This window comes from Heterodontus francisci, chromosome 35 (genome assembly GCF_036365525.1).
Source record: "Heterodontus francisci isolate sHetFra1 chromosome 35, sHetFra1.hap1, whole genome shotgun sequence".
Lineage (NCBI taxonomy): Eukaryota > Metazoa > Chordata > Chondrichthyes > Heterodontiformes > Heterodontidae > Heterodontus > Heterodontus francisci.
The window spans coordinates 49,179,023-49,297,537 of record NC_090405.1 but is presented as its reverse complement, the minus strand read 5'-3'; the positions used below and the strand labels follow the sequence as shown (position 1 = coordinate 49,297,537).

Below are 118,515 nucleotides of genomic sequence, written 5' to 3'. Positions count from 1 at the left end.
CTGGATGTGCATTTTAATTCCTGATTTATTAATTGAAATCAAATTCCACCATCTGCCATGGTGGGATTCGAATCCATGTCTCCAGAGCATAAGCCTGGGGCTCTGGGCTACTAGTCTAGTAACATTACCAGCATACCACCATCACCCCTTGTGATCAGTGCATATTGGGGCTCGATCCTGGGCTCCTGCTCATCATTTACCCGCTGAGTCATTGGAACCACAACACTCAAATATACGTTTAAGAAAATATTAAACTTTAATCATTATAAAAATTGCCATATACAACTGTCATCTCATATTTGTGAGTTCTTTAAGAACTGGGACTGTGTGAGAGTTGTGGCTTAATTCCAAAATATTAGTTAAAGGGGAACTTAATGCTTTCCAATGAAGGATAATCTATTAGTCTGTTGCCTGGAAGATTTAGTTACCAGACAAATGGATTGATCTGCCTTTGAAAGAGGAGAGACGGGGGTCACCTTTACAAAGAGCCTGGGAGTCTCATGTACACAGCTTGTAAAACAGCACTGCACAGTAAAGGAAAAGGGAGAAGGTTACTGTCGTGAGCGAGCGTGGTGTGTTTCATGGGAATGTCTGTTCAAGAGGAAATCCATGATAATTATTCTAATTAGTGCTGACCTTGAGGGCAGGATCATTGTCATCCCGTGACCCACAAAGGTTAATGTTCAAGAGTTTCCCAGGATGAAGCCTGAAACAGAGGATTCACAACTCACTTTCACAGTTAGAAAAAAGGCATGTTTTGAAAAAAAAAAGTTCACGAGAGGAAGCTGAAAGCAGTGACGGTTCGCTAGCAGGATCCATCTTAAAAATTTGTTATAAAGATTTAGGAATACTGTTGCTACTGTTCTTTGCAGATTTAAAGCAAATATTTTTGTTTGGAAAAAATATGGCAATGATGTGCCTACAATTTTTTCACCTCTGCTTCTGAAGGTACAGTAACAATGATAGGGTAAATGGTCTGCAACTGAGAGCTTATGAATTCAAATCCCAGTCATGTGAAATTGAATTCAATGATTCCGGAAATGTATGGGCCAATGCCAGAATAATGACCGTGTTAGCTACTTTAAAAACCTGACTGGATCACTGCTTCTCGAGGTATAGTGGAAGTTGTGCCCTTCAGAAAAGGGAAGCTTCCGCCCTGAGCTGGTCTGGAATGCATGTGGCTCCTCAGTCCCACACTCTGTAGTTGATCCTTAATACTATTCAGCTATAAAAGAAAGCAGCCTATTGTCACCTGAACTCTGCTTCTCTCTCCACAGCTGCTGCCAGACCTGCTGAGTATTTCCAGCATTTTCTGTTTTTAATAAAAATCTTATCATTCTCCCATTTAAAATCATTAATTGAGCTAGCATCTACTGCTTTTAGTGGGACAGAATTACACACTTTTACCACTCCTGTCGAAGTGTTTGCTAACTTCTCTACTGACGACCTGCCTCTGATTTTAAGGTTGTGTCCCCTTGTTCCCCACCAGCAGAAAAAGATTCTCTTCATCTACCCTATCAATTCACAAAAATCATATAATGATACAACACAGAATATGAGCATTTGGCCCATCCTGTCTATACTGGCTCTTTGAAAGAGCTATTCTATTATACCCACACCCCTGTAAACGGTTTCCTTTAGGTATTTATCTAATTATGTTTTTGAATGTGACTGTTGAATTTGCTTCCGTCACGCTTTCATTCCTTTCAAAATCCTAAAGACCTCAGTGAGGCCTTGTCAGGATTGCCCATCTGCCCAAAGCAGTCAGGAGCAAGAGGGTTTTTTTTTTAGGGGTCTATCTCCATTGTTGTGCCCCATACTGCTGACCTGACTGAGTGCTGGCAGTGGGATTGCTATAGTTGGTCTCAGTAACCATGTGGTTTCATTTTAGGAAAGGGAATGGTCACGACCAGATCCTCAATCCTTATCTTTGTCCAAAGTGTCTAAATGTCAGCTGTGTCTCAGTTGGTAGCACTCTCAGCTCTGAGTCAGACGATTGTGGGTTCGGGTCCCACTCCAGGACTTGAATACAATAATCAAGACTGACACTCCAGTGCAATACTGAGGGAGTGCTGCACTGTTGGAGGTGCCTTCTTTCAGATGTGGCATTAAACTGAGGCCCTATCTGCCCTCTCAGGTGGATGTAAAAGATCCCACAGCGCTATTTTGAAAAGCATGGGAGTTATCCTGGTTAATATTCATCCCTCCGTCAACATAATAAAAAAGCAGATTATCAGGCCATGATCACATTGTTTGTGGGAGCATGCTGTGCACCAATCAGCTGCTGCGCCTCCTACGTTACAACAGTGACAACATTTCAAAAAGGCTTCATTGGTTATAAAGCACTTTGGGAACATCCTGTAGTCATGAAAGGCGCTATTTTCCTCACCTTTTGATCCTCACCTCTATCCTTGTCCTCATTCAGCTCGAAGAGTGAGAACAGCATCAGACTTGCCTGTGATAGTCCTCATGGTCAAAATAGCCTACTGACATTGATATCTAGGTTGTGCAAGAGGAGTGGCTGTTGAGTGAGATATGGAAAAAATACTGAACTATAGCTTGGCATGAATTATTACACAGGGTATACAGCACAGAAACGGGCCATTTTACTCAACTGATCCGTGCCAGTGTTTATGCTCCACATGAGCCTCCTCCCACCCTACTTCATCTCACCCTATCAGCATAACCTCCTATTCCTTTTTCCATCATGTGTTTATCCAGCTTCCCCTTAAATACATCTCTGTTTTTCACTTCAACCATTCCCTGTGATAGCGAGTTCCACATTCTCACTACTCTCTAGGTAAAGAAGTTTCTCCTGAATTCCCCATTGGATTTATTCATGACTATCATATATTTATGACTGCTAATTTTGGTTTCCCCCCCCCCCCCCCCCAAAAAAAAACTGCTCACATTTTCTCTACATTTACCCTGTTGGACCCTTTCACCCCTCATCAGCCTTCTCTTTTCTAGAGAATAAAGCCCCAGCCTGTTCAGTGTATATTGATCGGCATCATCCTTGTGAATCTTTTTTTCACCTTCTCCAGTGCCTCTATTTCCTTCAGGCGCATAAGATTTAAAGGAAGTGCAGAGAAGGGAAAACAGAGAACTGCAAGTGGCGTAATTCCAACTGTTTGCGAGTGATGCTGCCAGGAATAGGACAACTAGTAGCTCTGTGGCACCACCTGTGGGTGGACAGTGCTACTACAGCTCCTTCCAAAGTCTGCACCAGAATTTTGCTCGATTTTGTTTCAAAGATGCTTTCCTTCAGCCGCTGCGGGAGGCTTCCTTCTTTATCAAATTGCAGTCCATCTCGCCGATTCCCCTCTTTCCCACATTGCATTAGTCATCCTGCAGAGGGGCATCTTTATAAATTATGGCTGCTGGAGCTTCTTGTATCCTTGCATGTCATGAATACTTGGAAAAATAGTGACTGCACCTCCAACCTCACTACTTTTGCAAATGTAACTGACAGAACTATCATTTTGAACTGCAACTGAGCAAATGGCGCTCTTCCCAAGGACAGCACCTGACTGTCCCAAGTCATACAATAGAAGGGTTGTTGAGCTGTGTTGTGTATATTGGAGACATTCACAAATACAAGGTACGCTGGAATTACAGCTCACTTGAGCTCCATGCCAGGATTTGGTAAAATTCAAAACTTCTCCTCAACGACACAACCTCCTCAGTCTGTCCACAAAAAGTCATTGGACAAATAAAGGTTAGAATCGTACAGAAGGAGACCATTCGGCCCCTCATGCCTCTGCCAACTATTTCAAACAGCTATCCCGATTCGTCCCACTCCCTCTGCTTCCCCCCCCCCCCAACCCCCCATAGTCCTGCAATTTTCTCCTTCGTGTATAATCCAATTCCCTTTTGAAAGCTACTATTGAATCTGCTTCCACAGTGCTTTCAGGCAGTGCATTCCAGATCATAACACCATTTAAATATTCTCATTTACCCCCGATTACATTAAAGGTCTTAACGGTTTCCGAACAGGAAAGTTTCTGATCTTTGACTCACTATTGACATGAAATGGAACTTCCAAAGTTTTTTTTTTTAAAATGAAAAATATCTGCCCATTCCCCACCTTCCTGCCATGATTAATTGTTCTGTATCACAAACTCAGGAACACAATGTTTTAAAAATATTTTGCGTTCTGCTCCTGCAATGTGTTTATTTTGAAGGATAAACCACTGTGGCTAAACGACCTGTAACTACAAGGTTGTTACTCTGGGTGTTCGAACCCCACCCATATGGCATTCCTGAGAAAGGATAGTACTATACCAGATACCAGTCTCTGCCAGCACATGCACTTATGGCCCTGACCACGTATGCATCTCAATTGACAAATATGTTTTTTTTTGTGTACAGTAAGTTAGAAATAAACCAGAGGAAAGGACACACTGGGCAGGCTGACCTTGAGCCTCTCAGGCCTGAAATCTATTCCAGTGATTCTCAAACTCGGGTCCACGAATCCCTGGGGGGGTGTCTGCAGAGACAGCATCACAGAATCGTTACAGTACAAAAGGAGGCCATTCGGCTCATCGTGTCCACACTGGCTCTCTGACAGAGCAATTCCCTCAGTCCCATACCCCCGCCTTCACCCCATAACCCTGCATATTCTTCCTTTTCTTGTAACTGTCTAATTCCCTTTTGAATGCGTCAATTGAACCTGCCTCCACCACGTTCTCAGACAGTGCATTCCAGACCGTAACCACTCGCTGTGTGAAAAAGTTTTTCCTCATGTCACTTTTGCTTCTCTTAGCAAATACTTTAAATCTGTGCCCTCTCGATCTCAATCCTTTCACGTGGGAACAGTTTCTCTCTTATCTACTCTGTCCAGACTCCTCATGATTTTAATACCTCTATCAAATCACCTCTCAGCCTTCTCTTCAAGGAAAACAGTCCTAACTTCTCCAATCTATCTTCATAACTGAAAATCCTCATCCCTGAAACCATTCTCATGAATCTTTTCTGTACTCTCTCCAATACCCTCATGTCTTTCCTCAAGTGCAGTGCCCAGAATTGGACGCAGTACTTCAGCTGAGGCCAAACTAGTGTCTTAGACAAGTTCAGCATAACCTCCTTGCTCTCGTACTCTGTGCCTCGATTAATAAAGCCCAGAACACTGTATGCTTTAATCACCGCTTTCTCAACCTGTCCTGCCACCTTCAATGACGTATGCACATGTACACCCAGGTCCCTCTGCTCCTGCACCCCCTTTAGAATTGTACCCTTTATTTTATATTGTCTCTCCATGTTCTTCCTACCAAAAATGAATCACTTTACATTTCTCTGCATTGAACTTCATCTGCCACCTGTCTGCCCACTCCACCAACTTGTCTATGTCCTTTTGAAGTTCTACACTATCCTCCTCACAGTTCACAATGCTTCCAAGTTTTGTATCATCTGCAAACTTTGAAATTCTGCCCTGTACTCCAATATCTAGGTCATTAATATATATCAGGAAAAGCAAGGGTACCAACACCGATCCCTGGGGAACTCCACTACAAACCTTCCTCCAGCCCGAAAAACATCCATTAACCACTACTCTTTGTTTCTGGTCACTCAGCCAATTTTGTATCCATCCGTCCCTTTTATTCCATGAGCTACAAGTTTGCTCACAAGTCTGTTGTGTGGCAATGTATCATAGAGTCACACAGCACAGGAACAGGCCTTTCGGCCCATTGTGTCTGTGCCGGCCATCAAGCACCTACCTATTCTAATCCCATTTTCCAGTACTTGGCCTGTAGCCTTGTTTGCTATGGCATTTCAAGTGCTCATCTAAATACCTTTTGAAAGTTCACGTACACCACATCAACAACATTACCCTAATCAACCCTCCCTGTTACCTCAAAAAAACTCAAGCGTTAGTTGAACATGATTTTCCCTTAAGAAATCTATGCTGGCTTTCCTTAATTAACTCGCATTTGTCTATGTGACTATTGATTTTGTTCTGAATTATTTTTTCTAGAAGGTTTCCCTCCACTGAAGTTAAACTGACTGGCCTACAGATGCTGGGCTGATTTTACACCCTTTTTTGAACAAGGATGTAACGTTTGCAATTCTCCAGTCCTCTGGCACCACCCCCCTCTAAGGAACACTGAAAAATTATGGCCATTGCCTCTGCATTTCCACTCTTACTTCCCTCAGTATCCTTGGATACATCTCATCCGATCCTGGTGCTTTATCCACTTTAAGTCCAGACAGCCTATCTAACATCTGATGAAGGGTCACTGACCTGAAACATTAACTCTGCTTCTCTCTCCACAGATGCTGCCAGACCTGCTGAGTATTTACAGCATTTCTTGTTTTTATTTCAGCCTAATACTTCCTCTTGATCAATTTTAAACCCCTCTAGTGTCTGACTTACCTCCTTTTTCAACATTGTCTGGGTTGCATCTTCTTCCTTGGTAAAGACAGATGCAAAGTATTCATTTAATACCTCAGCTATGCCCTCTGCCTCCATGTGTAAATCCTCCTTCTAGTCCCTAATCGGCTCCACTCCTCCTTTTACCACCCTTTTACTATTTAGATGCCTATAGAAAACTTTGCAATTTCCTTTAATGCTAGCTGCCAGTCTCTGTTCAAACTCTCTCTTTGCTTCTCTTATTTGCTTTTTCACTTCCCCTCTGGACCTTCTATATTCAGCCTGGTTCTCAATAGTATTTTCTACCTGGCATCTGTCAGAAGCACACTTTTTCTTCTTTATCTCTACCTCTTTTGTCATCCAGGGAGCTCTGGATTTGTTTGCCCTACTTTTCCCCTTCAAGGGAACATACCTTGACTGTGCCCGAACGATCTCTTCTTTGAAGGTAACCCATTGTTCATCTACCAGTTTTCCCGCCAGCTTTTGACTCCAATTCATTCGCCCAGCTCCATTCTTACCCCATTGAAGTTAGTCTTTTCCCCAGTTAATTATTCTTACTCTGAATAGCTCTTTGTCCTTTTCCATAGTCAGCCAAAACCTTATGATACAATGATCACTATCCTCCAAATGCTCCCCTACTGATACTTGATCCACTTGGCCCACCTTATTCCCAAGAACCAGGTCTAGCAGTGCCTCCTTTCTTGTTGAACTAGCAACATACTGTTGTAGAAAGTTTTCCTGAATACACTCTAGGAACTCTTGCCCCTCACTGCCCTTTACACTGCTATTATCCCAGTCTGTGTTTGGATACTTAAAGTCCCCCATTATAACTACCCGATAATGTTTGCACCTCTGTAATTTTCCTTGCAAATTTGTTCCATCATGTCCTTTCCACTAGCTGGTGGCTGATAGACAACACCAAGCTATGTAATTACACCCTTTTTGTTCCTTAGCTCTAGCCAAATAGATTCTGTCCTCGACCCCTCTGGGACATCCTTTTTCTCCAGCACTGCAATGCTCTCCTTAATCAATACTGCCACTCCTTCTCCTTTCTTCCCTTTCCTGAATACCTTGTATCCAGGAATATTTAACACCCAGTCCTGCCCTTCTTTGAGCCAGGTCTCGGTTTTATTGTTTTAGAGATACAGCACTGAAACAGGCCCTTCGGCCCACCGAGTCTGTGCCGACCATCAACCACCCATTTATACTAATCCTACACTAATCCCATATTCCTACCACATCCCCACCTGTCCCTATATATTTCCCTACCACCTACCTATACTAGGGGCAATTTATAATGGCCAATTAACCTATCAACCTGCAAGTCTTTGGCATGTGGGAGGAAACCGGAGCACCCGGAGGAAAACCACGCAGACACAGGGAGAACTTGCAAACTCCGCACAGGCAGTACCCAGAATCGAACCCGGGTCGCTGGAGCTGTGAGGCTGCGGTGCTAACCACTGTGCCGCATCATCATTTTTCCACATGGCAATCTGCGCCTGTACCTCACCAGTCTTATTAACCACACTCTGTGCATTTACATACATGCACATTAACCCCGATTCAGACTGACTCCACATAATAACGTACTCTTCCCCACTCTCGTGCAATCTATCTCCCCCAGTATTCTGTGCACCTTGGTATTCCTCTCTAATACTTGCTCCTGGTTTCCACACTCCAGACAAGTTATCAGTTTTGCTTCCCTCCAATCTGAGCTCCCTCTCTGGTTCCCATCCCCCTGACAATTTAGTTTAAATCGCCCCCCCACCCCATCCCAACAGCACTAGCAAATCTCCAAAGGATATTCGTCCCAGTGCTGCTAAGATGCAACCCGTCCATCTTGTACAGGTCCCACCTTCCCCAGAACCGGTCCCAATGTCTCAGAAATCTGATGCCCTCCCTCCTACACCAGTTCTCCAGCCACGTGTTCAAATCGCTCAGTTCTCCTATTCCTTTGCTCACTTGCACATGGGACTGGGAGTAATCCTGAGATTACTACTTTTGAGGTCCTGCTTTTTAATCTCCTTCCTAGTTCCCTAAAATCTGTTTTCAGGACCTCATTCCCCTTCTACTTATGTCATTGGTACCGATGTGGACCACAACCTCTGGCTGTTCACCCTCCCCCAGAAGAATATCCTGCAGCCTGTCCGTGACATCCTTGACCCTGGCACCAGGGAGGCAAGACACCATGCTGGAGTCACGTTTACTGCCACAGAAACACCTCTCTGTTCCTCTAACTAATAAATTCCCTATCACAACTTTTCTTCCACTCCTCTTCCTCCCCTCCTGTGCAGCTGAGCCACCCATGGTGTCACAAACTTGGCTCTGACTGCACTCCTCTGAGGAACCATCACCCTCACCAGTATCCAAAATGGAGAACCAATTAGCAAGTATGATCATATCAGGGGACTCCTGCACTTCCTGCCTGGTTCTCTTAGACTGCCTGGTGGTCACCCATTCCCTATCTGCCTGCATGCTCCTAACCTGTGATGTGACCACCTCCCTAGTGCTATCCACGTTGTCCTCCGCCTCGCAGATGCACAGTGACTCCAGCCACTGCTTGAATTCCAAAACCTGGAGTTCAAGCTTCTGCAGCCGGGACACTTCATGCAGATGTGTCTGTCCAAGACACATGGTGCATCCACGAGTTCCCACATGCCACAAGCTGAACATTCCACTCGGCAGAGCTGCCCTGCCATACATTAACTTTACAGACTATTTATTACAAGTAGAATAGCTTATCAGGTACTCACCAAACAGCTCCTTCCACTGCACCAAAGCAGAACCAAATACTGGAAGGTTAAAAAAGTAGGAAAAAAAAGGTAGAAAATGGAGCACCTCCTTCACCGCACTCTCCACTCACCAAACTCTAATCTCCACACTCAGCTTGAAATCTGCATACTGTCTGCAGACTGCACCCAGACCTTTATTTATACTTTTTGAATCCGAAACTGCAGCAACCAGATTTGACTGGTCAGCTACTTAACTAATCAGCTACTCTGCAGTACAGCCTGTTAATCCCTGCTTTAGACTCTAAGAAACTTTCTTAAGCCTACTTTATTTAGAGGGTAAATCCCAGTTAAATGCTAACTGCAGACCAGACTTTTGTAAACACAACACTTAAAATCCTAACTCACCAAACTCAAACCTCCACACTCAGCTTGCAATCTGCACACAGTGCACAACTTAAGCGTGGGCGACCATCCAGGGCTCCATGCGCAAGAGTAAGCAAGTGAGCAGTGGCCTGAGGCGTGCTCTGCTCCCAGAGTATTTTCATCTCCCTGTCTCCTTGCAAGGATAGGCAGACTCTGCATGAGAACTGCAAGTACCGGTTTTCTTAAAAAAAAAAATTAGCAAAGCGCTCTACATGCGGTACTTTTACACGGAGTATTATAATTTAGATGGAGGGTTCTGTGATTACTAATTTATTTGAAAAGAGGTCCTTCAACCAAAAAAGTTCGAGAATCACTGATGTATTCCATCCCAAAGCAATAGCATGAAAGTGTCCTCTGGAGTTCCCCAATGTGCTCAGCGGGCAAATACAACACCTAGTGTGAAACTGACTGATAGATAAATAGGGCCCCAAATTCAGTCCCTAGTTTGTGTTGAGTTTGCTGATTTCAGCCAGAGCGAACTCCTGTCTGGGGTTAAAAATTAACCAGGTTCCCTGTTCCCGATTGCTCTCCAGTGACCCCTCGTGGCACGTGGAGATTGGAGGGGGTTGGTGGAGGCAGGGGTTGTGGTGAAGGACAGACTTAAGATTGAGTGTAATTCCCAACTCTACAATTAAGTAACCTGGGTGAGGTGACAAAGAGGGTGCCTGGCATCTAACATCCAGGAGTCAGCACTTTCAAAAGAGGAGGAGAGAAACTGGGGAACGAAACAAAAGTCATTCATGACAAAAGAACCTCATTTATGAACCAACTTTATTCAGAATTTTGAACGAGACAAGTCAACACGGATCTGAAAAAGCCAGAGTTTACACCAGGAGCTTTGTGGCTATATATTAGTTTGGTTCCTTAACTATTTACATGGTTAATATTTTAAAATCACTGGCTATCTACTACTGTGCAGACACTCATCTGGTATTCTCACTTAAACAGCTGACCATATAAAAATTTATGTGCAACTTTTTTTCTATACATGACAGTAACTGCACTTTTCACAGGACATGTACACAGCAAAAGTGTGCAGAATTCAGTGTATTTCATTAGTACATCTTCAATAAAAGTTTGATTGTACAATGTTCATGCTCAGCTGATGAATACAAGTTTTCTTTAATATAGAACATGCAGGCAAGTTGGTAGAAGACTCACTCCATAGCACCACCTAATGGCCAAAAACTTGCAACTACATCATTACAGGCAGCTGTTTACATACAGAATTTCCAGTCTAAATGTTTTCATAAGCAGTTTCAATGTTATATGTTGACCTAAGTGAGATCAGATGGTTGTAACAGCAAGATAGTCAGAAAGGGTTGCACAAATTCATTTTGTGTAGATAGGAAGTGCATCCAGCCTTTAGACTTTGCTACACAAACTAACTGCTCCAAATTATTTAAAACAACTCAATCTATCTAAAACTAATCATTTATTGGATAAAAAAGTCCAGGACTAGAAACAGAAAATACTGGAAATACAGAGCAGTGTCTCTCAGCTACAGCTGGAAATACATCGCTAGATGAAGGAAGGAAAAAGACTCCAAGTATTCCTGCTCTTGGCCGCTATCCAGAAATCGGGGTCTTTGGGCGAGGACAGAATGGAGCTCGACTGTGATGCCTCTTGTGCTCAATTAGCTTGAGTTAAATGTCGAGGCTGAGCAATGAATGACTGCTCGAGCCCCCATAACCTGATCCCAGCAACGAGTTGATGCCTTCAGGAGAAGTGGGTACAGGATTGGAAGGGTGAAATTTAAAAAAAAAATGTGGTGGGTCTCAGAGCCACACTCCAGTTTCCCCAGCAACTGGCTCCAATGGGGCATCGTCAGGGGTCTTGGGCCGAACTCTTCGGCCCACAAACTCAGCAAGGATAATGCAGGAAAATGGGAGGAAGGAGATGGCCTGGCAGGAAGAGTAATAAATACTGTACCAAAATGGTGCAGCGAGTCCGAAACTGGCCTTTTACGCCTGGGAATCGATCATCAAATTCAGGCCAGAGACAAGTCTCCATTTGTCTCATTCAGGAGGAGATGGATCCGCAGCACAAACTGCTCCAGTTTGACAATTTAACCAAGGTAATCCGTAGGATGGTCACTGGAAAATGGGAAAATAAATGTCACACTAGTGCAGTAGGGACTATATGGGCTGAGGCACCCTGTTGGGCCAGGTTAAAAAAAGGGAGTTTTGTACTTGAACTGGGAATGCTAACGACTGTGTTCCTCACCACAATACTAACAATTTTGACAGAATGCTAAGAAATCAAATTCGATATTTCAAGGTCGGGGGGTGAAATTAATTAGTGCAATATTGAATAGGTTGGACTACGAGAATGAATTATTCCTGTAGCAATATGAGCAGAGTTTAAAATAGATTTCTGCAGCATTGTTCCACATGAATTTAGCACAGAGTCAATAAGGTGAGCTTACGTAGACAGGTGAAGGCCACAGATGTGGACAATTGATCCAATCTACTTCAGTAAGCTGTGTAGGCTCCCACCCAACTACTTCACACAAACTTTCAAGTTAAGCAGCTTGCTGCACATCCCCAAATACCATCAGTGTTACTGCTTTCTCAATTTACTCCAAGGAAAGTGCCACTGGACTCACTTCATTGGCAGGGTTTTGATGCTGTCAGGCTTTCTCCAGGTAGGTGCTTGGGACTAGGCCACTTCTTCCATTTCTACTCGCTGTCCACCACCCATCCTCGCTCTCGGATGTGATCTGGATGATGTCGTTGGCGGTTATATCAAGCTCGTCGCTGTTCTGAGACAACAGAAAAAGTGACATTAGATTCCCACTGTCTGTTGGCTGAGACTCCTGCATGAAATGAGTTGGGCATTCTCGGTCCCGTTTCTAGTAGCCAGGCACACAGAGCACAAAACCACCCCGGATTTAACACCCACTGGCAATTTCATTCATACGAACCATTAGGAGGAGTAGGCCATTCGGCCCCTCAAGCCTGCTCCACCATTTGATAAGATCATGGCTGACCTGCTTGTGGCCTCAACTCTACTTTCCTGCCTACCTGCTGGAACCTTTGACACCCCTGTCAGTCAAGAAGGGTTCCAAAGAATATTTTTCAGTGGTAAATGGGAATACAGCTCACTGGTGCTCTCTGACTGAGGATGGGGCTCAGATGCACCGTCGGGGAAAGGTATAGGTAGCTTTCACTTTGCATATTACTTCTTTAAAAATTCATTCACGGGACGTGAGCGTCATTGGCAAGGCCCAGCATTTGTTGCCCTCGAGAAGGTGGTGGTGAGCCGCCTTCTTAGATATAGCGGAATGGCTTGCGAGGCCATTTCAGAGGGCAGTAACGAGTCAACCAAATTGCTGTGGATCTGGAGTCACGTGTAGGCCAGACCGGTAAGGATGGCAGATTTCATTCCCTGAAGAACAATGCTGAAGCAGGTGGGTTTTTACAATAATCTGGTAGTTTCATGGTCACCACTGCTGGAATTCGCTTTTTATTCCAGGTTTACTTAATTAATTGAATTCAAATTCCTGGGCTGCTGTGGTGGGATTTGAACCCATGTCTCTGGATCATTAATAATCCCCAGGCCTGGACTAGTCCAGTAACCTAACTACTGTGCTACTGTACCCACTAACCGACGCATGCTTGATGCTTATTCTGGGGGCTTGAAAGGGGAGACGCGTTTGGTTCCACAACACGTAACCTAATAAAATACTTTTATAATGTAAATTCATGTTAAGTGCTTCATTCTCTGGTTGACTAGAAAGCAGGGAGGACCCAGATTTAATTCCAATGTTACATCAGCTGAAAGCTTCTCAACTGTTGTAAGCACTAACGGAACCTGCCACCTCCACACTCTAGTCCACATAATCTGGTTAACTCAATACTCGGACAGCAGCTGGAACAAGCTTGCCCCCATACTCACCATGACCTGGAGTATAGTCAGGAGACCCTCCCTATCTACCTACCCCCAGCAACCATGCTCTTCATAGCATCACAGAATGGCCTCCTCCTGTGCTGTGACCATTCAGCGCGTCGTGTCTGTGCCAGCTCTCCGCAAGAGCAACTCATCTAGTCCCATTCCCCTTCTTTTCCCGGTAAAGTCAGAAAAAGCGACTGATGCACAACTGACACCAGTTATTGGAGACGGCAGCCCGGCAACACCTTTCCAGGGCAACGAGGACGGGCAAGAATGCAACCTCACCAATATCGCCCACAGTCTCAGAATAAATATGGATTTAAAAAACCCACCTACTTCAAGATGTGGCAAATTATAATTTCTGCACAAAAAGGACAACAGTGAGGATCTCACTTTGCACCCTTACCTGAGCAGTGTAGTCGTAAAGCACTCTATAGTTGTTTGGATTTTCATGTTGTACAACAGCAACACTGGCGTACAAATCCTCTGCTAACAAACACAGAAAATAAACCGAATAAGCATTGCAATAACTCTAGAGGTCAGAATTCCCACTTTTGTTGTGTTAGAATTGTTGGCGACAGCCATAACTTAAAATTTTACCCCGTTTATTTTGAGGGTTTACAGCAGGGTACTTCTTGTAGTGACATGGAGAATATTTATCTCTTAAGCATCACTAAAACCGTGTCAATGAAAAAGACTGGAGCTGCCAGACTTGGTTGCTGCCACCCCTTGTGGAGTTTGTTGAAACACAGAGCAACACTGCCATCTAATGGTATAACCAGAACTAGCAAACCCTGTCCAGAGCAGGAAAACTCAAAACAGAGAGCTTGTCTGCTACCTTGCTTATAAACTGTTAAAACGATCAACCTGAAACGTCAACTCCAGTTTTCTCCCCAGATACTGCCAGACCTACTGCAGTGTTTCCAGCACTTTCTGTTTCTATTTTAAGCTGTTGCATTGTCTGATCAAATCAGGGCAGATTTGGCCTTTCATGCTAAACGATGCATTCACAGTGGATCAGCTTAATCCTGAAAATTGCTGCGGAAGAGAACAGGACAGTTATGAAATGATGTCAACAGCGAGGGGTGGGGTGGTGTGAGACTGGGATTTATATTGCGGTCCACCAGCCTATTTATACTCAGCATGTCACTGCAACTGGTGTAAGGCCAGACCTGATCCATCTTCACATGCACACCCCTTCTACCAGGACTCACTAGGAAGCAACCAGAAACAGAACACGGAGCCATATAGAAATGTACAATTCCCCCTGCAGCTTTGGGGGGGGGGGGGGGGGGGGGGGGGGTGGGGGGAGGGAGAAGCAAGGTTTTAATCTATGGACAAAAAAATTGTCTTTCCCCAAGTTTTTTTGAAGCAGACTTAATGAAATCCTTTGTCTTACCTGGAGGTGGCACTGTCACACTGACTGAATTACTGCTACTGGTTTTGGAATTATGGCCTGGTAATAGATTAGTAATCCTAAACAGCAAGAAAAAGAGATCATCGATGGGTTCATTCACAACTAGCACCAGCTAGCAACTCATAGAACAAACCTCATTACAAGCACATATGGTTGTAAATGTACGCTTGAAACTGGCTGAACATCCACACACATTTTTGGAATTCATCCAAGATTGTCTAGTTAAGTATATTTATTGATTTTCTTATTAATGAAACAATCTGTTGCTTTGTTTTATTTTAAAGCGTTTGAAATTTCCTACTCTCCGGTCTTTCTCTTCCCCCCCCCCCCCCCCCCCACTCCACCCGAACATAGGAGGAATAGGCCATTCAGCCCATCAAGCCTGCCCCCGCCAGTCAATATGATCGTGGCTGATCATCCACTTCAATGTCTATTTCTCACATCAGCCTCATAGCCTCAGAAGACACTGACTGGTTTGGGGTGCAGATCTACAGCCCTATATATCTCACCCGTGTTGTCATCCTTCATAAAAGCAAAATACTGCAGATGCTGGAAATCTGAAATAGAAACAAGAAACGCTGGAAAGACTCAGCGGGTCTGGCAGCATCTGTGGAGAGAGAAGCAGAGTTAACGTTTCAGGTCAGTGACCCTTCATCAGAAGGGTTCTGAAGAAGGGTCACTGACCTGAAACGTTAACTCGGCTCCTCTCGCCACAGATGCTGCCAGACCCGCTGAGTCTTTCCAGCGTTTCTTGTTTTTATTGTCATTCTTCATGCCTGGCCTTTGATGGTCAATGGTGGGCAGACTATTGGGCCACTGAGACCATCACAGCTGAGCCCAATTCTGTCCTCACTCAATATGCTGACGTGCACTTTCCGGCAAAGGGGGACAGCGAACAACAGAAGGGGGAACCCAGGCAGAATTTTCTTTCCCATCAACAGGGGCAGTGGAACAACCCCTAACTGTTTGAGATCAACGAGCACAGTATAGACCAGAGGTCAAATGTGGGACCTTCTCATCGATTTGGCTCAATTCCCTATTGAACAGAGAGCAGACATTTTTGTAATAAAACACATTGGGCACTACCAAGGTACCAGAACACTCTAAAGGAAAACTGTAGGGCACTTTTTTTTGATGCAAGTATAACATTTTTGCCTCCCATAATATTACGTTGGGAACAAAGGGACATATTTCTACCTTTGCCCATATTCACTGTTGGCACAGTAGTGAATCTGAAACTATAATCAAATTCAGGACTGCTCCTGAGAAATCTGAATAAGCTAAAATTCCAAGCTATATGGATTAGTACTTTGAATTATCAGCATTGAAAATATTATTAAACTACAAGTTTCATCATTGGGCAGTGTTAACAGGGATTTTTTAAGCTCCTTTGGTTCCTGAGCAGCTGAATTATTTGTTTAAAAAAAAAAGAGATTTAAATTTATCCTGATGCAATTAGCAGAAACACAACAGGACACTTTCTCTGGACTAAGCTGTGTCTAAGTTATTTTATGGATGTAGGTTCAATTAAGTAGAAATAGGAGACGGCACTGCTGCATATTCTAGGTCAGGGTGCATCACAACCGACGACAGTTCTGTTCTCTCCCAATATCCACATCCGTGACTAGTGAGGAGGATAAATTTGATATCACTTTCAACAAGGAAACTGAAGATCCCTGAAGTGGATTTTAGGTTACGAGTCTCCGCAGATGGTGGCAAGGCCAAGATAGGTCACTTCCTAGTCCCTGCCCTGAGTCAGCAGGAGAACTGCAGGCTGCACAAGGCTTGTGTATCATGGACTGTTGGCTATTAGCACAGCAGTAGAGCAATAAAAAGCAGCAGGGCACAGCAAAACCTGACCCCGTCTTCTCTGGAGGGAGCAAGGCAGGGTTAACATTTCAGGTTGATGACCTTTCATCAAAACCCACTGAAGCAGTAACGCTGCTGACCTCTCTCCACAGGTGAGCGTTTTCAGCATTTTCTGTCTTAGTCGCAGATTTCCAGCATCTGCAGCGTTTCACCATTTTAAAAAAAATAAAATTCATTCACGGAATGCAGTCGTCATTGGAAGGATTTATTGGCTGGAATTTGATGGGCTCCCTAGAAAAGGCAACAGAGGCAGGGGGCCCATAAAACTGAGAGAGAAGGCGGTGGGGGGGGGGGTCGGGGGTCGGATATGTCGGAATGCCCGTCACATTCCTGATGCCTTCCAATTTAATCCAGGGCGGGGCAGGCCAACAACTGCGTTCCTGCCCAGATGCCAATTGAGGCCCTTAAGTGACCAATTATTGGTCACTGATTGGTCTCTTCCCGCTGTGCCACTGGTATTTTAGCAGCGGTGGGGATGCAGAGGGAGAGAGAAAAAAAAAAAGAGAAGATTGCCACCATGGTGGGAGGCTGCCCAGTAACTTAAGGTAGCCTCCCTGCGGGCTTGGTGAGGGTTGGGGGGGTCGGGGGGGGGAAACTTTCCTCGGTGGACATTCTGTGGCTCTCAGAGGACGCCCAGCAGCAAGGGCCGCCCCTCTCCCATCACCCACCCTCCTGACCTCACTAACCCACCATCCTCCCCACCTCGTGCCCCCACACCCACCCCCCCCCGCCCCTTCCCTAGGGCCTGGTTGAGTGGCACAAGCAAGCCCATCACTTACCACCAGTCCAGGCGCCAGGGCTGCTCTTCTGTTAATGACCGCTACAGTTCCAGCAGCGGCCACCGCTGCCGATGGCGCTGCTGAGCTGCCGGCCCTTTGATTGGCCGGCAGCTCTTGGAGGTGGGACTCCTGTCCTTAAAGGGACAGCGATCCTGACACCAGGCAGTTAATTGCCCAAGTGGTGTAAAATGCAGCCGGTGGTCCCGCAAACGGCCAAGGCAGGGTTCCACTTGCCTTTCTGGCCCAGCGTTGGGACCCCGTCGGCTGCACTAAATCCAACCCATTCTCCATCCCTAATTATCCTTGAATTATTATTAAAACGGAATGGCTTCCTCGGCCATTTCAGAGGGCAGTTAAAAGTCAACCATATTGCTATCGGTCTGCAGTACCATATAGGCCAGACTGGGAAAGGCAGTAATCTAGTTGCCATTTCTAATACTAGCTTTTTATCCCAAGATTTATTAATTAATTAAATTTAAATTCCCCAGCTACCATGGTGGGATGTGATCTCATGTCTCTATCATTAGTCCAGGCTTCTGGATTCCTAACTTCACCCGACATGCATATGCACACACTTTCCAGGAAAGGCGCTGACAACAACCGGAAGCAGGCTGATCCTTTTTGCTTCCCTTAAACATGGTCATTTAGTTATTTGCACCGGCAGTTCCCAAAGTGTGGATTTTGTGGAAGCAACTGATTTTGGTATATCTGCAGACTGGGATCACCGGGTTGTGCGGTGTTCACTGCTCTCTTAGTGTAGGGATTGTGCCAGTACGGTGTTGGTGGGAAGCAAACATCCTGACTCCTCCCGCGGATTAGATTTAGCGGGTTCGCAATAGGGTGGTTGGTAGCTGTGCAGAACCTGTGCTTCCAGAACCAATAGCGGAAAATCTGACTGACGCCAATATCAATGATACAGAGGAAGATTAGATTGCTTAGTATTAAAATGTTAATCAGCCATTGCGAAGCGGGGGTGTTAGCTGCTGGTGAGTGTTTCTTTGAAGTTGCAGTCTGTGCACTCTGATTGCCATAGTGCTCGACACACAAACAAATGCGTCAGCAAACAGACTATTTATAGGTATACCTGCCGGACAAATTCAAAAAATTAGGAAAGAATCTGAAACACAAAATATTGAAACATGGAGATTAATGACAAATAGCCTAGAAGCATGGGGCACAATCACTAAATGCCAACATTTAACAAATCCTGCTTTGGTATTTTAAAAAGGTCACCTCTGTGACTTCCCTTGTGCAGGTGATGGATATTCTGCTAAAAGCATTCAATGGGAACATTTACTGTACATGTATCCACTTCAGGGACCTAGAAAGTTAAAGTAAATGCTACACTCGTTAAAGAGGGAACTTCTGTGTCTTTTTTCCCCATATTCACACTGCACCGCATTGCCCCCACCTCCCCCCTTTGCATAGCAACCTGCATTTATATAGAAATACAAATGGTCAGAGATGTCAACTCGCTGTCGTGTATTCTACACTGCTGCACATAATTAAGATTTACCCTGGTGAGGTTATAAATTATTCTACTTAGATTGCCTGATCCTGTCCCCTGTATGCGGGCCCATCTTTTCCATTTAAATTACTTAAATATTCAAAAGATTGCTGGTAACCCAATTCCTCCGCCTCCAAATCCCCCTCATCTCCCAGACCCGACTCCCTCCCAATCTCCCAAATCTGAAGGCCTCAATATCTCCAAGAACTAAATCCCCAACACAGCCATGTGTCTCAGATCTTAATCCCAAACTCTTGCTGGTGTTCTCAGCCTGAGGTTTTTCTGCATCCCTGATCAACTCTTATCCTGATATTTGGTCCAACTCAAATCGAATTCCTTTTGAGCCACAAATGCTCCATTCCCACTATAAGGCCAGTAAGAAATTTGCTTCAGCTCAGACTTCCTGGCTTAACCATTCACTTATGCACAGGTGTAATGGTTAAAATGGAGACAAGTTTGGCTCCAGCACAAATGTACTTGGGTTCTCTGGATTCCTGTGCACAGCACATTCTGATCTGAAGAGCAAAGCCTAATGGATGTGGCTGGAGAAATTTTTAAAACAGACTTGCACTCTACCTTTTCATCATCCCTCCATTCCTTGAAGTGGCCACAGTGAGATTTTCTGCAGCAGCTAACTTGTCGTAATAATTCTCGTACTGTATCGGAGCTGTGAAGAGAGACAACAGAGCTTGTTCACCTGGGTTCAGAATGGGAAACCCATCGTTAAACTCTTACAATATAAATTGTACTATGTAATATCAGAAAGCAAACATCAGAGAGATTTGATCGAGGTGTATAAGATTATGACAGGTTTACATAAGGTGGACAAAGAAAAACTGTTCCCATTAGCTGATGGTACAAGGACTAAGGGACACAGATTTAAGGTTTTGGGCGAGAATTGTGGGGGGGAGGGGGGGGGATGTGAGGGGGAACTTTTTTTTTTAAAACAACGTAGTGTGGGGTAATGATCTGGAAGGCGCTGCCCACGAGGGTGGTGGAGGCAGAGAATGATTTCAAAAGGAAATTGGATGGGCACTTGAAGGAAATGGGCTTGCAGGGTTACAGTGAGTGGGGACTGTGGACTGCTCTATGGAGGGCTGGCATGGACCTGATGGGCCAAATGGCCTCCTTCTGTGCCTTTAAATGACTATAATCATCACACGAGATACGCACTATTTCACCCGATACATCCTGGCAATATAATGCCCCCAAAATGTCCAACTCTAAAGAACTGACAGGGCGTTCCTAGTCAGCAATGGGGCAGGGCGGGAGCATTGGTCAGAGAAGTGCAAACCAAAACCTCTGATTTTCTATCCATTTATTTAAATTGTCGTCAAGTCAGAAAGTGTGGAGCCACAATTTCCTGACCAGCACCTCCTGATCCCTTTTTGAATAAACTTGACACCCACAGTATATTTAAACAGTTGATACAAGAGAATGCCATAAATTTCGTAAAACACTCTCTCTTAATGGTTTGGTGACTAATTGCATAGTTCAATGTGGTACTAAGGCACACAGATCAGGAAGGTTTACTTTGAATCTATAAGCATAGCCATTCCGCCCAACTGCTCAATGTCAGTGTTTATGCTCCAGATGAGCCTCCTCCCACCCTACGTCATCTCATCCTATCAACATCTTCTATTCCTTTCTCATTCATGTCTTTATCTAGTTTCCCCATAAATGCATCTATGCTATTTGTCTCAACCTCTCCCTGTGGCAACACGTTCCACATTCTAACCACTCCAAGTTTCTACGGAGTTCCCTACTGGATTTATTAATGACTCATTCTTTTTTTTCTTTGGGCCTCCTTATCTTGAGAGACAATGGGTAAGCGCCTGGAGGTGGTCAGTGGTTTGTGAAGCAGCGCCTGGAGTGGCTATAAAGGCCAATTCTAGAGTGACAGGCTCTTCCACAGGTGCTGCAGAGAAATTTGTTTGTCAGGGCTGTTACACAGTTGGCTCTCCCCTTGCGCCTCTGTCTTTTTTCCTGCCAACTGCTAAGTCTCTTCGACTCGCCACACTTTAGCCCCGCCTTTATGGCTGCCCGCCAGCTCTGGCGATCGCTGGCAACTGACTCCCACGACTTGTGATCAATGTCACAGGATTTCATGTCGCGTTTGCAGACGTCTTTAAAGCGGAGACATGGACGCCCGGTGGGTCTGATACCAGTGGCGAGCTCGCTGTACAATGCGTCTTTGGGGATCCTGCCATCTTCCATGCGGCTCACATGGCCAAGCCATCTCAAGCGCCCCTGACTCAGTAGTGTGTATAAGCTGGGGATGTTGGCCGCCTCGAGGACTTCTGTGTTGGAGATACGGTCCTGCCACCTGCTGCCAAGTATTCTCCGGAGGCAGCGAAGATGGAATGAATTGAGACGTCGCTCTTGGCTGACATACGTTGTCCAGGCCTCGCTGCCATAGAGCAAGGTACTGAGGACACAGGCCTGATACACTCGGACTTTTGTGTTCCATGCCAGTGCGCCATTTTCCCACACTCTCTTGGCCAGTCTAGACATAGCAGTGGAAGCCTTTCCCATGCGCTTGTTGATTTCTGCATCTAGAGACAGGTTACTGGTGATAGTTGAGCCTAGGTAGGTGAACTCTTGAAATGACTATTTTATATTAATGACCTCTAGTTTTGAACTCGCCCACTCCCTGCCAGTGTCTCCGGTTTGAACCCCAATCTTTACTGAGTGAGGTTCTGCTACAATTGGATTTAAATACCCGAGTTAAGATGATGCTGTGCCTTTTTTGCCATTTCCCCACCCCCACTCCATGTTGCCAATGATCACCCTTCCTCTTTTCTCCTTGGTGTGGAGACCCCGCCTGGGGCACATCTTCAGGGAGCCAAGTACCCACCAACAGCTTGGCAAGTGCCCATTAGTCATGTATAGCCCTCAATAGGGAGGAAAAGGTGGTCATCCGTCCATGATGTATAGCAATCAAGCTTGATCCTATCCTCTATCTCAGACACACTTCCAGCAGGAGCTACTGATACACTAATGAGCAATGGACGTACAGGACAACTTCCCTTCCCTAATTGGGAGGTGGTGAGGACGATTGTAGTGTCCCTGATGCACCCCCCCCTGGCTAAATGAGCTCGTACTCAGGATCAAGTTTGCTCTCTATGATCCAGCCGCTCACAGTACACCATGGGGAAAATCCTGTGAATTCAGCCAGTAATTGCACCGATGCAACTATCAGGTAGAAACAGCAGCAAGTTTGTTGCAATGAACCCTAAAACCAGACAGACAGCCCCCAACACACCCATGGGCCACCAATGGAGGCAGAAGGAAGTATCAGCTCATTAGCTAGAGCCAGCATTTTCAGGAGAGGAGAGAAAACTTCCTCTTCGTCAGTCCTCTGGTGCCTCTCTTAATAAATCCCTCAACCAGATTGCTCTCGCATATCCATTAAGCTCTCTAAAATCACAGGTCAAATGTGCTTGGGATGGAATGAGAGAAGACAGCAGAAACTTACCAGGTGGGTTCAATCCTGTCATTTTCTTCTGAATGAAGCAGTCCATATCCGCATCAATGTCACAAAGCTCCAACACTTTCCGAGTCTCTTCGTACAGCTGTACAGAGGTTAAAAGGTTGTATAAGAGCTCAAGCTATAAACTGTGGGCATTCACACTCAGCAACGCACACTGGACGCTTCCAAGAAATCAGCAAAAAAAAAAAATCAGGAGTGTTCACTTTGCAGTTACTCATCCTTCAGCGTAAAACACATCTCTCAGATCAGAAATACCTGCTTACTCCATTACCATTAGTGAGTAAATAGCCACAAGGAACTGAAAAGGTCCCAATCTGTGTACCGGTAGCTCAGCTCAACCATTACAACACTGACTATGCCTCAAGAAGAATATACCATTGGCTGTAAAGCACGTTGAGGTCATCAAAGGCGCTATACAAATGCATGTCTTTCTACAACTGTTTAGTTTTTTTTAGTTTAGAGATACAGCACTGAAACAGGCCCTTCGGCCCACCGAGTCTGTGCCGACCATCAACCACCCATTTATACTAATCCTACACTAATTCCATATTCCTACCACATCCCCATCTGTCCCTATATTTCCCTACCACCTACCTATACTAGGGGCAATTGCTAATGGCCAATTTACCCATCAACCTGCAAGTCTTTGGCATGTGGGAGGAAACCCACGCAGACACAGGGAGAACTTGCAAACTCCACACAGGCAGCACCCAGAATTGAACCCGGATCGCTGGAGCTGTGAGGCTGCGGTGCTAACCACTGCGCCACTGTCTTCAGTGACATTCCCCTCTTTGCCTTATATCAGCCAGAAGCCCCACTCCAATTGCTATTCAATGACTCCACTGTGGGGATTTGGACATCAGCTGAATACTTACATTTAACGGGAAGTCCGTTAAATACATGAGGGAGAAAGGAATAGAAGGATATGTTGATAAGGCGGGAGGGGGCTCAAGTGGAGCATAAACACGGGCAAGGGCAGATTGTCCAGAGGTAGCAATAAAGGAGGTCACAAGCAACAGAGGGCCTCTGGAGCCCAGTCACAGCACCTTCAGAGAATAAAAACCCCTATAAAGATTGATCATTTGGTCAAGGTACCAAGAGCTTCTGGCATCCATGAAAATATCAGCCACTACCTCCATGATAGGAGACTTAGGGGGAAGGATTGAGGGATAAAACCTAGAATAGGCCGAGAGAGATTAATCTGAAGAAGCCATATCAGTGTTCACAGCCAGTTGGTGTGTCTATCAATAAGTACCTCATCGTCCTTCACACACTGCAGCGAGAGCTGGTTGCAGTGCATCCACAAGGAGTTCCTCAGATTATTGATTCGATCACACTCCTGCTGGTGAAAGACCTGAAGCCAAACAGAAAAAGTCAGTCAAGAATAAGCTCTCTTATCACTACAGCAAATGAACTACGGCATTGCAATATCATGCGGCTATCTCCAAGTAGTGATTTACCAGAGCAGCCCGATTTCAGTTCAAAAACCCCAGCGGCAGTTAGTACTCCCCAAATTTGAGCCAGTCCAGCATCAGCACGGTTACCTAGCAGTGTCAAGGATGAGTAGGAATAGCAGAGACAGACCAGCACAGTTTCAGCAAGAAAGCAAGTGTTATGTGGGGAAGGGAGATACCAACACATCAAGATCAAGTAACTATTTTGAAGCTACATCATTATGAAACACTTGCCCTAGTCATCATCTTGCGTAAGAAGATTTCTCAACCAGGATTTCAAGGTTAACATTACCACTTCTCCAGAATTTTTAAATATTAAATAGGAGTGCTTAAAAAGTGGAGTTAATGAGATTAGTGTGAACTCAGTTGGGTCAATGATGACTTGTAAGGACCCTGATTCGATTCCTCAATGGTTAGACTCCCTCTTCAAAGACACAACAACAATGCGACTCTCTTTTTAAAAAAAAAAGAGGCATCGAGAACACCCCCCAATGGCTATTCATGGAGTAGACAAGAACTCAGAATTGGAAGTCCACCCTTTGATCCTTGTCTATATTGTCTAATGGTATTAGCTTAGGGAGATTCCAACTGGTCTCAATCCTAGAGTTAAGAAAGGGCAAATCTTTGTTCCCACTCCTGGTCACTATCCAGTGACCTTTGGTAGCCTACACATGTATCTATGGGGGTCAGCATCAGGTTTGGTTCTGATTGCTGAATAGCCTCCTAGCACTTACTGTCTAAGTTCACACAATATAAATGGCCAATCGGACAAGGTACTGCAGGCCACTCAGTATTCATGGGAACATATCCCAGCAAGCAACACTTTGAGGAGAGAGAAGATGGAATTTGTGAAAGGAAAAATGTAGGTGGCTCGGAGTTGAGGTTCCGTCCTTAAATAGAGAGACGGCTAGCAAGAGTCCCAGTATAAAAATGACATTTGAAAGGGGCACTCCCCATTAAAGGAGCACATCATATTCCAATACTCCAGAGCTTCAATGGGTTTGCAGATACCTCACAGGTATTAATATGTTCCTGTTCCCACTCCTGGCGAATCTTTTCCAGCTGTTCCACATTGAGCTGATAAGCGCGCTCTGAAAAAACAAGATCCAAAAGCCCCCAAAAGGTTACACATCAGAGTTCTATTTGAAATGTGCGACATATAGAAAGCTTATTTTTTTCAGAAATATACTTCATTCATAAAAATTTGGACAAAATACATTACAATTCAAATTGGACTTTCAAGAAAGTGCAATAAAGATCAGTTTCTTTCAATACAGAACATGGAGGTGCCTCACAATTCTCGCCATTCCATTTTATATACAACGTACATTGGGATTACATACCAAAACCATCCTCTGCTGCATACAGCCCGAGGAGATATACAGAAAACTACTTTACACAGAGAGTGAACTGCCTAGGGAGGCAGTCAAAGCCAGTGTTAGCAAGAGTTGAAGAGAGAGTGGGACAGCATTTGGTGGGGAAAAAAAAAAAAAGTTGCAGGATAGAGGTAGTGAATTCTGGATGTCTTTTGGTGTCAGGCTGGTCAGATAGATCAATGATCTTCTCTGGTCGTGTACATTCCCATGATCATATAAAATAACCTAGCCCAAACTAACATTTGTGGCAATACATTAGTGTTTCATCAGTCCAGCTTAGTGACACCATAGAAAACTAGCATGATGTCCAGCAGTGTCTTTTTATTCCCATTCTCTCCCCCTCTTTGCTGAAGACATGGACACTCATTTAGGGTATTGTTCCATAGGCACTGGCACATGGAGTAAAAGGAGTTCCTGAAAGACATGAAACCTGTGCTGTGGAAAGTTGGAAATAGAATGTAAACCCAAACAATGATATTCCAAATTCAGCCAACAGTTTTCTAAAGCCAAAATGACAACATAATAACATTCCAACTGCAGAGAGAATTTACTCTGCATCTAACCTTGTATGGCTAATGAATGACTACTCCATTTACTAAGCCCCAATCATATGCCTGACCACAAGGCAGGCAACCCATAATATTTTTACATTTCCTGTATCTGCCAACCTGTGACCTCAAAGGGAAATTACTTTTGTTGTGTTAACTGAAGTCTAGTATACAATAGATTGAGACAGTCCAGTCAACCACTTCTGGAAAACAGACTTACCCCACAAGTCTGGACTGGATTTGAATCCAGATTTCAGAAATTAAAGAGAGATTCCACCATCTTAAACATTCAGCCCCGACACACAGTGGCAGCAGTGTGTACTGTCTACAAGATGCACTGTAGCAACTTGCCAAGGCTCTTTCCAAACCCACGAACTCGACCACCTAGAAGGACATGAGCAGCAGATGCATGGGAACACCACCATCTGCAAGTTCCCCTCCAAGCATTAGTAATTGCAAGGCAGAAGCAATGCTTTAACCTTGCATTACGGACATTCGGAGTTGCTACCATCCTGACTTGGAACTATATTGCCGTTCCTTCACTGTCGTTGGGTCAAAATCTTGGAACTCCCTTCCTAACAGCACTGTGGGTGTACCTACCTCACATGGACTGCAGCGGTTCAAGAAGGTAGCTCACCACCAACTTCGAGGGCAATTAGGGATGGGCAATAAATGCTAGGCTTACTAACGACACCCACATCCCACAAACAAATAATAAGTGTCTAATCTTCAAAGATACTTCTCTCCTGTGTTCCTAGCGACAGTGGTCGAGTGATTCACGTCCCACTCCAGGAGATGCCAGGATATTCGGGGTGGGTTAGCAACCCAATGCAAGACTCACGTTAGTGCCACCAGTTCCCAATGCTGGGCCTGGTACAGCCAACAGAGTAAACTTGTCAGATTCACCTTGTGCTTCCAGGAAGACATGGTTTAAAAAAAAAAAAGAGGCCTTTCCTGGCCATCAGCCTTAGCGAGTTTCTTAATGCTGCTTTAATCAATATACCAGTAGCTCAAGACCATTTCTAACTCTGTGCTGAAGATCAAGCACTGACCACCCACACAAACAGGAAACACAAGCCACAAAGAACAACTTGGTGAACAAACAGAGACAACTTCTACACCTGTATAAAATTTTGTGAAGGTCCATTTCATAATATATATTTAAAAATTAGCAACTCCGAATGTCCGTAATGCAAGGTTAAAGCATTGCTTCTGCCTTGCAATTACTAATGCAAGCAGGTTATTTTAAAAACACACAGGAGATGCAAATATGAATTAGCAACAAAAACTATTTGTGACTGGAACAGATGGTTTTACACTTTTTGTGACAGTTACCTAATGGTGGAAGCAACCTATTAACACATTGACAAAGACTGTGATATTAGCAGTAAAGGTGCTGGTATGACATTCTTCTGCTATTCCAAAACGGTGAAATTTCATCCACTCCTAATAATACATTTGTTATGTCCTCTGTTATTTCACCTCTGAGACCGGAGTTTGTATACAATTTCTGACTGGAGCTGGGGAGTAATTCTTCTTTAAATTTTTGGGTTTTGGGCGACTTTGAGATTTAACATCTATTCCTAGTTGCTGAGAAACAAAGAAACATAGAGGCAGGAGTAGGCCATTCGGCCCTTCGAGGCTGCACCGCTATTCAATACAATCATCCAAACTCAGTACCCTGTTCCCGCTTTCTCCCCGTATCCCTTGATCCCTTTAGCCACAAGAAATATATCTAACTCTTTCTTGAATATATTTAATGATTTGGCCTCAACTGCTTTCTGTGGTAGAGAATTATAGAGAAAGGAGTATGAGGATTTCATATTTGGTAGCAATTGTTTTTTGCAGCCGAGCAGCTGTTTAGGTCATTTCAGAGTGCCTCTGGAGTAAACCATGTCATGTGGAACTGGAGTCATTGGTGTTAATTGTATATCAGTTGGGGGTTAATTGTATTCAGGCGGTGGGTATTAATTAGAGACTCGTATGCTCATATATAAAGGGAACAGGCTGAAAGTGTGATGGTTGTTTGGTGGTGCATGATATGTAATGTGTGTCTCTGTAAATATAAGCTTATAAGTGTATAAAGACTAGGCTTCAGTTCTATCTTTCACTGCCTGCCTAGCTAACAGTTTGTAGCTTTCCTTCTTTGAAGGATATTACTAATAAAATCAATCCATTTGGGTTTTTATTACAATCTGGCCGCTTTCACGTCCCCCCCCCCCACCCCCCCCCCCACCCCCCAATACCAGTCCACATGATGGGATTTATTGAATTCGGTTTCACACTATCACTACTTCCCAATTGCAAGTCCAACACCATAAACACTACAACCCAAGTCACAGACACTCTGGTTGGGTTGCCAACACTCCAGGATTGCTCTGGAGTCTCTTGGAATTAAACAGCAGGACACTGCTGCGAGCAACCCAGTAGAAACATCATAGGGGCAATAAAAAAAAAACTGTGGTTTTGTTTAGTTATAAAAATATTGGACGGGATTGGGGGAGGTGGGGTGAAGAGAGGGGGCAGTGGAAGGATGTTGATTGACAGTCGGGAATCATCCAATCAGTTAACTAAAAGTCCATTTGCTTTCCAATTGACCGTGGGAAGGTAGTGTGTTGTGAGGATGGACATGTTGGATGACCAGTGGCAGGAGTGAGAGGGCGGGATGATTGGAGGCAGGAGGTCATGCAACATTTCCAGGGGTATGTCCAGCCCTACTCTCTGACAGTATCTTACAGGATGTACTAACTAAATTAACTCGCACACCTGCTGATTGGATGCCATATGCAAACACCTGAAGCCTGAGTCATTATGGCAAAAGAAAATTCTACTGACCCACAGCTAGAAGTCCATGTGGTGGAAGGTGAAAAAGACGCCATAGCAACCGCGAACCTCCATAACAGTGAAGCCTACAAGACAGGTAGGGGCACTGCCAAATTAATGACTTCAAGTTTAAACTGTGCAAGCATTAAACTTGCCATTTAGTAATGAAAACATACAAGGACAGAATATGTTTGCTGAAGGGTCCCAAATGTGTGTATAATTTTAGCTCTCGTCTTGGTGTCAAAAGAATATTTCATTTTATAGTTATTGAATAATTAACATATGTTTAATCTCATCTGAATGCGATATTTGCAAAGTGAAACACTGCATGGACTGTTCAGAAAGTTAAGTATCTAGTTAAAGCCACACCTGTGAAAACGGAGTTCAAATTCCACTGAGTATACTGGTAAATGTAAACTCCACTCTCCTATTTTAAACAAAGCTGCTAATCTGCTTATTGTAACTGCATTAACGCAACACAGAAATTTCTTGAAAAAAAGCAGCACACCTAGTACTAACATTGCCAAGGGCCATCCCAGTCTATAGCTGATGATTGTGAACGGAGAAATTAAAAAAAAACACAAATGTTTATAGGGAGGATAGAAGATTATTTTAGTTGGACTTGGCCAACCTGTGTTATGGTGCAAGTTTATGCCTTCAATGTCGATATAGCTCAGCTGCCTTCAAGCCTAAAGGTTATTGCTTCTAGTTCCACTCCAGTACCCGAGCACATAACCATGGTGGCAGACGGGTGCAGTACTGAAGGAGAGTGGTATTGTCAAAGGTGCTGGTTTTCAGGCAAGATGTGAAACCCATCAGTTCCGGTGGTTCAAGTAGCTTCGCAAAAGATCCCACAACACAATTTAAAAATACAGAGAGCAAGGCGTTCTCCTGGTATTTTAACCAGCGTTGTCCTCTCAACCGAAAAAAAAAACACAAACTGGTAATTTATCCAGCTGATGTTTGGAACTTGCTGCATGAAAATCTGGTTATTTACTTGCTTAATTAACAACGGTGGTTACATCTCAAAGCAATTAATTCTTTGTCAAGTGCGTTGGCAGGTTGCTGAAAGACGTGATAATAAGTTGCTAAATAAATGCAAGCCTTTCTTTCAGGTACATGACTTGTGATGAAGAATATTGCACCTAACATTTCTCATATGCTGTCAATTCTGCAAGGCGGTGTTGTTAACTGCAACCTCCTTCCCCCCCACCCCCCGCACCATCACCACACCAAAGTATGTTTGGCACTCTGGCTTCGGTGTAACTGGTTTTTTATTCATGCTGGAGTGGGGCAAGAGCAGAATTTATTTTCTCAGTAAGGTTCTTCTCTAACCCACGTCCCTGACTCTGCCAATGATGCATGATTGAAGAACAAAGGCACAAAATGTTAGAAAGATTAATTTCCACTGCTGGAGGTCTGAGGGACCTGTGCATTTTATACCATTTGTACAAGTTTTGTTCAGCTGGATTAAATACCACGTAAACCAATTGAAAGATCATTTCCTCTTTTTCAATATAGCCCCAAGTTCTTTCACATATTACAATTGTTTTAAGAAACAATTGTTCAAAAACTGGAATATATAAATGGAAAAATAATAATGAATTAAAAATTGGGAGCCTAGTGGGGAGATCATTGGTCTAGTGTAGCACAAAACTAGAAGGACCCACATTAAGTCAAACTTTGGTGCTGTTGGCACAGACCAGAGTTCAGGCTTCAGATGGGCAGAGGCAGGTTTGGAGGTCATTTTGATAACATAACGTTGGGGAAACAAAGCCCACCCACACTATCTACACACTGTCAAAAGCTTGGGCATGTCTTGCAGTATAAGGATTGGATGGTACATACCTGCATCATTCACCGCCTCTCTGGACTGCTTGGCTTTATTCTGACTCTGGGGAGCAAATGCAAACATCACTTAATTGCAGTCAGTGCTTTTCGATAAATGCAAGATCAGTAAGGGATGCTGAAAAACAATATTTCCCCAGCTGCTCCCAACTTTCCCCTCACTTGTTACCTAGCTGTTCGACTGCAGGAGGCGGCAGAGCCAAGTTCCTCACCAAACATCCACGCCAGAACATTTCTCATTGGAGTCACTGCATGGAAATCAGGAGCAAAGGAATTCTGTCCAACTACTCTCCTCCCTCAACCGTGATTTAAATAAATAGACAGCTCAGCCGAGATCAGCCAAACACTGGAAAGAATGGGGAGTGGAGCCTGGGGCTTTCTTGGCCTGTGGGGCTCATGGTCAAAAAGTGGATTGGCACCACATACCAACTGAGCCATCATTGTGGGAGATAACAACAGTGCTTTTACAACAAAAACAGCTGACTGTGTCACTCCAGACTCAGCACATTTCCAGGTTTAACATCTTTATATCTTTGTGTGGGCTGAAATCAGCAGTGCATAGGGATTACAAGTTAAAAATAAAATTTCCAGATGGCACCAAAAGGCTCATGGGGCACGAAACACAGTCCAGCTGCGATGCAAGTCTGTGCACGAACAGTGTTTAACATAAATAGAGACACCCAGAGCCCTAGGGTACAATGCTTGGATGTGGTTACGTCTGGGGTTTATTCATTAACAGATTTTGAGTCTCAGGACTATAATGCCACACACAATCTGGAGATTTGAGCTTGCATTAAAAACTGCATAATCCCTGCCTTCCTTTATTGTTCAGCTAAACAAGTCCTTTTTATCCATTTGTCTTCATGCCCTGCCCAGTAATTTCATTTAATACAAAATACATAATTTTTTTGTATAGTGGTGTTATCTTACGCCTGGTTCCATGCAATGGACCCATGACTATTATAACAGGCTAGGACAGCCTAAATTTATACTGTTCACAGGTCTTGCATCTGGAAATGGCCCTGCTTGCTATTTTAACAAAAGGCATTTTTAAAACAAAAAGCCTAAAGCAAAATTTCAACCTTTTAAAAGGCAAGGGAGAGCCAGCCAGAGAGAAAGACGAGATAGGAAAGCACGAGAGACTGCAGGGGACAGATGAGATTTTCATTACATCAGACTGTTCTGAATACAAGTCCCTGTACCAGAGTTGAAACAACATTGTACTAATTCATTGCACTGTCCACTCCCCAAAATGTTTATTTTAGAACTGTCAGTTAAAAAGAGGAACTAATTCAGCTATACTTTGGCCAAGTGTGGTACCGCACAATGAAGGCATTTGTTCCCTGGTCTCTGCTGAATGAGCTGATCCTAGTCAGGATGCAGCAGTAGGGTTACAGTTGGTCCTAGTGGGACCCTCCTTAACCCCGAGACAATTAGCAAAGGGATCGCATGTATATGTGGCCATCAGATGAGAACAGGATCAGACTCGGCTGTGATGCTCTCTTGGGAGAACAATCGGTCAAAAGACTTAGGCTCTGAATGGCCGATGGGTCCAACCATAGTCCTAGTATCCAACAAAGATCCAGCACAGTGGAGAGAGAGTGGAGAGAGAGTGGAGAGAGAGAGTGGAGAGAGAGTGGAGAGAGAGTGGAGAGAGAGAGAGAGAGTAGAGAGAGAGACCACAGCATGTGAACAAATGGTGAAAGATCTCAGTAAAGCCAATAGACATCACAGGAGCTCGAAGAGAACCGAGTAAAGATATTCAACAGGACAGAACTAAAAGCCCAAACAGATCATAAAAGTACCACAAGAGACAATACCAAAATACAGAACTGCCAGGTAAGGGCACAGGGATAACATTACACAATAAAGAGGGAGAGATATTTAGGAGAAGTAAATTCAAATGGCAAAAATATAAAAGAAAATATAAAAGGGAAAACAAAAAGAAACTGAGGCCTTATTCTCTACAGCGGCTTTTACCTTTTCGATTTGCTTCTGATTTCCTGTGGTATTTGCACGCTCAGCACTTTGCTCGGCCTCATCCGCTTCTTTGCATTTCTGTTCATAGTATTTCTTTGACTGGAAATTTAAAGACAAACGACGAGACTCTACATCAGAACATTTGGCAAAAGCATGGAAGACTGAAAAATACTGTTCCATCGTTCAACTTGACATTAACACTGGAGCACAATGCCCTGACCTGACCTCCGCACAACCCTAACAAATGGCTCAGCGAGTAGAACTGCATAAATCAGAATGATCTGTGCTATTAATTGATTTCAGTTTGGTTGGAACTTGCCAGTGCCTCTTGGATTATTCCCCCAGATTAGGGAAAGAGGAGGAAATGGACCCAGGCTCAGATTCCTGATTGCAATCTACCAATCCCCACTGAACGTGCCCAAATGTGACTGCTGGGTCAGGGTAGGATCAAACTCAACCACAATGTTCCCTGCAGCCAGGCCAGATAGCTTGCTGGCACTAAATGTTGGGGTAAAAGTTAAGGGCAGCTGCTTAGGCACTGTAAAGGGTGGCTGCTTCCGTAAGATTGAGCTACTAGCTTCTCAAATTTAAAAGAAAAGTCAGGTAACAGGAGTCGTTCACTTTCTTTACAATCTTCTAGCACAGAAAGGAAGCTATTCTACCCATCATGGTCACTCTTGGAAAGATCAATTCGATTAGTCCCACTCCCCTACTCTACCCCTAGAGCCCTGCCATACTCTCAAGAATTTATCCAATTCCCATTTGAAAGTTATTTATGTCATTTAAAAAAATTTAACGTCATGAACACAAATGATTTGCACATTGAGTTTGCGGTCCTTTGTCTGCAGGCAATGCCTTGATTGTGTCCTTTTTATGTCGATCATCCCACAATTCTTTGCTTACATCAAGTGTCTTCTTATACAATGCCACTTTGCTCTTCTGAACGCGTTCCATGGCACTTTCATACTGTTGGTTAAAAAAGTGCCAATGTTAGTACAAAGTGTAAAAAACCAAAACAGGTCACCTTGCTCGGACACTGGCCTTAAATAGAATTACGTACCCTCCACCCAGACAAATTATTAGAGAACCCCAGTCAATATGAACAGTTTCCCTTCTCATCAGTGCATTCCTTCACTGCTTAAAACAATGGTGAATTCCTCATCAAACCAGCACTATTGATCATGTAACAGACAGTGGGAGCAGCATTCATCCGGTAATAACAACATTTAAAGAGAATCTCGGAGTCAAAACCTCTGACAGCGGAGGCGGATCTTTACCAGTGAACAGAGAACCACACTTGGTCATCCCTCATTAGGATACATGATTTTTTTTTTTTGGACAATCCAATCATGTACGTACTAGGAATTTGCCTTCAGCTTCACATCTCCAGTGTCCATATTCCTCATTGTGCCCCATTCACGACATCCTCCGAGAATGAGGCAGCCAGTAAATGAACTACTGTTGAACCATCCAAGTCTGACTTAGATGCTAAACCCATCTAAATTTTTTTTAAAAAAATAATCAGCACAAAATTCTGAACACGAAATGTTTGAGAGATTCTAAATCACCCCCAGGGTCTACGTTGGAAATTCATATTGGCCATTATACAGGCTACTTTACAAGAAGCCTACTAAACCTGGTTATTTTTTTTTAGGATAAAAAGATGTATGCAGAGCTTTTCCACCAGCTGTTCTCATTTAAATCTTTAGGCAGTGCATACGGGGGTTTTTTTGTACTCCATAAATAGACATCCACTCCAAGTAACTGTTCAGGATGCTCAATGACCCCCGTGCCCCCTCCAAACACAGAGTCAAATCCAAAATGACGTGAGACGGTTTCCTCCAATCGGTCTCTCCAAAGCTGGCCAGGACCCTCTGCTCTAAAGGTTATACTGCAGCTTTAGTGTTTGGGTGACGTAGAAAAATTTCACAGCAATCTGATGCAGTATAAATGTACCCTAAAAATAAATAGTGAGCATCAAGAATTTTCCTAGATCAGTTTCAAGCTTGACCGATAACTACCTTCAGGAGGAAGTGGCAAGCATTTTCGGAGACAAGTGCTGTGAATAGACTCCGAGTCTTAGCTAAGTGCAGCTGATACTTCCTGTGTCCATTCACTGCAGATTAACTGAATACTAAAAAGAGTCTCCAACCAGATCCATCCTAAATCCTGGTCCTACCACAACCTTATGCTTGTATATTTATAGAAAACACATAAGGAACATTCTTCGGTCAGTTCTGTCAAAAAGAATGGACCGGACAGATCACAGACCATGGTGCACATTGCGTCAATGATTATTGCAGTTCCTGTGTGGTTTCCACACGCGAGCTCCTCTTATCAAGACTTCAGATACTGGAGATCCTCAGCCGCTTTCAAAATATGGCCCAATCAAGTGATCAAATTTGTCGTAGCGATTTTCCAACTGTTTTTCCTTCCACACACTCATCTTGCAGGTGCTGACTCACGCTGGAGTCTGTCACCTCAGAGACCCCGGCAATTTGTTATTTGAGTCTAGAATGTGTCGACAGGACATTCTACTGTAGTGAGCATAACAGCGGAGCCTGATTAGCGAAGGAGAGCGCTCTTGATCATTATTCAGTCATTTCTGCTGCAAATGTCTGCGCACGGCTCCATGTCCAGGCTCGGCTCTGTTGGCCCCCTGAATGAGCCATTGGTCAATCGCTATCTAGGGCTGTTTGGGACAGGTACCAGAAACCCATTAAAGCCCACATAACTGAATCCCAGCAAGAGATAGTGCCTTCTGGAGAGGCAACTTTAAAAGCCAAAAAAAAAAATGAAAGTAGACAAAACAGAATTAAGACATTCCCTGTACAGCAGAAAACTTGAATTTAATTTTCGCCACTCCTAAACAGGCCAGGTGTTCGATACAAACATGGTTTAAGTCTCAAACAGGTTAAGTTTCATGTGGGGAGATGGTGGTAGTATCACTGGACCAGTAATCCAGAGGCCCAGGCTAATGCCACAGGGACATTGTTTCAAATCCCACCATAGCAGCTGGTGGAATTTAAATTCAATTATAAATAAAAATTTGGAATTGAAAGCTAGGGCTGGATTTTACGTTGGGCAGACAGGAGCTGGCCCACCAACGTAAATGTCGGTGGCGAACCCGCTTCTGCCTAGCCTAGGGATCCGGCCCGCATTTTGTGTGCCCCCGGGCTTTCCTTGTTCCGAGGTGGGACTTCCACCCACTTGAGGGAGGAAGTCCCGCCTCATTGAGCTGCCGGCCAATCATGGGGCTGGCAGCTCTTAGTCCAAACAGCGCCAAAGTGTGCGGTGGCCACTGCTGGGACTGCAGTCCAGCCGCGGACATGGAGCCAGGAGTGCAGGTCAGTTTGGGTTGCCTCGCCGGGGGTAAATCGGTTGGGCCCCAGCAAGACAAGGGTGGCTGTCTTGGGTCCTGGGGGTGGTTGGGGAAGCAGGGGCGGCCCTCAAATCAGGGACCCTGTGCCCGTTTGTCAGGGCCCACCCATGGGACATTGAGAGGCCGCCAGCTTTCATCAGGTGGCCTTTCCCGGCTCCAGGACGCCCGCTTGCCACGCGTAAAATCCCTGCGGAGGCAGGCGAAAGGCCTTAAGTGGCCGTTAATTGGCAACTTAAGGGCCTTGATTGGCCTGTGGTGGGCGGCCCATTTTTTGCCCCATTGCCCTACATAAAGTGGGGCGGAGGTGGGAGCGGGTCAGGAAGGCCTCCCACTCCATTTTACGCCACCCCCTCCCCCCAATCTGGCTCGCTGGGGTGGTGTAAAATTCCGGCCCTAGTCTCAGTTTCATGGCACCATTACCATCATCGATTGTCGTAGAAACCCATCTGGTTCACTAATGTCGTTTAGGGAAGGAAATCTGCTGTCCTTACCTGGTCTGGCCTAAATGTGACTCCAGACCCACAGCAATGTGGTTGACTCTTAACTGCCCTCTGAAATGGCCTAGCAAGCCACTCAGTTCAATTGGGGATGGGCAACACATGCTGGCCTTGCCAGTATGAAAGAAAAAATACAATGTAAAATGTTAGTAGTGTTATAAATGTTACTTTCCTGCAAGAACAGAAATCCATTATATGGTTCAGTTTCGTCCCTCTCACTAACAAAAATTTAAAGTGAGCTTTTTGAAATGTTGCTTTGGGAAAGGACAGTGCCAATTAAAAGAAGAAGTTGCAATTCTTAAGATCTATTGGAATAAGTGAGGGTTTTTAAAATTCCGAACAGAGCACTTCTGTCAAAATTAAGCAGGTCCCATTCTACACAAGCACAGTGTAGTTCAAACTATTAAAAGGAGTAATGTTATGTAGTTTCTAGATGATCAACCACTCGTCATTCTTACCTTCTTCCTTGTTTCCTTCTGCCTCTCCCTGAAATCTTCCAGGCGTTTTACCTCCTCTTTTAATATTCCAGCCAGCTGAATGTGCAGATTTCCTATGTTATCTAATTCTGAAACAATCAAAAGTGCATTTTGTCCAATCTATTCAGTCCACAAAAATTTCTGCCAGATTGATAAATTGTATGGTACATAACCCATCTCCTCAAAACAACATATGCAACAAAAAAGGTACTCGTACCTGTTGTTTCCTCTTGTGTAGATTGTGTTTGAGGGAGATGTTTGTATCTGGTGCTCCAGTGGTAATGTCACTGTTCAGCGGCAAACAGAGCTGCGCAGAATATGAGGGCCCAGGTTTGATCCCTGGTGTGTCTGAGTTTAACCAGAGAAGCAGTTTGACAACTGACCTCATTGTCTCTTCTCTTAGGCACTCAGTGCTCCTACCCCTCACTGCTGTCCAGTGACCTCAGCTGAGAACAGCACGTGTGAACATCAGGACGGAACTTTGTGTTCCATATTTGAATAGCTGCTTATCCAGCTCGGACCACTTGATGTACTTGTGCTAATGTTGAAAGAATGTTATTTAGAGTAGATTTGGGGGAGGGGGGAGGGCGGGGGGGAAATCCCAGCCTCTAAAGACAAGTCCATCACTCCAGGTTTAATTAGTGCATCAGGCAATGTCCTGGAGTATCGCAGACCCATCCGGTTCAGCGATTGGATCACCGAGCCCAGCATAGAGGCTGACCTGGTTCCAAAATCCATCATGGGGAATATTGCTAACCTCTAAGAGGGCACCTGGCAGAAAATTAGGGGAAAATTGAAATGGAGGGAAAGAAAGGTGAGAGATGGTATTAAAAGTGGGAAAACACCGATTTCAGCCAGGGGATTGAAGATAAAAATTGGGGGCAACTGTGGAATCTTGCTTTACAAAAATGGCAATAGAGTTGTGGATTCTTAATGGTGAAAGCCACTGAAGTGGGCAGTATAACTTGGGTTCAGAATTAATGCATTTTTGCACAGAAAATGGATTATGAAAGATGGGTTTGAGATCTATTGGGAAAATAAAAAGAGACGGACTTGTTGGACTTAACAGCCTTTTCCAGTTCCGAAAATCTTTGTTCTTATTTTAGTCTCAAGGTTCAGACAATACCCATAACTCACTCGAGCTGAGCTCATGGTTGAAGTACTTTGAACACCCAGGATGTGAAGGCCAATATTAGCATCGCAGGCCGAGCCCAGCTAATTAAATGCACGCAGACGAGAAAACAAGCGTGAGATCTTGCAGTCTACAAGGATCATCACCACAGAGTGCAGCTTGGCTTAGTTAATAGCTCTCTTGTTTCTGGACCAGAAGGTTGTGGGTTCACGTCCCCACACCAGGGGCCGGATTTTAAGAGCCCACCGCCAATCTCGGCAGCAAGCTCAGAAAATGGCGGCCTGCGTGCCAAAGAGCTGCCGCAATCTCCCGCGCAGCAGCTCATTTAACTAGCCGGGGCAGCCCGCTGTCAGCAATGGTGTCAGCTGCCTGTGCGCAGGCACTGGAGCCATTTTACAGGGCAGCGAGCCCTGCCGCCATATTTAAATTTTTTAAGCAATATCCTCCCAAAATGTATTAAATAAATTTCTAACACACCTTTCCCACCTCCCAATAACAATTACATTAACTATTTGCCCATCCCCTTCAAACACACCTTTTAAAACTGACCTCCTCCCGTCCCCCCCAACCCCTGCAGACTGCACAAAGTTCAAAGTTCACCCCTTCCCACCATCTCCTACACCCATTATGCTTATTTGACACCACCACCACCACCCCCCCCCCCACCCCGCAACACAAAATCTTAACTCCTGCCCCCACCACCCCCTCCCTCCCGACCAGCTGGTTTTCCCGGGATTGCCAGCCGCCACACTGAAGATCGCAGCGAGCCCGAAAGATTAAAGGTAAGTTTATGCTGATGCATTAATTTTGTTCATTTGAATATGTAGGTGCAGGTCCCTTCGCCCAGCAGTGGGGGCGGGGATGGGGGTGGCGCCACGGAGCCTCACCGCCACCTGGAGGATCGGGCCGGGTCCCTCCCGGCGCCAGCCTCCGTGGTGGGACGCTGCTGGACCCACCTCCTGCCGCGGAGCCAGACGTCGTGGGCTTGGCAAAATCCAGCCCCTAGGAACTGAGTCACTAAGACGCCAAATGGTAGAACTGCATTCATCATTAAAAGTGCAATTCTTCAGACAGATTGTTAAACGATGTTCCATCTGTTCAGATGAGGGTTATAGATTGCATGCCACTATCTGAGGTAGAGTGACACGGGCAGCACTTCAACAAAAGAAAAAAGTTTAACTGGAAGCTTCATGTTTGCCGTCAGGACAACAATCCTTGCAGCCCAGGAATAATTTGTTGACAAATGCTGTGATGTGTAAATCCGAGCAATATTGTTTTTAGGATTTACACGTGAAGAAATGGCTACCATCAGGAAAATCCCATCAAGGTAATGTGGATTAGCTGTACATGACAAATATAGAGTCAAATATAGACTACTTACGTTGCTTTAGACTGTCAAAGGCTATTCGCAGAGTACTGAAAAAGAACACAGACGGGACATCATCAATAAATGTACGCTCCTTAAGATTTACCTCTTTGGCCAAGCATTTGGTCGTCTGCCCTAAGATCTCGTGGTTTCGTTTGATTATACTCCTGTGAAGCGCCTTTGGATGTTGTTTTCCTACTTTAAAGGCGCTATATAAATACCAGTTATTGTTTTATTTACTAAGTTTTTCAACAGATATTCACCTGAAATCCTCTCTTTCCCCCCCCCCCCCCCCCCCCCCCGATGAGGGAACCCTTTCTCCTTACAGAGAATCTCCCTTTTTGGGAACTAGGTGGTGCATGGAGATTAAACATAGTCCATGTAGCATGTTTAGTATGACTTTGTAAGACAAGATTGTCTCGGTTGGTAACACTCTTAACTCTGGGTTGCAATGTTTGGGGTTTGACCCCCACACCAGGACTAGAGCTCAAAGCTCCCAGTTAGGTGCAGGACTGAGGTACTGCATCATTGGAAGTGTTCCCCTTCAGAGATGTTAAGGCGAGATCCTATCTGCCTATTTCAAATGGACATGAAGTCTGTAATGGGAAGAAAAGTCAGATCAAATGGGCAGAAGATCCTTATTCATCTGAATCCATCTCATGATACCCCGCCTCCACCACACCCACCCTGCTGCTGTCTCAATGATTATAAATTAAATTAGTTTTGGGGAGCCCAAACACAATTGCCAAGTGGCGACGAGCCCACAGCTCTAAACTACCAATAACATTGACTCAACAGTTCCACTCACAGAAGCTGGAATTACACAAGATACACAGCACAGAAACAGGCCATTTGGCCCAACCAGTCCATGCCAGCATTTATGATCCACTCACGCCTCCTCCAATCTTTCCTTCCATAACTCTAATGTAACCCTCGATATTTCCCTTCTCCCTGATATGCTGATCAAACTTCCCCTTAAATGCATCTACACTATTTCACGTCAACCACTCCCTGTGGTAGTGAGTTTCACATTCTCCCCACTCTGGGTTAGAAGGATGTTTGGTATGGGGGGGAAAAAAAAAAACCAACATCGGTGTAGCGAAGGCTGCTTTTTATTGTCCAGGTAGGTTCAAGGCATGTTACTGGGAGACCAGTTGTACCCAAAACCAGATATTGTGCATTAGGGTATCACAATTCTGCAGATTCTGATTAAGAAAGTCTGAAGCATTAGGAAGGAGTAATGATACTTGGACTGTTTTGTTCGTTTCAGTTATCACTAGGTGCTTCAATTACTTATTCAGCAGGAGCTGACAGATAGCTGGTTTCAATATAACAGATTGAAAAAAAAAAATTGTGAGTACTGTCATTTGGAAACAACATGTAACCTGATCCTGCAAAACTTCCCTTATTTCTGACTTCTGAGCTCTTGGACAAGTTTGCTTTCCTGCTGTCCCCAGTACAGTAGTTTTTAAACCTCCCTGCAGAAGGGGCTCCCTCCAAATACTGACTTTCGCCCAGGAATTCCTCCCAATGTTGATTCACTGCTGCGGATTCCTTTCCCAAATTACAAAAGAGCGTGCCAACAATTCACAATAAACAGTGGTATCGGTGCAAAAAACTGTTTGTTTTATTAATATGCAGCGACTGACACAATGTGTTTGTAAGTCAATAAACAGATTAAGCTGATCAAAGATGGACGGAAGTTTGATGTCCTTGGGGACTCACTGGGATCTCTGGGGACCCTATTTTGGAAACCGGTGTTTCTTGACGGTCATAGGATCAGTTTGTGCTCATGTTAGATGTCAAAAAAATGGAACAGATCAATACACTACGATGCCAATTTATTTCAAGATGAAAGATGGAAACCTACAAAAACAAAAGGAGGGAAAGCCAGAGATGGAAATATGAAGAATCAGTTGGCAGATAAACCTGTACTGAGAAGCAGAAGGCGAAGGCTTTGTTTGACAAATTGTCTCATTTAGCGTTGTCCCAAATCATTTCCCGCAATAGACTGTCAACAGGCACTCACCCAAGACAAGGCATCGACGATGACAGCGTCTAACAGGACCACCAGCTGGGTAAAATCCCATCTCCCTCTCCCTAACAACCCTAACTGCGAATTGCTCACAGTGCAAGCACAATTGTGCCAATAAACGTGAATGTGTCTAAGTATCCCTCCCACAGGGACAGTGCGGTCAAAATTTACAATGTCTTCACAAATATCTACACCAGTGCCTTAAAAGTCAGTTTCAAAACAGGTAGTTCCAGCAGTGGGGTACAATGGCGGTACATCATACTCACCAACCATTGCTTGAAACCCCACCTCTATGGCACAAAGCTAGAAAGAAATGAAACCTATAAATGCCAACACTGAAATGAATATAGAAATGCCGGATATGGAGAGTAGATCTGCCAACATCTGAAAGGGAGACGTGTCAACAAAGGATCTCTGTCCAAAACGTTGATCTACCCCTTGATAGACTACATGACCGATTTCTAGTTTTTTTTCCCCAAGATAATTATACATTGGTATTCTTTATCTGTATTAGCTTTAACTGTAAATGGTGAATGTTTTTTTTTTCTGAGAAGGGATTTACATCATATTTACATAAACCACAAACAAAGTTGGAAACAACCAGTCATTTAAATACAGGTTCAAGTGCAGTGAAATTTTCATTGAGGGGAGCCTCATAGGGCAGATAGAAGGAAGTGATTGGGACAGTGTTCATTCTCTATACAAACAAATTCTGATTACGATTTTTCCACTAGCCAGAGTTTTCCCTGTAACAATAGGAAATGTATAAACTAAATGGCCTTTTATATTTATAATTTCAAGTGTTTTAAAGCGGATACCAAACTTCAACTAGAACCCCAGGTTAGGTGACCGGAGTGAAAAATAAAGAGCAATAAATGTCAATTTTATAGGTTGCACAGAGACGGAAGATGCCCATTATCCATCTCAGGAGTTTGCTTGATTTACTCACTGAATTGGGAAGGATATCCCAGATCTTTTCCTGAAAGTAATTAAAGGCTTTGTTTTCCTGCAGGAGTGCTCACTGCTAGCGCAGGCAGTGAATGTGGCATCACAGGTGAACGGATTAATCACTAAACGTTTTATTTTCACCTTTCTCTTCATATATATTTGAACGTCAACCTGTCTGAAGGTTACAAGCTCTGAAGAATCATTTGGTCTTGGCAATATTCTTGCGAAAGGGTTATGGTAGCGTCTAACCCAAAAAAAACCCCCATTAAAATGGCCCCCTTTTCCCCCAGTTCCTATTTTATTTTAACTTTCTTCTGCGTTCATCAAGATGAGGAAGGTCATTGTGAAATGTTGAACAGTTTTATCAGGCACCCAATCAGCAACAAGTTCAGTACGGATTAGATGCAAAGTAAAAAGTCTCTCCAATCTGCCCCAAGTGTGCCTCCGATAGCACCCATGTGACATTTTCCATTTCCCGTGCCTGTTATCTTGTGGCCTTTCTGTTGTAATTAGTGTAGCATGAATGAAATTCAAATTATAAGCAGTTATTGGCTGCAGACCCTATAGCCACTAAAAAAAAATTAGTCTATTCAAGGCCCTCACACGAACAGCAAAGAGAATACTCCAGCCCATGCACCTGAAATTTACTGGCCTAGATGTGCTACTCCACTGTTAGCTTTGTGAAAAAGGCATCTCGCTGACTGGCTCCCCATTCAAATGCACTGAATGCTGTGGAGATCTTGTATCTACAGTGCAAATACAATGTAAACTTGCCAGTCTAAGTACTCTTAATAGTCAACCTCTCTGGCACTGAAAATTTAATTACTACAAGTGTGCAGTCTCATTCCTTCAGGTTTTAATTGATGTTTGAGACTTTTGTTTTAAAATTTAAAAATTGCCTTTCTCTCCCGATAAAAATCTTTCTTCGCCTCATTTTCCTTTCTGTACTCTGGTTCGGCCACATTTGGAATACTGCGCGCAGTTCTGGTCGCCACATTACCAAAAGGATGTAGATGCTTTGGAGAGGGTGCAGAGGAGGTTCACCAGGATGTTGCCTGGTATGGAGGGCGCTAGCTATGAAGAGAGGTTGAGCAGATTAGGATTATTTTCATTAGAAAGACGGAGGTTGAGGGGGGACCTGATTGAGGTGTACAAAATCATGAGAGGTATAGACAGGGTGGATAGCAAGAAGCTTTTTCCCCCAGAGTGGGGGATTCAATTACTAGGGGTCACGAGTTCAAAGTGAGAGGGGAAAAGTTTAGGGGGGATATGCGTGGAAAGTTCTTTACGCAGAGGGTGGTGGGTGCCTGGAACGCGTTGCCAGCGGAGGTGGTAGACGCGGGCACGATAGCGTCTTTGAAGATGTATCTAGACAGATACATGAATGGGCAGGAAGTAAAGAGATACAGACCCTTAGAAAATAGGCGACATGTTTAGATAGAGGATCTGGATCGGCGCAGGCTTGGAGGGTCGAAGGGCCTGTTCCTGTGCTGTAATTTTCTTTGTTCTACTCGATTTTACATTAAATTCGCTATTCTAACTTCCACTGTTAACCAATCCAATTTGAAGAATTATGAAATTAAGAGGATACACAATTGCTTGCCTGGTTTACTCACTGTAAAGGGCTCTGTGCTGTTGCCCTCTTGTACTCAGTAACTTACAGGACAGAATACGATGGAGATTAAGCAGGCACAGGCAAGTCTAACTAACGGCCATCATTCATTAATCTGCCGCAGGTTTTTTTCAGGTAATTTTCCAACAGTTTGCTCAATTATTTTGGTTTCCCCAACCTTTGGCCACATTAACCTCAAGGTCTGATTTAATTAATAACACCAACTTTTGCTGTGATCTAGTGGTGCAGTTGCTTGCAGCCCTCTGGTCCATATCAGTGTGGCCATTCCTCACGCAAGGTCAGACAGTGAATCGTTAGTAGGCTGTTCAACTGTGGCTGCATCACATCCAAGCCACTTCCTACCCTCACCTGATGGCTGTACGTGTTCTTGTCAGCACAGCTCAATGCTTGAATTTTTCCAGCTGTAGATGAGAGGCACTGAGGCCAGTAGGTGTAGCCCCCAACCAGAACCAATGACAAGAGCAGCTAATTCTACACAGACCAAAAAAAAATTAAACTTGGAACCTTAGTGGTCCATGTTGTTTATAATCTGTTCATGCATCACATGGCAATTTCTATGCCCAAAAGTTAAGTGTATCTGCCAGGTAATAGGAAACGGAAAGAACGTTTCTAAAAAAAAAAGGTACAATTCATAAAAGTATAACAGAATTATAACAGAAGTAAATAGATCCTGGCCAACTGAAGTGTCACTTTGGCTCACTGTTAATACTGTTGCTTCTGACGACGGCAGATATAAGGCAGGACTCTACCACAATTTTGGCTGATACCCCAATGCAGTAACTGAAGGACTGCTGCTTTGTGACAGGTACTGTCCTTTGGTATTACATGTTAGAGATTGCTTGCTTTATCTCTACTGGTAGATATGGAAGATAACAAGAAACCTTTGAAGCACGGGGAGTTCTCCCAGTGTTACATTCTTCCTGCAATCAACACAGGTTCAATTCATCATTGCTGTTTGCGGGATCTTGCTATGTACAAAATGGCTGGCAACAGTCAGTGCAATTCAAGTAATTGACTGTAGATGAAGAGCTTCATAAGGTGTCTGATAGGAGGTGATAAAATGCTTTATAAATGCAAGTCTTGTGCTACTGGTTATCAGGAGTAGGTGTTGAGCAAGGACTGATACTTCCCTGGCAGCAATGAGAAATTAAAGAGATTGGGAATGGAAGTGAGTGAGTGCTGACTGCAGGTTATCCTCAAACACTTCCTGGCAGTCAGTTCAAGAGTGACATTTCTGAACACCATTGAAATAGTGGCCATTCTCATAATACTGAAAAACATAGCAGGTCACAAGGGCTTTTATGCAGTTACACACACCAGTAGCATATTTTGACCAAGTGTTCCCATGTACCGTAACCAGGACTGATGCACCATTCAATGTGTAGCCTTATCAGAGCACACAGTTTCAGTACAATACCCTCAGACTTGCGCTCGATTTAATAACAGAACAATGATAACAGAATTGGGAGTTATTTGCTGTTTGGCGACAAATGGACAGGAAAAAAAAAAAAAATTCAGAATTGAAGAAGCCAGCAACAGTGGTGTCGGGGAACAAGAGCCGTGCCCCAGATTTGCCAGAGTTATGATCATATAGATTCAAACATCTTTAATGCTAAAGCCCCCATTTACTCATCAATGCCGTCACTTCCTATTTGGCTGCAGCAATAACCACAAACTACTTTAGTCATTATGAGAGCAAATAGAACAGGAAATGAACACATACCCTGCAAGAGAAATGTTCTGCTGCAAATAAGCCAATTTTGAGCAATGCGATGAACAATATAAAACCACACCTCCTGGTTGCTTGATAGGAGGCACTTGAACCAAAAACAAATGGCTTTAATACAGCTGACCTTAGCATGCGCATATAAAAAGATGAATTATCTTTGATTACCCAAACTAGTGGATCGCTTATGGAACCATTCACAGCAACACGGCGCTACATAAGGACAGGAGTGTTGTTACACCATGCATGATTTCTCTCTGATAAAGTACCATCACTTCAAAGGCCATAAAATCTGCTGCTAAGTAAATACAGGCTCAGATTAATCAGAGTTTAAATCTTTGCTCGATTAGGAAGTTTTGCAGATTGGAATACATTCACCAGCTTCAGACTACATCCCAGCGTTTTAGGATTATGTATCTGTAACAGAGTAGGACATCTGGGCCAGATTTTCAAAGGACTGCAGGGTTGGGAGCTGGAGAGGACAGATGAAGATCGCGGTCCTGGAGGTCGATGCCAGGACAATTCCTGGTTTACAAGGTCAGAGTGGGGGGGGGGGGTGAAAAAGAGAGAACGGGAAAGCTGCTCGCTTCTAATTAAGGGCTCATTAAGCTCCTTTAGGAGCTTGTTAACTGTCCAGGGAAAGTCAGCACCGCAATTTGGGAAGGGGGATCCCGGCAAACTCGAACAGTCTGGTGCACAATAATGTTTATTATCTGGAGCCCCGGTATTCTGCGCAGGGGTGTGCACCGTATCTTCATTTTGGCCATTTCACCTCCATTCCATTTATTTGGTGCTGTCCCTCCCAGGAGCTGAATGCTCGCCTCGGCCCCATCATGGCTGCCACTTGCCCTTACCTCCGGCGCCAGGCCGGCAGCTCCCACCTCCTGGAGCCTCTGATTGGCCAGGAGGGAAGCTCGGTGCCCAATCAGGCAATTGGCATTTAAAGACAGCGTGTGCGAGCGATTCAGCAGAGATACAAGATCGAGGCCTGGAAATTATCCGGGCACAGGTTCCCGGATTGAAAAAAAAAATACAGGCCCTGGAGCATGCTAGACAAAGAATTTTTCAAATGAGAGAAGATTTGGTCCAGTTGCCATGTGTACCATAAAACATTCTTTTTGAATGGTTTTGTGACGTTTTTACACACAGCCACAAGCCTCTTCCCCTTTTCATCCACTACACCTGAAAACATATTGAACTGTGCTGTGGGCCTTCATCGGATCTCGAAAATCCCACTTTTTTTGGCTTCAAAATGACACACCTTTGTTTGTGGAAATATATGTAGATTTGTCCTAAGATTAGACTTGTCCAGGTACCAGCAGGCTGAAGCGCAGCTGAAATGTATAATTTGAAAATCCTGCAATATTTGCGTCTTTCTAATTGTTTGCTGCAAGAAGTGGACCCCCACGCACACTACACAGCATAATTAGAAAAGGTGGATTTAAACCATCTGAAACCAGTTGGTACATAGCATCAAGTATAATCATTCATGAGGTTCCTGTTGAACGCTGGCATTTCTGTACATAATTTCTGTCTCATTAAGCATGGGAGATTTACAAGTGCACGGAATGGACTGCCCATTCTAAGCATTAGGCAAAGACAATTATTCGCTAGTTAACCATCAAGAGCTGGTCAATGTTAAAGTGGATTTTTCTTGGAGACCCAGTTGGTTGAGTCTTGCTAATGCACATCCCCTCTCCCCCACCCCCACCCCCACCCCCCCTCCAAGGAGGTGTATGATATGTAAACATGCCTTTTTACCAGCTTTGGTTTTCTCTCCTGAAAGCACTGACCTTTATGGGGCACAGTCAATATGAGCTGGCAGCATTCCAGTATCTCAAATCATTTACTTACTCTTTCTTTTTAAAAAAAAGAGAGTACCCAACCCCTCCCCACATTACAAAATATCCAGTCTCTGACAGCAATCTCCGCCCAAGGCATAGAATGTTAGTTCTCAACCTTTTCAAAATGGATAAATTGTGTCATTCAAGGAGAGAGATTTCACTGCTGAAGAAGCAAGTATTTTTTCCACTTCAGGCACTAATGCCTTTATCAAGTACTCACAGGCCGAACAGGGCAGGTGCTTTGTCCAGCCCTCCGAATCCAAGTGCAACATTGGGCCTCGCCTGCACCCACTGTGCTCACACATGCCATCCTTGGGGCTATTGCCAGCAAAATTGAGAGTTTTTATTTTAATTAGAGCGGTGAGCAAGGTTGAAACCTGTTCAGTTTGAAGGCACGCAAACTAACATGGCAGAGTGCAAACAGGCAACTGAGGGGTTGACGAACTGTTAATGACAACAGGTATCACCCAAAGACCACATTGTAAAGCCCGTGCACTGTGGCGAACTGGATATCCAGTGCTATCTCAGACAGTGTTATCTTGAGCTTTATTTATTCTGTGTGTTTTTTTTGGCTTCCAAGTCTCAGATTAGACTCCTGGGGAGGTCTCACTCACTGCATCCCAAAGCGTTTGCATTTGCTGAGATATTAGAGAAAACTTATAGCCTGCCTAGCCAATGAACAGAACATTCTCTTCATTTAATTTAGGGGTTATCATGAGCTACTACGCCAGACTTGGATTCTACAGAGAGCTGGCATGGACTTGATGGTACAGAAAGAGGCAATTTTGCCCATCATGACTCCAATAGAACAAATGAATAGTAGCAGCAAAAATGTATTTTTCCGTAGTGCTTAAGTTTCACTAGATTGCGTGGTGGTAGAAAATATTAGTTTGTAGACCAAATGATCACGTTCGGATTCAGACCAGTGTCAGCCCTGTCTCAATGGGTAGCATTCTTGCCTCCGAGTCAGAAGGTTGTGGGTTCAAACCCCACAACAGAAACTTGGGCTCAAAATCCAGGCTGACACTCCAGCCTGTTATAACCGAAGCAGGAGTGCACTGTTTATTCTAGTTCCACTTCTCCAAGGGTCACAACATAGATTTAAATTTTCCCGCTTACCGACACGGTCATAGACTATTTTTAATCCCAGAATAAAATGCACCATGTTTCTTTAACATGATTGGGAAATTTGCTGATGACACAAAAATTGGCCGTGTAGTTGATAGTGAAGAGGATGGCTGTAGACACCAGAATGATATCAATGGTTTGGTTGACTGGGCGGATAAATGGCAAATGGAATTCAATCCAGTGAAGTAATGCATTTGGGGGAGGGCAAATAAAGCGAGGGAACAGACGATAAACGGGAGGATATTAAGTGAGGTAGAAGTGAGAGACCTTGAATTGCATGTCCACAGGTCCCTAAAGGTGGCAGGGGAGGTAGATAAAGTGGTGAAGGCATATGGATTGCTGTCCTTTATTGGCCGATGTATAGAATACAAAAGCAGGGATGTAATGCTGGAACTGTATACAAACGCTGATTCCACCATAGTTGGAGTATTGCGTACAGTTCTGGTCGCCACATTACAGGAAGGACATAGTTGCTCTGGAGAGAGTGCAGAGGAGATTTACAAGAATGTTGCCAGGGCTTGAAGGTTGTAGCTATGAGGAACGATTGGATAGGCTAGGGTTGTTTTCCTTGGAACAGAGGAGGCGGAGGAGTGACTTAATTGAGGTGGACAAAATTATGAGGGGCCTAGATAGAGTTGACAGGAAGGACCTGTTTCCCCTAGTGGAGAGGTCAATTACCAGGGGGCAGAGATTTAAGCTGATTGGTAGAAGGATTAGAGGGGACATTTGGAAAAACATTTTCACCCAGAGGGTGGTGGGTGTCTGGAATTCACTGCCAGGATCAGTGGTGGAGGCAGAAACCTTCAATTCTTTTAAAAAAGGTACCTGGACATGCACCTGAAGTGCTGTAACCAGCAAGGCTATGGACCAAGTACTAGAAGGTGGAATTAGATCGGGCGGCTAGTTTTCAGCTGGCACCGACACAATGGGCTAAATGGCCTCCTTCTGTGCTGATATCTTTCTATGGTTCCATCAAACATACCGATACACACACACACCGGAAAAATAGAGGGATTTTTGTTTTTAAGAGCTCCATTACAGACAAAAAAAAACACTTGGGCTGAATACTTGCTCATTCTTGAACAAACAGCAGATGAGATATGTTGTGTTCCAAAACTGGCATACGGTCTAACTTCCGAGTAGATGGGTCACAGGGATCTTTTAAAACAATTCTTTGCAGGCAGCGGTGAGAATTAACTTAGCAGGCTTTTCTTCAAAGACAGGAGTCGCGATGAGATGACACAGTGGATTTCTCAGGGTCTTTAAGAGGTGTGCCTAAAAGCTGAGCTGGGTTGTGGTCTCCTCTCCTTCCTTGGGAATGCTCTTCTCTCCTCGGAAGTTCTTTCCTTTTTCATACAGTTCAACTCCAACTCAAAACAATTCAAAAGCAAAACGGACAACAGGAGGTCAACCTTTTGACCTCCATCAACCTTGGCCTGTCACTTCTTTGTAAACAACCTCTCCAGGTATCCAAAGTTCTCTGTTGTTTATTGAGCTGGAAGTCAGGCGGTTTCCTGGAAAGGCTCGTTTTCCTCAAGACCCCTCAGTGCCCCTTTTAAAAAAACATTTCCAGGGACTGTTTTTTCAAAGTCAAGTGGCCTTTACATGACCCCAAAGTTTAATATTTCTTCAACCTTTCAAAAATGAATCCTCAAAAAATATTTAACAAAACACAGAAGCACTTTCCTAACAAGTGTGGTATTGAAGGAGTGCAGCACTGTCAGAAGTGCTGTCTTTTGGATGAGACATTAAACTGAAGTCCCGTCCATCCTTTCAACTACACATAAAAGATCCCGTGGTACTATTTTGAAGAACTGCAAGCGAGTGCTCCCTGGCGTCCTGGCCAGTATGTATCCCTCAACCAACAGTTTACGTGGTCGTCATCATTTTGCTGTTTGTGGGAGCTTGCTGTGCGCAAATTGGCTGCCACATTTCCTACGTTACAACAGTGACTACGCTTCAAAAATACTTCATTGGCTGTAAAGTGCTTTGGGAGTTCTTGGGTCATGAAAAATGTTATATAAATGCAAGTATTTCTTTCAACAAACTAATTAGGGGGAAAAAAAAGCTAATACCTTCAGAAGTGACAATCAGAACTTAAATAACTGTTAAATTCAAAAAGAGCTCCCAGCCCAACACACATAGGAACAAAATTCACACAGAATGTATGTATGTGTTAAATAGTTCGGCCCTACATTCAGACACTTGAGCTCTGGACAAAGTGACCAATTCTTATAGCAAGTGTAACAAAATGAGCTGGAACAGCATGGCACGTACAACCTATAAAGAGTATGGCTAGTTCAGACCAAGAGTTTCATGCGAAACATTAATCTTCTCCACTGCTGACTGATGATGCATATTCCTGAGATTTATTTTGTATTTCAATTTTCTAGCATTCGCTATATTGTGTGTCCATATATTAGTCAATGACAAAGAATAAAATAGTCACAAGCAAGGGGGTGGAAGGTTATCGAGGGTAGGTGGAAATGTGGCGTGATCAGTTCAGCCATGAACTTATTGAATGGCGGAGCAGGCTCGAAGGGCCGAGTGGCCTACTCCTGCTCCTAATTCATACCTTTGTAAGTTCGTATGCAAGTTTAGTTCAAAGGCTCTATACTTGATAATGGGATAGAAATCATTCATGCTATTGTATTAATTTACATGTTTGCATAAAACTTCTCTCTCTACTTAAACAGTTATTAACCCATTTAGATATACCAGTACAAAACATACAGGTTAATTCTGCCATTAAGATAGCAGAGAGGGAGATTTAATTGGAGCGTGTTAGGCATTTATACTTTAATGTGGAGTAATTTTTTTAACCTCAGAACAGCTAACTAAAACTTTTGGTTGAAATGTTTCTGCACTGCATTAATAGCGAACATGTTAATACATGCGATATTCTCAGTCTACCATTCCACTGAAGGTGGTAACCTCTTAAATTAATCATTGGATGAAGTATTTTCATAAAAATGTTGACCTAATATCACATAGTCCAGTTTGAACCAACCAGAATCTTTCTTGCCAGTCTTTGATTGCCCAAGCTAGACTAGGCTTGTATTTGCTTGAATATAGCAGATTAAAGAGCAATCTAACAGAGGTGTTTAAGATGATTAAAGGATTTGATAGAGAGAAACTATCTAACCTATTCCCTCTGGTGGTGGTGGTGGGGGTGGGAGGGAGGGACGACAGTGGGGGGCTGCAGTCCAGCAGAAGGGGTGCTACCTTAAAATTAGAACTCGGCTGTTCAGGGGCAATATCAGGAGGCACTTCTTCACACAAAGGGTAGTGGAAATCAGGAACTCTCTTCCCCCAAAGAGAGGAGGGGTGGGTGGGGCACAATTGAAAACATCCACATTGAAATTGATAGAATTATTTTGTTACGGATATTAAGGGTTATAGACCAAGGCAGGTAGGTGGAATTGAGATACATCAGCCGTGATCTAACTGAATGGCGGAACAGGCTCAAGGGGCTGAATAGCCTACGCCTTTTGTTATATTTAAACCCTGGAATTCTCCTCCACTGATTCATGCAGTGTAGCATCCTTCTGCTGACACCATGAATTTGAAGTGGTTTCTCAACCTGCCTTCGACAGCACCTTCTAAACCAGTGACCTCTACCACCTAAAAGGGCAGCAGATGTATGGGAACACCACCACCTGCAAGTTCCCCTCCAAGCCACACATCATCCTGACTTGGAACTATATCACCGTTCCTTCACTGTCGCTGGGTCAACATCCTGGAACTCCCTTCCCAACAGCACTGTGGGTGTACCTACACCCCAAGGACTGCAGCGGTTCAAGAAGGCAGCTCACCACCACCTTCTCAAGGGCAATTAGAGATGGGCAATAAATGCTGGCCTAGCCAGCAATGCCCACATCCCATGTACAAATAAATTCGACAGTGCATTCCACTCCAAGATCAAAAATCTCTTCAATAATAGATTTAAAACATAAAGTGACAGACAAAGGATAGCAGAGACAGCAAGAATAGTACTTTCCAATTAAGGCTACATGCTAACTCTTAAGATATGCACTTACTTTATCTCCATTTGACCACCAGCCTTGCGTGCAATATGCACCAGCTCCTTCCCATACTTTTCTTCTGCCAATGCCCTGCTCAAAACACAATATTTCATTCACTCCCAACAATTCACAACAACAATTAAAGGTACTATATAAATGCAAGTAGTTAACACGATAAAAATGTGCCAAGATGCGTCACAAGCCAGTAATCAGACAACAGTTGACACTAAAGGAGACGTTGGGACAGATGATCAAAAGTTTGCTCTTTATAGAAGCGGGGGGTGGGGCGGGGGGGGGGGGGTGGTGGGATTCCACAGCTTAGGGCCCAGACAGCTGAAGGCATGATCACCAATGGTGGTGAAGGAAGTGGGGGGGGTGGGGGGGTGGAAATGTATAAAAGTGACAAAAGTTGGAGGAACAAAGGGTGTTTAGATTGTTGTAGAGCTGGAGAGGGTTAGAGATTTGGAGGGGCGAGGTTATGGAGGCAAATTTAACACATGGATGACAATTTTAAAATGCTGGTGTTGCTGGATTGGGAACCAACGTAGGTCAATGACCATCACAAAGGCGATAGGTGAATGGAATTTGGCAGCAGATATTTGAATGAGCTTAAGTTTATGGAGAGTGGAAGATGGGAGCTGGCCAGGACAATGGAATAGTCAAGTTTGAAGGTAACTAAAGCACCAGTGAGGGTTTTAACCACAGATGGGCCACACTAGAGGTTGAAGTAGATGGGATGTGTAATGGAGGGGGATCTGTGGGCTCAGAAAACCAGCTCAGGATTACATCAGAAGCCAAGGTTGCAAACAGTCTGGTTCCAGCTCAGACAGTGGTTAGCGAGTGGAGATTATCGTGGGGACCTAAAACAATCGCTTTGATCTTCACAATATTTAAATCGGCTGGTAGAGCTGGGCGTCATCAGCGTAAATGAGGAACCTGCCTCTGTTTCTGGATAATGTTGCGAAGGAGCAGCACGTAGATGAGAAATAGCAGTGGGCCAAGGATAGATGCTTGGAGACTGCAGGGGTGGGAACAGAAGCCACTGCGGGAGATTCTCTGTCTATGACTAGATAGGCAAAAGTCAAATCAGGCGAGTGCAGTCAAACTCAGTTGGACAACATTGAGCCACTGGTGGAGGATGGTATGGTGATCTGCGCAAAGGCCACAAAGAGGTTGAAAAGGACAATAAGAGATAGCTGACTACAGTTGGATGTCATTTAGTGATTTTGATAAGGCCATTTCAGTGCTATGGTAGGGGCAAATATCTTGGATGGAATAAAGCAAGGAGTTCTCGGATAGATGGGCACAGATTTGGGAGGCAACAAGTTCAAAGAGTTTGAAAAGGAAAGGGAGCTTGCAGATGAGGCAGTAGCTTGCGATGACAGAAGGGTCAGAAGAGGAGGGGTGATGATGGCAGATTTGAAAAGGAGGGTGGGTGGGATTGGAAAAACAATATAAAAGAGAGCAAACCATTTATAGCATCAGCTAGCAGGGCCCACCCCTACCCCCAAGAAGGAAAGTTGAGTAATCAGCAGTTTACTGGGAATCTGGTTCTTATGGGCAAGATGAGCGTGGAGAGGGCATGTGCAGACAGGAGAGAAAGATGTGAGTTCAAGTCTAGGGCAGGGGATACCTTGGGGCAAATGTGTCTTGGTGGGAAAGGGGAAGGAAGGGATGTGACAGAAGCAGCTAAAGCGATAGTTTCTATCTTGGCGACAAAGAAGTCCATAAGCTCCTCTTACTTGTGGTTGGAAGGGAGGGGTTTAAGCAGACAGGAAAAAAAAGTCAGGGGATAACTTTGCATTCCAGGATGAACCTAGCATAGTGAGCAGTTTTGGCAGAGGAGAGCTGGGCCTGATGATACTTTGATGTCATCCAGCCAGATCTGGTAATGAATGGATAACCAATTGTGCACCGTAACATTCAAACTTACACCCTTTGAACGCAGGGCAACACAGATGGAGACTTTACCAAGGACAACGACCAGAGTGAGAAAAAAAAACACCTGGGTTTCTTCTGGTTATCGTCATCCAGTGACCCCCCAACTGGAAACTATGTGGGTGGATGTCAGATGGGCTGAAAATTTAGCTTGGCCATGAAATACTTCATGGTCAAATAACCTGCTGACATTTTCTCTCAGCTCAGACTGAAGAATAGGTACCTGGGTAATGTTAATGGACAGTTAGCACCTAGGGAACTGTACCCCATCAGGACCAATACCTTGAGGGGAGCAGGGAGAAAATTTAATTTTAATTAAAATTAATATTTAGATATTTTTGGAGTCAGGAACACAATGGAAGGTTCCAGTTCCTCAATGCTGCAGCTGTTCGTTCATAACATTTGCCTAATCAAACTTAGTTGCCTCACAAAATCCAGGAACTCAATCTTACCTCAATCTTAGCAGTTCCTCCATGTCCTTGCACATTTTTCGCCCTTCCTGTAACCGCTCCAGTAAGACCTCATGCCCAACATGACTAGTAAACTCTGGGCACTGTGAAAGCAATTTCAAAGAATAGGATTTACAACCCTTCCAAAAGTTCAACCTTCCTCCCCTAAGTCACCATGCCTCACATCTGTACTTGGATAGCAATGCAGTCCAGCCTCTTGTCCACACTGCTTTTAATACACCCTGCACAGATCCGAAGTGCAAGACGCAAGGACTCCAAGCTAGTTTCCTTCCCTCTGCCAGGCAAGCGAGACAGTATTAATAACCTGCAGCTACATTGCAAAGCTGACAGCACATTGTCAGAGGTACCATTTTTTTTTTTTCTTTATTCATTCACGGGATGTGGGCGTCGCTGGCCAGGCCAGCATTTATTGAATTAAACAGTAAAACATTAAGTCTGAATTGATAGTGTAGCAATAGTGAAATTAAAACAAGATGCAGATTAAAAAATTGATCTCATTGCTGTTTGTTAGCCATCTTGCACACAGCATGATCCATGTTTGTCGTCATGGCAACAGTCACTAATGCTGAATTATTTTGAAGTACAATGAAGTGCATTTGGATGGTGGGGGGAAAAGAGAAAGAGAAGTGAGGGGGTGGGGGGTGGTGGTCAGTTAGCTCACTTTGCTAGAGCATGGTGCAAATAATGCCAACAGCGTAGGTTCAGTCCCTGTACTGGCTGAGATAGTTCTTGGGGCCTGCCTCCTCACCTTGTCCCATAGCGATAGCAATGGCATAGGCTATGATTAGCAACCTTAGACAATGAGGATGCTACACAGAGAGCGCAAGAGAAAAATGCTTTGGGATGTCCCGAGAGTGGTGGCAAGATGCTATAAAAATGCAAGAACGTTTGTCCCTGCTCTTTCCACTTTCCAGGCCAGCAGTGAGATCACTTGTAAACTCCATCACCATCCTGGATCAGTTAACTCAGCACACAACAGTGATCAAACCGGAGATCTTCCTGCTTCAGCTCCTTATGGTTCAGTTCCATGTTGGACATGCTTTCTACCCATGCTTGGAGAACCCGGAGAGGAGGAAGGGAAAGGAAAACTAGGGAAGTCGCCTACCAGATACACGTACTTGAGGTTCTCTTTTCAATACCACAAGTTTGGTCTAGCAAGTTACTTTTCATTTCACAACCACCAGTCAGAACTAACCAAGAGTCATAAAAGGTCAAATACTTCACTTCTGTTATATAGGTGGCTGGAAAAAAAATTTTCTCCCTATCACATCATTGAGACATCGCAAAATGCTTCATATGGCGAATTGCTTTTGAAGCAAATGGGACCTTGGTTTAACATCTTGCCTGAAAGACCAATAATATTCATCTAACTTCTCATTAGGTTACAACCAGTGGTAAGTAGAAGATCTTGCACATGATCAATTAGCTACTTTTGTGCATTAACCATTTAAAATGCCTTACTGACCCAGGTAACCTCTCCCAACATGTCCACCCTATGATATTATCAGCATTCAGTGTTCACACCAAAGCAATTCAGTCATCGATATAAAACAGACTAAAGAAAAAGCTGAAGTTAATTAATTTTTCTACATAATTTCTTCCCCTCTTCTGAACGCGATAGCACACGTTAGGGTACAGCTATACGAAGCTATTCAATCAAGTGTTGCATGACTGCTGAGTCAATGTCCACATATGCCTACCTTCCAGTGAGGGTCACTGGGCTATTGATCAGCAGCAGGAACTCTGAGTAACTCAGAATGGGAGTGAAACTTAGACCTTCCTGCTCTATGTAGCACAGATGCAGTTTAGATGGTACTCAACTCCAATCCATTGAGAGAAACCTCCGTAAAATCAGAGGAAAATTAGCAGAAGGGTCCCGTGACTAAATTCTCGGAGATGAGGAAGGAAATCTTTGCATTCTTATGGGATTGTGGAGATCCATGAACATACTATCATGCAAAATATCTGTTGTAAATTGCATTAAATTTGGAAAATACAGCAGTGTGGAAATTTACAGGAGGGTCTCTGCAGTGAGGTCCTGAGTCACAAAAATTCATTTCACACTTTCCCTTGCAACTATTGTTTTGAAATTACATAAGTTTTTTTTTGTATCCGAGGCAGTTGCACAAGGGCTACTCAGTGGGCAGGAAAGCAATAATGTGCAATATCACAGCTTAACTAGCAACAGGCACAGGCACTTTCCAGCAAGAATCACCAGTTCACAGTCATGAGTGAGACACCTGCCAGGTCAACTTGTAGACAAAAACAGGAAAGGCTATCTGATCATTTAATAGCTGATGACAACTTAAGGTACATGGCCCAGGCTGAAAGCTGAGGATAAAATTGAGAAGAGGTTGCAATAAATACTTAACCAAGTAGGCTACATGATACAAGAGTTAGAATGCTGTGCCTTGGCCTTTGAAATCTGGGTTCTAATCCAGGCCAAAGAGAGGTGATGAAGGTCTCCTTTCTTTGCTGGTTATCTGGATAATGCATGAAACAGGTTTAGGTAGTGTCTACCCAGGTCCTAGTGGATGTTGATCTCCAGCACAAAACTTCCCCTAAATTGGAAGCAATGGGTATTAGGTTCCAAACTTGAGGTTGGCAAAAAAGGACAAATGTGGACATCTTGGGAAACTGCGATATCACAATGTTGCAATGGGGGTATCCTCTAAGATCTGAAAGTACATGACACACAGAGAATACTCTTTAGTAGGGATAAACCAGAAAGTCAAAAGAGTTACCTTTAAGTACGCCTGTTGAGATAGATTCACAGTGAATTAGGACACTATTGCTTACTTTGGCCTGAAGTCAGCCAGACTGTTCAAGTCTCCACTCTTTGCTAACCACAAGAAGCTCCTCACAGTTCCTCACAGATGACTGCCCAACATAAATATGTTGGCAATCCAGCACTCAAGCTATAGGGATGCGTGTCCCTTTGGTGCTTTTCTTTGGCTGGAATTCGTTAACCTAGTTGGGACAGTACAAGGACTTCATCTTGTGAGCAGTCAACCATCCAAATTAAGTACAAGAAATGCTGGATTCACTCAGCAGGTCTGGCAGCATCTGTGGAAAGAGAAGCAGAGTTAACGTTTCGGGTCAGTGACCCTTCTTCGGTTCCGAAGAAGGGTCACTGACCCGAAACGTTAACTCTGCTTCTCTTTCCACAGATGCTGCCAGACCTGCTGAGTGAATCCAGCATTTCTTGTTTTTGTTTCAGATTTCCAGCATCCGCAGTATTTTGCTTTTATCCAAATTAAGTACATTTGATGTGGAAATGGCAATCTATCCTTGAGTTTTGAAATTCCAATCTCTGGAAAGAAACTGCTCACAGAATGAATAAAATATTTCAATTTCCCACTTTGGGAAATGGCCACTCAGCCGACAAAAGAAACTTGCTGCTATTGATAACCTAATTGGGGGGGGGGGGGGGGTGAGGAAAACAGGAAGTGGGGGGAGGAAAACACTTTTATCACAGATGTTTGGATTCTATCCAATCCAATCTAAAGTCCCAGCAGTGAAAGGTCTATAAACCACTAACTCATTTTGTCACCTTATGAATATCTACCAGGCCATTCCATTAGATTTAGGCCCATATTTGGATTGAACTGATAGATAGCATCTACTGGATATTTTTGGCACTGACAGGTCTAGAGATCCATCTTTAGTTTTATGTTAAAGGATGAAAGAGAGAACCCACATGTCTTGCAGATATTTTAGAATACTAACTATATTGTTTAACATAAAAAGCAAAATACTGCAGATGCTGGAAATCTGAAATAAAAACAAAGTGCTGGAAATACTCAGCAGGTCTGGCACAGCATCTGCCAAGAAAGAAGCAGAGTTAACGTTTTAGGTAGTGACCTTTCATCAGAACTGGCAAAGATTAGAAATGTAATAGGTTTTAAGCAAGAAAAGCAGGGTGGGGGGGTGGGGGGGGGGGGAAACGAGAACAAAAGAGAAGGTGTGTGATAGGACACAGGGCTGGAGAGATTAACTGACAAGGAGGTCATGGGGCAAAGGCAAAGCAAGTGTGGGGTAATGATGTGGTGAAAGAAGCATTAGTGCAGAGTGAGTGTTAATGACAGAATAATGAACAGCCCTAGCCAAAAGCACAAACATGAAAAAGCCAGTTTAAGGAAGGCACATGGTTAAGAAAAAAAAAAAATGATAAAATAAAATATAAAAAAGAGCCAGTCATGCTCTGAAATTATTGAACTCAATGTTCAGTCCGGAAGGCTGTAGCCTTCCTAATTGGAAAATGAGGTGCTGTTCCTTGAGCTTGTGTTGATATTCACTGGAACACTGCAGCAGGCCAAGGACAGACATGTGGGTATGGGAGCAGGGGAATGTGTTGAAACGGCAAGCAGCTGGAAGCTCGGGGTCATGCCTTTGGACTGAATGGAGGTGTTTTGCAAAGCAGTCACCCAATTTGCATTTGGTCTCCCCAGTGTAGAATAGACTGCATTGTGAGCAGCGAATACAGTATACTAAATTAAAAAGTACACGTAAATCGCTGCTTCACCTGAACGGAGTGTTTGGGGCCTTAGATGGTGAGGAGAGAGAGGAGGTAAAAGAGCAGTTATTACACCTCATGCGATTGCATGGGAAGGGGCCGTAGGACAGGGACGAGGTGTCGGGGGTAATGAAGGAGTGGACCAGGGTTTTGCGGAAGGAACGATCCCTTCGGAATGCTGACAGGGGAGGGGAGGGGAGGAGAGGGGAAGATGCATTTGGTGGCGGCATCATGCTGGAGGTGGCAGAAAATGATCCTTTGCATGTGTAGGTTAGTGGGGTGAAAAGTGAGGACAAGGGGAACCCTGTCATGGTTCTGGGAGGGAGAGGAAGGGGTGAGGGCATGTGCGGGAAATAGGTTGGACAGGGTTGTGGGCCCGGTCAACCACAGTGGTGGGAGGGTGGAGGGGAAATCCTCAGTTGAAGATAAAGGAAGACATATCAGAAGCGCTGTTGTGGAAGGTTGCATCATCAGAACAGACGTGTCAGAGACTGAGAAATTGGGAGAATGGAATTAGTCCCTAGAGGAAGCAGGGTGTGAGGAACTATATTTGAGGTAGCTGTGGGAGTCAGTGGGTTTATAATGACTATTAGTGGACAGTCTATCCCCAGAGATGGAGACAGAGAAGTCAAGGAAGGGAATGGAAGTATTATGTAAAAGGTGAGAGAAGGGTGGAGATTGGAAACAAAGTTGATGATGTTTTCCAGTTCAGGGCAAGAGCAGAAAATGGCATAGATACAGTCATCAATGTACCGGTAAAAAAGAGTTGGGGGAGGGGGCCTGGAACAAGGAATTGTAGACATACCCCACAAAAAGACAGGCATAACTAGGACCTGTGCAGGTAACCATAGCAACATCTTGTACTTGAAGGAAGTGAGTGGAGTTGAAGGAGAAGTTGTTCAATGTGAGAATGAGTTCAGCCAGGCGGAGGAGGGTGGTGGTGGATGGGGACTGGTTGGGCCTCTGTTCAAGAAAGAAGCGGAGAGCCCTTAAACCATCCTGGTGGGGGATGGAGGTGTAGAGAGATTGGACGTCCATAGTGAAGAGGCGGCGATTAGGGGCAGGAAACTGGAAATGGTCAAAATGATGTCGGTCGTCAGAAGAGTCACGGATGTAGCTGGGAAGTGACTATGTAGTCTACACCAGTTCCTTTGTGACTTTGAATTTGTTTGACAGAGTGCATTAGTGGTATCTTCCGGAGAAGTCTAGAATAAATTATTCATCAGCTTATAATTCAATCTTAGCACATTGTAGTAATCAAATTGAAAAGTTTGGAGGCTGTGACTCCAACCGACTATGAATGGGCTTCTGTCTACTTACTGCTCTATGACCTTCCCACCATAGGAACAGTTGTCATTGTAACTGCGAAAGGATAGGAGGGGACCTAGTCAGTTGATAGAAGAGCAGAAGCATTAGAATCACAAGTTTCAGTATATTAAAAAGGAGGGAAGGAGGTTTTTGGATAGCCTAAGTTCCTGTAACACTATCTCCAGCAGGGTGACATTCATTATGTTATTGTGTGAACTCTCAGCTCTATTAGTTTTGATATACACCTGGTTATAGAGGACCCATGGTGAAAGGCAAGAGTTGCACCAGAAGCATGGTGGAGGAGAGAGACTGACCAAGGAAACAGTAACCAGATAACAGTACTATAATGCTGCAAGAGAAAGCAGGGTTTGACAGGAGGGAGAATGAAGAAAAGAGCATATGCACGTAGGTTTCAGCTGCTAGATAGCACAAGGGTTTGTTAAACTTGTATAGAAGCTTGGTTAGACCATACTTGCAGTACTGCGACCATATTATAAAAAGGATATATACAGCTGCTGGAGAAGGCTCAAAAAAAACTTACTGGAATGATACCTGTGAAATTCTGCCTATCAAAGATTGAACAAGTTGGGCTCTTTTCTCTAGAAAAGTGAACACTCAGGTGACCCAATACTGCAGATTATGTGAAGGTTTGAGAATAGGTAGAGAAGATCTTTCCACTTGTGGAGGAGACCTAAACTAGGGGCCCTAACTATAAGATAGTCACTAATAAATCGAGTAAGGAATTCAAGAGAATTTTTTTTCACCCAGAAAGTGGAACTTGCTACCACAAGGAGCAGTTGAGGCAAATAGCATAAGACGCATTTAAGGGGAAAGCTCGATAAGCACGAGGGAGAAAGGAATAGGATATATTTGTAGGTTAGGAGGGGGAGATTGGGAAGAGGCTTGTACGGACCAGTTGGGCTGAATGGCCTGTTTCTGTGCTGTAAGTATGTGATACTGGGAAATGAACCAGGTTTGGTAAAGTTGACAGATGTGGGGTGGGGGAAACCATCCTGAATTCAGTGATCATGTCATCCATTTCAAAATGCTTACGGGGCTACTTAGAAAAGGTCAGGAACACAAAAATGGGAGACCATGAGAGAAGGAATAGGTTAAGGGAAGCTGACTGGAAAGCAAAAATGGGAAATCTGCAATGGGAAGTATTCAAGTAACAAGTCAGTGCTTTTGTGTTTCTACACCAGATTGCAGTACTCAGCTAGAAATTTACAAGATGTGTCATGGGTTGTTGGCAAGCATCTTTCCATATTTTTATACTGATGACATCTAGAAGTGGCACAATGCATGCTTATGATAGATTAAAAAAAGGTTTGCAAATGCCTTTTTGAAACGACAGTATCCCGTTATGGCTTGGGGCTTCACCTCGCTCTTGTCCCATTAAATGTCTTCAGGTGATTGTTATTTCCACTTTCAGCAGTAATGATACTTGAAACTTTACTAACCTTCCAAGGAGCTGTAATGAACTTAATTGAAGTAAAACAGGAGAGTAAGTTGGAGCTTCTACACTGCCGAAAGAGATATGCAAAACAAGGGTAAACCGCTTTGGAGCCGAGCATCAGCTTTCATATAGCTGGAAGCAAGTTCAATGCAAGTTGTCTTAACAGTGGTAAATAAACCTCTATTAAATTATCTCAATGCAAGTCTACATCCCAGAACAACCCAGAATTTAACACGTATATGGATAGATGTTGTGTTTGTGCGACAGCGAGCTGGAAGCCTGGTTCACATCTCCCCCCCCCCGATTTTTATTTTAACTGAAATCACCCATTTTGCACGAATTGCACAAATTCAAGATCAAGATCTGGTGTCAGCTGTAGTTCAGTGGGTAGTGCTCGCACTTGAATCAGAGAGTTGTGGGTTCAAGTCCCAATACAGGGACACCAGCACAATAAATCAAGGCTGACACTTCCAGTGCAATAGTGAAGGAGTGCTGCACTGTCCGAGGTGTCATCTTTCGGATGTTAAACCAAGACCCCGTCTGCCTCCCTCACGTGGTTGTAAAAGATCCCATGGCACTATTTCCAAGAACAGCAAGGGTGTTCTCCCAGTGTATCGGCCATTATTTATTCCTCAACCGACATCACTAAAAACAGATTATCTGACTTGCACATTGCTGTTTGTGGAACTTGCTGGGTGCAAATTGGCTGCTCCATTTCTTGCATTACAACAGTGACTACACTTCAATAGTACTTCATTGACTGACTGTAAAAAGGGACATCTGGGAGGTCTGAAAAGTACTATATAAATGCAAGTTTTAAAAAAAAAAACAACTTGGCATGAAATTACCACTCAGTCAGAGAGGGTACAAGGTTGGTTAGCACGGAAATAGAAAAATTGAAGCTGTGTGGAAGCACTATGGGTTAGCACTGTGTGGAACCACATCATTAAAGCTGAGTACAGCAAAGGAGAAGTATCTTTCACCGACAGCAAGCTGGTGCCATACCTGACCTCACTGTTGACTTGGTTAACAAAAAATGTTCCATGCACCAATTATTAGCCTCTTCAACAAATATTGCATCTGCTGCAGGTGTAGACAGGATTTGGAAGCCAGATTAGTGTTATTGAGCAGTTTCAGGATTTTTTTTTGGGGGGTGGGGGGGGGAAACTGAGTCTATTCCTACACTGATCATTGAAGCAGTTTTTTCTCTTCTCAAAGGCCTGTTCCATTTCACTACTTGCCCTTCCTCCATTGCCTGTCCTCAACATCCACTCTCCTTCCTGCCAGTCAGTGTTAGTGCTTATCCTCCATACCAGCAGTAGTCCTAATCCCATGTGCCCACTCACCTACTGTTCAACCACCACGCAACCTCTTCTGAAATATTGGCATGCTCTCTGCTTCAATCACTAACTCTAACTCTGACAATGACCAGTCTAATGCTGTGTGTATATTATTTATAGTTTCTCCTGCTCTCTATCCTAAATTTCTTACAAGCAATCTTATATCTATGTCTATAATAAAAGCAAAATATTGCAGATGCTTTGTGACCCCGTCCTATCAACGCCTTCCCTTTTGTTATCTCTTGCCCCACTGCGCTTTACTTGCTTAAAACCAAATTACATTTCTAACCTTTGCCAGTTCTGATGAAAGGTCACTGACCTAAAGCATTAACTCTGCTTCTCTCTCCACAGATGCTGCCAGACCTGAGTATTTCCAGCATTTCTTGTTTTTATTTTATAAATATATCTCCTTTATCTAAAGCCTTCAAACACTAGGAATAATCTGCTACTAGTGACTCTGTCTTATCCTCTCAATTTTAAACACTTCTATTAAATCACCCCTTAATCTAATGGTAAGAGTCCTAATTTTTCCAAGTCTTCCTTTTGTATTTGCATTTCCTCTTGGCAGGCTGAATCTGCACTATCATTCTTGGTTGTTGCCATTTCTAGACTGGTTTATTCTACTGTCCAAATCATATTCAGATGGATTGCTATTTGTACCCTGTTATTCACTTTTTGGGGATGTATAATCTGAGAGAGAATTTCCCCAATCATCCAAAATTGCCCCATCCTCAACCCAGTAAGCAACAATGAGGTTAATGTAAACTGGATTGAGATGCAAACTGTGGTGCAGAGGGTAAGGAACTCAAGACAGAGTAGAACAAAAATAAAATAAGAGATGAGACTGAAGATAAACCAAGTGGGGAAAGGATGAAACAATTCCAGTAATGAGAGTTATATTTAGGTAATGAATCACTATTTACCTCCCTTAAAGCCAGAATTCGCGTCAGTCATTAATCAGCAAATAATTATGAAAATATATTTTTCCAATGTGTGATTTTTGTTATGTGTCATGCCCATCTGAACAACACTTTCATAACAGGAAGTCATGACAACCTATATAAATTACCCCTCAAAACTTTCAGAATAGTCAAGAGGATTGGAAGTCAAATTACTGCCATATACGTATTGGAACTTTGTCACAACCTCCTACGGATAGCATTTGGAGAAGGTGCCCATGTAGTGCAGAGCACAGATCAATGCAAACATGTATGAGCTTCACAAACAACTTGCACAACATGCAAAACAAGGTTGGCTTTATGGAGTTCAGATTCTAGTCTTGCGCAGGCTTTAAAATTTTTGAGGAGCGCATTAGATAAGAACACTCTTCACGAGAGACCTGGGCTTGAATTCAGCCTGGCTTCTTGGGGTGAAATCTCCTTTATTTGCCCATTTCTAAATTTGTGTCAATGGGTCATTTGTGCCAACGGATCCCAAAGAATGGGTCTTGTTCAGTTAGTGGTGACAGCACTGAAAGAATAACTAGATCTACTAATCCAGTCACATGGTAATATGGGATTTTTTTTTGAGAGATACAGCACTGAAACAGGCCCTTCGGCCCACCGAGTCTGTGCCGACCATCAACCACCCATTTATACTAATCCTACACTAATCCCATATTCCTACCACATCCCCACCTGTCCCTATATTTTCCCTACCACCTACCTAAACTAGGGGCAATTTATAATGGCCAATTTACCTACCAACAAGTCTTTTGGCTTGTGGGAGGAAACCGGAGCACTCGGAGAAAACCCACGCAGACACAGGGAGAACTTGCAAACTCCACACAGGCAGTACCCAGAATTGAACCCGGGTCGCTGGAGCTGTGAGGCTACTAACATATTGAGATTAAAGGCCTGCTACCCGACCCGAACCTGACGGGACCTGACGACATGTGTTGGGTTCGGGCCGGGTCGCACTTCCAGGTCCGGCATTCGGGCTGGGGACGGACACGCTCTATCACAGGTAAATGGCTCCAATGTTAATTTAATTTTTGGACTGGAAAGGTGGTCTTGTTAGTTATTTTAAGCTTGTGCAGATCAGCAACAAAGTGAAAAAGGTAATTTAACTGATGGTCGGATCGGGCGGGGAAAAAAAAAATGGAAGGAATCGAGCCGGGTCGGATGTGGTTCTGTCGGACCCGAGCAGGCCTTTAATTGGAGACATTTGAGCTGCCTATTTCCAATAACATGATTATAAAAAGGGAACCACCCAGTCCTCGAGACCTTGTTATTTTAACTCCCAGTCCTGGGTTAAATCCTGACGTGCATATGTCAAAACGAATTCTGTCAGCTCTGGGCAGGTGTCCTTGCCACTTGCTTACTACAGCAGGTACAAATTTGGATGAGTCAGTTCTGGACAGCTTTTCAGCACATCAGTAACTTGGACAATCTTAACTGTCCACACCAGGGTAGGGTTAATATAGCCCCCAGTAACTCTTTCTAAAATGATACATTATCTAAAATCATATGTTAAATGTCTAATTAGCAGTTTATTTCTGAATTTGTATTAAAAGCTTTTTTTTCTTTTTTATAAAGGAATAGGCCATTTGGCTCATGAACACTGTTGCTTCGAATGGACCATGTATAGTCCACACTGACTGCACCTCTTAAATTTACATTACTTGAGATTTGGTGAGTTATAATGCCTCAGAAACCAAAACTACAAAACTTCCTCCAGACATTATTCCCATATCTTGTCTAGCATGCCTTTAAGTGCTCCGTTTTAGGTCATATCTAAATATGGCCCAAAATGCTTCACTCTCATTTAATAGGCAGATTTTTAATTATAAATTTAATTATCCAACTCCTTAAAGTGTTCACTAGTTCAGTAATGACAGAAGTCTATTCCACACACTCAGTGGAAAAATGCATATATATCTTTTTTGTAAAAAAATCAGTCCTTAGCCATACATGAGGTTTGGTTATTCAACCTCTAGTCAAGATCTCAATTGAAGGAAGAAAACTTACATCATTATTAAAAAAAGAACGGCTTATGTTAATATCACACCTTACTCATCATCTCAGGAACATCTCAAAGTGCCTTACTGCTCTATTTTTGAAGTCTTGCTATATGAACAAACACACGTAAGCATGCTAAGATTCCACAGATGATAAGTAGCCAGTTAACGATCAAGAAATCTTTAACGTCCAATCAAGTTTACAGTCATGTCCAAGCTGTAACAATTCCAACAATATACCATTTCTTCTCTCTGTTTGCCTATGTAATATTTCCAAGTTCACAGAGGACACAAAACGAAGTGGGAATGTGTGTTGTGAGGAAGTTGCAAAGCAGTTTCAAAGGGGATTTTGACAGACTCAGTGAGTGGGCAAGAACGTGGCAGATGGAATGTAATGTGGAAAAACGTGAGGTTATCCACTTTGGTAGGAGGAATAGATGTGCAGAGTATTTCTTAAATGGCAAGAGATTAAAAAGTGTAGATGTACAAAGGGACCTAGGTGTCCTGGTCAATAAGTCACTAAAAACTAACATACAGGTGCAGCAAGCAAGTAGGAAGGCTAATGGTATGTTGGCCTTTATTGCAAGAGGATTTGAGTACAGGAGTAGTGAAGTCTTGCTTCAATTGTATAGAACATTGGTTAGACCGCACCTGGAGTACTGTGTGCAGTTTTGGTCCCCTTACTTTAGGAAGGATATTATTGCCATTGAGGGAGTGCAATGAAGATTCACCAGACTTGTTCCCAGGATGGTGGGACTGTCCTATGAAGAGAGATTAGGGAAACTGGGCCTGTATTCTCTAGAGTTTCGAAGAACGAGAGGTGATCTCATTGAAACCTACAAAATACTTAAAAGGATAGACAGGGTAGATGCAGCCAAGATGTTTCCCCTAGTTGGGGAGTCTAGAACCAGGGGACACAATTTCAAAATAAGGGGGAAGCCACTTAGGACAGAGATGAGGAGGAATTTCTTTACTGAGGGTTGTGAATCTTTGGCATTCTCTACCTCAGAGGGCTGTGGAAGCTCAGTCATTGAGTATGTTCAAAGCAGAGATTGACAGATTTATAAATACAAATGACATAAGGGGATATGGGGATAGTGTGGGAAAGAGGCATTGAAGTGGATGATGAGCCATGATCGTACTGAATGACGGAGCAGGCTGGATGGGCTAAATGGCCAACTTCTGTTCCTACGTTCTGCCTAGATTACACCGAGCATCAATCAACAACAGTGAAAATCAATGCGAACAGCATCTGCAGTGCAAATCATATCCACACCTTTCTGACTCGGTCAAGGGGGTCACCAACTGAGCTAAGCTGGCATTATAATATGAATGTATTTGACCCATATGTTAAATGTGTAACAGCATTGGAGAGCGAACCTGTACATTCGTGGGCTCGATTATGTGAGAGCTGAAGATAAAGTAGTGATGCTATAATTATTTAGCTATTTTTATCTGTGTGTTAATTAAATTCCCTGTTCAGGACCGTACTAAAGACTCTCAGTTGCCCCAGGAATCAATGTCCAACCAAAACTGCTTTTAACAGATATATTTGTGCGCTTTGAACCTCTTTTAATTATCTTTCCCTCAAGCGCACTACGCTAATTTCATTAGACTATTCAAATATACCAATCATGTGGGAATTTAACTTAAAAAGAAATGGTAAACAGGAATTAAAACAGAAAATGTTCAGCAGGTCTAGCAGCATCTGTAGAGAGAGCAACAGTTAATGTGAACTGTTCACACATGCAAACAGATCTGTCCCAATGTGTTACACAGTTGCCTAGTGCTACTATACTTGAAGGTAAATCAGTGTTGTAGCAGTGGAAGGCATTCAAGGAGGAGATGCAGAGGGTTCAGAACAAATATGTTCCCACAAAGAAAGAAAAGTGTGACTCCCAAATCTAGAGATCCTTGGATGTTCAGATGCATAAAGGCAGGGCATGACAAAAAAAAAAGCAAAACTTATGTCAGATACAGAGAACTAAATACTGCAGAAAGCCTCAGAGGAGTATAGAAAGTGCAGGGGGAAATCTAAAATAAATTAGGAAAGCAAAGAGAGGGCATGAAGATATATTGGCAAGTAAAAATCAAGAAAACCCCAAGATGTTTTATAAATACATAAAGAGCAAGAGGATAAGTAAGGAAAGAGTAGGGCCTATTACAGGCCAAAACAGTAACTTGTGCACGGAGGTAGAAAATGGTAGTGATCATGTCACTAGACTAGTAATCCAGAGGTGTAGACTAATGTCCTGGGGACATGGGTTCAAATCCACCATGGCGGCTGGTGGAATTTAAATTCAATTAACAAAAAAACTCAATCAATTAATAAAAAGTCTGGTATTGAAAGCTAGTCTCAGTAATGGTGCCATGAAACCACTGTCGATTGTTATAAAAACCCATTTGGTTCATGAATGTCCTTTAGGTAAGGAAGTCTGTATTCCTTACCTGGTCTGGCCTACATGTGACTCCAGACCCACAGCAATACAGTTGACTCTTAACTGCCCTCTGAAAAGGCTTAGCAAGCCACTCAGTTGTCAAGGGCAATTAGGGATGGGAAACAAATGCTGGCTTTGCCAGCGACTCCCACATCCCAAGAAAGAATTCAAAAAAAACTTGAGCATGGTTCTTAATGAATATTTCGTATCTGTCTTTACAAAAGAGAGGGACAATGCAGACATTGTAATTAAGGAGGAGGAATGTGAAATACTGGTTGGGATAAACATAATGAAAGGAAATATTAAAAAAGGTCTAGCATCTTTGCAAGTAGATACATTTCCAGGCCTGGATAAAATGTATCCCAGTCTGTTAAGAGAAGCATGGGAGGAAATCGTATAGACTCTAATCATCATTTTCCAATCCTCTATGGCTAAATTGCTACAGGACTGCTAATGTTGTACCGTTGTATAAAAAGGGACAAAGAGACAGACTGAGTAATTACAGGCTAAGCAGCCTAACCTCAGTGATAGGCAAATTATTTGAAAAAATTCTGAGGGACGTTATTGATAGTCATTGAGAAAGGCACAGATCAATCAAGCACAGTCAGCTTGGATTTGTTCAGGGAAGGCTGTGTCTGACAAATTTAATTTTTTTGAGGAGGCAACAAGGAGAGTCGATGAGGGTAGTGCATTTAAATGTAATCTGCATAGATTTTCGCAAAGTTTTTGACAAGGTCCCACATAGCAGACTATGGAGAGCAAAGTGACAAGTTGGATCCAAAATTGGCTCAGTGGCAGGAAGCAAAGGGTTATGATCAACAGGTGTTTTTGTGACTGGAAGGTCGTTTCCAGGAGCGTTCTGTAGGTCTCAGTACTAGGCCCCTTGCTTTTCTGTTATATATCAATGATTTAGACTTAACTATCAGGGGCAGGATTGAAAAGTTTACAGACTATACAAAAATTGGCCACATGGTTGATAGCGAGGAAGAAAGCTATAGACTGCAGGAAGATATTGATGGGTTGGTCAGGTGGGCAGAAAAGTGGTAAATGGAATCCAATGTGGAGAAGTGTGAGGTAATGCATTTGGAGAAGGCAAACAAGGCAAGGGAATACAAAAAAATGGAACTGACTAGTGTAGAGGAACAGAGGGACCTTGGAGTGAAAGTATAGGACAGATAAATAGGTGGTTAAGAATGCATACAGGGTACTTCCCTTTATTAGCTGAGGCATAGATTACAAGAGCAGGGAGATTGTGCTGGAACTGTATAAAACATTAGATAGACCACAGCTAGAGTACTGTGTACAGCTCTGATCACCTAATTACAGGAAGGATGCGATCACACTAGAGGGAGAGTACAGAGGAGATTCACGAGGATGTTGCACAACTGGATAAATTAAGCATGAGGATAGATTGGAGAGGCTGGGGTTGTTTACTTTAGAACAGAGGAGGCAGAGGGGAGATTTAATTGAGGTGCATAAAATTGAGGGTCTTAGAGTGGATAGGAAGGACTTATTTCCCTTAGAGATCAATAACCAGGGGACAATAATTTAAAGTAATTGGTGAAAGGATTAGAGGAAACTTATCACCCTGTGGGTGGTGGCAGTCTGGAACTCACTGACAAAGGGTGGTAGAGGCAGAAACACTCATTGCATTTAAAAAAAAACATTTGATATACGCTTGAAGTGCCACAAGCTAAAAGGCTACAGACCAAGAGTTGGAAAGTGGGATTTGGCTGCATGAGTCATTTTTGGCCCACGCAGACACAATAGGCTGAATGATCATCTCCTGCGATGTAAATTTCTGTCATTCTATTTTAATCTCCTCCATTAAAATCAAACTCTGCAGTAAACTAACTGCTGGTATTCTATCCAGAGTATCTGAATAATGAAATGCTACAGAATAAGAATTTGTTCCAAATGACTCATAATTTCAGCACAAGTATATTACAGTACGTTCCCACTGACCCTGGGCAGTTTCCAATCTCTTATCCAGACTTGTCAAGCACAAAGGCAAAAATCCAAATTATATATTTGGATGGATTTGCAATATCTGCCTCATTCTTCAGGTTCACTGAAACTACAACAGTGTCAGAGTGAGGTTAAATCATAAACGTAGCCCAAATCCAGGGTTAAGATCTGGTCTGACGCTGCAGTAGAGTACAGCGAAACTCCTCAGACAAGCTAGTCTCTCTTCCTAGTTCAAATCTATTCAATTTGAACATCGGATTTAAACTACAGACCTACTAGTGCAAAGCAGAACCCAGTTTGCACTAATGCTAAACTTTTCATGTGAAAGTACCAAAAGGGGTGGTGATAAAACAGCAGTTTACTAATATCCTAATGACAGCTGAATTCAGCAATATCTCTAGACATACTTGGGGCATCAAAAATTTTGGCTCTCACTAACCATTTTGAGAGCTGTTTTCAGGGGAGTCTACCCTCCTTAATAGGAAACAATTTTAACTGTGGAACAAGGTAATGGGTGTCTGAGTTTCTGATCCCCACCGACCACACCCTCTCAGAAAAGTTAGTTACACATCTACTAACAGCCCAGGAATGAGTTGCAATTTTTCGCAATGCAACTGGCACTTCCGATGAAATCTAAGCACCAGATTTGCGTGACACTGCATCAATCAGCTTCTATAGGGACCCATAGAAAGGTAAGTATTCAAAGCACAAAGAGTAATTACATCTATAACACAAAGTTGACGCCGCAAACAACAATTAAAAAAAAAGGCCGTGACCTCAGATATGGAAAAAAAAACCCCGATTCATTAGAGCGGAAACAATACTGCGATGGGGCAAATGCCACCAAAGCTTTTGAAATGAGCTAACTTCTAGATTAATTGGCCATCACTTAACTCCCAAATCAGACCCCACGAAATTAACAGGAACGTAATATATTTGATTGCAAATATCTACGCTCCCAGTGATGATCAGCCAGTTGCCTCAATTCCATCGACACTCTTTGTACCAATACTTTACAATCCATTAAATGTGAAATTTACTCACCCAAAAAGCGTCCTTGAACCGAAGTCGAGTCATAGCGAATGGGGGAAGGATGTATAACTCTTTATGAAGTTTGTTACTACGATTATAGCTAAGACCTTGATTGTAGACAATAGTTGTAGTAGTTTTGACTGATAACCCGGCGGTGTATTTTTTTCTCCCCCCTTTATAAATACAAGGCTCAGTCTTACCGCTGGTTGAACGCGCTATTCTCTTGACTCTGTTGCTAGCAACCTGCAGGCAGTACAAGGAAAAGGGTTTTTTGTTCATGCAAATGATGTCAGATGTAACCACAATTAACACGTGAGGTTTTCTGTAACGCACAAGAGACATTTAGAAACCGACAAAGCACAGCATGAGGCAATTTATTTCGGGATTCTTGGTGTGCAGGATGCAAAAAAAAAAATAAGAAAATGCTGTAACAAATTTATAAAAATATAGGTGTCGAGGAGGAGGGAAGGTGAAAGTAGCTGTCAACACAGCTGAGGTGTGCAGCTCACCTATAATTATTATTTCCCGTATTGTAAATAGCTTAGAGGAGGAGTTCAGTGACAGGTAAGCAGGGGAAAAGGGGAGGGCGATTTATGGAGCTGCAAGTTAGCGATTTATGTGATGAAGGGAATATTGGATTGGAAGCTCAGTTCACAGTACCAAAACAGTTTTATTAGCTATTTTTAGCAGTTTTATTTCTGCCTCCCGGCATACATTGAGATCACAACTTAAGAAAATCATATGCTTCATCCGTTAGAAGTTTGTAAAGTTGAGTTGGCACAAAGTTGCATCTCAAGCAGCAGAAAGTCAGAGTAGTTTGCAATAATTTCATCCTGCATCCAGCTAAGAGAGTTCACTTGTCCCTCCACCACTACATGGCATATCCAACCATTTTTCCAAGATTCCAAGTTATTGACCCCGCCCCAGAAGCCCATTTATGCTTTGATCATTCATGATCTGTGAAACGCTGTCATGCCGGGCCCCCACCTGCCAAGAATGAGGCACATTAATTTTGTCATGAACATTGATTTTAAACTGTTACTGGAGTGAGGGGAATACTTTTGAATAGATCAGCTGTGGCTGGAAAAGACATTTGCATGTTAACAGACAGCGTTTGGAGGGACAAAGCAGCCATTCCCTGACATTTAACCCACAATGGACTTTTGGTCACCAGACGTTGAAGGTGGGGGAGCTCACATTCCAGGTTGACTGCTAAGATGGCTGAATACACAAACGGACATGGTCAATCCAGCTAGTCACATGACTAACCTGCTGGGCAACCTGAGATTTTTGAATTTGTAAAACCAGTTCTGGGCAGAAAGCTGTTTGCTCCTGGACTCAGATCTCTCTCCTGTCTGCTCCCATCTCTTTCTCACAAACCTCTGAATCCACGGAAGACTCATGAACCCCAAGAGAGAAAAGTCTCCTACAGCAAATAAGGTTTAGGAAGAATACTGGACCCCAACGAAAAGCAAGATCTAGCTACAATCAAGGAATCTACAGTGAGCTCGAAGAACCGTAACAACAACTCTTCTGATGTTGCCTCAAACCTTTCCACTTTATTTTTCTTCTGCTCTTTTCTGTCTCTATTTGCATGTGTGTATTGCGTATGCATGCTAACGTGGGGCGCGGCATGTACCCATAGGCATTAACCGAATTAGAGTTTAAGTTTAATAAATTTCAACTTATTTTCTTTAAACCTAAGAAAGCTTGTTTGTGCTGGTTTCTTTGCCTTATAATTGGAAAGCGGTGAACAAGGATTCACCAAGGGGGAGCTAAAAACACAGTATGTTTAAAATTAAAACCTGTTACAGTAAGACCAGGTGAAGGCTGAAAGGGAACCTAGACACCTTTCTCACCTGGTCGTAACATACTTCCTAACCCCCGTCAGTGCAAAGCAGTTTTGACCACATTACTGTATCATAGGATGGTTATAGCACAGGAGGCCATTCAGCCTGTCATCTCCATGCCTGCTCTTTGCAACAGCAGCTCAGCTAGTTCCACTCCCCTGCCCTTTTTCCTGTAGCCCTGCATTTTTTTCCCTTCAGATGCTTATCCAATTCCCTTTTGAAAGCCGCAATTGAATCTGTCTCCACCACTCTTTAAAGCAGTGCATTCCAGATACTAACCAACTGCTGCGTAGAAGTAAGTTTTTCCTCATGTCGCTGTTGGTTCTTTTGCCAATCACTTTAAATTTGTGTCCTCTGGTTCTCGACCCTTCTGCCAATGGGAACAGTTTCTCCCGATCTACTCTGTCTAGACTCCCTCATAATTTTGGATACCTCTGTCAAATCTCCTCTCAACCTTCTCTTCTCTAAGAACAAAATCATTCTATGAGGTGAATGCCAGGGGAGTAATTGGGTTTGATACACCAAGGAGCCCCAGCAAAAATGAAGTGAATAAGGGCCAAAGACCAAAACCTCGAGTGGCAGGAGTCATATCTGATGCAAAAGATGGCTCTGATTGTCAGAGGCCAATCATTACAACCCCACAACATTTTCTCAGGAGTTTCTCAGGATAGCATCTCCAGCCCAACCATCTGCAGCTACTTCATCATGAACTTTCCCTTCATTGTAAGGTCAAGTGGGACTGTTCAATGACTATTCTAGTGTTCAGCTCCTTCACAACTACTCCAAAAATGAAACAACCCTTGTCAACTCACAGCAGAACCTGGATAACTCGAGTTTAGATGGGCAAGTGGTAGGCAACATCCTTTCCTGTGTCTTTCGACCCTGAGAAGGACAAGAGCAACAATGCTACTAGAAATCCTTCTTGAAGTTCCCAGCACAATTAAACACCATCTTGACTTGGACATATAGTGCAGTTCCTTCATCATCGCTGGATCAACATCCTGAAATTCCTTCCCCAACACAGTTATGGCAGTGGTTCAAGGCCAAGGCCAACCACTATCTTTTCAGTACAACTAGAGATTGGCAATAAATACAACCTTGCCAGTGTCATCCACATATCATGAATAAAATTTTCCGAAAGCCTTTCATTGTGTTGCAAGTCTTCTCTCCATTTCACACCCACTCTTAACCAGAGCAGCTTGTGCTTGTACTAACTGCTGCAGGGGTGTTTGCAACAAAAAAAAATTCAGAGCTGCTGATTTTAGAACTAGAAGTGACTGAATTGAGCTTAAACATTTGGCACATGTTGATTTTCTGTTTTTAAACAGGAAGCCTGGCCTGCAGTCCAATGCAAGTAACATCATTTCTACATGGAGTCATAACTTAATTATTGACTAGTCAGTTAAAAAACGAGATGGTACAGAGAACAAGAAAGAACCAGCTTTTATATAGCACCTTTCATTTCTTTAACACTTTACAACCAGGAAATTGTTTTTGAGTGTAGTCTGTTTTAAATAGGCATATATGACAGCTAATTTTCACACAGTAGAGACCCACAAATGTCAGATAAATGTCAGTTATTGCCCAAAGTTTTAGAATTCCCTCCTTAAACCTCTCTGCTCCCCTACCTCCCCCCCCCCCCCCCCCCCCGCTTTAAGATGCTTCTTAAAACTTTCCTGCATCACAACAGTGACAGCACTTCAAATAAAGTATAAAATTAGTGGTAAAACACTTTGGGACATCTTAAGGTCATGGAAACACTATATAAATTCAAGCCTCTCTTTCTTTTGAACTCTTTCTCTAAGCTGTTGGTCACCTGCCCTAATATCTCCATGTGGCTTGGTGTCAACTTTTGTTTGCTAAAATTCCTGTGAAGCATTTTGGGATGTTTCATTAAAGACATTATATAAATGTAAGTTGTTGTTTTTGATTATGTGATTGAAACGGAATGTTGGCTAGAATAACAGAACTACCCACTTTTTCTCTCCCAGATTTTGCCATTTTGATCTTTTACAGACAGATTCCGGTTTAACATTCTTTCTGAAAGGTTAGAATGTTAGGTTAGAATTTGCACTTAACGAAGGCTCTCCATTTCTACAAACACAAATAAAACAGAAAATGATGGAAACACTCGGCAGGTCAGACAGCATCTGCACAGAGAGGAAGGTAGGGATAACATTTCTGGTCTTGTTACCCTTCCTCATAACATTAGCATCAGCTGCGACTATGGTCTACGCAAACAGCTGCCCTCATGTGGGCAATGAATGTATTTCCATTTGGTATGAAAAATCTTTTTTTCTCAGTTTATGTGGACTGAAGTTATCAAATTCTTTTAAAAGCCTATTGAATTAACTCCTTACACTCGCAATCTAAGTAGTATTACCACAGTAATAGGTTTCTCTTTCATTGCTCTGTATCTGATAAAGTAGGTTTAGAACACACGCACTGCCATCTAAACTCAATGGGACTTTCAGTTCAACCATAACTTTATTAACCAAAAGAAGCCAATTTCACTTGTAACTGCTGATACATTTTTTTCCTAAACCTGCATTTGTTATTACAAGTAATAAAGTTGAAGTCTCTCTTCTCTTTGGCCTCCTTGACTCGTGAGACAATGGGTAAGCGCCTGCAGGTGGTCAGTGGTTTGTGGAGAAGCGCCTGGAGTGGCTATAAAGGCCAATTCTAGAGTGACAGACTCTTCCATCGGTGCTGCAGATAAAATTGGTTGTCGGGGCTGTTACACAGTTGGCTCTCCCCTTGCGCTTCTGTCTTTTTTCCTGCCAACTGCTAAGTCTCTTCGACTCGCCACTCTTCAGCCCCACCTTTATGGCTGCCCGCCAGCTCTGGCGATCACTGGCAACTGATTCCCACGACTTGTGATCAATATCACAGGACTTCATGTTGCGTTTGCAGATGTCTTTAAAGCGGAGACATGGACAGCCGGTGGGTCTGATACGAGTGACAAGCTCGCTGTACAATGTGTGCTTGGGGATCCTGCCATCTTCCATGCGGCTCACATGGCCAAGCCATCTCACATGGCCAAGCCATCTCAAGCGCCGCTGGCTCAGTAGGGTGTATATGCTGGGGATGTTGGCCGCCTCGAGGAATTCTGCGTTGGAGATACGGTCCTGCCACCTGATGCCAAGGATTCTCCGGAGGCAGCGAAGATGGAATGAATTGAGACGTCACTCTTGCCTGACATACGTTGTCCAGGCCTTGCTACTGCAGAGCAAGGTACTGAGACACAGGCTTGATACACTTTTGTGTTCCGTGTCAGTGTGCCATTTTCCCACAGTCTGGACATAGCAGTGGAAGCCTTTCCCATGCGCTTGTTGATTTCTGCATCGAGAGCCTGGTTACTGGTGATAGTTGAGACTAGGTAGGTGAACTCTTGAACCACTTCCAGAGCGTGGTCGCCGATATTGATGGATGGAGCATTTCTGACGTCCTGTCCCATGATGTTTGTTTTCTTGAGGCTGATGGTTAGGCTAAATTCGTTGCAGGCAGCCGCAATGCTGTCGATGAGTCTCTGCAGACACTCTTCTGTGTGAGATGTTAATGCAGCATTGTCAGCAAAGAGGAGTTCCCTGATGAGGACCTTCCGTACTTTGGTCTTCGCTCATAGACGGGCAAGGTTGAACAACCTGCCATCTGATCTTGTGTGGAGGAAAATTCCTTCTTCTGAAGACTTTAACGCACGTGAGAGCAGCATGGAGAAGATCCCAAACAGTGTGGGTGCGAGAACACAGCCCTGTTTCATGCCACTCAGGATAGGAAAGGGGTCTGATGAGGCTGAATTGTGCCTTTCATATTGTCATGGAATGAGGTGATGATATTTAGTAGCTTTGATGGATATCCAATCTTTTCTAGTAGTCTGAAGAGACCACATCTGCTGACGAGGTCAAAGGCTTTGGTGAGATCAATGAAAGCAATGTAGAGGGGCATCTGTTGATCGTGGCATTTCTCCTGTAGCTGGCGAAGGGAGAACAGCATGTCAATGGTGGATCTCTGCTCGAAAGCCACACTGTGCCTCAGGGTAGACACACTCAGCCAGCTTCTGGAACCTGTTTAAAACGACTCGAGTGAAGACTTTCCCCACTATGCTGAGCAGGGAGATTCCACGGTAGATGTTGCAGTCACCGCGGTCACCCTTGTTCTTATAGAGGGTGATGATATTGGCGTTGCGCATGTCCTGTGGTACTGCTCCCTCATCCCAGCACAGGCATAGCAGTTCGTGGAGTGCTGAAAGTATAGCAGGCTTGGCACTCTTGATTATTTCAGGGGTAAAGCTGTCCTTCCCAGGGGCTTTTCCACTGGCTAGAGAATCAATGGCATCACTGAGTTCGAATTTTGTTGGCTGTACATCCAGCTCATCCATGACTGGCAGAGACTGGGCTGCATTGAGGCGGTCTCAGTGACAACATTCTCCCTGGAGTACAGTCCTATGTAGTGCTCCACCCAGCGGTCTATTTGCTTGCGTTGGTCAGTGATTGTGTCCCCTGATTTAGACTTAAGGGGGGTGTGATCTTCCTGATGGTTGGCCCAAAAGCTCTCTTAATGCTATCATACATTCCTCTGATGTTTCCGGTGTCAGAGGCCAGCTGAATACGACTGCATAGGTGTTGCCAGTAGTCATTTGCGCAGCGCCTGGCTGTTCTTTGTGCAGCGCTTCTGACTGCTTTAAGTGCTACGGATGTTAACTCACTGGGGGCTTTCTTGTAGTTCAGCAGTGCAATGCGCTTAGCAACTATGACAGGTTCCAGTTCTTCAAAGTGAGATTGAAACCAGTCTGCATTCTGCTTCACACGTTTGCCATAGGTGGTCATTGCTGAGTCATAGATGGCACCTCTGATGTGGGCCCACTGGTCTCTGCATCCCCTGTAGAGTGTTTTGAAGGGCTTTTTCAAGTGAATTTAGAAACTTATGTAACAGCTGTGAATAAGAAATTCTGCTAGTGTTGATGCGCAGGCAGCCCTTCTGCTTGGAGTGATGCAGCTTCTTTGGTTTGAGTCTAACCTTGCCGCACACCAGGGAGTGGTCGGTGTTGCAGTCCGCACTGTGGAAGCTGTGTGTGATTTGAACGCTGTTTAAAGAGGCGTGCCAACGACGTGATCCTGGGTGCCTCCAAGAAACCTGGTCACAGGGTTTAGTATGAATGAGTTGGTGATGCAGAGGTTGTGATAGGTACACAACTCCAGCAGTCTCTGTCCATTCTCTTTCATCCTTCCAATGCCATAGCACCCAAGGCAGGAGGGCCATGAGTCATGGTCGGCCCCAATCCTGGCATTAAAGTCCCCCAGCAGGAACAAATGTTTGGTATTGGGAATATGGTAGCACAAATACAGCCTGAAATGTAAACATTTAAACTGGTTGTTTCATAACCATATGATCCTATCTTTATCTACCATATGATAGCATGACTATATTACTGGGCATCCAGAGGCCTGGACAAATAATTCAGAGAACAAATCCCACCTTGGCGTATTAAATATTTGGACTCTTAAGGGAATCAAGTGATATGGGGATGGGTACCTGGCATATATTAAACTAAGAGTTCTAATTCTTCAGCCAATGTTTCTTCTGTTTGTTAAATCAAGCAGTGTAATGACTTCCTACTTAGTACATTTACATTTACTCCATTTCAGCCCATTCCAAGTATTATCTTGGCTCAGTGACAGATGCATCAGATGAAGAGAATTCTCCACTTCTGTGAACAAAGCAGATAGAGGCAACGGAAGGGTTGAGCTAAAGATTTTACACTAAGTTTGCCACAATTCTACCACTTGTAAAGTATGTAAAAGGAAGATAAAGGAAGGAGTGAAGATTTCTTTCCATCAGGCAGCTGTTGAGCTCGTAAGAAATTAAGAAATAGGAGGAGTGGGCCATATGACCCCTGTTCCGCCATTTAATAAGATCATAGCTGATCCTTGACCTCAACTTCACTTTCCCACCCAATCCCCATATCCCTCGATTCCGAGAGTCCAAAAATTTAATACGCCAAGGTGGGATTTGTTCTCTGAATTATTTGTCCAGGCCTCTGGATGTCCAATACCATAGTCATGCTATCATATGGTAGATAAGGACAGGATCATATGGTTGTGAAACAACCAGTTTAAATGTTTACATTTTAGGCTGTATTTGTGCTACCATTAAAGAACCAACCACCTGAAACCGATACACCCAATTTAGTATCAAGTAGGGATACTAGATTATTCTCTCACGGGATGTGGGTGTCGCTGGCTAGGCCAGCATTTATTGCCTATCCCTAATTGCCCTCGAGAAGGCAGTGGTGAGCCGCCTTCTTGAACCGCTGCAGTCCATGTGGTGTAGGTACACCCATAGATTGGGAGGGTGAACCCATTGCAGCTGCAGGATACAGGAACCTAAGAAATAGGTGGAGTGGGCCATTTAATAAGATCATGGCTGATTTTCTACCCCAACTCCACTTTCCCACACTATCCCCATATATACTCAACGAATGAGCATCCACTGCCCTCTGGAGTACAGAATTTCAAAGATTCAAAACCCTTTGAGTGAAGAAATTTCTCATCTTACTCCTAAATGACCGACCGCTTATTCTGAGACTGTGACCCCTAGCTCTATTCTCCCCAGCCAGGGGAAACATCCTCCCAGCATCTATCCTGTGAAGTCATTAAAAAATTTTATGTTTCAACGAGATCGCCTCTCATTCTTCTAAATTGCAAGGAATATATACTCAATTTCTCCTTCATTCCAGGAATCCGTCCAGTGAACCTTCATTGCACTCTAAGACAAGTATATCCTTCCTCTATATGTACATATACAAACTAGTAAGAAGGAAGTTAGGAACAAATACAGAGTGGTGAGAGCAGATGTCAGGAAGCAGTTCACAGAAAAGGAAACATAAATAGCTTGGATGAGCTCTGGAAGCAAAGCACTGTGCAATTACAAAGTAGGCCGTTCAGTGATGTAATGTGGGCTTTTTACAGAAAGATGAGCCTAATATGTATGTTAAGTACAATTAATAACACCTTCATATCGAGTGTATGCTGATTCCAATTTAGAATAGAAACTCCGTTCCGTGCATGTCTTGAAGAAAGATAAGTTCATTTCTGTTCTTAAAAATTTCTAGTATCTACAGTATTTTATTTTTTGTTTTCAAAAATTAGCGTTTTTAAAATCCTATATATCTTACCTACTTAATTTTTATATAAAGTTTTGAAAGTGCACAAACCACACATCATGCACTTTGTATAGAACAATAACAAAATCTCCAGTCATTTTCTGCTTTTTTTCTCCCCTGATCTTTGATAACAAGCAGCTGCCAGTGTACAGTAACTTGCAGCAACAAAAATTAGCTAATTAACCTCATGGCCTAATAAGATAACTTTCCTGATGGGTTCACTTGAGAGCAGTGGCCTAAACAGAATGGCCAATGTCAGCAGTTAAACATTACAACTGGGTTCCAGAGCTCAGACTACTCACAAGCAACACCACTGTAGATCACCTAGATAGAGTATAAAACATGAAGAAATCATTCAGCCCAACTTGCCTATTTGTTCCACTGAACACATGCAACCCACCCTATCTCAGGCTCTGCTCAAGACATTAAGCTGGGATTTTCTGATTCAGCCCTCGCCAGCCTGCGATTTACCACCCATAGACTTGTAAAAGGCAGAAAAATCAGGGCATATGAGTGGCAGAAGTGGAAATCTCCAGCTTTGCTTTTCCCTCTGCCCATAAAAATATAAATCAAGAAGTTTCGGAATCCTGTGGAATCCATTTTCCATGATCGCTACTCAAATCAAACTTGCCAAAGCCCACTTATATTATCTGCATTTTCCATAGGTTGTAATAACTAGTTTTGGGCTGAAATCCCCAGTCATTTTTAATGATTCATAGCTGGAGGAAACATCATTGAGCAAATGAGCAGCACAACTCATTAGCATTTTAAACAGCTGATTAATCTGCTTATTCTTCCAATGTGCTGTTCAGAATTGTGGCACTCAATACCGTATCAGTCTCCTTCCTTCAGCCCCCAACTGGTACTGTGGGCAGAACGCTAATCAGCATTTCCTTGCACATTAAACAGGTGGGCCACTGAGAGGATTGAGTGCAGCAACATTCTCAGCACGTTAGGTGGAGAGACCAAAAAACCAGGTGTACCAAACAAAAACAGAAACTGCTGAAATACACAGGTCAGGCAGCATCTGTGGAGAGAAAAGCAGAGTGAACAAGTCAGGGCAATGACCTTTTGACAGAACTTTCATCAGAATTATGTCAATGTTTGAAGTGCCATGAACAGTACACATTAGCTATATTGATCAGGCATGTTATTATCCATATTCCACCATGCCTGTCTTCCCATGTCATATATCTTCATGTGACCGTATCAATTATCCTTGCAGATCAGAAATCATCACATTTCACTCATCTCTAGCTATACTTATGATCACCATATTCCGGACTAGAAATGCATCCAGTTCTTTTCAAATACATTAATTGACAGTGTTATCTGCTTTAGGTGAACTTCCATTCCATATCTGTACTTCTTTGCAAGGGGCAAGAGATTGTGCCAATCTGGTCTTGCTTCAAAATTTTGTACTCAAGCCTTATGTGCAGTTCACTTGAGATCCCCTCTAATTAGGAGAATGGAGACTGAGAACCATCCTTACTGTTTAGCTCTGAGCTATCCTAAACTAAGTCGTTGTGAAGATACAGTGCCCAAAATATTAAAATGGGTCATCACTAACAATATCTATGGCCTTGAAGTACATCTTGTTGCCTCATCAGTCTAGCTGTTAATTTCAGGTTGCGTACTTTCAATGGTCAATAATCATACTTTTCCTCTTTAGCTAATGGAGCCCCCATCATTGTATATATATTTTTTCTCCAACACACAATCATACATAGAACATAGAACAGTACAGCACAGTACAGGCCCTTCGGCCCACGATGTTGTACCGAACCTATCTTTTATTCCAGAGCCCACACCTTTTTTTGGGGCCAGATCATTTTGAATTCCATCAGTTTCCTTTGGTCAACATCTGCTCTATGATTGAAGAAAAATGAGGAGGAAATGGAAGAAATCTGAAATAAAACCACAACATGTCTGAAATGACCAGTAATTCAGTGAAGAAAATGGTAATTAAAAAAAAAAATCTATTGCATGGTGTGTGAAGAAAGAAAAACAAAGACAACTAATTTAATCATATTTTAATTGAACTTTCATCAAAAGTCTAATGTTAAAATTGAGGATGTAGTGGTTTTGGTTTAAATGAAAATCAGGTTGTCATCTTGGTTACGAACCAGAACAGTGTACCACCCATCATAAAATAGAAGGCTCAGTAGGAACAATGTAAACCAATTGTATGTACAACATTGCAAAGGATACATCTCCTTAACTTTATAATCAGAAAAACTAACAAGGCATTAATTTAAAGAGAACTTTGAGGCACTAATTACTTCAAAGATCACACATTAAATTATAGCTTAAACAAACTGATGCTGTTATGAAGTATTGACATTCTCACAGCAGAATAAAAAGATTCACTTTTGAAAGGTGACCTGTCTTTCTTAGCATTCTGCAGCCTTTTCCCCCCAAAATGCAATCTGACAATGAGGCAGCATTGACCTTTCCTGTGCCTTTGTGATACATCAATGTCCCACACAGGTTCAATACCTGACTTAGTTTAACATCGAGTCCAACTGGATCCTTCTGCTGGCTGAGCCTCTCTACAAGTTCATTTTAAGTTTCCTTTACAAGTGCTGGCCACTATAAAAGGTGTGTTTGGAATATTTTTTAAAAACCCAAGAAGTGACTGTTAACGGTTTATCTTCTTAGAAATCACTTTGATCAAACTGGAAATTCTGGAAGATTGAAAAAGATGAAAAATTGCAAATGCCAGAAATCTAAAGGATAGACAAATGCAAGGAGTACACATCAGGCAAGCCACTATTAAAACACAAAGAACATCTGTCTGAAACATTAACCAGTCTGCAGTGTACTTCCAACATTTTCCATTTTTTTTAACTACAGAATAAACCATGCTAAAATCTTTATTTAAAGCAGTTTCTGCAACTGCCAACTCAATTTGTCCTGAAGTTAATTAAGCAGGTACATTAACAAAAATTAAAGTCTATCTGCTGTGGAGGATATAATGCTGATATATTGGGATGTTTCATATATAAAGGACCCAACAACTGGTGAAAATGAATTGAGGTTTTAGAAGTGACGTAAATTCAGTAACAGATTGGTACAGATTTATCCTATGCACGTTGAAATATAAAAGACAAGGTTGTGTACATTTTAACATGCAATACTACTTATTGTGTTCTGTACAGAAAGAGAACAGCAACTCTAGTTTCCAAGGAGCAACAGCTCTGATGATTTTCACACCCATCGATTTCATAAGCATGAAAGACAGTCGGGATGACGAGCTGATATTTTCATATGTGGGTACAGCATTGTTAAGAAAGCAATTAACTGTAGAAATCCAAATAGTTAACACAATTTTGAGGTTTACTTACGCAGACTTTGCACTGCGAAGGGTTTATATAGTTTGCAGACTTGTGAAACCACGTTAAAATAATTTAGGTTCTAGAATAATTACAGCAGTAGCACTGAGCAGATTTTATTTTAAGGACGATGATGCATATTAGCTCAGGTGGAAAGGTGGCTGAAAAACTCAACAGTAAAAATAAGTTTTTGACTCAATACTTCTCGATAAAGAGGTTATTTCTGTAACAGCAAAGTCCTGACTGAATTTGCAGAAACCCTGGATGAAATGAAGTTATTATCCAAAAGCTTAAACTAAGAGAGAACATATTTCAATGACAAACTTCAGTGGCTAGTCATAAGTGATTCTGTTGTTATACAAACTACCTCAAATATTAAATGACAAAGCAGAATAAAATCAACAAGAAGCTTCTGGAACCCCAGAGGGTGATTTTGTTTGTCGGTTAACTTCAAACATTTAAAACATAGAAATCAGCAACTATTTGGCCATTTATGTAATTGTAGTGTTTGTCATTTAAACAATTTGAGTGGAAACTTACAGCTAAAAGAATTCACCTACAGAGAGCTTGATCTAGGTTATATAGCTAGAGACAAGCTTCAAATATAGCTTTAATTCTAAAAGGCAATAAATGGTTTGGGTAATTTCAAAAAGACTTTTCTTTGTGAATTATGTGCTCATCAAGGTGAAGTACATCACTGCTAGGAATACTTTCCAATTCCCCTGTGTCCAGTGCCAGCCCTCAAGCATTCTCCTGGTCAGGTATAGCACAGTTTTATGCAGAGTGAGGATGGTTTGCCCCAACAATGTACTTCAGCTTGAATCCCAGAGAAACACCATCTACTGCACAGTGCAAGATACTTTTTCATTTCCTACCTCCGCTAAGAGAAACTGTGGATTTAGTGCCAAATCTGGGAAGTTAAAAAAATTCATACCAGTGAATACAACATATGGGGAAAGATTTCTTGTTGAGAAGGGAGTTTCCTCAATTTTTATTTGTTGCAGGATCGTAAATACATGCATTAAAATGCATTCAAGATTAAGTTATAAAGAGCACAAGAAATCATCCCTCATGGTTGATTTCTCCTACTTTACAGGTACTGTGCTTTAAAATTTAAAAATAATCAGCAGAGGGAAGGTCCATTATTTAGAATTTATATCTAAAATTTACTATATTGTCTTAAGATCGTGGATGACTGATCAATATTTCATAAAAATAACGAAACCTTGGTGTAAAATTAGGTGGGGCCTAGCTAGAATGGTTAGGAAGGACCTATTTCCCTTAGCAGAGAGGTCATAGATTTAAAGTAATTCATAGAAAGATTAGGAGGGAATTGAGGAGAATTATTTTTACCCAGAGGGTGGTGGGAATCTGGAACTCTTTGCCTGAAAGGGTGGTAGAGGCAAAAGCCCTGATCACATGCGAAAGATACTTGGAAATGCATTTTTAGTGCTGTAACCTACAAGGCTCCGGACCAAGAGCTGAGAAATGGGATACAGCTAGATAGCTCATTTTCATCCAGTACAGACACAATGGGCTGAATGGCCTCCTGCTATACCATAATTTTCTATGATTATGTTGGTTTTTAAAAGTGGTACAAATATATTGTGCATTCTACACAAAAATTCTCAGAGGCAATAGTGAATGTAATAACGTAGGGAATTCTCAGTCTCTTTATGACAGCATAAGACAGATAGGAATGGACATTCAGTAAAGGTAAGTAGGATATTAGGACTGGATGTTTTTATAACAGTAATACGACTGTTAAAATCTACTGGACTGGTCATTTTACTTTTTTCTACTAATACCAGTTATTGGGCAGCACTTGTCCGGCTAGTGAATTCACTCGAAAGTGGTATAAGAAGTTTAGTTGTTTTTAGAAACAAAATCCAACACTGGAGAACTATTGGTATTAAAGTTCATCATGGTAGAATTTCTCATCATGTAGTTGGCTACCATAGTCGGTTGCTTCGCTGTTGAGGAAGAGATCCTGACTCACAAGTATTTCTGCTTCTGTAAGTTTTTCATCTCCATTTGTATCCATTTCTTTGACAAGATGATCAGCCTGTCAGGGAACAGAAGCTTTCAATGTGAATCACGGATGGCTATAAGCAAAAATTAAATGAGCCTCAAAACACCTGCATGAATTTCAGAAGATGCCTCACTTGACTCTTGTGTACTTCCTTGTGGCTGCTCAGAGGGCCAGAGCATTAAGCGTGGCTCAGATGCAGGGCAAAGCTCCGTCTCTCACTGCCCAACAGTGAACTTTAATTCCAACCTCAGCTGAGAAACTGTGACCTTCCCAACTTCCAGTTCTTATATATATCCTTATTGTCATCCCTGAATGAGACTGCCATCCGATGGCTTATTATAAGTAATACATGCTCCAGACGTGAGTAGCATGGCCAGAACCCAGTAACAGACCACCTGCCTGCTCTTCCGGTCAGTGTGTGTGTGCCCCTACTATTGCAGGGAAAAGTTAGAGAAAACAACTTGAAAAAGGAGAAATATATGTCCTAATTTCTCCCGGCCTCCAAATTTAAATGTTGCAATTTTTATTTTTCTCTAAGATCATACCGCTGACGTGCTTTGCCAGAAATTGGTGGTAAAATCTCACAAAACACACATCCCTAGAGGGGATGCATCTGAAACAGTAGTTCACATGAGCTTAATTCTTGACAATATGTCTTCAATTCTGAATGGACTCTTTCATATACATAAAAGTTTCTGAACTGAGGATCAGTTGCAAAACAAACCTTTTCCTGATATTGTTATTTAAAGCAAAACTTTTTACATACAAATTAGACGGAGTAAGCTATTCGGCCCCTCAAGCCTGCTCTGCAATTGATAAGATCATGGCTGATCTGATTCTGGCCTCAACTCTACTTTCCTGTCTACCTGCTAAAACCCCTGACTCCCCTGTCAGTCAAGAATCTAACTAACTCAGCCTTAAAAATATTCAATTATCCTGCCTCCACTGCTCTCTTGGGGAAAAGAATTCCACAGACTAACAACACCCTGAGAGAAAAAAATTCTCATCTCCGTCTGAAATGGGAGACCCCTTATTTTTAAGCTGTGTCCCCTAGCTCTAGTCTCTCCCATAAGGCAAAACATCCTTTCAGCATCCACCCTGTCAAATCCCCTCTGAATCTTATATATTTCAATAAGATCACCTCTTATTCTACTAAATGCCAATGGATACAGGCCCAACCTTTACTCAAAAGATAACTCATTCATCCCAGGATTCAGTCAAGTGAACCTTCTTTGACTGCTTCTAATGCAATTAGATCCTTTCTTAAGTAAGGAGACCAAAACTGTACACAGTACTCCAGTTGTGGTCTCACCAAAGCCCTGTACAACTGTAGCAAAACTTCCCTACTTTTATATTCCATTCCCCTTGCAATAAACAACAACATTCCATTTGCCTTCCAAATCACTTGCTGTACCTGCATACTAACTTTTTGGCGAAACTTCTAGGGAATAAAACCTTTTCACCCTCTAAAATTTTATGCTCTCAAAGTCAGGAATATTAATCTGAGTGAGGGGACGCAGTGAGAGGAGACATTTGCCTGAGTGAGACATTGCCAAAGTGAAGCTGGAAATTTGGTGCATGTGGGAATTCGGTGCAGAGGGGGAAAGAAGGGCTCCTTTTCCTATTTTTTGCAGCCTCCAGCAGCTGGTGAGTCTTCCCTTGACTCCAAGGTAGGCAGTTAGTTGGTGATAATAAAAACAAAAAATGCTGGAAATACTCAGCAGGTCTGGCAGCATCTGTGGAGAGAGAAGCAGAGTTAATGTTTCGGCTCAGTGACCCTTCATCAGAACTGATGAAATTCTGCTTTGACAGTATGAGGAGCTAGGCACCAAATTGAAGAGCAGAACCTCAAGGGTAATAATCTCTGGATTATTACCTGAGCCACGTACCAATTGACAGTGGACACATAAGATTAGTGAAATGAATACAAGGCTCAAAGACTGGTGTGGGAGAAGTGGGTTTCAGCTAGTGGGGCACTGGCACCAGTACTGGGGAAAGTGGAGGCTGTACCATTGGGCTGGTCTGCCCCTGAACTGTGCTGGGACCAGTGTTCTAGCAAACCGTATAACTAGGGAAGTAGAGAAGGCTTTAAACTAAACAAGTGGGGGGGGAGGGGGTGAAGGATCAAGCCTGGGTAGATGTAACAAATCAAGCAGCAGAGTCAAGGCAGGAGAGTAGAAAGGTAATATGGGAAATGAAGGTCAGAGAATGGCAGGAAGGGACAGAGAGAAAAACCTAAGAACACACCAACAGTCGAGACAAGATGTTACAAAGACAACAAAAAGACAAAACTAAAGGCTCTGCATCTGATTACATGTAGAATGCATAACAATGCAGACGAACTGACAGCGCACAGTGAAGTAAATAAATATGATCTGATAGGCGTTACGAAGATGTGGCTGCAGGATGAAAAGGATTGGGTCCTGAATATTGAAGGGTGTATGACATTCAAGAAGAATAGGAAGCTAGGTAAAGGTGGAGGGGTAGCACTGTTAATCAAGGATAGCATTGGTGCAATAGTTGGAGATGACCCTGGTTCAGGAGATCAGGATGTAGAATCGGTTTGGGTGGAGTTGAGGAATAGTAGGGGAAAGATGTCACTAGTGGGAGTGGTCTATAGCCCCCCCACCTAACAGTAACCATAATGTAGGATTAAGTATCCAAGAAGTAGTATTGGGTGCTTGTGAGAAAGGGACAGCAATAATCATGCATGATTTTAAACTACATATAAACTGGAAAGATCAGATTGGCAATAGTAGCCTGGATGAGAAGTTCATAGAACGCTTTCAAGATAGTTTCTTAGAGCAGCACGTTCTGGAACTAACCAGAGAGCAGGTTATATTGGACTTGGTATTGTGTAATGTGACAGGATTAATTAATGACCTCAGACTAAAGGCACCCTAGGTAGCAGCGACCACAATATGATTGAATTTTACATCCAGTTTGAAAGAGAGAAGAGTGGGTCTAAGACTAGTATTTTAAATGTAAATAAGGGCAACTATGTGCACTTGAAAGCTGAGCTAGCTGAAGTGAACTGGGTTACTAGGCTAGCAGATAGATCAATAGAGAAGCAGTGACAGACGTTTAAGGGGTTATTTCAGAATACTCTGGATACGTATATTCCTATGATAAAGAAGAACACTACGGGGAGGACCCACCATCTGTGGTTAACTAAAGAAGTTAAGGAAAGCATCAAACTTAAGGAAAAAGCATATAATTGAGCAAAGATTAGTGGCAGGTCAGATGATTGGTCAGAATATAAAGAACGGCAGAGAATGACTAAAAGGTTAATCAGGAGAAAGAAATTAGAGTATGAGAGGAAGCTAGCTAGAAATGTAAAAACAGATAGCAAGAGTTTCAACAGGTACTTAAAAAGGAAAAGAGTGAGAATGGGGAGTTAATGGTAGATAATAAGGAAACTGATGGAGCTGCAGGCTGACAAGTCCCCGAGTCCTGATAGGCTTCATCCTAGGGTCTTAAAAGAGGTGGTTAATGAGGTAGTAATGCGTTGCTGTTAATTTTTCAAAGTTTGCTAGATTCTGGAAAGGTTCCATCAGACTGGAAAGTAGCATATTAAACCCCTCTATTCAAGAAGTGGGGGAGGCAGTACACAGGTAACTGTAGGACATTTAGCTTGACGTCTGTCGTGGGCAAGGGTTTAGAATCGATCATTAAGGAGGCTCTAGCTGGGCACTTACAAAAACTCAAGGTAATCGGGAATAATCAGCATGGTTTTGAGCAAGGGAAATCATGTTTAACCAATTTATTGGAGTTCTCTGAAGGAGTAACATGCGCTGGGGATAAAGGGGTGCCCATTGACGTACTGTACTTGGATTTCCAGAAGGCATTTGACAGGGTGCCACATAAAAGGTTATTGCGCAAAGTAGGAACTCATGGTGCAGGGGGTAACATATTAGCATGGATAGAAGATTGGCTGGCTGGCAGAAAACAGAGAGTATGCATAAATGGGTCCTTTTCTGTTTGGCAGGATGTGACGAGCGGAGTCCCTCAGGGGTCTGTGCTGGGGCCTCAACTTTTTACAATTTATATCAATGACTTAGATGAAGGGAGTGATGGCTTGGTAGCTAAATTTGCAGATGACACAAAGATAGGTAGGAAGGTATGTTGTGATGAGGACATAAGGAGGTTGCAGACCGATATAGATAGGTTGAGTGAGTGGGCAAAAATCTGGCAGATTGAGTATAATGTGGCAAAATGTGAAGTTGTTCACTTTGGCAGGAAGATTAAAAAAAAGAGTATTTCTTAAACCTAGAATGACTGCAGAATTCCAAGGTGCAGAGGGATCTAGGTGTTCTAGTGCATGAGTCACAAAAAGTTAGTATGCAGGTACAACAAGTCATAAAGAAGGCAGGAATTGAAAATAAAAGTAAGGATGTTATGCTTCAGTTATACAGGCCATTGGTGGGACCACATCTCGAATACTGTGTGCAGTTTTGGTCTCCTCATTTAACGAAGGATGTAAACGTGTCGGAGGCAGTTCATAGGAGGTTTACTAGACTGATACCTGGAATGAGCGAGTTGTCTTATGAGGAAAGGTTGCACAGATTGGGCTTGTTTTCACTGGAGTTTATAAGAGTGGGGGGTGACTTGACTGAAGTTTATAAGATCCTGAACGGTCATGACCAGGTGGATGTGGAAAGGATGTTGCCTCTTGCGGGTAAGTCCAGAACTAGGGGGCACTGTTTTAAAATTAGGGGTCACCCTTCAAAGCAAGCTAGAGGGGCCAAATGGCCTACTTCTGCTCCTAATTCGTATGTTCATATGAAACAGAACACACTTTCATCTCAGGCATCCAGTGTCAGATCACATACTCCCAGGTAAAGTATGCCAGCATTAGATGCAGAGCAAGGCTCCCCCTAGTCTTCCAACAATGTGTTTCAGCCCAACTGCAGAAAAGCAGTGTTACATATAATGTTTTAATTACCTACACCATCCATCCTGTGACACCTCCTGTGAAATGGTGACAATTAGTGACAGTGGTAGATTCTGTACTGTAAGTACACACGCACAAATTGCACAAACTTAAAAGCTTTTCTAGCATGTAAAAATTTAACAGGTTTTCAATGACTAATCCTACTATTGGCATAGGCTTAATATTTAAACACAGCATTACCTCATCATGTGCAATGTCCTGGTTGTTGGGAATAATCCACAACAAGAGTTCCTCTTGATTAAGTTTGCCATCCTTGTCTTTATCATAATCATTTTCAAAGCGATCACGCTCCACAGTTACCCATTCTGGATCTTCTTCGGCACCTATTTGCAAGAGTTGGAAACATTCTTAGCTACAAAATGCTCACATTAGATAACTCCTAACCAGCCATGTGCTTGCAGAGTCTAAGGATTGCATACTGTGAACTGTTCACATCTTGTTTTTTGGGGGAAAGGGGAATTGAGAAGGTTAATTTCATGCTCAAAGTTTTCCTGGCATACATGGCTTGGTACTATAATCAGACATGTTAAGAAATCTGGAGAGTTGATTATACCCTTCTGATGATACTAATCAGCTCCAGTTTTGGACAGCCAACCAGATGCCTATGTACCTACTCACTGGGGAATGGAGTGTGGTCCATTGTCCCAATTTTTGCTTAAGCCTCATAACTGGGTGATAGACAACAGTGCACAGGGATTCGCCATCTGATTTTCCTTTCTTTCTCCCTATGAGGTAAAGACCGGCCTTTACAGTGCTTTTCTAAAACATCGTGCCTGTGATTGGGAACTAATAATTTCAAGGAACTAAAGGTTCCAGCCTATGTTCTTCATAACACACTGCCCTAATTTGCATTTCAATTAAGGTGAAAGGAACCAGAGTTCAGGACACTATCAATATCAAAAAGGAATAGTAAAGTGAGAAATTATAAAATAGCAATTAAGCGAATCACACATCATCCTTGAAAAGGTATCTCCATTCCTTCACTGTTGCTGGGTTAAAAACCTGGAACTCCCTTCCTAACAGCACTGTGGGTGTACTTACACCAGATGGACTGCAGCGGTTCAAGAAGGCAGCTCACCACCACCTTCTCAAGGGCAATTAGGGATGGACAGCAAATGCTGGCATAGCCAGCGATGCTCACATCCAATGAAAGAATAAAAAAAAAAACTGGGTTTTAAAAGCCGAAAGATCATTCAAGGGAGGAAAAGACTAAGGGGGAAGATAAGGAGTTCCACAGTTTTGAGGCTTTTGGAAACAATGACTTAGTGCGAGGAATCTTGATTGGAATTCAGTGATAGAAAGGAGGAGATGTGTGTTGAATGATCGATTTCCATTTTGGCTGGGAGAGGGGAGAACAAGAGAAAAGTTCAGAGAAGCAATGATCATAGTAATAGCAATAAAATAAACAAGAAAGATTGGATAATCCTCAAATCATCTATATAGCATTGTATTAATTTATTCAGAAAAATTACATATTTGTAAGGAAAGTGTAGAAATGATTGAAGGTATTAAACACAAAAAAAACATTTTCAGTGAAAAATTATAATACCAATTTAACTAACCTGGGTCTTTCCTGTAGTCACCAAGGAATTCCTCTAAGCTGACTAACCCATCTTTGTCACGATCATGCTCATCTAAAGCATCCTGTATGACATACTCCTGCAATTTGAAAGTTAACAGCATTTGTATGGATATTAGGTGAACATACGATCAATCTCAGTTGTGATGCCACCTGCAGTTGAAAATCATGGGGGCTGCCAGTGTCCCTGAAACTGTGCTCCAGCATAAGCTACAAGACAAAGGAGAAGATTCTTAATTGGTTGATTTGGCCCCTCAGTTACCTAGGCTTATACCTTTGAGAAATGCATAAAGAATAGCTCAAATGAAGCAGCAACAGTATTCACAAATTGAGAGGTTCCACAGACCAGTATTATTCATAAGAATCTCTATTCACATAATTATTATTTAATATAACCCACACAAGAAACGGTGTACTGTAACTCACCTTCATATAATCAGCTTCTTCTGGGTGTTCAAATGCTATGAATTCTGTCAGAGTCAGTCCAGGTACCCCATCAATGTTTGCTTTTTCAAAGCGCTTTTTATCCTTCAAAAAAATCTACAGATAGAAATCAAAAAAGTTAAGATACTTTTTTTTCCTCTGAATCAGCTTTGGTTCAATAGTCTTGAGCAACATGTTGCTCTGTTACCAGACAACCTGGGTAAATGATCCATTTGTCATTCTGATTTCTGGTTATAACATACCCAATCTAAGAGGTTATCCTCCCCCATCAACTTGTGGAATGTTTATTCAAATTTATTTTTATCCTTAATTAGACATCAGCACCTCAGTGATAGCATCTTGTCTCCGAGCGAGAAGACTGTAGATTCAAGTCCCACTTCAGAGACAGCATACACTGTTCAATGTAGCAAAATCTTTAAGTTTTTACATTTTGTGAAAATCAACACAAAAAGGAATAACACTATAAATGATGAGATTCTTAGGTATGACGAACAGGGAGATGTAAAGGTAAAGGTGTAGATACACAGATCTTGAAAGGTGCGATGCAGATAGAATAGGCAACTAAAAACCAAATGGGATGCTGTGTTTTCTTTAAGAACAGAGGAATTGAAAATAAGAGCAATGACCTAATGTTGAAGTTGTATGCGACACTGGTTCGGCCACAGTTGGGAGTACTGCATGGAATTCTAGATGCCCCTTATAGGAATGATATTAGAACTATTAGGATGATATAAGGAATGAGAAATTATAATGAGAAAAGGGCAGAAAAACTACAGCTTTTTTTCATTGTGAGATAAAAGGTTAATGAGAAAACTTTCAAGACTATCAGAGGCAAAACAGTGAAAGTTTGTTTGTACTATGATTAATCAGTAACAAGGACACATAGACTCAGGATTATCATTGTGTCAGCCTCAGCTCATTGATATTACTGTCGCTTCTGAAGGCTGTGAGTTCAAATCCCACTGGTATATAATCCAAACTGACAATCCAGTGCAATACTGAGGGAAAGCTGCACTTGGCGGAGGTGCTATCTTTTGGATGAGACTTTAAACTGAAGCCCCATTTGCCCTCTTTGGTGGATGTAAGAGACCCCATGGTGTCTATCCCCCACTTGGTAATTCTCCTCAGTGCGCACACTGAAGGTCAGGAACTATCCTTATGAATCAATCACAGACACAAACCTGCATCTTACCACTCCTAGTCAAACACATTGATGCTCCAATACACTGTGACACACGGAATGTAAACCTTTCTTTCATGCCACTCTTAATGACATCATGTTTCCTATATTTCAGAACCCCAATGGCTCAGTTGGAAAAGGCAGTGTATGCGAGAGTCATACAGACCAGACACATCTGAAGCTGAATTCCAGATCAACGTTGGGTTAGCCGATCTCAGCCAGGACAGCACTTGAGACTGTACAAGAAATGAAATTCTATTATTTTCCTCTCTTTTTCCCTTCTTAGTTCAACCTCATTTTCTGATTGATTGATTTGTTTCTTGAAATCCAGACAAATATCAAACGTGGACTGTCTGTGATGTACATTACATCGCATTACATTTCCTATCCATGAAGCCATATGGGTGCAGCATGCAAAATAGTTCTCTGAGGGATGACGTTTTCTAAACCACCTAAAAGTTTTAGGTGTAGAGTTTCTGCATCGGGAGCAATCTGCAAAAGGGACGCAAATCGCGCTAGTTTTCCAAAGTGAAGTTATGGTTCAAGTTTCTGCTCAAACTCATTTGTGTAATCACAAATGTAAAACCTTCCATGAGCCAGTGCAGAGTTTTATAACTCAACTGTTTATTTTTACCCCTTGCATTAAAAAAATTCCTTGATAAATTTAAGAATGATAACCTGCAGTAGTTTTATTAACAACGGTTTATCACAAAAAACAAGAGTATTTTTAATAAGAATGTTTTGTCCACTACCTTTGAGTAACTGAAAATGACAGCAGAAACTTTGATCTGGGGCACATCCAATTTTGTGGATGGGACTGGCTTCTCGTGCAATGTTTTCAAACCACAAAAGGTTTGGGAAATCGATATGCGCTGGCCATAACTTGCATTTGAAATTCCTTGATCTTTTCCACTGATTTGGTCATATTCAGGCACATTGCACTGGAAAACTTGTGCAACCTAGTGAAAACTCTACCCCTATATCTTTATATACTGTTCTCGGCTTCTCAGTCATATTGATATGGGAAAGCCATTAAAGCAGTAGCAATGGGATGATGTTCTTTGTTTCTGACCCTCCATTCACAGTCCATGTAATGTAGGAAGCTGTCATAGCTGGAATTCAGCACTATCCCCTCTCCTGAGACCCATAATGTTAGTGGAACCATTAGACCTGTTGGATTTTTTTCCTTATGGAAAATAACTTGGCCTTCAACATTCAACTGCCCAGAATGACTTACTTAAAATCAGGAGCTCCCTGAGAAATCACAGCACAGCCCTACATTCAACTCTCTGTATTATGGTGCACAATATAGTTTCGCATTTTTGCCGCACCTTATGGCGTCTCCCAAAAACATTTTAAATTGTTTCTCAACTTTGAAGTTCAGTGTCTATCATGTAAGCAAACTCAGCAGTCATTTTCAACACAGCCTGGTGCACAAACAGTAATGAGATAAATGACAAGTTAATCAGTTTTTAGTTGAGAGAGAAATGATGGCCAGCATCCCAAAAGAACTTTCTGTTCTTCAAATAAGATTTTATCTGAACAGGTTCTCCTATTTAGTGTCTTATCTGAATATATCACATTGAGCAAAGCAGCCCTCCTTCAGTACTGCAATGGAGTGGCAGCTTAGATTATATCAAGTTTGTGAATTGTGGGTTAAGCCCCATCTTTCAGTCCAGAGGCAAGTGTTCTACCAGCTAAAACTATGGTAATGCACTTGTTGGATCAGTGCTGAGAATGGCCCGAAAGAAAGACAATGTATGGGATTGTGATGACTCTTGACAAAAAGTTTCAGAATAATCCTGCAATAACAGCATGAGGGAAAAATGCATACTCAATATCAAGTCTCAATAAGCTGGAATACTGAAATCTAAACATTGAGTATGCTACTGAAAATCTATGGAAAGACAGACACATTTGGTTCCACTTTTTAAAAAAAGGTTGTTGTGGGCATGAAACCTGAATTGGATAAACTTCCTTCTCTTACCTGTCTAAGGGATTCCTCCTCTTCATCAGCCAGCAGTGTATGTTCATCATAATCCAGGACTCGGTCATAACTATGAATGCTGTACTCTTCCCATGTAACAACTCCATTGCCATCCAGGTCATGCTCTGGAAACTGCTCTTTGCTCTCCGCTGTGGCATAATGTTTGAATGACTGCTGGATCCATCCACTGAGCTCACCTATAGCAAACAAGTGACTTGTAAAGAAGCTGCAGTTTCCCTATTTCCAGTGAGTTGTCAAGAGTTTGAGATGAATTAAATCTACAAACAACAACCTACTGTACGTATCTTTGCATGCACTGCCCCCATGTCCCAGCAGGCCTCTCACTGAAGAAGAATCCATTTATCATTTCTTTTATTTGTTCAACATTTCACAATATTGGAGGGACCACTTGTGTGTTATGTAGTTAGGTTTGCATGTTATATAAAGGTAGTGTTGTACCTGATATAGTTATTATTTATATACATTTACAACATGTTAGATTCTAATTCTATGTGGATATAAGACTGGCAAGATATGATGAGGTCACATATGAATAATGAAACAATGCTCATGCATTTTTGATTTAATTATAAATTAGAATGTCCACCAAATGGAAAGTACAGTTGTGAACTGTGGCTTTCAAACAACACTGTATATGCAAGAACATGCATGCACAGTCAGTTATCTGTTGTGCCTGGTGCTGTGGACTATCTTGTGAACGAGGGAGACAGTGGCGTAGCGGTAATGTCACTGGACTGGTATCCCAGAGGCCCAGGCTAATGCTCTGGGGACATGGGTTCGAATCCCACCACGGCAGATGGTGAAATTTGAATTCAACTAATAAATCTGGAATTAAAAAAGCTAGTCGAGTGTGACCGTGAAGCCATTGCCGATTGTTGTAAAAACCCATCTGGTTCACGAATGTCCTTTAAGGAAGAAAATCTACCATCCTTACCTGGTCTGGCCTACATGTGACTCCAGATCCACAGCAATGTGGTTGACTCTTAAACTGCCCTCTGAAATGGCTACTCAGTTCAAGGCCAAATAGGGATGGGCACTAAATGCTGGCCTAGCCAGCGACGCCCACATCCCATGAACGAAAAAAAATAATTTACCAGCAGCCATTCCAGGCTTTAACCGAATCACTTCAACTAGGGTTTCTGTGATATACATGGAAATTAAATAATAATTGCAGTGAGATACTTACTTCAAACATGAACTTGTTTCTGCAGAGAACATTAAGTCAATGACACTGATTTCAGTGCCCATTGTAGAACTGGTAACCAAGCTGTTTCTCACCTTTGGTTACAAATCCATCTGCATTTGCATCCATCTTCTTTATGAGGGATTTGAGCCGGGATTGTTGCTCCTCGGGGCTCAGCTTAGCAAGCTCCCCAGATTCTTTCTGGGAAATAAAATGAACATCACACAAATAGCTTATGGTGGGCAAAACTCTCACTAATCCTCTATCTAGGAATGGAGGCAAGAATGAAGTCCTCTCAAAAGCCCATGTGGTATGCAAATAACTTGTATACCTGTACTTCATACCAGACACATGTACCTTTCATCAGACTGGGGGGTTGACATTAGGTTGGTTATCAGTACCAACCTGTGTATATGGTCTAGAAAAGTAAAACTCAGAAACTGTTTAGACACAGATTGGAAATTGGAAAGCACCCAGAACTGGTCCATTGTAGCAATTCTAGATTAGTTTCACTACCATAAGAGAACGTGTTATTTTGGGCAGCTCAGTAGCATTGTAATATTGGTGATTAGTATACCATAAAAACAACAGAATTGCCCCATTAAAATGGACTATTTTCTGTTTTATTTCTTTTTAGAAATGTGGGTAATGCTGTCAAAGCCACATTTATTGTCCATTCCTAATTGCCTTGGCTTGCTACACCACTTCAGATGGCAACCACATAGTGCACAATGGAGACTGCGTGTAAACGAAACTGTTTAGAAAGGTTCCCTTTCTTGAAGGGTATTAGCGAAAGAAGTCGGCTTACACAACAATCCAGCAGCTTGCATTATTACTTTCTCCTGGGCCATTTTTCATTGAACCAATAGGAGTGACATGGAGGTGCCCTAGTGTCACCAAAAACAAACACAATAGCATTGCAACAGGTGCCCTAGGACACTTCCAATGTAATAAAAAAACTCAAAAATATCCAATTAAACTAACTTGCTTAATGAAGCAACAGAAAAAAATATCTCAACAATTAAATATATTAGCATCTAGGAGACACTCTATAGCCTGTAGTGTCCATGGATCACGAAAGTGGCCTATTGCGTCTGGTATTCTCAAAAGCTCTCCCAGGCAAGTTCTAACCCAGCCTGACTCTGCTTAGCTTCCAAGATCAAATGGGATTGGGTGCTTTCAGAGTAGTGTTGAAGTCAGCCATGGTGAGATTTTTACTACAACCATCACACTAATGTACGCTATCCACTGTGTGGTTATTTATTATGTTTTATGTTGCAATGTGACATCTCTCTCTATTTTGGTGAAAACCAATCAGATATTTACTAAAATCTTAAAGATGACATCAGATAGGGGGTTTTCTCATTGAACAACTGTGCCATATGCAAAAATACATATTTTAATTCCCCATTGATTGCCCTATGCAAGCCAAACAGATGAAACAAATGCATTGCATGCCACAATCTAAGGCATCACAAAGTTAAAAGAACCTCTGTGATTAGCCTGTGATTAGAATTTGTTCCCATCTATAGCTGTTAATCATTAAATTCAGAAAAGGTGGTCAATTTTTCAGGTCTTGCCCTTCAATGATCTTAGCTTCTATGTTTTAAATCCTTTTACTATGGCCTAGACTTTGCAGTGGTAATGACAGTGAAACTGTCAGTGTTCGACTCCACCACAACTGACAGCAACTTCTGGAGTACACACATGTGCCGAATAATGAGGAAATCCAGAAGTTGCTGCCAGTTATTCTATACTTACCAGAGGGCGTACTGTTGAGGCATTCCTAGACTGCAATCAATGTGAAATCAAATTGAATTGGCTAGAACTTCCACTTTTACACCATTAGTCTCGCTGTAAAACCGTTGAAGTAGTTACACCTTTTGAATGAGGTGTAACTGAGTTTTAAATGGTGCGCTAACTTCATTATTACTGCTAAACACCCTCAGTAACCCTGGAATGTCCAATTACTCCATAATGATAAAAAAATTTAATATTTTAATTTTTTTTAAAGTTTATCTTTTTTTTAGCTTCTATCTTAATCCAACCATAACTATTTATTTCTCTACCTGAAAACTTAAATTAAAAGTCATGGATATTAAGTGCTTTCAAGTTCCTGGTTTGCTGCGTGTAAATAGTTTAGTGTGATTGGCTTCTTACCTGCTTGCTGACATAAACGCTGCTGCACGCTAAGATATCCTCTTGACTTAGTGTCAGACCTAAACTGCTGTAAGGAAAGAGGAAAACCACACCAGAGATCGCTGGTCTTTGTATGTGGCTTTCTTTGAAATTAGTGGCGAGCACCCTTGCTTCGTCGCTGACCGCAAAACCTGGGCCTTTTTAAAAACACTTTTTTGCATATGTAACTATCAAAATGTCATTCAGAAGAGAAATGAAATGGGGAAAAAATTGGAAAAGGTGGAGAGAAAGAATAGCTTAGGTACTTAAAAATTAAAAAAGTTCAAGACTGCAAAAATTTAAGAGGGGGCCCACATTTAAAAAATTTTTTTCATAACATTCTCCCTTTTCATTTTGATAAGTCAATCGGACTGAATGGAATTTCCTACCTCTCCGCCAAACAGGACTTCCCGATCGTACTCTGAGCTGTGTTCACCATCCATATAGTGGTCCTCAGCAACAACTGCCTCATGTTTATGATGAAAGTGTGCGGAGCATGTCACAATTAAAGTACAGCTGACAAACACTTGGAACTGCATCTTCTGTCGAGTAGGCTTCAATACCACAAGTGGCTGCAGAAAAATTGAAGGGTTGTGTCATTTCACACTTAAAACTTATTTTTCTGATTCATCTCTGTACAATTACATAAGATCATAAGAAATAGGAACAGGAGTAGGCCATTCGGCCCCTCAAGTCCACTCCGCCATTCAATAAGATCACGGTTGATTTCATTGTGCCACTTTCCTGCCTGCCCTCGATGACCCTTGACTCTCTTGTAAATCAAAAATCTATCAAACTCAGTCTTGAATATAATCAATGACCCAGGCTCCACCGCTCTCTGGGGAAAGAAAATTCCAAGATTAACAACGCTCAGAGCAGAAATTCCTCCTCAACTCCATCTTAAATGGGAGACCTCTTATTTTGAAACCGTGCCCCCTAGTTCTAGATTCCCCCATGAGGGAAAACATCCTTTCAGCATCTACCCTGTCAAGCCTCCTCAGAATCTTATATATTTCAATAACATCACCTCTCAATTTTCTAAAGTGCAATGAGTATAGGCCAAACCTGCTCAACCATTCCTCATAAAACCCCTTCATCCCAATGAGCCTTCTCTGAACTGCTTCCAATGCAAGTATATCCCTCCTTACATCAGGAGACTAAAACTGTGCAGTCTCACCAAGACCCTGTACAGTTGTAGCAAAACGTCCCCACTTTTATACTCCAACCCCCTTGCAAGGAAAGACAACATTCCATTTGCCTTCCTAATTACTTGCTGTACCTGCCTGCTAACTTGTGATTCATGTATCAGGACACCCAGATCCCTCTGTACCACACATTCTGCAGTCTCTCCATGTAAATAATATTCTGCTTTTCTATTCATCATGCCAAAGTGGACAACCTCGCATTTTCCCACATTATACTCCATCTGCCAAATTTTTGTCCACTCATTTAACCTATCTATATCTCTTTGCAGATACTTTGCTCTCCTCACAGCTTGTTTCCTACCTATCTTTGCATCGTCCTCAAATTTGGCTACACTTTTTATGAAGGCACAGCTTCTTTTTATGTTCACCTCTCCCGTTCCCCAAGTTGCGTCTTTCTGAGTCACACACTATCCATGGTCAAGGGGACAGGGTGACTTGACAGCCTGCTTTCAGGGCTAGTCTGTCAAAACTGAAAAGCCATAACACTGCCTAAATTGGTAGAGGCATAAAGCACAGTCTGCAGCAATCAAGAAAATCTACAGCACATTCAAAACTAATTCTTCTTTGGCCTCCTTGTCTCGGGAGACAATGGGTAAGCGCCTGGGGGTGGTTAGTGGAGCAGCGCCTGGAGTGGCTATAATGGCCAATACTACAGTGACAGACTCTTCCACAGGTGCTGCAGAAAAAATTGGTTGTTGGGGCTGTTACGCAGTTGGCTCTCCCCTTGCGCTTCTGTCTTTTTTCCTGCCAACTGCTAAGTCTCTTCAACTCGCCACACTTTAGCCCTGCCTTTATGGCTGCCCGCCAACTCTGGCGATCGCTGGCAACTGACCCCCACGACTTGTGATCAATGTCACAGGACTTCATGTCGCGTTTGCAGACGTCTTTAAAGCGGAGACATGGACAGCCGGTGGGTCTGATAACAGTGGCGAGCTCGCTGTACAATGTGTCTTTGGGGATCCTGCCATCTTCCATGCGGCTCACATGGCCAAGCCATCTCAAGCGCCGCTGACTCAGTAGTGTGTATAAGCTGGGGATGTTGGCTGCCTCGAGGACTACTGTGTTGGAGATGTAGTCATAACACTGCCTAAATTGGTAGTGGCATAAAGCACAGTCTGCAGCAATCAAGAAAATCTACAGCACATTCAAAACTAATACTCAGCAAGTTAACATCGTTACTATTAAAACCAAATCACTAACTACTTGGCTCACAAAATACTTCAGAGAAGTAACAAAATGAATAAATCCAAGTAATACAAGTTATGGGTTACAAAAACCTCAATAGAGTCAACAATTACAAAAATACAAAAACTCCAAGATGCTCTGGGCTGTTCCTGCACAATTCCAGTAGATCCAACGGACTGTAAAAGCTGGCCAATTTCAAGTTATAGGAACTTCTACAGTATTTGACATGAATTTGTTGCTTGATTTAGTAACTGCAATGTTTGAAGAGTAAAACATAGCTTCTACAATTAAGAACACCTCTGATTCAGATCAAGCACTGGCAGGCAAAGTGAAATCTACACCTGCATTGTATGTTGAAAACCAACTGTACTTTGCATCAAGATTGGAATCGGAGGACTGTACACAGGAATTTCTTTGGAACTCAGATCTAATTTAGGGAGATCCTATTTGAATAGACAGCAGTTGTTCAGTTTAGTCACATCTGCTTTTTTCATCTGATTTTGCACTGCAGTAAATATTTTAAAGCATGACAGTTTCAGATTATTCGGGTGGGATACTCATTTCAAACTTTATACTGGATTATACAACAAAGCAAAGCAATTATAATGGAATTTAATCCCCTATGTTCCTCAGTTACATATTTTGCTGTGCTGCTAGAAGAACATCTGTGAGGTTCACATGCCACAGTTTTTCCAAGTTAGTGAAGAGAATGGCTAAGAATTTGAAACTTTTGCAGAACAGATGGTGTAGTGTATGTTATTTTATCTGCTGATTTTGTACTTACCTTTGCACAGTTTTACTTCTTACAATAAACTTAATTAGTAATGCTAATCCTCAACTATCTAGGACAAACGGCCTCCTTCTGTACTACATGATTCAACATGCTGTTTTCTGGTTTAGAGAGATTAACATGGTGTATACTTCAATGGTATAAAGATTTATAAGGATTGATTGCTCCCCACCCCATCCCATCATTGCTATTTGTAAAACTATAAGCTCAGGTCAAATTTTGAGTTAAAAAAAAGCAACAACTTCCTGTGATAGCTTACTTTTTGTTCTGGGGCACCAACAAAATATTTTGGCGAGAAGCCTAAATTTTAGCTGTCAGTTTTACAGATGCACATAGTTCTGCTAGAACGTCCTATTGAAAACTACACAAATCATTGCTTACCGCCAAAAGAAAAACAGAAAAATAATTCTCATGAATAGAACACATGATGAGAGGCAGAAGATTATGATTTTTTTTTAAACATCTTAGCCATGACATAACTATACTTATGTGTACATTGTTGGAAATTTATTAGTCCCTGTTCACTTGTGTTAATAAATTATATAATTTATTGTTTCTCATGACACAGCTTTCATTTATCAATGTGCCTTAGCAGAGATTATTGCTTTGAGGCAGACTGCTGAGTAATTTTTATTCTCAAAAACACATACAAGCTCAAAATATTTATTGGAAGAAGAAATTTAGATGCACAGTAGCTTACTGCCAGACGCTTACTTTCATTAAAGCATGTATTAAACAGTTTTAGGTAAATGCTTTGTTTCACCATGTGGAAATCTGTTCCAATTTCTGACCACTGAATCCTGAGGCACATTTACTGACAACTGCAGAACAGACCGTGGTGAAAAGGCAACATTTTCCCACTCACAATTGTTAGTACGAACCGATTAGTGTTCTGTACAAGTATAAACACTGTACATATATTCTTTATTTCATAGACATTGTTAGCTCTGTAGCTAATTTCCTACAGTACAATATGTTTGGCACTGTACCTGCACAAGATGAACATCCATTAGCAGTTACAATACAATAATCAACTGGTTCAGTAACAGGAATCTGATCCTGAAGATTAGATTTCAGCTCTGTATGAAATGTTATAGTAGGAATTGGCACAGCATTTTAACTGTTTATATAGAAAAAAAAAAGGAAACTTAATTTGAGAAAAATTACAATTAATTTTTTTTTAAAGTTTTTTTTTTAGACAAAATTGAAAAATGTTAACAGGGCAAAATAGAATTTTTTTAAAACTTAACGGAAAATCTATTTTTAAGGCAAAATAACGTTTAAAAGCAAAAACCGTTTCTTGTGCAATATGGGGGTTTCACAGCTGTTCACCACCAAACCCATCATCCTGTAGCTTCCCCTCCCTCCTCTCCGGGGGAATTCCCTTTCACTAGTATTTACAGAGGCGGCACTGCATCCTCCCTGAGTTGGGGATTTGAGGTGACTGCCCAGTCCCCCAATCTCTCCATCTTACCTCCCTCAGCCTCCTCGCTTCTAACCGACGGTTGTCAGGCTCCCAACCGCGAGCTTCCGCCGTCACTTCCGGCAGCGACAGGCCGTCACTTCCGGCAGCGACAGGCCGCCACTTCCTTATGCAGACCCGCAGGGGGCGCAGCAGCTGGAGGCAACAATGGGCACAGTCAATATGGACAGCAAAACTTTTCCAACCCTCCCACCAAAAAAACTTGTATTTTTACTTTCTTGGATAGCACCAGGATGCACTGACAGTTTTTCTCCTCCTGAATTATCACATCCCAATTATCATCACAGGTCACAATACTTAATTTTTGTCGTGGGCATTTTTCTTTCTAAAGAAAGACTTGCATTTATAGAGCGCCTTTTTTTTTAATTTCCAAAATATACTTTATTCATAAAAATCTGTAAAAATTAGTTTTTACAGTTTCAAAACAGCACCAAAAAATACAAACATTGCAAGGCAGATCAATTTCCTTCAATACTGTCATAAGTTTCTTCCCAACCCTTCCGTTTCACAATTGTCATGTCAATTACAGTTTTACATTTACAGCAATTGAGAATATTAACGATACAGTTCAAGGGGTTTCCCATGGATCCAGCCCCTCAGTTCAGCTTGGTGGGGGAACCTTACACTGTGGTCTTTCCCCATTGAGCCTTTGCTGCGGCTGCCCCAAGCTTTAGTGCATCCCTCAGCACGTAGTCCTGGACCTTGGAATGTGCCAGTCTGCAACATTCGGTGGTGGACAACTCTTTGCGCTGGAAGACCAGCAAGTTTCGGACAGACCAAAGGGCATCTCACGACCTCAGGGCGTCCCCAAGTGTTGTAATGTAGGAAATGTGGCAGCCAATTTGCACACAGCAAGCTGCCACAAACAGCAATGTGATAGTGACCAGATAATTTGTTTTAGTGATGTTCGTTGAGGGATAAATATTGGCTAGGATACTGAGGATAACTTCCCTGCTCTTCTTGGAAATTGTGCCGTGGAATCTTTTACATCTACCTGAGAGGGCAGACAGGTTTTGGTTTTATGTTTCATCCAAAAGAAAACACATGCAACAGTGCAGTACTCCCTCATTACTGCAATTAACTTGGACTTTTGTGCTCAAGTTTCTGGAGTGGAACTTGAAACCACACTCTTTTGACTCAGAGGGAAGAGTGCTACTCATTGGGCCAGACAGGCACTACTATTAGTACTGCAATTGAGGCACCAAAAACTCCCAGGCCAGGTAATGCACAGCAAAGATCATGGCACTTTGCATGAAGTGCATTCCCTACTGCATCTATATGACAATTTTCCCATTTTCCACAACAGCCATCCTTAAAAGAAAAAAAGATCTTGCATTTATGTAGGGGCTTTCATGAACACAGGAAGTCTGAACATGTTTTACAGCCAACTTTTATTAGTGTAGTCACTGTTGTAATGTAGGAAATGTTATGTATTAATATTGTAATGCACTGTATTTCTCTTTTCATTAGTGCTTTATTTAGAATTTTGACAAAATGATTTGAATATATTAATACACAATATTTAACTTGTGCTTGTTATGTTCTTGCAGATTCATGTTACCAATTAGATTCAATTGCCATTAATGCCAAATTAAAGAGTGCAACTCTTTGAGGATTGGAAGAAATCTCTGTTAGCAAAAAAATGAAAGATGATCATAGAACAAACCCTATTTTTTTGTAAATTGGATAATTAAATGGCAGAAAATCAGTTCTATCATTTCATCACCTAATCATAGAAAATTATTTTTACTCTCCCTGCCCCTTTTCCCCTGGTCTGTTCCTCCTTATAAGCTGTTCATCTGTAACATCCCTGGTCCTGACAAAAGTTCATCGGCCTGACATGTTAACCCTTCTTTCTTTCCATTGAGCTGGCCTGAGCTGCCAAGTGTTTCCAGCACTTTCAATTTTTGTTTTAAGTTGCCTGCAATTTTGCTTTTTGATTTCTTTTAATTCACACTGAAGAAGATAGTACTTTCCTTGCAAATACTGGAAACTACTGAGTAAATTAATTTACCCTTTCTTGCCAAACCATCAAATAAGAGGTCAAACAAAAGGCATACACTACTACAACTATTTATTAACTACATAATCACAATTATAGTTCTTAAAATTAACTGTGGAGCGTACAAACAATTAATGGACTTAAGTGGTTATAGATAGGGTTTCCCAGCAAATTGAATAACCTTTCTTGATCTCAGACACTTTTATAGTTAAGTGAAGGACTTATCTCTTTTTGTAACTGACTAGTGTAGCCATACATTCTGAATTTTACGACTTCATTCTCTGTCTGACTTTATTTTGTGATTTGAGTACTTTCACAAGTACATGTATTTGCTACAGATGACTAAAGAAGAAAAGATCATCTTACTTTAACTACAAAGAGAATCTGTATTTGAGGAAGACAAAAAGAAACTGAAGAGGTGCGTCATGCACCCCTTGTATCTTATATTCAAAGAAAAACCCCTTTCTATACAAATTAAGTGATACTGTATCTGAAGGGGACACCTCTTTTGGTGTTATTCATTTCTAACAGACGCATAAAGGTTCTGGAAAATGTCCAAATTAATGAGCCATGGAGACATGGCATGCTATATTCCAATTTTTACTCCCTTCACTTACAATATTTCTTCAACAAAGGGTCCTCCACAGCTGAGGATCAGATAGGGCATTGCATTATTTATGTCCCACCAACAAGTTATTCCTGAGCTCACACTCAATGTTAGCTGTCTTATCATTGGCGAGGAATGCCATGTTTAAGTAACAATTTTAGTCTGAATCATGTTTTGTTTAACAAGCCATTTCCCAACATTTAGTTTAACCATGGAATCAGTATTGGGGTCAATTTTAAATTCAACTCTGAGAACACAATTCAACCATTTCCCTGCAAAGCTTTGGTAGGAGCAGAAAAAGACAGAGAGGCATTTACCGTATTTTGTTGTCCTTTTCTGTTCTTTTATCCATGGTTTTTGTGGGCTATGTCCCCATTCATGTTTTAAAACAAAATGTTTTCATTTTGAAAGCTATACTATCAAAATTGAATAAAGAAACAAGTTAACATCAAAAATCAAAGCAAAATACTGTAGATGCTGGAAACCTGAAATAAATATAGAAAGTGATGGAAATACTCAGCAGGTCTGGAAGCATCCGTGGAGAGAGAAATAGGGTTAACGTTTCAGGTCAATGACCTTGGGTGGAGCTGATTGGGACTGATGGACGAGTTCTGATGAAAGGTCATTGAACTGAAACATTAACTCTGCTTCTCTCTCCACTGATGCTGCCAGACCTGCTGAGTATTTCCAGCACTTTGATCTTAAGATCAAAAATTTGTTGGTTAAGTGATTGGTTTTTAACAGCCTGTACTGGCTGGCATCCTTCCAGCTACAAAAGATGATGGACAGGCAGCAAACAATCCATGGAGGTGGGGCGTCTTCTCTTGGTGCACGTTTGCTAATGGCTGTGAAGACCAATCGTTGAGAGACTGGTTCTGCCACGAGTGCCGCAGGTGAAGCTGCTAAGTGATGCTGTGAGTTGTCTTCAGTGTCGGCGCCTGTTGTCAAGCTGCTGTAGCCACTGGTCATCGTGGTAGTGCACACCAGTCCACGCAATGTGTCGCCATTTCCCTCTTTCACCAGTTTGTGACTACAAGGTGCGATTGTCAACTATTAGGGCCTTCATGTGACGCTTGCAAGCATCCTTGAAGTGGAGCTTTGGGCGCCCCACTGGTCGTTTAGACTTGGCTACCTCACCATACAGAAGGTCCTTAGGTATGCAACTGTCTTCCATCCGGTTGATGTGTCCAATCCACCGAAGCCATCTGTTTGATTAGTGCCTTTGAGAAGACTTAGTCATTTTATCCTGCCAGACAGCAAAGATGGAAATTATTGAGCTTCTCTTACTGGTAGCTGTAAGGCCCTGATTAATCAAGGTTAGTTAGCATGGATGTTGGAGAAAATCCAGTTAAAACCCGATGATTCAACAAATTCTCCGGACTCAGACTTTGAGAATAAACAGACTTTATTCATGATATCATGGAGAGCACACCTTACCTAAAAGCAGTCCAGTGTTACTCTCTAGAACAAAGGAAATCCACAATGGATATACAGTTACTCAGCCCATCCCGGCTGGACACAATCCAATCAGAATGGTTATTGATTACATACATTACACTTAGTACCAATTAAATCACTGATTAGGCATCATGTGGTGAACTGATCAGCTTATGCCGGCCCTGATCATCAATTGATGAGCTCAGGTCCCATCCATTGTCCTGAAGTCTCCCAATTGTCACTTTAAATGGGCCTGCATTCCTGAAGGTGCCGGGCAGTCTGCAGATTCACTGATAAGAGGGGCCCCCTCTCGTTATTTGTGTTATGCTGTACCAAGCTCCAACTGTGAGCTCACTAAATCTGTCCCACAGTGCCTCGGGCTAAAACTCCATTTTGTATCAATATGTGGCTATACTTTCAACTCATATAAGAGAGAATATGTGTAGACGTTCTCACTAGGATTGTATTAATCTACTTACAAAATAATAGGTATAGAAGCAAAACTCAGCAAAATTGCTCCCACAATGGATTTGTTAAGGGAAGATCTTGTTTGACTAACTTGATCGAATTTTTTGAAGAAGTAACAAGGAAGATCGATGAGGGTAGTGCAGTTGATGTGGTTTCCATGGATTTTAGCAAGGTTTTTGACAAGGTCCCACATGACAGACTCGTTAAAAAAATAAAATCCCATGGATCCAGGGAAATGCAGCAAGATGGATACAAAATTGGCTCAGTGGCAGGAAACAAAGGGTAATTGTTGACAGCTGTTTTAGTGACTGGAGGGCTGTTTCCAGTGACGTTCTGCAGGGCTCTGTACTGGGTCCCCTGCTTTTTGTGGTGTATATTAACGATTTGGACGTTAATGTAGGGGGCATGATCAAGAAGTTTGCAGACAAAACAAAGATTGTTCGTGTGGTAGATAGCAAGGAGGATAGCTGTAGGAAGATATTGATTGTCTGGACCAATGGGCAGAAATGTGGCAAATGGAATTCAATCTGGAGAAGTGTGAGGTGATGCAATTGGGGAGGTCAAACAAGGCAAAGGAATACACGATTAATGGGAAAATACTGAGAAGTGTAGAGGACGTGAGGGACCTTTTGAAGTGAATGTCCACAGATCCCTAAAGGTAGCAGGACAGGTTGATAAGGTGGTTAAGAAGGCATATGAAATCCTTTCCTTTATTAGACTAAGTATAGAATATAAGAGCAGGGAGGTTATACTGGAACTGTATAACTCATTAGTTAGGCCACAACTTGAGTACTATGTGCAGTTCTGTTCACCTCATTACAGAAAGGATGTAATTGCACTGGAGAGGGTACAGAGGAGATTTACAAGGATGTGACCAGGACTGGAAAAATACAGCTATGAGGAAAGATTGGATAGGCTGGGGTTGTTCTCCTTGGAACAGAGAAGGCTGAGGGGAGATCTGATTGAAATGTACAAAATTTTGAGGGGCCTGGATAGAGTGGCAGCGAAGGGTCTGTTCACCTTAGCAGAGAGGTCATTGACGAGGGGGCATACATAGATTTAAAGTGATTGGTAGAAAAATTAGTTTAGTTTTTTAGTTTAGAGATACAGCACTGAAACAGGCCCTTCAGCCCACCGAGTCTGTGCCGACCATGTACCACCCATTTATACTAATGCTACACTAATCCCATATTCCTACCACATCCCCACCTGTCCCTATATTTCCCTACCACCTACCTACACTAGGGGCAATTGATAATGGCCAATTTACCTATCAACCTGCAAGTCTTTGGCATGTGGGAGGAAACCGGAGCACCCGGAGGAAACCCACGCAAACACAGGGAGAACTTGCAAACTCCACACAGGCAGTACCCAGAATTGAACCCGAGTCGCTGGAGCTGTGAGGCTGCAGTGCTAACCACTGCGCCACTATGCCGCCCACAGAGGGGAGATGAGGAAATCTGGAACTCACTGCCTGAAAGGGCAGAGAGCCTCAACTCATTCAAAAGGAGTCTGGATATGTGCCTCAAATGCTGTAATCTGCAGGGTAACAGACCAAATGCTGGAAGGTGGGATTACGATAGGTGGATCTTTTTTCGGCTGGCACAAACACAATGGGCTGTGCCTTAAACTTTCTACGATTCTATAAAGTCACCCATGTTTCACAACCATACAACAAGGTCCTAAGAACACAGGCCTTATAAACCCTCAACTTGCTCCTAAGGGTCAGCTTGGTGTTATTTGTATTCCATCCAACTTTATCGATATAACCTGGAAATTTGAAACAAAATAGAAATACCCAACAGGTTAATCAGCATATAAAAATAGATTGGCATTTATTTTTTTTTTTACAAGTGTTAGCTATGTTGCGGTACATTTTCAGAATACCCTGGTTTTGTTTCTATTTTAAGCTCACAAATGCTGAAAGACCATCATATTGGTTCCACCTTCCTTCACACATTGCCACCCCTCTCCCTATGTCCAGTCCTCGCTTTCCCGCCTCCAATTTGAGTGGGTCGGCCCGCAAGGCCCGCCGGGTAGGGGAACCCCGATCCGACCAATCAGAGAGCGGCCTCTGTTTGCTGCGTTGCTTGACAGCGCCACTGCAACCGAACCTGCTTGCCCAGTTTAAGCCCCGCCCTATAGTGGGCGGGGCTGATTGGGCCCGATGGGCGGGATCGGCGCCGGATGGCGGACGCGGCTGGTCGATGCGGTTGTCAGTCAGCACTCGGGGCGGGGATGTTTCCGGCGTCGAGTTTGGTTGCGCGGCTGTCAATGAGCCGACCGCTGTTTTGTTGTCATTAAACTGAGGCAATTTTAATAAAGAAACGAGGAATATTTCTATTTATTCCCACCACAAAAAAAAAAATCGATGTAATATTAAAGCGAGAGAAAATGTCCAAGGAGTCGAGGAGCAGGCGGAGGGAGTTTGCGCCGGCTTTTCTAGGTGGCGGCGACGGGCGTGAGCGGAGCGGGCAGCGGCAGCCCGGAGCCGGCGCCGAGCCCCGGGACAGGCCCGGGCAGAAAATGGGGCCTGCAGGCGATGAACGGGAGCGATCGGGCAGCGGCAGCTCAGGATCCTCGTACGGGGGCAAAGGCAAGAGCCCGGCGGGTAGCGGCAATTCTAAGGTGCGGCAAAAGGGGGGAGGGGGGGCATTGTGCTGCTCTTGTGGGTTTTCTTTCAGTCTTGGAGGCCGTACAAATCAATGCAGCTGCTTATTATTCATCTCCTCCTCTCCTGAAGCCAACCCACTGTTGGGAACAAAAGGAATTCCTAATTTATAATCTATCCAGTTCTTCTTCCACCATCCTGGTACATAGAATCAGGGAAACGAACAGCATAGAATTGGGCCATTCGGCCCGTCGTGCCTGTTCTGGTTCTTTGAAAGAGCAGTTGTTCTACATTCCTGCTTTTCATCCGTAACCCTACGAGTTCCTCGTTCTCAACTACCTGTCCTACTGCCTTTTAAAATTATTTTGTGGAATAGTAGAATGCAGTGGTTAGCACCGCAGCCTCACAGCTCGAGCAACCCGGGTTCGGTTCTGGGCACTGCCTGTGCGGAGTTTGCAAGTTCTCCCTGTGACCGCGTGGGTTTCCTCCGGGTGCTCCGGTTTCCTCCCACAGCCAAAGACTTGCACGGTTGATGGGTAATTTGGCCATTGTAAATTGCCGCTAGTGTAGGTGGTAGGAGAATGGTGGGGATGTGGTAGGAAATAGGGGATTAATGTAGGATTAGTATAAATGGGTGGTTGTTGGTTGGCACAGACTCGGTGGGCCGAAGGGCCTGTTTCAGTGCTGTATCTCTAAATCAATAAAAAACACCTCTGCTTCCTGTCACTGAGCCAATTCTGTATCAATAACACTTCTTTTCACATAATTCCATGGGCTTCCAGCTTCTTAACAAGCTTCCTTTGTTGAACTTTGCAACCATAACAGAGTTGTTGACCAATCATAGCAATCAATCTCTACTATTAGTCTACAACAGATACAGGCATGAAGTGATAAATCTCCCAGCGATGGAGAGCTTTGGGTAAAAAAAAGAGTCTTGCATTTATCCAGTGCCTTTCTTGACCTCAGGACGTCCAAAAGTGCTTTACAGCCAAATCAAGTACCTTGGAAGTGCAGTCAAAGTTGTAAGGTTTGTTTAGTTTAGTTTAGAGATACAGCACTGAAACAGGCCCTTAGGCCCACCGAGTCTGTGGCCAAATCAAGTACCTTGGAAGTGCAGTCAAAGTTGTAAGGTTTGTTTAGTTTAGTTTAGAGATACAGCACTGAAACAGGCCCTTAGGCCCACCGAGTCTGTGCCAACCAACAACCACCCATTTATACTAATCCTACACTAATTCCATATTCCTACCACATCCCCACCTGTTCCTATATTTCCCTACCACCTACCTATACTAGGGGCAATTTATAATGGCCAATTAACCTATCAACCTGCAAGTCTTTGGCATGTGGGAGGAAACAGGAGCACCCGGAGGAAACCCACGCAGACACAGGGAGAACTTGCAAACTCCACACAGGCAGTACCCAGAATTGAACCCGGGTCGCTGGAGCTGTGAGGCTGCGGTGCTAACCACTGCGCCACTGTGCCGCCCCACAGGGAACACAGCAGTCAATTTGCACACTGTAAGCTCCCACAAACAGCGAAACCGTCATGACCAGGTAATGATAGGTCCAAAGTCATGTGTTCCTCTTGCTGGCTGCTTTGGTCAAGTGACTGGACTTCATGTGCCAGCCTTGATGGCGAGCATCGGTAGGTGATTTTGTGAGCTGCATTATAGCCCATGATCTGTACCTTACATCAGCATGGACCTCATTATTTTTACGTCAAGTCCTTCCCTAGCTCTGCTCTCTGCAGCCTCCCCCAGGCCTTCATCCAATCGTGCATACGCTCCCTTCTGTTGACAGTTCCATGCTTCCATCCTTTTGTACCATATTGATGCCAAAGCCTTTTGCTGTCATGCTCCAGCTCTCCACAAACTCATCTGCTTGGCTCTATCTTCTCCCATGTGCAGAATCCTATTAAAAGTTTTCTCTATTGCTGCATGCTTTTTGGATTTATTCCCATTTTCTTGTGAAGTGCTTTTTATCATTTTGCCATGCCACTATATATAAAAGTAGGCTATTGTCCACTTAATTGGATTTACCAACCGGAGTCATTGGATAGAGCTACGGTATGTAGTGGTATGTTACTTGATGAGTAATCCTGAGGCCTGGGCCAATAATCTGGAGAATGAGAGTTTGAATCCCATCATGCCGGTATGCGAATTTTAAGTTATAATAAAAAAAATTCTGGAAATGAAAAGTATGTGATTAAAGCTGTCAAATTGTCATAAAAGCCCAACTGGTTCTCTAAAGTCATTTTGGCCTGGAAATCTGCCACACTTGCCAGGTCTGGCCTATATGTGACTCCTGTCCTACACCAATGTAGATGATTCTTAACCGCTCTCCAAAGTGGCCCACCACCACCTTATCAAGGTAACTATTGATGGATGATGAATGCATGGATGCCAACCTCACCAGTGAGGCCCATGTCCCAGGAATTGGAATTTGGTTTGCATATCAATCCACTTCTCAGCCGTTTACATTCACTTCATTCTTGCTCACTTGGGGTTGGAATGGTCATTTTTGGATCCCTAAAAGTAAACCGTATGATGGAAATAGCAATCTATTGCTCCAGTGTGTATTTGAGCGGGAGAATAACCCATTCTGAAGGTAGTAATTACCAAGAATAAGCCACAGAAATGCAAAGTAAATAGGATTTGAGTGGGTGCAAAGGAGATTTGTCAGAATGGTTCCAGAGATGAGGGATTTTAACTTCAAGGTTAGGTTGGAGAAGCTGGGGTTGTTCCCCTTGGAGCAAAGGAGATTGAAGGGGGATTTCATAGAAGTGTACAAGATAATGACAGGTTTGGATAAGGTAGATAAAGCAAGGCATTCTCATTAGTTGATGGTCCAAGGACTAGGGGACACAGATTGAAGAATTTGGGCAAGAGATGCAGAGGGGAATGTGAGGAAGAACTTTTTTATGCAGTGAGTGGTAATGTCTTGGAACTCACTGCCTACGAGGGTAGTGGAAGCAGAGACATTGATTTCAAAAGGAAATTGGATGGGAACTTGAGAGAAATAAACATGCAGGGCCATGGGGATGGAGGAGGGGACATGGGACTGACTGGATTGCTGTACGGAGAGCCAGTATAGACTTGATGAGCCAAATGGCCTCCTTCTATGTCGTATTGACTCTGCAACTTTGATTAAAATGGTACAACTGATTTTTGTGGGTTGCTTAGAATGTTGAGGCAGTAGAGATGGTAAAGTGCAACTGCAGGCTAGTATGAAGAGAAATAAGCAAGCTCTGTTGTATCAAATCCACTACAACTGTAGTGCTTCAAGAACACCAATGCCACCTTCTCCGGGCAATAAATGCTGTCTCTGTCTTTGGCATCCACATTCTTGGTTGGTGTTGCAGTGGGGTGGGGGAGTGCGGAGGAAGGTGGGGGAGTGCGGGGGGAGGTATGGGAGCCCTAGCTAATGTTTCGCTTCTCTAGTCCAAGGTCAGTTGTAACCCTTCTGCTGCTGCCTTGTTGGAGTGTCAGACATGGCTCAGTTGGTGGCACTCTCACCTCTGAGAAAGCAGGTTGTGCGTTCCAGAGACTTGAGCTCAAAAAGCTAAGCTGACACTCGAGTGCAATACTGAGGGAGTGCAGCACTGTCGGAGATGCTGTCTTTAGAATGAGGCATTAAACTGTTTCCCCTCTCGGGTGGATGTAAAAGATCCGGTGGTACTATTTTGAAGAAGAGCAAGTGAGTCATCCCTGGTATCCTGTCCAATATTTATCTCTCAATCAACATCATAAAAAAGACCACCTGGCCATTATCACATTGTTTGTGGCGTTTCCTACATTACAAGAATGACCACACTTTAGAAGTTTTTGGCTGTAAAGTGCTTTGGGGTGTCCTGAGGATGTGAAAGGTTCCATATAAGTTAATTTTTTTCTTTATAATTTATTGCTACATGTACACTGATGACAGAATAGTGCATTGTGGTCCTTTCAAAGCAACTCTGAAGGCAAGTGACAAAGTAGCAATGCATAGTTGTTGATGACAATAGACTTTAGTTAGCAGGAACATAGTGTTCGATAAACTCAATCAGTATTTTATTGCTTTGAAGATGTTTAACCAATAGATTTCTTTTTAATATTATGGTCCTATGTTGAAAGACCTTGCAGATGTGTAGCACCATCTTCAACCTCAGCCAGTAAAGTACGTTTAATGTATAGTCACTGTTGTAATGTAGCAACAATATAAATGACCAGATAGAAACAGAAAATGCTGGAAATACTCAGCAGCTCAGGCAGCATCTGTGGAGAGAGAGAGAGAGAGAAACAGAGTTAATGTTTCAGGTTGATGACCTTTCATAAGAACCCGATGAGAACGTAGTTAGAGCATGGCTACCCAACCTGAACCCGATGACGTGTCCGGTTTGGGTCGGATTGCTCTTCCAGGTCCGGCATTCGGGCTCGGGTTGGGTCGGACACACACTATCACCACCTCCGGTACGTGGCTGCAATCTTAATGTACTTTTTAAGCAACCTTTCAAGTCCGGTTACAGTTTTTGTTGTTTATCTGCACAATCTTAAAAAGTGAAAAACGGAAGCTAGGTTAACTGAACATTCAGGTGGTTGGGTCGGACGCGGGCAAAATGAAAGGACTCGGGCCAGGTCGAGCTCGGGTTGGACGTAGTTCTGTTGGGCTCGGGCCAGGGTTCATTTGCAGACAAGAGCCAGCCTTTAAACCTAGTGGCTCAGTGGCAGCATTCTTGCCTCCTGAAGTTTGTGGATTCAAGTCCCATTTCAAAGACTTGAGCTCAAAATCTAGTCTGAGACTTCAGTGCAGTATTGAGGGTGTGTGCTACATGGACAGGGGTGGTGGGGGAGGGGGCGAGTTGGTGCCGTCTTTCAGCTGAGATGGTAAAGATCTTGTGGTACTATTAGCAAGAGAGTTCTCTCCAGTCCTGGTGAATATTCATTCTTGAACTGACGTCACTAAAACAGACTACTTGGTGATTAACGCATTGCTGTTTGTGGGAGCTTTCTGTGTGCAAATTGGCTGCCGTGTTACCTAAGTTACAGTAGTGACTACACTTCCAAAGTACTTTATTGACTTCAGTTCATTTTGGGACGTCCCGAGGTCTTAAAGTGCTATACAAATATGTCTTTTTTTTTTAAGGGTGGTTGGTGTGAAAAATGGAAAAATATGTTCTACTGATGCAGTAAAGAATGCACTTGGTGCAGAGTGCTGGGATCTTTGCAGTGCATTAGCTGATCAGGAATCAGAGTCATAGAGAGGTACAACACTGAAACAGGCCCTTCGACCCACCGAGTCTGTGCCGACCAACAACCACCCATTTATACTAATTCTACATTAATCCCATATTCCCTACCACATCCCCACCTACCTACCTACACTAGAGGCAATTTACAGTGGCCAATTTACCTATCAACCTGCAAGTCTTTGGCTGTGGAAGGAAACTGGGGCACCCGGCGGAAACCCACGCGGTCACAGGGAGAACTTGCAAACTCCGCACAGGCAGTACCCAGAATTGAACCCGGGTCCCTGGAGCTGTGAGGCTGCGGTGCTAACCACTGCGCCACTGTGCCGCTTTGGTGCCAACACTGATATCCCTCACTGCAATCGCAAATATAAAAAAAAAGACCTTGCTTAGCCGGCTTTGTCGTTGAAACAGTTGATAGAGAAATAGAGCAAAAGGCTACAGTGAAAACCTCAGATTCACAGCTAATATAGAACACAATGGCAAGGTGTGTCTCCTGCAAGTAGGTATCTGCCCAAGAAGCTTCCTGAGCATATTAATGTCAGAATTTGTTCATTTATATCATTGTTGATGTCCTGGGCTGTTTGTTTCACGTCTTTCTTTCCACTGCGGTATCTGAGCAGTGTTTAATTTGTTGGGATTGATTTATGGGATTGTGTTTTGTTGGCGCTAAAAGTAGAGCAAAACACAGGAGGTTGATAATCAGAGAGGCATGAAATCATGAACATGACCTGGGGCGATACGGAAGACTGGTCACTAGATCTTGAGTGACAGAAATTAACCAACAATGACATGCAGGAGTTGAGGTTCGTGAATGATTGGAAAAATAAAGACCATGAAGAAGCAGTGGGAGAATATTCAAGTGGCAAATCTTAGCAGCCAGTGTCAAACAGGTTCAGTTTAAGAGGAAGTAGTAAAAACTAGTATGAGAAAACAAATAAGGGAGAAACAGAAAATTAGAGGGCAGGTATTTTTAAATTGTGCTTTGTGAGCAATTGGGAGGTAAACTTAAAAGTAAAATTTTGTACACATCTGACAATGTTGACAGTTTGGGTGCCCCCATCCCTCTTGTCAAATGTACTGTGCATTGATCTAATAGTCATTGGAACCTGTGCTAAACCAGGTGGCCTAGGACGTGTTCCTTAGCCAGGGTTCTGATGAGCTGGTAATCACCAGGCCTGTATGTTCTGTGTGTAAAGTGGTACTGCCCCAACACTATTTTGTATACTGGAAAAAATCAGCTAAAAATCTTTGTCAGCCATTGGTGGACGAGCAGAATGTCTGCTTTGCTGCAGAGTCCCCTTGAACTCTGGCTACATTTGGAGTTCTATATTGTTGCAGTATGGTGAATCCAGTAACGTGGTGTTGTTTTGAAGGATAGGTACATTGTAAGTCAATGGTAAAGCTCTTGACTTTAAGCTCATTCTCCTTGATATTTGAAAGTGGGACCATATTAAAGATTACCCTA

General features: G+C 42.8%; 3 protein-coding genes across 10 annotated transcripts in view; 1 reads left to right on the top strand and 2 right to left on the bottom strand.

The window, feature by feature from the left end:
• Window positions 1-10,278: 10,278 nt before the first annotated feature.
• pstpip1a (proline-serine-threonine phosphatase interacting protein 1a) lies at window positions 10,279-72,504 on the bottom strand. Of its 6 annotated transcripts, XM_068015514.1 has the most exons (17): window positions 72,143-72,504; window positions 55,096-55,196; window positions 52,721-52,795; window positions 39,382-39,416; window positions 36,851-36,957; window positions 33,417-33,479; window positions 32,514-32,612; window positions 30,534-30,579; window positions 24,950-25,029; window positions 23,740-23,838; window positions 22,470-22,566; window positions 19,568-19,658; window positions 18,569-18,601; window positions 14,819-14,895; window positions 13,826-13,908; window positions 12,134-12,289; window positions 10,279-11,621 (listed from the first exon to the last, which is right to left on the bottom strand). In XM_068015514.1, the coding sequence occupies exons 1-16, from the start codon at window positions 72,470-72,472 to the stop codon at window positions 12,158-12,160; spliced, it is 1,548 nt and encodes a 515-aa protein (XP_067871615.1). In that variant the 5' UTR covers window positions 72,473-72,504; the 3' UTR covers window positions 10,279-11,621; window positions 12,134-12,157. The 6 variants fall into 6 exon arrangements, with proteins under 6 accessions (XP_067871615.1, XP_067871614.1, XP_067871616.1 ...); XM_068015513.1 differs by having other exon boundaries at window positions 10,279-12,289; XM_068015515.1 differs by having other exon boundaries at window positions 10,279-12,289; window positions 13,826-13,905.
• A 10,656-nt stretch (window positions 72,505-83,160) lies between these two features.
• rcn2 (reticulocalbin 2) lies at window positions 83,161-104,794 on the bottom strand. The gene is made up of 8 exons (XM_068015519.1): window positions 104,690-104,794; window positions 100,425-100,607; window positions 97,953-98,058; window positions 96,654-96,850; window positions 93,469-93,582; window positions 93,026-93,122; window positions 91,644-91,786; window positions 83,161-86,542 (listed from the first exon to the last, which is right to left on the bottom strand). The coding sequence occupies exons 2-8, from the start codon at window positions 100,572-100,574 to the stop codon at window positions 86,390-86,392; spliced, it is 960 nt and encodes a 319-aa protein (XP_067871620.1). The 5' UTR covers window positions 100,575-100,607; window positions 104,690-104,794; the 3' UTR covers window positions 83,161-86,389.
• Window positions 104,795-111,468: 6,674 nt separating this feature from the next.
• scaper (S-phase cyclin A-associated protein in the ER) overlaps window positions 111,469-118,515 on the top strand; it is a 384,847-nt gene continuing 377,800 nt past the window's right edge. For all 3 annotated transcript variants that reach the window (XM_068015512.1, XM_068015509.1, XM_068015510.1), the window contains exon 1: window positions 111,469-111,840. In XM_068015512.1, coding sequence (XP_067871613.1) covers window positions 111,607-111,840 — 234 coding nt within the window. In that variant the 5' untranslated portion in view covers window positions 111,469-111,606. The remainder of the gene's footprint in view (window positions 111,841-118,515) is intronic.

What these genes read in the sequence shown, in the direction of transcription:
- pstpip1a (XM_068015513.1), bottom strand. Translation starts at nt 72,472, where the DNA reads ATGTCTCTTGTGCGTTACAGAAAACCTCACGTGTTAATTGTGGTTACA. An exon ending in AGAGGCGGTGAATGATGCAG is followed by an intron (nt 25,030 to 30,533) that starts GTATGTACCATC and finishes TTGTTTTTTCAG; the next exon opens with AGCGCGCTTATCAGCTCAAT. An exon ending in GACAGGATTGAACCCACCTG is followed by an intron (nt 19,659 to 22,469) that starts GTAAGTTTCTGC and finishes CTCTCTTCACAG; the next exon opens with CTCCGATACAGTACGAGAAT.
- rcn2 (XM_068015519.1), bottom strand. Translation starts at nt 100,574, where the DNA reads ATGCAGTTCCAAGTGTTTGTCAGCTGTACTTTAATTGTGACATGCTCC. An exon ending in AGGAGGAATCCCTTAGACAG is followed by an intron (nt 93,583 to 96,653) that starts GTAAGAGAAGGA and finishes TTCTATCTGTAG; the next exon opens with ATTTTTTTGAAGGATAAAAA. An exon ending in AAGAAGCTGATTATATGAAG is followed by an intron (nt 93,123 to 93,468) that starts GTGAGTTACAGT and finishes TTCAAATTGCAG; the next exon opens with GAGTATGTCATACAGGATGC.